Source organism: Salminus brasiliensis, chromosome 20 (genome assembly GCF_030463535.1).
Source record: "Salminus brasiliensis chromosome 20, fSalBra1.hap2, whole genome shotgun sequence".
Classification (NCBI taxonomy): Eukaryota; Metazoa; Chordata; class Actinopteri; order Characiformes; family Bryconidae; genus Salminus; species Salminus brasiliensis.
In genome coordinates this window covers 844,967-968,108 of record NC_132897.1, presented here as the reverse complement: position 1 = coordinate 968,108, position 123,142 = coordinate 844,967, and the positions used below count along the sequence as shown (strand labels likewise).

At 42.3% G+C, this 123,142-nt stretch overlaps 1 protein-coding gene across 1 annotated transcript; it reads right to left on the bottom strand.

Annotated features, from left to right (window-relative positions):
* Positions 1 to 4,783: 4,783 nt before the first annotated feature.
* galnt9 (polypeptide N-acetylgalactosaminyltransferase 9) lies at positions 4,784 to 111,609 on the bottom strand. The gene is made up of 12 exons (XM_072664896.1): positions 110,951 to 111,609; positions 107,492 to 108,492; positions 92,934 to 93,114; positions 72,929 to 73,095; positions 62,811 to 62,985; positions 44,821 to 45,018; positions 39,828 to 39,945; positions 22,039 to 22,224; positions 18,882 to 19,019; positions 15,586 to 15,681; positions 10,362 to 10,529; positions 4,784 to 8,949 (listed from the first exon to the last, which is right to left on the bottom strand). Exons 2-12 carry the CDS (start codon positions 107,727 to 107,729, stop codon positions 8,803 to 8,805), a joined length of 1,812 nt encoding a protein of 603 aa, XP_072520997.1. The 5' UTR covers positions 107,730 to 108,492; positions 110,951 to 111,609; the 3' UTR covers positions 4,784 to 8,802.
* Between the last annotated feature and the right edge of the window lie 11,533 nt (positions 111,610 to 123,142).

Genomic DNA, 123,142 nt, shown 5'->3' with positions numbered 1-123,142 from the left:
CTGCAGAACTGCTGGAGTTCCTGTGAAATGCTCACTGTTTCAGTCGTCACGGCTCCCCAGCGGTGGCTTCTGTGACATACAGGCAGGTCTATACGTCCTTCATCTGCAGCTGATGATCGCTTTCATCTGAGCGCCTGACATCTTCCTTCACTCCAACACAACATCCGTCTCACACAGCCCAGAAACAGCAGCGCAGATCAGAGGCCTGCTCCTCCACACAGCTCACCAGCTCCTCACCAAACCAACCGCTCGGAGCCACGCCAGCAAAAACACACCCTGCTGAACATTTCACCTGGCCACTTTATCAGAAACACCTCCCTAACGCCTCTACCTGACTTAAAGGACCGGTGAGGAGGAACAAAGGTAGGTGTTTCTAATAAAGTGGCCAGTAAGGAAGCATAAAAGGTAGGTGTTTCTAATAAAGTGGCCAGTGAGGAAGCATAAAAGGTAGGTGTTTCTAATAAAGTGGCCAGTGAGGAAGCATAAAAGGTAGGTGTTTCTAATAAAGTGGCCAATGGGTAAGCACAAAGGTAGGTGTTTCTAATAAAGTGGCCAGTGAGGAAACACAAAATAAAGTGTTTCTAATAAAATAGTAGTCCCTAAAGAGAAGTCTCCACTATTTTACCATCATCATCATCATCATCATCATCATCATCTCTCCATATAAAACTGGAGGGTTTGGATAGGAAATTAAATATGGGCTGTATCTGTGTTGTAGTCATGGCGACCAACGCCATGTTCCATTCACCACCACTATACAGAAATCATTGTCAACAGCTAACAGGTCCATAGAGGGTCTGTATTGGGAGCCCAACTGGGAACCACAAAGTTTTGTCCTTGGGTTCCATGTTGGCCCCCCATATGGATGCCAACCAGGGTCAGTGATGGGACCAGGAGGAGTTAAACATGGGCCCCATCTGGGTTGTACACTGCATACGGGGCCTAGATGGGAGTAAGAGAGTAAGGTGGGCTGATACGATGAGGCCCGTTTGGGAAGCCCACCTTGGTCACACATTGCTCTACAATGAGCCCAAATTTCACACCAAACCCAGACTGTGAAGAATAATGAAACCCCATGTTTTTATAGCTGTATTTAATACTGTGTGACTTTTATTCCTCTGTTTATGGACTCAGCAGTTTTAAAGTCATGAAACCCTAAAAAATCGAAACCTACAGTTTAGCATAATTACATCCTCAGTGCTCTGCCTGCTGTTTACTGTCACTCACAGCTGGCTGGCTTATCCCCCACCACATGCAAAGAGCATTTACAAGAAGAATATAAGAAACACCAGCGGACCGGTGGTGATATCTCACTAGTATCCGTCCCACCGCACCACACACCAGTGATTTATGGATGCTGGCTGGCGGGGCTCGCTAGGTTCATGGCGGTGTGTTAAATAGGGTCGGACTGCTGGAGAGGAGAGAGATGATTGTGTGGAGGATGGAAAATGGCTAGAGCACAGCAGAGAGAGTTTCTACAACCTGAGGAAACTGGATCTACAGTGCACTAAAAAGAAAAATGACCCCCAACAGAAAGTAGAAATTCTCTGATAAGTGAAATCATCTTGAATCCAGTCTAAAAATCAAATAATATTCATCTTCATTCACAGTATTAAACCATTAAAGCAACATTTTGTATCAGTTCTACCTTAAATCAGCAGCTTCAGGATCATGCTGATGCTCCACATGCTGCTCTACCTTCAGATGCTGCTACTGGAGCTCTCAGCTTGTCCAGAAATGTGTGTGTACAGCTCTCTATTACTGATTTGTATTTGCCGCAGTGGAGTAAAAGTGATTACAGCCCTCAACTGTAGGGGGAGCCCAATACTAGGTAGTGGTTTAGCATTTGGTTTCTAGGGTATTGCTAGATGGTTACTCGGGCTGCATTTGCTTGTTGGTGGTTGCTATGGTGATTTGGGTGGTTGCTGTGATATCTGAGGTGGTAGCGAAGGTGCTGCTAGGTACACTATATGTCCTAATGGATGCATGGGCCCAGGTCCTGACAGCATAGAGATAATATGAAGCTGTGATAAGGGGGGGGGGGGGGCTTCCTCACGCTCCTCTTCCTCTTTCAGAGAAAAAAAGAGTACAGTAAGAGTGTGGTCTCCTCACAGGCGCTCAGGCTCCCGTCTCGGTTCTGCCCAATTACAGTATGAAAGTAGTTCTGCTTCTTTTAGCTGGACCATCGTTCTCCACTCTGCTGCATTTCAGAACTCACAGACGTGTCACCTTTCTCAGCTCAGCTCAGAGGAGCAACAACACCAGGTAAATAAACGAAGGCATCGACGCTGTGTTTATCTGAACAGTGCTGAACTCTCGGCCTTGCTGAACTTCCCTCAGTGTGAGCAGAAAGGCAGGAGGACTGACGCTGAGGCTGATAAATTGGAGAACTTTCAGACAGGGCTGCAGACGGCGATCCCGTGGGTGGGTTTGAGCGATTAAAGCGAACTCGGGCCAGAACGCAGCCGCAGCACAGCTTTAATTGCGCTTCGCTTTCGGTGTCGGACCAGCATCACTGCGAAAATAGACTAGAGGATCAGCAGGCAGAGCAGAACCTTCACTCGAGCTGCTGCTTCTGAAGGGACGGAATCAATAGTGATGGAAATATTCCAAATCCAGCCGGCTGGAGACGTTCTGAAGCCTTACCCATCCAGACATCTCACACATGCTCATATATGCACATATAGAAAAGAGTGGGCGCATGTATACACATCCTATTTATATACATATATATATCTTTGGACACTAATGCATAATAAATGGGGCATATATATTTCCTTGATTGATATGGACAAAAGTATTGGGACACCCAATCCACCCCACCTAATCATTCCAACCTCTCCAACTCCAACCCCAATCCCAAAAGTACTGGATGGAGCTCCTCCACCATCATTCCAGAGAACACAGTTCTTCTACTGCTCCACAGCTCCTCAATGCTGGGGGTCTTTATCCCCCTCTAGCCCCTATTAGGCAGCATGGAGCCAATAGGGTCATGATGTTGATCTGCTCCAGAGAGTCCTATTCTATTGGCAGTACTTCTTCTCTACAGGGACTAGACAAGCTGTGTGTGTCAGCAATAGGTGCAAATGAAAGTAGCTGAATGCATTCATTAGAAGGGGTGTCCACAAATATATGGACATACAGTGTAAATGATTAAAAACATGTGCTACACATACAGTGTATATGTTGATATAGGGCTGAAATGTATATACTGTATGTCCCATATGTGAAAATGGCCAGTCCATGTATTTTAATATTGGTTATATATTTTAAATCAATATATTGCCATATATCAGTTTCCATGTTTGTACTACAGGAAACACATTTCAATAACAAAGATGCTTTAGTGAGTATGGACTACACCCATGGAGGCAAATTCTGAAGACTCAGGGGACTGGAGTTCTGGGTGGCATTGGTGATGGGTGTGTAGAAAAGAAGGGAGGAGACGGTGTGGCGGTGGGTGCAATGAGAGTGGACGGTATATACAGGAGCTGGTCATAAAAGTAGAATATCATGAAAAGGTTGATTTATTTCAGTAATTCCATTCAAATAGTGAAACTCTTTTCTACCACATATTTTCCTTCCCTTCGCCTCTCTATTAATGTGCTTGGACACAGAGCTCTGTGAACAGCCAGCCTCTTCAGCAAAGACCGTTTGTGTCTTGACCTCCTTGTGCAAGGTGTCAGTGGTTGTCTTTTGGACAGCTGTCTAGTCAGCAGTCTTCCTCATGATTGTGTAGCAAACAGAACTAGACTGAGACAATTTAAAGGCCTTTGCAGGTGTTTTGAGTTAATTAGCTGATTAGAGTGAATTTGTGAATTTGTGAATTTTTCATTATTTGTCAGTTATAACCATCAAAATAAAATAAAAACACTTGAGATATATCAGTCTGTGTGTAATGAATGAATATGATACACAAGTTTCACTTTTTGAATGGAATTACTGAAATAAATCAACATTTTTTTTATGATATTCTAATTTTATGACCAGCACCTGTATAGGCCTGAGGAGGAGCTGGGGCGTGGTCAATCTCCCAAAATGAAGTTACGTCATAACTCCACTTAGCAGTACTTATAATTGATTCAATTCATACAATTTTTAAAACTGTGATACATGTAGAGCATAGCATATCTGTGTTTATGCATAACAGGTAGAATTACACATGTTGTCCTAAAAACATATTGCATATGGCATTAATATCATTAATATCAGCCAGCTTGATAAAATTGTTCGTTTATTAGAAGCAAGAACCTTAACTGTGGAGGATTCGGGCCTGGATTGTCTGCTACTGGAATATTCTGGTAAAATTCTGCTTAAAAATAAATGATGTTTCAGTTAAGTTAATAAGGCGCTTGTATCCCCATTAAATTTCAGAGCACAGTGAACGTCAGCGTAAATTTGGTGCTTTTGAGCAACTGGAGCTCAAACAGGGCATCTAACGCAACACCACTGGAACTCAACACGCTTGGAGGAGAATGCTAACTGCTAGTTCTGTTACATCGGCTAACAGATGTCCACTCTGGCCAGCATCCCCCACGCTGTGTGATGGAATGATAAGACAGGAAGGATCATCCTAAATAGCCAGAAAGAACGAGAGAGAGAGAGAGAGAGAGAGAGAGAGAGAGAGAGAGAGAGGAAGGACAACTATGCTCTTTGGGACTTCCACTTACGGATGGCTGTGGCATCGCCAGGTACCGAACTTCCAGGCAGTCACCCTGGTTTGTAAGAGTGTCTGTAAAAGAAGATGAAATACAGCAGCACAACACTGTAAAAGCCTTCATTTTTTATTACTGTGATGATCCCCCAACTCCCGTTTCCTCAGTATTTTACAACATTGGACTATGATAAGACGTCTTTACACTATATTCATACTGGAGTTAACTTAAAGTGGTTTTGTACATGCTTCCGGATCAACATTCCCGGGTCTGAGAGCATAAGGATGGAGAAAGGCACATGAGTACGTGATTCTGTTGTGCATAAGTGATCGAGTCTGTAAATCAAACACAGAGAAAAACAGATCAATTAGATCAGACAAATCAAAACCTGTTCGATTGGACAGCTGGTATAAAGCTGAACAGAGTCAGAGTTTATTCTTTTCCTTTTTTTCTTCTATCACTCAGGATATACACGGGGAAAGTCTAGTCTTGATATTTTTTTTTTATCAGAAGCGATAAATAAAGAACTACAGATATGGCGTCTGATATCAGAGAGCCTATCTTTAGGTTTTACTCAGTGCTGATCTTCAGTGCACTCAGACAGGAGGCACTGAATTCACTGGATCTGAATCTGTATCATTTCCACATGAATATACAGTCATACAGCAATGTGAGAGTGTAGCTTACAGTGATACCCAGTGAAAAGGGGAGTGGCTAATTCAGTCAACGACATGTAATATGATAAGATAAACAAATATCAATAAATAATGTAATTTGTAAAAATAAATATAATCACAATAAATAATTCAACCACAAAAAAATAACAAAAATCATTACATGCAGGTTATTACATATATACACTATATGTACAAATACTTGTGGACACCCCTTCTAATGAATGCATTCGGCTACTTTAAGCAGCAACCATTACCCAATAGAATAGGACTCTCTGGAGCAGATCAACATCATGACCCTATTGGCTCCATGCTGCCTAATAATGCCAGGCGTGGGCTAGAGGGGTATAAAGCCCCCCAGCATTGAGGAGCTGTGGATGATGATGGTGGAGGAGCTCCATCCAGTACTTTTGGAATAAATTGAGGAGTTGGGGACGATGAGGTGGGGTGGTGATCATCCATCCAACATCCTGACCTCACTATCACTCTTGTGGCTGAATGCAATCAATCAAATTCTCACAGCAATGTTCCTCCTCCAAAATCTAGTAGAAAGTCTTCTTCTCTGGACAGTAGAGACAGTTACTCCAACAGAAGCAGGATCAGCTCTTTTAATAGCCTTGATTTCAGAAGAAACAATGAATGAACAGGTGTCCCAATACTTTTGTCCATATAGTATATATACTATACACAATTCAGCATGTGTATCGTATCATAATGCTACTTCCTGCTAGCGCCTCTATGGGCTTTCCTGTGTTATGCTAGCATCAAGTCACACGTTTCCCCTGACTGAGTTTACTGCTTATTGCTGATTGACCAAACACACACACACACACACACACACACACACACACACATATATATATATTTGAAATTTATAATTAATACAGGTAACATTTTTTACTTTATATGTCAGTTTTACAGCACATCCTTCAGTAAATACCTGTCGGCTGCATGTTAATGCTAGCTGCTAGCGGAGTGTGTGTGTGTGTGTGTGTGTGTGTGTGTGTGTGTGTGTGTGAACTTGTCTGTCTGAACTTGTTAGCGCTGCTGAGCGGGTCAGTTCAGACGTTGTAATCCTAATACGATAAGGGACCGGGTTCTTTAGGGTGTGCTTAGTGCTGTTATGGAGTCGTTATGCTTATGCTGATTTCTGACCATCGGTCATACCACGTAACGGAGCAGTTATTCAGACTTCCGTTGTTATGAGGAGGTGGGCAAATCTCCATATCCAGGGCTCAGCCAATCAGATTAAAGAGCTAAACTACGGGTTTAATAATAGAATAAATATGGTAACATTCAAAAGTTTGGAATTATCTGTGATAAATCGTTTTTTTTTATAACAATTGATTTTAAATATTAAATTATATTATTATAATAATTAATATAAAGTCACATTAAAAGTAATATTTAATTTTATTTGTAGTATTTTGGTAAGAATAAGACGATACTGAATGAAAAATAATGTACTGTTCTTCATTATTTACAGTTTTGTCATCTGATCTGCCTCAAGGTTAAGAAATCCACATACCATTGGTGTGTGTGTGTGTGTGTGTGTGTGTGTGTGTGTGTGTGTGTGTGTGAACGCACCTTTATCAGTACAAACACACTGCAGCTCTAACAGCTTTCCACAGCTACTGTTTAATTATATTGAGCTCTGGAGAGGGAACCCATTCTCACATGGTTTAGTGGTTCTGTTGGGTCTAGAACAAAGTCCACAGTTCTTACTCTTAGCACATTTGTCAGTGTTGATTCATGTGGAAATGATGCATCGTTCAAAAGTTTGGAATCACTTTTTTTTAATCATTTGTGTAACTTTATGAACAAAAATAATTTGACATCAAACAAAATACAGCATGGATTTTAATATTCTAGATTAGAGACTAAACTGTCTACCATTCTGTCTAGTTTATAATGTTTAAATGGTTATTTAAATGTTATTTACTACAAATGATTTACTTAATGTTTTAGGTTTTGTGTTGTTTTATTGGAGCTTTATACTGGATATTGATGTTATCAGAACCTTATACTGGATATTAATGTTATTAGAAATTGATTCTGGATATTAATGCTATTAGAACTTCATACTGGATATTAATGCTATTAGAACTTCATACTGGATATTAATGTTATTAAAACTTCATACTGGATATTAATGTTATTAGAAATTGATTCTGGATATTAATGTCATTAGAGCTTTATATTGATATTAATGTTATTAGAGCTTCATACTGGATATTAATGTTATTAGAAATTGATTCTGGATTTTAATGTCATTAGAGCTTCATACTGGATATTAATGTTATTAAAACTTCATACTGGATATTAATGTTATTAAAACTTCATACTGGATATTAATGTTATTAGAAATTGATTCTGGATATTAATGTCATTAGAGCTTCATATTGGATATTAATGTTATTAGAGCTTCATTCTGGATATTAATGTTATTAGAGCTTCATACTGGATATTAATGTTATTAGAATTTTTATACTCGATATTGATTTTATTAGAAATGTATACTGGATTTTAATGTCATTAGAAATTAATTCTGGATATTGATGTTATTAAAAATCATACTGTATATTAATGTTATTAGAATTTCATACGGGATATTGATATTATTAGAAATTCATTTTAATGTTATTCAAATTCATTCTGGATACTGATGTTATTAGAAATAAATACTGGATATTAATGTTATTAGAGCTTCATATTGGATATTAATGTTATTAGAGCTTCATACTGGATATTAAAGTTATTAGAGCTTCATACTGGATATGAAAGTTATTAGAACTTCATTCTGAATATTGTACAGTTTGTCAGTCAGTTTAGAATCAGCTACCGCTCTGATCATTATTTTTGACTAATTTCTAGATTATTTACATATTTTAATAGAACAATGCTGCTGTGAAAGCTGTGAATGGGATCAGGGTAAGTGTATTTAAGTCGTTTTATAAGTTTAATCTGTTTTAAGATGATTAAAGAACAGTGATTCCAAACTTTTGAACTGTTGTGTAAACCAAGTAGATTCAATGCTTTGCCTTCTTTAGTACACTTCCTGCTTACTGTCAGCATGAGGTAAAACACTCTTCCTTTACTGCGATGGTTACAGCAGGAGTTTATCTCCTCTTAAATCCAGGCGTGGCCTTCCAGCACTGAGTCTGTAAAGTCCGTGGAGATGCTGAGCACTTTGGAGAGGCTGAATGTTCCTGACTGTGCAAATTTGTCTGCGGTGTGGACGGTCTCCTCGCTGGGCCGAGTGTGTCTGCAGCGTTTTATCTGCAAGCACTGCTGATAAAAAGCTCCTCAGCCCGGAGAGCGACCCTGCGGCCCACGCTGAAACTACACACCATCATTATTGGAGTCGTGTCCGCTCCCTCCGGAGCATCGCGGATGTCCGAGGCAGTCAGTCCTGCGCTCAAAGAAGGAAGTGTGTGTTTCTTCCCCCCCGGTGTGTGTTTGTCTCTGTGTTTTCAGTGTTTGGGGTGTTTGATCCAGTTCCGAATCATCCACTTCTGTCCAGAGCAGCGCTGCACCACCAGCCGCAGGCCGAAATTTGCGTCCTTGGACATTTCCACCTCCAGACAGCGTCCTGTGTCTCGGCTTATGATGGGACCGTTCTGGAAAAGTGAGAAACTCAGTCATAACCTTAATTCACAGATTAATATTCCACCCCTTTACAGTCTGAACCATCCAATACAGCCCAGCAACACTGCCCTCTGGTGGTCAAACAGCCCTGGGGTAAACCATTCAACTCCCAAAGGTGTGGGTCATAACATCAAATAACTGCCAGATCACTGCCAAATAGTAATGTTATTAGAGCTTCATACTGGATATTAATGTTATTAGAGCTTCATACTGGATATTAATGTTATTAGAGCTTCATACTGGATATTAATGTTATTAGAGCTTCATAGTGGATATTAATGCTATCAGAGCTTCATACTGGATATTAATGTTATTAGAGCTTCATACTGGATATTAATGTTATTAGAGCTTCATACTGGATATTAATGCTATTAGAGCTTCATACTGGATATTAATGTTATTAGAGCTTCATACTGGATATTAATGTTATTAGAGCTTCATACTGGATATTAATGTTATTCGAACTTCATACTGGATATTAATGTTATTAGAACTTCATACTGGATATTAATGCTATTAGAGCTTCATACTGGATATTAATGCTATTAGAACTTCATACTGGATATTAATGTTATTAGAACTTCATACCGGATATTAATGCTATTAGAACTTCATACCGGATATTAATGCTATTAGAGCTTCATAGAACTTCATACTGTATATTAATGCTATTGGAACGTCATACTGGATATTAATGTTAATAGAGCTTTATACTGGATATTAATATTATTAGAACTTCAAACTGGATATTAATATTATTAGAACTTCATACTGGACATTTATCTCCAGGTGGAAGAAGAACCACCAGAAGAAACTCTTCACCTCACACTCGTATGTGTCCGAATGGCCTGAGATCTTTCAGCTGTGTTGAGTTTACAGAGAGTGAAGCTCAGGAGTTTGAGCTGCTCTCCTCTGTGGTTTTACAGATGAAACTCTTGTATGTGGCGGGTTGAGTCAGGTCTGAGTTTGTTTAGAGAGTGAACTGAAGACTCGTGTTCATGAACTCTGTCTTCTACAGTCCTGTCCTTCTACTACAGCCAGAGGAACTGAGACAGTGCTTAAGTCTGAGCATCTAAAATCATATAAACACTGATACTCAAACTTTTGACTGCTTTCTGTAAGAACTACAGAACACAGTACTTTTACTTTCAGTACTTAAGTACAAAATTGTAGAATACTTTAGTACTTCTACTTAAGTATGGAGCTTAAAGACACTTCTACCTGTACTCAAGTCCCTTTTTTATTAGAGCACCTGTATTTTTACTCCAGTTTGGGGGACTTTATACATGTCTGGTGGTCTTGCAGAAACACATTGTGTGATTCGACACCAGCAGACTGCTACATCATCTCCCACCGGAACCAGCGCTCTCTCCACACACTCTACCTGTGTGAAATCCCAAAGCCTCTGAGATGATCTCGACACAGCATCGCATTTCTTCAGGCTCGGAGTGCGGCCCCTGCCGTCGTCCACCAGGCATTTGGTATCAGGCAGAAACGTGGTGGACCCCAGTGGGCCGAGCTGCAGGAGACCCTCAGTGGAATACCTGGCTAACTGAAACACAACAGAAGAGAAAACAGCGTGAGAACTGACAGAAGCAATTTACAAGAAACCTCAAGTGGCACAACCCAATGACCCTCTCGACTCCGCCCACTAATGTTCTGGGGTTGAACAATACAGCTGAAACTGCTAAAAATGAGAGCCTGTAGCTCCGCCTCCTCAGTGTATATCACAATACCTACATTTAGAGCGTTATTAATATTCACCCTAATGAGAGACTGTAGCTCCGCCTCCTCAGTGTATATCACAATACCTACATTTAGAGCGTTATTCATATTCACTCTAATGAGACTGTAGCTCCGCCTCCTCAGTGTATATCACAATACCTACATTTAGAGCGTTATTAATATTCACCCTAATGAGAGACTGTAGCTCCGCCTCCTCAGCGTATATCACAATACCTACATTTAGAGCGTTATTCATATTCACTCTAATGAGAGACTGTAGCTCCGCCTCCTCAGTGTATATCACAATACCTACATTTAGAGCGTTATTAATATTCACCCTAATGAGAGACTGTAGCTCCGCCTCCTCAGTGTATATCACAATACCTACATTTAGAGCGTTATTAATATTCACCCTAATGAGAGACTGTAGCTCCGCCTCCTCAGTGTATATCACAATACCTACATTTAGAGCTTTATTAATATTCACCCTAATGAGAGACTGTAGCTCCGCCTCCTCAGTGTATATCACAATACCTACATTTAGAGCTTTATTAATATTCACCCTAATGAGAGACTGTAGCTCCGCCTCCTCAGTGTATATCACAATACCTACATTTAGAGCTTTATTAATATTCACCCTAATGAGAGACTGTAGCTCCGCCTCCTCAGTGTATATCACAATACCTACATTTAGAGCCTTATTAATATTCACCCTAATGAGAGACTGTAGCTCCGCCTCCTCAGTGTATATCACAATACCTACATTTAGAGCGTTATTAATATTCACCCTAATGAGAGACTGTAGCTCCGCCTCCTCAGTGTATATCACAATACCTACATTTAGAGCGTTATTAATGTTCACTCTAAAGCAGTCCTAATTGCAAACCTGGGATACCTTAGAAACCACTTGGAACAGCATTAAAACTGACAGGCATCCTTATAGCAATTTTCCAGGATACCACTGCAACCACTTAGCAACATCACAGAACACAACTGGAACAGGACAGCTTCTGTCTAGCAACTACCTGGAATGCTATGGATAGCACTTAGCCACATCATAGCAACCACATTAAATAGTATGGCAACCACCAAGCAACACCCTAGCAACCACCTAGGAATTCAGCTGAAGAATCATTTTGTATTTATTATTTTTATTGTTGTTGTTGTTGTTGTTGTTTTTTTTGTTGACCATTTCATGCAGCCTGGATCACCCAGCAAATCTCATTTCTGGGACACAGCTGTGCTGCTCAATAATTCAGCTGAAAGACAATAATCTGAGGTCAGGTGGAGCCACACGCACATGATGATGCACAAAAGCTCATTCTTCCGTCTGCTGAGCTGAAAGGAATGACCTCTCCAAAGCAAAGCAGCTCAAACACAGGACAAAGATCTGGGATCAGCAGCAGGTCAGCAGGCCAACAGGCCCCGAAACCCAACACACATAAATCCATCTGCCACCAAACGCATGCATTCGTAAAGGGATTACAGAGCACACACAGCACTGACGCAGGGCTTTAATCACGTAATGGCCTCCAAGACCTGCTTCATTATCAGCCGAAACTGAGTATGAAAAGATGTGGAAGTCAGGAGATCAATGACGGATTGTCTAGCGTTTCTGAAGATCTGCAAGAGACTGAACTGATGCTCACTGTGTGGGAGAGTCTGATTTCACTAAAACACACAGTGTTTCTGTCTTTTGATTAAATTAAGTGATTTTAAGCTTTAAATCCTTAAAGCATAATTTAAGTATAATAATAATAAATATAAAGCATAATTTAGTATAATATTTTAAAAATAAATTATCATACATTTTTAAAAAATATATTTTTAAAAATGATGAGAGGTAATATAGTAAATAGTATAAATAAACAGCATCTTTATAGTATTTTTAAACTGTTTTTTAGCATTAGAATCCTTTAAATCAGTATTGTTTTAGTTATAATAATTAGTATTATCATATTTAAAAAAAAGAAATCAGTATTATTGTTTTAAATCTGTAGCATCATAACACAAAAATAGCATTCTCGTAATTTTTTTTATTGTATTACTAAACTATATTTATTTATCACAATAAAGAAATAGTATTATCATTGTTTAAAAATTAATATTTTTATGTTATCATCATTTAAAATAGTATAGTAGGATGTCATTATTTTATTTTCTAAAGAATTTGTATTATCATTTTTTTTTCATTTTAGTGTAGAACTGCCACACACCAAGATGCTCAAAATGCTCTTCAGAAAAACACGAGCTTAATGAGGTCAAATCAAATACATTTTTTAAATTGAGTTTATTGTCACGTCACATTACACAGGTGTAAAGGTGAGTGAAAAACCTTTGCTATTTGCTAAGACACACAACTGTACATCAGGATTTGCTGCTCTATAAGACACTACCGCTTTATATATATAAAAAAAACTAAACAAGGGTGTCCAAACTTTTGCATAAGACTGTGTACCTTATATACAGTATATATCCTCACCTGCTGGCGGGAAATAAAATGAAAAGAGTCAAACTGTCTGTAAATGAAATTACTGTAATGTGGTGATACAGAGGGAATACTCTGCAGCTGGGTGTAGTGTAGTGTACTCTCCCACATACACACACACACCTGGGGCTGGATTACACACTTACACACTTACTGCGGTGTTGCGTTACTGGATGAACGAGACAGACTGTGAAGGGATGAGTGAGGTACATGAAAGGAGAGAGAGAGTGAGATAGAGGGGTGAGGAGATTCCATTACAATCTGTTCAATGGCCTGTGTCTCACTAATGAACCGGAAAAACCATAACAAGAGCAGCCGAAAAAAAACCACTCAGAGATCAATACTGAAAGGTCAGAAAGGTCAAACCCTCCACATTTCAGTCCCACACACTACTAACCAGAGCATCTCTCTGGTGTATGTATATATATATATATATATATATATATATATATATATATATATATATATATATACACACATATAGTATATATTCAAATGTTTGTCCTCTGTAGAGAAGTACTGCCAATACCAATGGCATGACCCTATTGGCTCCATGTTGCCTAATAATGCCAGGCGTGAGCTAGAGGGGTATATATAAAGCCCCCCAGCATTGAGGAGCTGTGGAGCAGTAGAAGAACTGTGTTCTCTGGAATGATGGTGGTGGAGCTCCGTCCAGTACTTTTAGATGGGATGAGTTGGGGATGATGAGGTGGGGTGGTGATCATCCATCCAACATCCTGACCTCACTGCCACTCTTGTTGCTGAATGCAATCAAATCCTCACAGCAATGCTCCTCTAAAATCTAGTAGAAAGTCTTCTTCTCTGGACAGTAGAGACAGTTTTGAATTAAGAGACAATCTCTTTGAAATACCCTTGATTTCAGAAGAAACAACAAATGAGCAAGTGTCCCAATACTTTTGTCCATATACTTACTACCACCTGTCAGTGGTAATGGTGGTGACTTTTAACACTGGACGCCAAGCCGCCCTGGCTCTTAACATGGCCATGCAAAACCTCGGATCTCCCATAATGCAGAGCCCTCAGCTAGGTTAGGATGTTAGGATGCAAACGAGATGCTTCTAAACGAGACAGTATTGAGACATCTGAGTCCACCATTCTACCATCTCTGAGAATGTCAGCAGAGAAATAACGACAGCTGCAGGACCCTTCATCATCAAAAGGTGCTCATTGGGTGAGACCATGGCAGATCCATGGTGGACCACAGTGTCCAGATAACAGAAGTGTAATCTAATTTCATGAGACTGACCTCTCTCTGGTGGACTCTCTCCAACAAATGTGAAGACTTGGAGGCACTTTCCAGACGGTGGAGAAATATCCGAGTGGTGGGCCTGCCCACGGGAACAGAGGGCTCCCATCCAACTTAGTTTACAGAACAATTTCTTAGAGACCTTTTAGAGTTAGACGGTAAGCCAAGATTGGACTGAGCTCATCGCTTACTGCCTGCCAAACACAGAGAGGGAGAACCTCCATGGCGTCCGCTGTTAGAGTACATTTGTTCTAAATCCTTTTTCAAGCCAAGCTTCAAGCTTCTAATTTATCCTAGATTTGAACTGATCTCCTGAACCTCCTCACACTCTATGAGCAGCAGTTAGACTGTAGGGCCGGTCTAGAGCAGTAAAATTACACTGCATAAAAACCCAGTTCTGAGTAAATTTACAGACTCAGAAATGCACACAGCTTCACAGCTCTGGAGTGGAGCGACTGCCTAACTGCCTGCATGTTAAGAGACTTAGGAGATCATAAGCTCAAATCCCATCAACACCACAACCCTCCATGATCAGAACTCTCTGAGAATAAGAAGGCCTTGATCCACGTGATAAAGGGGCAATCTAATCTGCAGATGGGAATAAACAGTGGACAGATTGAGGGGGTACATCGTACACAGTATTTAATGGGTTTCAGCTGCAGATCATTTACTAATGATTTTGAGGCTCAACTCGGTATGGGCAGATCAAACTGAGAAGCAGAAGTTCAGAAGCTGAGTGAGAAGACTGAACACTAGAAGCACTAATCCACTGCCCAGTTCCTCCAAAATGGACATTTCCTAAGATCCCTGTTTTACATACTGAACTGGGAACTGCTGGAATCTGATGTTGTGGAAGGTGTAGACGTGGGTCAGACTGTCCCGTCAGTGGTTTTAATGAGTCCAGTGTTAGCGATGTTTGTCTGAGTGGGAACGGCACACTGTGCTGACGTCTGCCTGGAACTGAACAGTCCTATAAAAGCTTACTGAGTTTTCCTGGTTAAATCAGAGGTAAGAGAATCTTGATGTTTACGGTGAATGAAGTTGCCACTCGGTCGTTTCGGGCAGCTGAAGAGAGAGAGAGCGTTTAGCTTTGCAGAGCAGCTCAGCTGTAACAGATGGAGCTCTTACCTGAGATGACATGCCGTGGCAGGGGTACAGTATTGCTCTGTTATCATCCTCTGAACCCTGATCCAGGCAATAACCACTGGCTTTACTGTTCCGCACCTGCAAACACACACACACACACACACACACACACACACACACACACACACACACACACACACACACACACACAGTCGATATTCATTCAGACTAAATGTGACCTCTTGTAGCTCCATCTGCACTGTGCTGGAGCAATTATGGGTATTATTATAATCACATGCTTCCTTATTGAGATCTTTTTGCTTAAATATTTAGAGCAGCATGTGGATTACACTGTACCTTTCAATGACAGACGATGGACAAAATGTCATCAGGCAATAAAACTGCACCTCTGTACTGAATATTGATCAGAAAGTATATTATTTTATTAATCCTGATGATAAAATGAGTTTCTCACTGTTTTTGGTTCTTAACTCTTTCATTTTTATATTCATACTCATTCATAAAAACCTGAACATAAGCTACAAACCAAACTGGCAGTTATGTCCAAACTGACCCCATCCTGACAGAATTCTGCCAAAATGTACCATTTTGATCCAAACTGACCCCATTCCGACAAAGTTCAATGTGACAACTATGACAAGTTCTGTCCAAAACGGATCTCCAAAACCCACCTTATCTTCACCTAACCCTAACCCAAAACTTTGACTCCATTTTTACATGTTTCTGTCAAATCACGGCGAAATGAGTCTGAACCAACCATGACAAAATTATGAGTGTATAACTGATCCAGCCACAACTAAATTCTGACAGAAGCTGACCTGATCCCACCACAAATCTGTCTAAAACACACCTTATACTGACAACGTACTGCCTGACTCGACACCTACAGTCTAACGCTTTAGGCCGGACATCAACAAATTCTGTGCGAGTCTGAACCAACCACGACAAAATGCTGTGAGTCTGAACCAACCATGACAAAGATCTGAGGTTCTGAACCAACCATGACAAAGATCTGAGATTCTGAACCAACCATGACAAAAATCTGAGATTCTGAACCAACCATGACAAAAAACTGTGAGTCTGAACCAACCGTGACAAAGATCTGCCTAAATTCGACCCAACTCTGTCTGAAACTGGCCGGACATCAACTAATTCTGTGCGAGTCTGAACCAACCATGACAAAAATCTGTGAGTCTGAACCAACCCTGCCAGAATTGTGAGTCTGAACCAACCGTGACAAAATTATGAGTCTGAACCAATCCTGGCAGAATTATCTGAGTCAGAACCAACCATAACTAAATTATGTCCAAAACTGACCAACAACATTCCATCACAAACTGATCCTGTGAAGTTCTGTGAAAGACTGACCCGACCCGGATAAAATTCCTCACAGAAAAAGTCTGAAATGGAACCAACCCTGACAAACCTTTAACTTAATTAGAAAGTTAAGGGATTTATTTACCAAACAAATGAGAAGATAATTGGGTAAAAAGCTGCTGAGCAGTAACGGTGAGGAACAGCATGAATGAACTTCACTGTTCAGGAACTTTTGAAGGTTCTTCAATATGAAACTCTGGAGGAACCTCTTAAGGTGCTTTTGAGGAACCTGCAAGGAAAGGTTTCAAACTGAAGAACCTCCAAACACTCCTCGGAGATCTTATGCCTGCAGCCGCTTGTGCAGTAGCACAGTGTTTTTCCACTTGGGTGGATTCTTAATGTATTCAGAATGTAATGGAATAAATGACTGAGCACATTTATTACAAAACACTCAGACTTCAGCCAGCAGGGCTTCTGCTCAACTCTGCCTCTGACTGACGGCTTCACGACAGTTTCATACATATTCATCTGGAACCTGGAGCTCATGTCCAGCCCAGGCGGGAGGATAATCCCTCTTCCTGTTGATGATTAATACAGAAATCCCAGAATTTCCTCAAAATTCTGAATAAAATTCCAAAAGCTTTACTCAATACATGCACCACACACACACACACACACACACACACACACTCACAGTGCAGCTAATAAATGTCTCATTAAATCTAATTATGAGTAAATTGGAGCTAATCGTGATGCTCGCAAGGCCGTTGCTATGGACACCAATCATCTTTATGTTTCAGCCGCTCTGACAGCAGACGCAGCTGCAGTGCAGATTCTCTTCTCCTCTAAACCTGAGAACTCACCCCAGCAGCCGGCAGCGTCCCAAACCTCTGCTTATCCACGTAATCAGCACTGTTAATGCTAATACCTGTACATGACTTATGAGATGCTTATAAACATCTTATAGATGTTACAGATGTTTTAAACTACTTCTAGCAGCACTGATTACAGACTCCTCCCCTGACTGTGATTGGTCCTAATCACTGCTATGCTTGTTTTGAGACCTCCCCCTGACTGTGATAGGCCTTAATCACTGCCTCACTTGTTTTGAGACTCCTCCCCCTGACTGTGATTGATCCTAATGACTGTTACATTTATTTTGAGACCTCCTACTAACTGTGATTGGTCCAATTCACTGTTATATTTATTTTGAGACCTCCCCCTATCTGTGATTGGTCCAATTCACTGTTATATTTATTTTAAGACCTCCCCCTGACTGCGGTGGGCCTTAATCACTATCTCACTTGTTTTGAGATTCCTCCCCCTGACTGTGATTGATCCTAATGACTGTTACATTTACTTTGAGACCTCCCCCTCACTGTGATTGGTCCTAATCACTGCTATGTTTGTTTTGAGACCTCCTCCTGACTGTGATTGGTTCAAATCCCTGTTATATTTATTTTAAGACCTTCCTCTGACTGTGGTGGGCCTTAATCACTACATCACTTGTTTTGAGACTCCTCCCCCTGACTGTGATTGGTCCAAATCACACCTAATGCTTGTTCTGATACCTCCCCCTGACTGTGATTTGTCCAAATCACTGTTATATTTATTTTAAGACCTCCCCCTGACTGCAATGGGACTTGATCACTGCCTCATTTGTTTTGAGACTCCTCCCCCTAACTGTCATAGGTCCAAATCACTGTTATATTTATTTTGAGACTCCTCTCCCCTGACTGTGATTGATCCTAATAACCTCCTTACTCTGAGACTCCTCCCCCCTGATGTGATAGGTTGTGAGACACCTTTGACTGTCATTGGTTCTAATCTCTACTTTTTTGTTCTGAGACTTCCCCCTAACTGTGGTTGGTGCTAATTACTGTCTTGCTTGTTTTCAGACTCCTCCCACTGACTGTGATTGGTCCTGCTCACCGCCTCATATGTTCTGAGACTTGTTAGTGTTTGTAAATGAAAGTAAACGTGTAAATGTAAACACAGACCTCTCCGTAGGTGATTGTGTCGTTGTAGATCCTCATCTCCGGGTAGACGTGTTCCAGATACCAGCGGAAACTTTTACACTTCAGCCTGTTCCTGAGAGCGACCCGCTCGGACACGTCTCCAAAATCCACTCCTGGATTCTGCCAAAACAGCACAAACAATTCATTAATAAATTAATTACAATATTAAGTAATACATTTCATATGTGATATTCCAGGTGGTTGCTATGGTGTTGCAAAATGGTCGCTAGGTGGTTCTATGTTATCCCAGGTGGTAGCTATGGTGGTAAGTGGTCACTATTGTGTTGCTAGGCAATTGCCATGGTCTCTCAGGAGTTGCTATGGTGTCTCATATGGTTGCTTATGTGTTGTTTGAGTGGTTGCTGGGGTATCCTATGTGGTTGATTGTGTGCCAACAAATATAGGATTTTAGATGATCTTTGATGTTCTTGTAACACTAACACTAATTTGAGTGCTGTTAGATCTTTTTCTGGAGCTGTTATATCTTTTTCATTTCCTGGAGTTTTAGATCTTTTTATTTTTGGAGCTGTTAGATCTTCTTCTGCAGCTGTTAGATCTTCTTTTTGGAGCTGTTAGTTTTTTTCCAGGAGGTTTTAGATCTTTTTTCTTTGAGCTGTTAGATCTTCTTTTCGTGGTGTTTTAGATCTTTTTATATTTGGAGCTGTTAGATCTTTTTTTCCCTAAAGCTTTAAATCCTTTTCTGGAGCTGTTAGATCCTTTTCAGGAGCCGTTAGATCTTTTTCTGGAGCTGTTAGATCTTTTCCCTAAAGCTTTAGATCCTTTTCTGGAGCTGTTAGATCTTCTTTCTGGAGATGTTCGAGCTTTGTAAAACCAATAAACACCTTTAGACTGTTGAGGTTTGCTGCTGTTTGTGTATCTGCTGTGGAAAAGAGCAAAGCCTTAAGAGATCAACTGCTCTCTGCTGGGATTGTGGATCCGAGTGGCGACAGTGGAGTCGGACAGTGTTTACCGAGGTCTGTACTGAATTTGAGCCGAGGCGCTGCGGAGAGATGAGCTGCAGGGAAAAGTGGAGCACAGTTTCCCTCAGATTGTCCTTTTTTCTCCTCTCTCGTGAACTCTATGTGGTGCTAATGGTCTAATTTGCCGAAGCCGAGAAGAAAAAGAGCCATTAGACGTACTGTATTAACCTTCTAAAAACGGCTCAGCAGTGTTTGTTTTATCACCCGCTGCTCCAGAAGAACATCAAAACAATTAAACCTGTAATGAAGTCTAAAAAAAAAAACGCCTGTAATTAAATATGAGCTGTGTACAGTGTGTACCGCTCTGCTCTCGGGGAATGTGTCAAGTTCTTTGGCTGAAGAGCTGAACGTGTAAAGAGTGTAAAAGCTTTTTATGATATTATGCAAATTAACATTTCACATAGAGATGATGGGGCATCTTTCCTTTGTACATGTTCTGATTGTTGCATTAAACATGAAAGAAAAAAAAAAAAAATAAAAATCCCTTACAATTAATACTTTTAATACCATAAATACCATAATTCATATTTATACTGCACCTGTTCTTAAGGCTTAAGTCTATCGCTGTGTTTATCTCACAGGAAGGAATAGGGTGCACGTCACAATGAAACAAATACACAAGTAACATCCAAACAACCACACAGGGTACCACAACAACCATTTGGCAACACCTGAGATATTATGGCAATCATCTTCCAATAAGAAAAAAAAAGCACCCACCTAGCAACCACTTACCAACACCATAGCAATCACCTAGGATATTATTGCAAATCCCTGCAATACCACTGCAACTAATTAACATTATAGCAACCATCTAAAATACCACAGCAGCCATTTAGCAATCACCAACATCACAGCAACGACCAATGAGATATTAAAGCAACCACTTAGCACTATAGCAACTACCTAGCAACACAACACCAACCACCTAACAACCACTCAGCAACACCATACCACCTGGGGCGCTACAGCAACCCTATAGCAACCACTCAGCAACACCACAGCAACACCCAGGGATGCTATAACAACAATCTAGCAATACCACAGTGACCACCTAGCAGCACCACACTGACTACCTCAAATACCTTAGTAACTGCCATAGCAACCACCTGGAAGACCCTAGCAACCACTTGAAACTTCATAGCAACCACTTGGAAAAACAGTTTTACACATATGACCACACAGCAGCAGCCTACCAACTCACTGAGAGTGGAAACCCCTTAGCTGCAGTGTTTCCGTGCTCCCTTCAGGAAATGAAATTCTGCATTTTTAGTTAATTATAGTTCCTCCAACACCGGGTTTGGTAAATCAGTGCTTAATGATGGTAAATCAGGTGAGCTCCACGCTGTGCTGACTGGACTGGGGGGCGTCCAAGTCCAATGGAACCAAGCTCTGTTCTTCAGACTAGCTCACAAGATCTCAACTACCGTAAGGGTTCAGTCCACACCACCGGTCACCAGCAGGGGGCCAAGTTGGTGTAGCAAGAAAGCAGCTGGGAGCACCTCTTTCCCAGAAGCCCCAGCGCTGATTACTGCTAATCACTGCTGATCAGAAACACCTGCTGGGCTCTGTCCCAAACAGCGGCTCAGTGCTGCACCTTTGTAGAGGGACAGACAGTACTCAGGTAAAGAGAATACTTTTCTTTTGTGGTGGAAAAATAGAAAGAAAAGAAAGAGAAAACTTGAGGTTTGAAGTTTGAGCTGAACCACGGGCTCAACTCACTGTCTTTAAGTTTATTTATTTCTATAAACCAATATTTTAGATGCAGTGTTATTCTCAGCCCCCAGACTGAGGGTGGTTTTGTGCTGAACTCTGTTGTGCCCATTGGTTTAGTGGGCTGCCGGTTCGAACCTGGCTTCCATTACACCTGTTTCTCAGTACATTTATTTATCTCCCTTAAAATAAATAAAGCTCTGCTCTTGGATCCACCCCCTCTCACTATCCCGTAACTACTCTCTTGAGAATGAGGAACTCTTGTTCCTTTTTACTGGATTGATATTTACCTGCATCTGTTCCAATAGAACTGGGAATTTACAATAATGGGATTAAGTGACTAAAACCTCTTATATGCATCTAAAGTCTGCAGAGTCAGATAAAAGCGAACTGTTCTAAAGCACAGAAACAGTAACAGCTGTGAAAAACAGTCAGTTAAGACTTACGTTCATGGGGATGTTCCAGGCCATGTAGACGTGTGACTTAAACTCATCCATCCACACCTCTGCAGCTCTCAGAGCGTTGCGCTTCGCGTAGTAGTCGATATCGTTGTTGTACGGTTTCTTTGTCCGTTCGATGTGTGCGACTCGAGCACAGGGCAGCACCTCCATACTGCCCCCACACTGCCACACCTACAAACACACAGCACAGAGCAGCACATTATACCTGCACCCTAATGAGAGACTGTAGCTCCGCCTCCTCAGTGTATATCACAATACCTACATTTAGAGCGTTATTAATATTCACCCTAATGAGAGACTGTAGCTCCTCCTCCTCAGTGTATATCACAATACCTACATTTAGAGCGTTATTAATATTCACCCTAATGAGAGACTGTAGCTCCGCCTCCTCAGTGTATATCACAATACCTACATTTAGAGCGTTATTAATATTCACCCTAATGAGAGACTGTAGCTCCTCCTCCTCAGTGTATATCACAATACCTACATTTAGAGCCTTATTAATATTCACCCTAATGAGAGACTGTAGCTCCGCCTCCTCAGTGTATATCACAATACCTACATTTAGAGAGTTATTAATATTCACCCTAATGAGAGACTGTAGCTCCGCCTCCTCAGTGTATATCACAATACCTACATTTAGAGCCTTATTAATATTCACCCTAATGAGAGACTGTAGCTCCGCCTCCTCAGTGTATACCACAATACCTACATGTCAGAATATGAGTGCTGATCTTTATGTTAATGCATTGACCTAACACAGCAGATGAGAGCTGATCCTAGATCAGTACTTTTACTCTGGGATGTTTAATGAATCAGGCCCAGGGTGTTTAATTGTAAGGGATAAACAGAGGCTGTAGAAATGAATTACGGCTGTTTTTTGGTTCAGCAACTCATCTAATGTGTTGTTTAGAGTGTATTTCTACTAATCTACAGTTTTATTATTATATTATTATTATTATTCGTCAGTAAATGTCTTGCATTTGAAACACAGTCTCACCCAGATGGAGTCAGAACAAGAGCTGTAATCAGATGAAAACACGGCCGACACTTTGACATATGACATTTCATTACGGGAAAGAAAAAGCAGTGGCACGTAATCACGGTATATGATACGCTGCGGAGATCCCCAATCCCGCTGATTAAGATACTGATTGCAATTCCAATGAGTTATGCAGCAATCCGTGACCGTACACATTTCCACCCACGCCGGCCCACGCTTTCCTCTGCAGTCGACTGAGGAAAATGCGTAGCCTTCAAAAAGGTCATTAAAGGTAACAGCAATAAATTTACTGCATCAGGGTTTCCTCGGGCGATCTGCTGAATAAGAGTCGGCTGTTTATGACTGAGCGATGCCTTCCGAGCCTCAAACCCAGCCCTGATCGATCAGTTTCTCTCATTAACAAAACACACACTCAATAACAAAGCCCGTTATACGGCACAGTGGAGCGCTCCACCTTCATGCGACGCAGAACTCATACTAACACAATTCAATTTCACAAAGACTGCCTTCATATTCAAATCATATTCCCTGCCGCTGAGGACAAACCCCTCCTGAATTCCGACACTTTTCAGAATTTTTACATCTGAATTAAGAAGCTCTCCAAAATGAGCAACTGAGCAAAAACATCTGGAAAGTGTTTAATTATCCAACAGCAGGGGGTAAAACTGTACCTCTAAACTGTAAAAGCAAAGAATTTTCTGTAATTATGACAAAAATATTTGGGAAAACACAATAAAATAGTGTGTTTATTAGTTATCACTCGTTTCCTCTCTTGATATTCACAGGCTGAACTGATGGGGTCTTTATAAATGAATGATTGACAGGTAGAGGCTGATCTCACGCTGCTGGATACTCTCCCTCCACATCTGTCGAGCAGCTCAACTACAATTCCCATAATTCCCTGTCTCATGAAATCACATTCACACCACCTTAAACCGCCAATCAGAGACGGTCTCCCTCTCTCAGTCCCCACACTGTGTATAAATACCTGTTCAGGTTGTCTATCACTTAGTGAAGTACTGACAACCCTTCGTCAGCTACAGCTATACTGAGCGGCGTAGCTGCTTCCAGCCTTCTGGTGATGCTGTTCTCTGCTTTTGGTCCGTTTGCCTGGTTGGTTTGTCGCTCTGGTTTTGACCCAGTCTCCCCCGTTTACTGTGCGTTGCTGTACCTACTGCACTGTTCGCTCCACCATGGCTTCTTACATTCAAGTATTCTTGACTTTTAACATCCGCAAGCATCTGGCTTGTCCTCCAAACGTTACAGATGATAGTGAGTGTAAGTTTCCTCGTTAGGGTGATATCCTTTATTTGTGGAAACCCACAGCTTCCACAGAATATTTATGAAAATGTAATTCAAATTAATCAAATCAAATTAAATTTAAAGTAAAAATATATATGATAAATCAATATTTATCTATATATATATAATGCCAAACACACTGCACTGACACTTTTCGAGGACACTTGACACTTTATCTGCATTTGGACACTTTACTATGTAACGCTACTTATTCATTCATGTTTTCATATTCATATATTCATAATCATTCATTGTGATCATACTGCTGCTACTTTTTAATTTCTCTACTTTTCCCACCTTCCCTATTTGTCTGCCCCTTTATATTCTAGTATTTTATTTATTCAATAATTGGGTGTAACTGGGACCACAATTTCATTCCACCCCATGTACCACATGTGATGTGAATGACAAAGTTTCCTTTATATATATATATATATATGTGTGTGTGTGTGTATAGTTATATATATATATAACTACAATTATAAGCTATATTTATGAATATAAGCTAATTCTGAGATATATATATATATATATATATATAATATATTTATATAAATATTAATATAAATATAAACTATATATATATATATATATGTATAGTTTATATTTAGATATATCTCAGAATTTGCTTTAGCAAACCAATGCTAATGCAATGTAATTTAGCAAGCCAAATCATAGCATCAGCATGACTTTGACCACGGTAATGATGACAAATCGATGATCACTCAGACTGAGACATACTTTTAGGATGAGTGGGGAGTTGGGGATGATGAGGTGGGCTGGGGATCATCCATCCATCCAACATCCTGACCTTACTATTGCTCTTGTGGCTGAATGCAATCAAATCCTCACAGCAATGCTCCTCCTCCAAAATCTAGTAGAAAGTCTTCTTCTCTGGACAGTAGAGACAGTTACTCCAACAGAAGCAGGAGAAACTCTTTTAATACCCTTGATTTCAGAAGCAATAGAAATTTTGGAGGAGGAACATTGCTGTGAGGATTTGATTGCATTCAGCCACAAGAGCATTAGTGAGGTCAGAATGTTGGATGATGATGATCACCACCCCACCTCATCATCCCCAACTCATCCCATCCAAAAGTTCCTGATGTTTTCATCAGTGTTAGTATATTTCTATACGTCGTGTTTAAGGAAAGTGAGCTTGTTGTCTGTAAACATTATTAGCATCACCTGTGTTGTGTGAGCTGCTGCTGATATGACCTTTCCCTGCAGTGGTGAGTGATGGAGTGTGTGTGAGTGGACAGGTGTGTTTGCATGTCCCTCGCGTCTCACGTCTCCCTGTGTGTGTTCTGACACTGTCGCCTCTGCTCGTACATCAGCACAGCATTAGCATTAGCAAACCAAATCACAGCATCAGCAATGACTTCAGTCCCCCTGGACGCCACGGCAACCATGATGAAATGGTGATTGCTCAGACAGAGACGTATTTACCTCAGAGGGAGAGGGAGAGGGAGAGGGAGAGGGAGAGAGAGAGAGAGAGAGAGAGAGAGAGAGAGAGAGAGAGAGAGAGAGACAGCCTTGACGAAAAGCTCAATTTCCATAGACCGTGCCTAATAAAACAGTGTACACCAACCAGCCACTTCATTAAAACCACCTCCTCGTTTCTACACTCACTGTCCAGTCTATCAGCTCCACTGACCGTACAGCAGCACTGAGTGGTTCTGTAGGTCCAGACTGTCTCCATCTGTTTCTCTGCAGACTCTGTTATCAGCTTCCTCCTCTCACTGGTCAGGACTCCACAGGACTGACCACCACAGAGCAGACTGTAGTATTTTTGGGTGGTGGGTCAGTCATTCTCAGCACTGCAGTGATGCAGACTGACCTGGTGGTGGAGAGTGTGTGTGTTAGTAGTGTGTGTTGCACTGCTGGTGGTACAAGTGGATCGGACGCAGCAGTGCTGCTGGAGTGCTTAAACACTGTCTGTCTGTCCACTCTCTATTATCAGACACTCCTACCTAGCTGGTCCAGCTTGTAGATGAAGGTAAAGTCAGAGACAGAAGCTGTTTGTTGATTTTGGTCATCCTCTAGTCCTTCATCAGGGGTTACAGGACTCCGCCCACCACAGGATGCTGTTGGCTGGACGTTTCTGGTTGGTGGACTGTTCTCAGTCCAGAAGTGATGCTGAGGTGTCTAAGCCCTCCAGCAGCGTCAATACGGTGCTCTATTACGCCACCAAGAGGAGATTCCAGAATCTACACACACTACACACACAGCAAACACACTCACCATGAAAACACACACTGCTATGGTCCAGAAACATGGTCTTTACGAAGAATCTGGAGTAGTATCGCTCCGATTGGTTAGAAAATTGGTAGACTGCGTTGTTATGGGAACACGATAAGATGGCAAAAAACACATTTTACTGGAACCAGTTTTACTGCATGAAATGTAGTGAAAAATTCATGGCTTCCTGTAGCTGCTGCCCGCATCAGATTCAGACCCCTGACTCTGGCCTACAAAGCCAAGACTGGACCAGCCAGCCCCTCCGTACTTGATGGCGATGTTCAAAAGCCTGATCCGCACCAAGAGCCCTTCCAGCTTCAAGTACGGCTCAGCTCGACCCGCCATCCTTTAAGATCCACGGAAGACGAGCGTCCAGACTTTTTACTGTCCTGCACCGAAGTGGTAGAACGAACTTCCCCTGGGTGTCCGAACAGCAGAGTCCAACGCTCGCTGTCCTCAAACCCAGACTGAGGACCCTCCTCTTCCAAGTACTCAGGCGAAGAAAAGAGTACTATGGTCTCCATATTGACTTGTGTTTAGTAGAGTCTAAGATTAGAGGATCTGAATTTTAGTCTATTTAAACTAGCTGAGGTTCTTCTTCAGTAAACAGTGAAGCTCTTCTGTAAGTCGCTCTGGAGAAGAGCTTCTGCTAAATGCCTTAAATGTAAATGTGCTGTGATGCTGTTGCTGTACATGAGCTTCTGTTAGCTATATTAGCCCCATAGCTCCAGGCGATGATCGACTACATTTGGGATAAGCTGGGGGAAATAGTTTAATAATTTAAAAAATGATCATTTTAATAGTGTAATGGTTTACTTACAGAGTCAGGGCCCTCACATTCTGCTCTGCAGGAGATGATCCGGTGGTTTCACTGCATAACGTGTAATTATGTGTGAATTTAGTGCTGAAGGTGTCAGTTTTATTGCATATCATCATGCTTTGATAGTAATGTACCTTTTTAAATTTCAGTCTCGGTCTCGGAAACGAGACAGTCCGAGCTCTGTCTGTCCATTATTTCAGTCTTAATTATATTAGGTGTTTAATGTGACGTACAGCGCAGATTAAGTTGAGGATAATTTAATTGGATTTTTCTGCCAGGGTTCACGTTCCGGGCCATATTTCACCAATCAGCCCCCCAAAACCAACTGATGATCAATAGGACTATAAAAAAGCTCAATGAACTGTATGAATCTGCATCTACGCTCTAATAGCCCCAAACCAAAGCCTGGCTAAAGTTCAGACACCTCAAGAACATCCACTGTCCTCTCCCTCAGAGCTGAGCTTTTTAACCTATTTATTTTTTGGAGGAGGAGCCTGTCATAAGGCCTCTTATTTAAACCTCAGATGTTTAGTTTGGTCTGATCTTGATTGATGGTTGAAGTGAGGGGTGAAGAAGATCACCATGGTCAGATCCAGAGAGCTCTCTGAGGCCTTCAGTAAGAAGGGTGGAGATGCAGAGGAGTCTGGGAACAGCTAGAAATCTAGCTGCCTAGCAAGTTCAGCCCAAGATAAGACCTTAAAACCTGTAAATGTTCTTGGCAAACATATGACAGCTTTCTCACTATCGGGACAAAAGTATTGGGACACCTGCTTTACCATTGTTTCTTCTCAAATCAAGGCTATTAAAAAGAGTTTCTCCTGCTGTTGTTGGAGTAACTGTCGCGACTGTCCAGAGAAGAAGACTTTCTGCTAGATTTTGGAGAAGAATGGCAGTAAGGTTTGATTGCATTCTGCAACAAGAGTGTTGGTGAGCTCAGGATGTTGGATGGAGGATCACCCCACCCCACCTCATCCCATCTAAAAGTACTGGATGGAGCTCCTCCACCATCATTCCAGAGAACACAGTTCTTCCACTGCTCCACAGCTCCTCAATGCTGGGGGGCTTTATACCCCTCTAGCCCACGCCTGGCATTATTAGGCAGCATGGAGCCAATAGGGTCATGATGTTGATCTGCTCCAGAGAGTCCTATTCTATTGGCAGTGCTTCTCTGCAGGGACTAGACAATGTGTGTCTGCAATGGGCGCAGCTTAAAGTAGATGAATGCATTCGTTAGAAGGGGTGTCCACAAATATTTGGACATATAGCGTAGGCCTTGAACATGGGCAGCACTGCAGTTCCTACTGTGTATACATTTACATATATATCTAAACTCTGCTGAAAGTAGAAGAACATTCCTGATGGATGATGATTTATCTGCTGACTGAATGAGATTCTGACTGCGCTAACGCTCCGCTGTGGTTTCTGGAGGGAAGAAGATAATTAACTTCAGCGCTGTCGTCTTCGGGGACGTTTTCAGAATCAATTCAAGCTTTCCAGTGATCCATTTTCCACCACGTTCACACACACCATCTCATCTCACAGACATGAGCCAGTGCCAGACCAGCAATAAGCTGCCACCTGTTCCTCTGGTTTTGTACAGCCTTCAGTTGGAATCACGTCTACTACTGCTGCACAGTGCAGACACACAGATTCCTTTAGGAATTGCAGCCGTTGTTTTACACAGTCTATCTCCACTTTCACAGGCTAAAGTAATTGGACAATTGACTGAAGCGGTTTGATGGCCAGGTGTGGCCTGTTCCCTCATTATTCCATCCCAAGTTAAGGAGATAAAAGTTCTGGAGGTGATTTGTACTCCAAGTGTTCATGGGAACTCTTAATATGTGCAGTTGAAGGAGGCCATCATTACACTGAAGAAACTGAGCAAACCAATCAGAGAAAGCAGAAACCTTAGGAGTGGCCCAATCAAGGATCATTCTTAAGAAGAAGGAATGCACCGGAGAGCTCAGCAACACCACAAAAGCCAGCTAAAGTATGCTTGATAAAGCTTGATATATACACTACATGTCCAAATATTTGTGGACACCCCCTTTTAACAAATGCATTCAAATACATTAAGTCACACTCATTCCTGACACATTAGTCCCTGCAGATCAATATCAGGAACCTATGGGCACCATGCTGCCTAATGCTGCCAGGCGTGGGCTAGAGGGGTGTAAAGCCCCCCAGCATTGAGCTGTGGAGCAGTGGAAGAGCTGTGTTCTCTGGAATGATGAATCCAACATCTTAACCTCACTAACGCTCTTTTTGCAGAATGCAATCAAATCCACACAGCAATGTTCCTCCTTCTTCAAAATCAAGTAGAAAGTCTTCTTCCCTGGACAGTAGAGACAGTTACTCCAACAGAAGCAGGATTTACCCTTGATTTCAGAAGAAACAGTAAATAAGCAGGTGTCCCAATACTTTTGTCCATCAATATGTAAGATGTAATATATGATACATAATATATAGGAATATAATAAGTGAGATAATGTTGAATTAATCATCATATAGCACTGAATTCACTACTGAACAGGGCTCAATTTTAAAACCAGCTGGTCATACCGTCCATTCACACTGCCCGTGTGTTCTGTAAGGCTCTGCTCATTTGTCTTGTTGACTAGTTTATCAGTAATCTCTCTGACCCCCGCTGACCTAATTAAGCAGGAAAGACTGTCCTGATCTGTGAAGTAAATACCTCTCTCTTCATTAACCCCGGCTAATCGATTAGCACTTTCTAACGAATGTGTGTGTTCAGAGCGACCAGCGCTGGATCGATCCTGTTTGTGGCTTTACTGGGTGAATATTGATGGGATGGAATCAGTATAGCAACCCCTTACAGCTGACCTGCTGGGGTCAAAGGCCTACATGACTTTTCTTAAAGCGACAGTTTCCCCACTTTCCCCCAAGTGCAGCTGATCATCCCAGACGTATCTTTTGTACGCAGTTTTTGAAGCTACAAAGCTTTTCGCTTTTATGTATTTATAACAATTTGACCTTATTTAACAAGCGAATGTAGCTAACAACAATTACAAGATTATGTACACCAATTAACATGGTGCCAACTGCAGGCCTAGATCATCACACACTCTTCTCAAAACTTAAACGTAGCTTTTTGATGGTTATGATGGTTATTTCTGGTCATGCTGTTCCACCATCTTGGTCATGTCGGTTATGCTGATCAACCAGAATGGTCATGATGGTGATTTTGGTCAAGCTGGTCAAAGACTTTGCCCATTCTGCTAGCCATGCTGGTCCACCTGCCAGTCAAAGACCTGGGCCATGCTGGTCAATAAATTTGACCATGCTGGTTAATAAATTTGGTCATGCTGGTCAATAAATTTGACCATGCTGGTTAATAAATTTGGTCACGCTGGTCAATAAATTTGGCCATGCTGGTCAATAAATTTGGTCACGCTGGTCAATACATTTGGTCATGCTGGTCAATAAATTTGGTCATGCTGGTTAATAAATTTGGTCATGCTGGTCAATAAATTTGGCCATGCTGGTTAATAAATTTGGTCACGCTGGTCAATAAATTTGGTCATGCTGGCTAATAAATTTGGTCATGCTGGTCAATAAATTTGGCCATGCTGGTCAATAAATTTGGTCACGCTGGTCAATAAATTTGGCCATGCTGGTCACTAAATTTGGTCACACTGGTCAATACATTTGGTCATGCTGGTTAATAAATTTGCCCATGCTGGTCAATAAATTTGCTCTATTCGGGTCAAGAACTTGGCTGGTCAACCAGCTTAACCAGCTTGACCTGACCAGGCCATTTTTACTGCAAGGTATGCTTTCCATTTCTGAGCCCTGATTGGAGGAACTCGCTAACTGGAGACGCTGCTGTTTTACAGGGACTTTCTACATTGAGCAAATTGGTGGCACTAAGAGAGCCTGTGGGTTTAATTTACACATCTAGACGGAGGTGTGTGTGGTGTAGCGCAGTACACCACTGCTATTGATCTGCACTATCGATACATTGGCTGGAACATCCGTCTCTCCAGCAGCAGCAGAGCCTGTACCCGAATACCGATTCTGTTCCCATTCTCCGTTACAGCCCCTGCTGACTTCAAAATTCATTAAGTGTAAAACTTTGCCACTAAAAAGGTGAACGAGACTTTAAAATTAGGCCTGGTGTGCAATCAGTTGAGGCATTAAGTAACAATTTGGGCCATTCTGAGCCACTTTAGAGAGGTTTTAATCTCCCTCTTTGGCATTTTGTGCAATTTAACACACATTAAACTGCAGTCGTGCTGCAGCTGAACCCTCCTAATGTCATTTGTTTCCCATTAACTTCTCTCACCTTCACTCCCTCCCTCCATCGCGCTCCAGTCCTAGTTCTACACCAGTAGGAACCGTACCTTGGAGTTTGATTTGCTGGAAAATTGAAGCAGCGTTCAGGGTCCTTCGAGTTGACATGGTGCTACACTGAACCATTACGTCATTTACTACTAAACAACCCTTGTTTGAACCCCCCTTCGAACCCCCGATCCTGTAAGTGGTTGGTGTGGCACAACAGATAACACCACAACCTGTCACACACCATGTGGGGGACTGGGGTTCGATTCCTGGTCTGGGTGACTATGCTGTGCTACACCAATAAGAGTCCTTGGGCAAGACTCCTAACACTTGATCGGCCCAACTCTGTAATACCAGTAACCTTCTAAGTCGCTCAGGCCATAAAGTGTCAGCTAAATGCCATAAATGTAAATGTAAGTCCTGAAAGTTGTGAGGTGGGCGGGACCTCCAAAAGCATCAGTGAGCCTTGGGTGACCCTGTTGCAACTTATCCTTCTTGCTGTACATCCATCACTGGCGGATAAAACCCTGGTGCTGGCCTACAAAGCCAAAAATGGTCCAGCTCCAAACCCAATCTGTACCAAGAGCCCTTTGTGCTTTACGGATGGCTTGGCTTGACCCATCCTGTCTCAGGACGCATGGAGGACAAGCATGCAGATTATTCTATGTCCTGACACCAAAGCAGTGGAAGGAATTTCCACTGAGCGTCCAAACAGCACCATCACTTAAGAATCTTCTTCGAGAGCACTTAATAAAGCAGTGATGTCTATTAAAGGCTTTTAAAGCATTTACACTTATTCTTCTGCGTTCTTCTAATTTCTGGAAGGGTCATGGCTCAAATTATCTTGAATTATGGGTCTATTGACACCAACAGAGTGAATGATTAAGCCGCTCTGGATAAGAGCATCTGCTAAATGCTAATGTAAAGATTAGTGACTCTCTTTTGGGAAATAACAAGAACTGTACAAGTCTTTAAAGTGTTTGAAGAGGAATTCTGATGACTGGTTTATAAAGATTTCTGTATAACATGAACGTTCAGAGTGGCGTTTGCTGTAAAAGCATAAAGTTTTTAAAAAGATAATAATAATAATAATAATAATCTGTGAAATTTCCACTCAAACTGCATCAAAAATCAAAAGCCAGACTCAAATCTGACCATACAGACCAAACACTGAATGCAAATGTAACTGATTATGCAGATTAACCATGTAAATTAGTCACTACTGTAAAACTGATTCATTATAAAGAAACTTTCCTCATCAATTCTCAACATTTCTGACCATTTTATCAGGCGGGGATTTGATAGAAATCTGTAGAATTTCCCTTTACACTACATAATTTACATTAACAGCATTTAGCCGATGCTCTCGTATTACAGAGGTGGGCCAGTGTAGTGTTAGAAGTCTTGCCCAAGGACTATTATTGGTGTAGTGCAGCATAGTCACCCAGACCGGGAATCGAACCCCAGTCTCCTGTGTGGTGTGGCAGCTCACTGGCAGATGAAGAAAACAATATAACTGAAATCTGTCCACAAAGATATGCAAATATACATTTATATATGCGTGTAATTAAATGGTTGAGAAGAGCAATTTGGTGGAAACTGCTCCTCTAATCAGTTGAATTATGCACAAATGTAGTAAAAGTAGAGTGGAATTGGACTGAAATGCTGAAAAGCTGCCCTACCGTGCTCCTTTTTCCACCCTCTACACCGTAGCTCTGGAAACGGCAGCTCGGCCTCGCTGGCCTTTCCGTGGGTGGACGGACAGACGAGGGCTGGAAAGTAAACAGGCAGTAACCTTTTACCTCAGAGCAGCTCCAGCTCTCTGCGAGCAGGACGCAGGCGTTTTCTACAGAGCTTGCTGTAAGGCTAATCGTTAAACATGCACCCATCAATCACGCCGAACCCGCCTGGCAACTCGCGGCTGCTGGAGCGGTGCGGGGCGGGGCGGTGCAGTGGCTTTTTGAGGGAATAATTGGGAAGCGAAACAGAGCAGATTGGCGGCCGGTCGTTCAGCTTGAATAAGCATCCGGGCTGCTTCAGAGCAGAGGATTTGAAAATTGCCCGTTTTCGCTACGGTGGGCCTCTAGCAGCAGGTAATGAGGAAAGAAATGATGTTTCGGTGTGAATGATTTGCTGGGATCAGCGGAAATAGCTCTGGAGAGTGGAGAGTTTAAGCTGCACTGACTCACATTGATCACGACTTTAGTACACCACCCAAGAAAGGACAGAGTCTCTACTGCTTTCCTGCAGCTACGGTGAGTCTCAACCCTAATGCTAATAAAGGCATGTGAAAAATGAGGACACCCATGAAAACCCTGGTCCTTCTGAACCTATTTAAACATCTGGAGGTCTGATCTTCATGTGATCAGCACTGGGAGATGGAGGTAATCTAACTAAACTCACAAACCTGAAGAAATGACATTTTCCTTTGATTAAAAAGGAAAATTTAACACACATTATTATAGAATCAGACTCAGGAGCAGAAGATCAGCTGCAGATGATCAGATCATGGTTGGAGAGGATTATTGTGGAGGAGTCTGGAGTCTGATTTAAACCTCAGACGTTTAGTCTGGTCTGATTTTGATGGTTGAAGTGAGGGTTGAAGATCAGATCACCATGGTCAGATCCAGAGAGCTCTCTGAGGCCTTCAGAAAGAAGGGTGGAGATGTTGTAGAGGAGCCTGTAGATGGAAGGAGTTTAAACAGATCTCAGAATAGTTAGGGATCAGCCGCTGTTCCACCGTCCACTAAATCATCTACAAGAGGAACAGCTGACCAACATGACCAGATCAGACCGTCCTAGCAGCATCAGCCCAAAACCTTTCTGGCTTCTCCAGATGTTCTGTAGCACACTTCTAATATTCAGATCTGAGGCTGCAGGTAAGCAGAACAGGCAGGACGATTTCAGGACTGCGAAAATAACGATCATAAACAAAGCTAAGCAGCTAAGCTAACATGCTTCAGCCCATGTTTATAGATAACAGCGAGTCCTATAGCGTCAGAAACCACACCATCAAGTCTATTGGAGATTACTGAAGACCTCCACACAGTGGTGCAGTAAACACCACATAGGCCTACTGCTTGCTTGTAGCAAGGGACTGAATGCCAATGCTAATGTTAATGCTAATCTGGACATTATACACAACTCTAGGCTCCAAAACTGATGTGCCGAGTCCTAATCATATCATTCTAATGCTAATTTCTTAAATAATTGAATTCTGCGATGGTTTTGTCTGGTAAATGATTCATGTACACACTCACACAGCCTTCATTAACCCTGCTGAGAGACTTAGCCAATATTATCCCAAGAAAATAAGGATGAAAAATGACTTTTCAGAGGTTTACCGACAACAACTCTTCCTTTGTCGTGCTGATGGATATCGGGGCACACTTGAGGTGACATCTGCATATTTTACAGACCGACAAACGGGAAAGGAACAAACGTGAGCAATCAGTCAGGGGAGTTGTACAGAAACGGGCGTCCGATAATGGCTAATTTCACACCAGTAATCTTTCATCTGTGTCGGGGCTCTGAGGCTGGATTTTACACGGCTGACTTTCAGGCGGCGAGGAACTTTCTAGTAACAGGCACCAGTAAAAAAACACCAATTATCTTCAGTTTATACCCTGAAAAATTAAAAAGACGCTGTAGCTTACTAGAATGTGAGCTGCACTAGGATATTTAGTTAGTGCTGAGCAGAGCTGTCAAGTAATGAAGTACTTTGTTACCTTACAAAAGAAGTAGAAATGGCGGTTATCTATACTTTACTGGAGTAATTATTTTTTTTACTTTTTACTTCTACTCAATTGCAATGTTTATTGGAACTTCCCTCCAATTTTTATTGGAAAAAAAAAATAATTAATTTTAATTAATTTTATTGGAATTCCACTGGAACGTCACTCCAATTAAAATGGAATTCCACTAGAATTTTACTGGAATTTCCCCTAAATTTTACTCCAGTTTCATTTTAATTTCACTACAATTTCCATTGCAATTTGTATTGGAATTCCATCGCACTGTTACTGCAATTTCACTGCAATGTTTATTGGAACTTCCCTCCAATTTTACTGGAATTCCACTGGAACGTCACTCCAATTTTACTGGAATTCCACTGGAACGTCACTCCAATTTTACTGGAACGTCACTGCGATTAAAATGGAATTCCACTGGAATTTTACTGGAATTTCCCCTAAATTTTACTCCAGTTTCATTTTAATTTCACTACAATTTCCATTGCAATTTGTATTGGAATTCCATTGCAATTTTACTGGAATTTTGCTGCAATGTTTATTGGAACGTCACTCCAATTCAAATGGAATTCCACTGGAATTTTACTGGAATTTCCCCTAAATTTTACTCCAGTTTCATTTTAATTTCACTTCACTATAATTTCCATTGGAATTTCAGGCCATTTCACTGTAATTGCCATTAAATGTGCCTCCAATTTCATTTTAATTTCACTACAATTTTCATTGCAATTTGTATTGGAATTCCATCGCACTGTTACTGCAATTTCACTGCAATGTTTATTGGAACTTCCATCCAATTTTACTGGAATTCCACTGGAACGTCACTCCAATTTTACTGGAATTCCACTGGAACGTCACTCCAATTTTACTGGAACGTCACTGCGATTAAAATGGAATTCCACTAGAATTTTACTGGAATTTCCCCTTAATTGTACTCCAGTTTCATTTCAATTTCACTATAATTTCCATTGGAGTTTCAGGCTATTTCACTGTAATTCCCTTACAATTGCCTCCAATTTCATTTGAACTAAATTTGCATTGCAATTTGTATTGGAATTCCATTGCAATTTTAGTGCAATTTTGCTGCTATGTTTATTGGAACTTCCCTCCAATTTTACTGGAATTCCACTGGAATTTTACTGGAATTTCCCCTAAATTTACTCCAGTTTAATTTTAATTTCATTTCAATTTCACTACAATTCTAATTTGTATTGGAATTCCATCGCACCTTTACTGCAATTTCACTGCAACGTTTATTGAAACTTCCCTCCAATTTTACTGAAATTTCACTGGAATTTCATATACAATCATAACTGCAATTTCACTGAAATATTGTTGATTAAACTGTATTTTGTACCTTTTGTCTCTCAAACATCTCATGAATTAACTGTTCTATAAATATTGTCTATTAACGGAGTGCGACTATCTAATGCAAAAATGTAACGAATCATTTTAATATCGCAGTGATAACTCCGTTCCATTCCTGACTGATAAAAGCCTGACGAGCAGTCATTACACACTGTGAGCTGAGAAGATGAAACCATCCACCTGCAGACTGACGAGTCTGAAAGAGTGACTGAAAGCATTTTCATCTAAATAACTCTCATCGTCTCTCCCTTCAAGGACGTTCCGCTCCACTAAAGAGAAGCTTTGTGTGAATTTAAACAGGCCTGAATCTCCCTGTAGCTCGGCCGCTAAGACTTCACCCACCGGCGCTCTGAAAGAGGGTCCGCATTCTACGAATTCTCACTGCCTTCAGAGCCACTGAGTCACTGCAGTCTGGAACTCAGAGAGAGAGAGAGGGAGGGGGGTGGAGCGCTCACTGTCTCTCCCTTCAGGCGACTCATTTCCTACTGAAACTAGAAGTTTAGCGATTCTGTTGACCCCTGGAGCGGTCCCATGTCTGGAGCTTTGGGAGGAGGAATCAGGAGAAGTGTGATTAAACATCTGCTTGGATTCTGTTGATCAGCAGAAGAAACACATCCTCGTTTCACGTGAGATTTCGTGACGAAGCTGCAGTGTTGATTTATGGTTACGGAGGCGGAGGATCTAAAAACAGCACTCATACTTTCAACAACTTTACCTTCAGAGAGAGTCTAAATACTTCTGCCACACTGTGCTTTAGATTTACATGATTAAAAAAAGAACACAAATAGGCCTACAGCAGTTTAGCTCCACCCATTCAACCTACAGCAGTTTAGACCCGCCTATTCAGCCTACAGCAGTTTAGCTCCACCTATTCAGCCTACAGCAGTTTAGCCCCACCTATTCATCCTACAACAGTTTAGCACCACCTATTCATCCTACAACAGTTTAGCACCACCTATTCAGCCTACAACAGTTTAGCTCCACTCATTCAGCCTACAGCAGTTTAGACCCACCTATTCATCCTACAACAGTTTAGCACCACCTATTCATCCTACAGCAGTTTAGCCCCACCTATTCATCTTACAACAGTTTAGCTCCACCCAGTCAGCCTACAGCAGCTTAGACCCACCTATTCAGCCTACAACAGTTTAGCTCCACTCATTCAGCCTACAGCAGTTTAGACCCACCTATTCAGCCTACAGCAGTTTAGCTCCACCCAGTCAGCCTACAGCAGCTTAGACCCACCTATTCAGCCTACAACAGTTTAGCACCACCTATTCATCCTACAGCAGTTTAGCCCCACCTATTCATCTTACAACAGTTTAGCTCCACCCAGTCAGCCTACAGCAGCTTAGACCCATCTATTCATCCTACAACAGTTTAGCACCACCTATTCATCCTACAGCAGTTTAGCCCCACCTATTCATCTTACAACAGTTTAGCTCCACCCAGTCAGCCTACAGCAGCTTAGACCCACCTATTCAGCCTACAACAGTTTAGACCCACCTATTCAGCCTACAACAGTTTAGCTCCACTCATTCAGCCTACAGCAGTTTAGACCCACCTATTCATCCTACAACAGTTTAGCCCCACCTATTCATCCTACAGCAGTTTAGCCCCACCTATTCATCTTACAACAGTTTAGCTCCACCTATTCATCCTACAGCAGTTTAGCCCCACCTATTCATCTTACAACAGTTTAGCTCCACCCAGTCAGCCTACAGCAGTTTAGACCCACCTATTCATCCTACAACAGTTTAGCACCACCTATTCATCCTACAGCAGTTTAGCCCCACCTATTCATCCTACAGCAGTTTAGCCCCACCTATTCATCTTACAACAGTTTAGCTCCACCCAGTCAGCCTACAGCAGTTTAGACCCACCTATTCATCCTACAACAGTTTAGCACCACCTATTCATCCTACAGCAGTTTAGCCCCACCTATTCATCTTACAACAGTTTAGCTCCACCCAGTCAGCCTACAGCAGCTTAGACCCACCTATTCATCCTACAGCAGTTTAGCCCCACCCATTCAGCCTACAGCAGTTTAGCACAACCCATTCATCCTACAGCAGTTTAGCTCCACTCATTCAGCCTACAGCAGTTTAGCTCCACTCATTCAGCCTACAGCAGTTTAGCTCCACTCATTCATCCTACAGCAGTTTAGCCCCACCTATTCAGCCTACAAGAGTTTAGCTCCACCCATTCAGTATATGCCCCACCCATTCAGCCTACAGCAGTTTAGCTCCACCCATTCAGCCTACAGCTGTTTAGCCCCACCCATTCAGCCTACAGCAATTTAGCACCACCCATTCATCCTACAGCAGTTTAGTTCCACCCATTCAGCCTACAACAGTTTAGCTCCACCCATTCATCCTACAGCAGTTTAGCTCCACTCATTCAGCCTACAGCAGTTTAGCACCACCCATTCATCCTACAGCAGTTTAGTTCCACCCATTCAGCCTATAGCAGTTTAGCCCCACCCATTCAGCCTACAGCAGTTTAGCCCCACCCATTCAGCCTACAGCAGTTTAGCCCCACCCATTCATCCTACAGCAGTTTAGTTCCACCCATTCAGCCTATAGCAGTTTAGCCCCACCCATTCAGCCTACAGCAGTTTAGCCCCACCCATTCAGCCTACAGCAGTTTAGCCCTTTACACTGAAATGTAAGTAAAGTCAGAGTCTTTCAGGTGGCGCAACTATCTAAGCGTTCACACCACCATCAGGAAATTTCATGAACCCTGGTGTTACCACAACAGCTGGGCAGCCCAAAAGAAGGAAACACCTGGTAGCGCTGTGAGAACGTGTCCAGGTGGGCTGTATACTCCTCTAGCCATTTCTATTGGTCAGTGCTTTTCTATGGAGAGGCTGTGTGTGAACCTTAAAGCTTAAATCTGACTTCTAAATGAGCAGGTTATGAGGCATATCTGCATTGGAGCACACAGGGACGCCTGTGCTCAGGCTCGGTTTGATTACAGGGCTACTCACCCTCATTCCAAGTTCAATGTTTTCCCCGCCATAAACTTCCATCCCTGGGTCGAGAAGTCCGATTTCTCCAAAGTACTCTCGGTCCACCACAAACGAGCAGCCGATCATCGCAGGAGTCCTGGTTTAAAGACAGAGATAAAGAGAGAGAAATGCACTGCAGATCTGCTAGTGGTCTGACGTACAATCCCGAACTTCTCATGAAAGATTTACCTTCCATCCTACATAAAGAAAAAGACTCACAAACCATTAGCAAGTTCAACACTGTGCATTCTGGGACGCATGCTTCACCTCCAGGCAGGACTACAGGCAACGTCTAGCAGCTCCATCTTCAACACTGCACCAACAACCTTCTCCACTTTTACTTTTAAGGAATGATTTGGTGAAAACTGCAGTTAAAAGCTCAAGTAACTGAAGTTTATACTCCACTACAAAACTATACTGTTTGGACAAAAGTATTGGGACACCTGTGTATTTATTCGAGGGTATTAAAAAGAGTTGGTCCTGCTTTTGTTGGAGTAGCTATCTCTACTGTCCAGAGAAGAAGATTACCTGTTTTCCAGTCCATACACCCGTTCCCCAGTCAATCCACCCATTCCCTAGTCCATACACCCGTTCCCCAGTCAATCCACCCGTTCCCCAGTCCATACACCCGTTCCCCAGTCCATACACCCGTTCCCCAATCCACACACCCGTTCCCCAGTCCATACACCCGTTCCCCAGCCCATACACCCGTTCCCCAGTCCATCCACCCGTTCCCCAGTCAATCCACCCGTTCCCCAGTCCATACACCCGTTCCCCAGTCCATACACCCGTTCCCCAGCCCATACACCCGTTCCCCAGTCCATCCACCCGTTCCCCAGTCAATCCACCCACTCCCCAGCCCATACACCCGTTCCCCAGCCCATACACCCGTTCCCCAGTCAATCCACCCGTCCCTATGTCCATTTTAACATATTAACAGTGTAATTTGACTAGGTTAAGCCCCACTCATTCGGCCTATAGCACTTTAGCTCCACCCATTCAGCCCACAGCAGTTTAGCCCCGCCCATTCAGCTTACAGCAGTTTAGCCCCGCCCATTCAGCCTACAGCAGTTTCACAGTGAGGTTATAAAGAGAGAACACACACTGCAGTAAAAGTGGCTGGACTCTGTAAAGAACCTCAGAGGAGCTGAAAACTGCGGTATTTTATAGAAGCTGTTCTGTTGTCTGAAAACAGAAGAACATTCAAAGCAAACGTGCTCCAGAATCTCAGGGTGATTTTAAAACAGCTTGTGTTCTCCTATTATTTGTAAAGGTTTAAAAAGGAGGTGGAGGAGGCATCGCTTTTACTAATAACATGATTTTAGAGAAAAAAGAACACAAGGTTTCTTTGAGAGAAGCCCAAAAAATCTGTGTTTGGTTTGATGTGGAATCCAAACAAAAAAATACACACCCACCCACACACACACACACGTTTGTTTTTAGACACTGACAGGACATGGATTCATTGCTTATATAGTCTTACGTGTAAAAATATATACCTATGTGTCATAATAGTTTCCCTGTATATATATCTGTATATATGTATGTGTGTGTGTGTGTGTGTGTATTTACCTATGTATAGGTACTCCCCAGTCCATACACCCGTTCCCCAGTCCATACACCCGTTCACCAGTCCATTCACTCGTTTCCTAGTCGATGCACCCGTTCCCCAGTCCATACACCCGTTCCCCAGTCTATACACCAGTTCCTCAGTCAATCCACCTGTTCCCCAGTCCATACACCCGTTCCCCAGTACCTATGTATACTTATAGGTACTTACCTATGTATTCACATGTGTGTGTTTATATAAGTATCTATGGATAATTATATGCCCATTTGTATTATATTACTAATCACATGTATCTATATGTATTAATATATATTATTAATATTAAATTATTTATAATTATAATTATAAATTATACATTCAAATATAATATTAATAATACTATAAGGAATTAATTATATATCTCATATGTAGAACATATAACACCTGAAAGAGCCAGAAAGTGTTTGGTGTTGGTTTGTTTAAGTGTCAGGACATATGACTAATATGACTAATATAGGCAAAATGGGTGTGACTACACTGCTGTGTGAGCTGAAAGGGTGGAGCTAAAGTGCTAAAGTGGATGGGTCTATATATATATATATATATATATATATATATATATATATATACACATACATACATACATACAGGTACTTCCCTATATGCGTGTATATATATATATTCAGTCTATTCAGTCAATATAGTTTCACTTTCAGTCCAACTAACAGTGCAAAAATAACAATCAAACAATAAATATATAAATAAACAGTCTGTGAGCGAATATTATAAATAACCCATGGATCCAGCGAGCTGTGTTTTACAGCTGAAGATGCAGCGCAGAGAGTTGGATGAAAATCTGTACAGAAGTGATGCTGTAATGATTTCCAATAGCGGTTCACTGCAGACATACTGCAGCTGGGTCTACGGAAAACCTGGATTTCTGAGGCCGCAGAGACACTGCTGAAACGCACTGCCTGTTAGAAGTCATTTTTGATTTTCACTGGTTTTCAGTGCAGTAAGAAAACTCTCCACAGTGACAGGAAAGGTGTGATGGAAGGAAAATGGACGATGCCTTTAAAGACAGTTTTAAGTGTCTTTAAGGATAACAGAAGCTGCCTTAACAGAAAAAGAAAGCAGGGTCATAAAGAACACAGAAGCTGCCTGAAAGGAAAAAGAAATGTGTTTTTAAAGAAAAATGGAATGTGTCTTTAAGGAAAACTGCCTTTATCGCCTTAAAGGAAAACTGAAGCTGCATTGAAGAAAAATGCAAGATGATTTTAAGGAAAAGAGAAGCTGCCTTGACAGAAAATGAAGCTGGCATTAAAGAAAACTAAAGCTGCCTGTAACGAAACAGAAGCTGTCTGTATGGAAAAACAGAAGCAGCCTTTAAGGAAAACTGAAGCAAACTTTAAGGAAAACGGGAGCAGTCTTTAGGGAAAACTGAAAACTGAAGCAGCCTTTAAGGAAAACGAAAAACTGAAGCAAACTTTAAGGAAAACGGAAGCAGCCTTTAAAGAAAACTGAAAACTGAAGCAGTCTTTAGGGAAAACTGAAGCAGCCTTTAGGGAAAACTGAAAACTGAAGCAGTCTTTAGGGAAAATGGAAGCAGCCTTTAGGGAAAACCGAAGCAGCCTTTAGGGAAAACCGAAGCAGTCTTTAGGGAAAACTGAAAACTGAAGCAGCCTTTAGGGAAAACTGAAGCTGCCTTTAGGGAAAACTGAAAACTGAAGCAGTCTTTAGAGAAACCTGAAGCAGCCTTTAAGGAAAACCTGAAACTGAAGCAAACTTTAAGGAAAACTGAAGCAGCCTTTAAGGAAAACTGAAACAGTTGTTTATTCTCATTATATCAGTCCCTTGTGATCAGTATATTGCCACTGTAACACATTATTTATGATAACACTAATAATAAAAACTGAAATGAAATAAGACCTAAAGTATTAATGTCCTCTAAACACAGCCTTTGATACAGGATGCTCTTCCTTGCGCTTCGCTAAGCTGTTACAATCTGCCCTCAGCATTTAAACACTCCTTTTACTCGTCTAGTTTCAGTGAACAAAGATATGTTACATAATATTAGTGTCTGAATTTAGCTGTAAAGAACTTAACTGTAAAAACTCAGGAAAATTGACGAGGACTCTGGAATCTTTCATAGCCGTTTCTTGATGGATTCAGCTCAAAGAATGAAGGTCACTGTCAGGCTGTAGGTGTTTCTGGACAGTTGGAGAGAACAGCAACTCAACTGCAAATCATATCAAAGCCCTCGGCCTGGCAGTCAGTAAAGCCAGATATGAAGTGAAAGCAGGGGTCATCTGCAGTAATATTGGACCGGTCATGTTTCCCCTCTCCTCTGGACTGCCCATCTGGGTTATAAATAATAAATAGCACTTCTGCCAGTCCGATACTTTATCCCAGCTTTGGCAGCCTTGAACAGATTTCAGACCAGTGGAAAATATTGACAAGTACGCCAGGAGGCCAAACCAGAGTCCAGTTTCAGGACAGACAGAACTTCAGGCTTCAGCTCAGGGTCTGAAGGAAATCTGAAGGTATGTTCACCCAAAATAACATCTGATCACTGACAGGGGTGTGGATGTTTTCTGGAAACACTGGCCAGTTTGGGATAAGCTGCCTTTAAGGAAAACCAAAAACTGCCTTTAATGAAAACCAGAAGCAGCCTTTAAGGAAAAACAGAAGATGCATTTAAGACAAACAGACGCTGACTTTAAGGAAAATGGACACTGCCTTTAAGGAAAAACAAGAGATGCCTTTAAGACAAACAGACGCTGACTTTAACGAAAACCAGAAGCTGCCTTTAAGGAAAATGGATACTAGCTTTAACGAAAACCATAGGCTGCCTTTATGGAAAACCAGAGGCTGCCTTTACGGAAAACGGACACTGCCTTTAAGGAAAAACAGAAGCTGCGGTGCTGGTGGGTTGAAGCCGGGAAGATGGTGCTTCACTCCAGGCAGCAAAAATGGAGAACCTTTTTTTATGTGAACTTTTTTTATATAATATAAATCTGGCAGTTGTTCTTTATATTGTACCAGAATGTCACGATGAACAGACCAATAGAAATGCTCCACTTGGAATAAAATCTATATATAGATATATATCTAATATATAATGATAAATATAGATAACTGCTGTTAACAGCACTGTACGTCTGTAATCTGGTTCTAACTCTGTTCACAGTTAAATAAACACAAAAACACAAAAACAAAAGAAATAAATCATCAGAAATGTGCAACAGGTCTCTAAAACGGTAACATAGGTCTGTGGAATCACCGCTGATGGCTCTGCTCTGATTCAGGGAGGAAAAATGAAAGCAGGCAGAAATATGAAATATTAATCAGCCGTGTCCCTTCTCATTAATATTTCAGCCAACGTCTTCATGCATTAGGATGAAGCTGATTGGCTGCTTTTACCTGATGGGGGCGGTCTCGTCTCCTTTGTCCAGCCAGTCCTGAGGAGGGATGATGTACATGCACCACAGACCCCAGTTGTAGCCGTGGGCGGCGTTTGCGTACTGCTGCACCTCGAAGGTGTTGTATTTGATGTTGTCTATGGCTGGGAGGATGATCCGTGTGTGATCTTCCTTTACTCTGGCCAGGATTGGCTCAGCCCTGCACACGAGAGAGAGAGAGAGAGAGAGAGAGAGAGAATATTAGCTCTGGGAGATAACAAATGTTAGCGGTCATGCTGTAGGCTGTAAAAGAAGCAGAGTGTGTAGGTGAGCAGAATGCAGAGTGTGTGTTTGAACACTGATGGGACTGGATAGTGGAGCAGATTAGCTATGCACAAATAACAGCGTCCTGTATAAAAAGGGCCGATACTGTAGAATTCGAGCGCACTCAGAGACTCATATGGACTGATGTGATACTAGATGTGATGGTGGGTCAGTCAGGAGTATACTGTAGATGTGATGGTGGGTCAGGAGTGTACTGGAGATGTGATGGTGGGTCAATCAGGAGTGTACTGTAGACGTGATGGTGGGTCAGGAGTGTACTGTGGATGTGATGGTGGGTCAGGAGTGTACTGGAGATGTGATGGTGGGTCAATCAGGAGTGTACTGGAGATGTGATGGTGGGTCAATCAGGAGTGTACTGTAGATGTGATGGTGGGTCAGGAGTGTACTGTAGATGTGATGGTGGGTCAGGAGTGTGCTGTAGATGTGACGGTGGGTCAGTCAGGAATGTACTGGAGATGTGATTGTGGGACAGGAGTGCATTGTAGATGTGATGAAGGATCAGGAGCGTACTGTAGATGTGATGGTGGGTCAGGAGTGTACTGTAGATGTGTTGATGGGTCAGGGGCGTACTGTAGATGTGATGATGGGTCAGGAGTGTACTATAGATGTGATGGTGGGTCAGAAGCGTACTGTAGATGTGATGGTGGTTCAGTCAGGAGTGTACTGTAGATGTGATGTTGGTTCAGTCAGGAGTGTACTGTTGATGTGATGGTGGGTCAGGAGCGTACTGTAGATGTGATGGTGGGTCAGTCAGGAGCGTACTGTAGATGTGATGGTGGGTCAGGAGCGTACTGTAGATGTGATGGTGGTTCAGTCAGGAGTGTACTGTAGATGTGATGTTGGTTCATTCAGGAGTGTACTGTAGATGTGATGGTGGGTCAGTCAGGAGTGTACTGTTGATGTGATGGTGGGTCAGGAGCGTACTGTAGATGTGATGGTGGGTCAGGAGTGTACTGTAGATGTGATGGTGGGTCAGTCAGGAGCGTACTGTAGATGTGATGGTGGGTCAGGAGCGTACTGTAGATGTGATGGTGGTTCAGTCAGTAGTGTACTGTAGATGTGATGGTGGTTCAGTCAGGAGTGTACTGTAGATGTGATGGTGGGTCAGGAGTGTACTGTAGATGTGATGGTGGGTCAGGAGTGTACTGTAGATGTGATGGTGGGTCAGTCAGGAGTGTGCTGTAGATGTGATGGTGGGTCAGGAGTGTACTGTAGATGTGATGGTGGGTCAGGAGTGTACTGTAGATGTGATGGTGGGTCAGTCAGGAGTGTACTGTAGATGTGATGGTGGGTCAGGAGTGTACTGTAGATGTGATGGTGGGTCAGGAGTGTACTGTAGATGTGATGGTGGGTCAGTCAGGAGTGTACTGTAGATGTGATGGTGGGTCAGGAGTGTACTGTAGATGTGATAATAAAATCTAGTTAAGTTTTGATGTGGCTGATGTTTGCTGTTCTATAGAATTCACTCCTACAGTAGTAGGTGATTAATGTAAGATGAAATGGTAAAGAACGCTGTGTCTGGTGTGAAAGACACCATCAGTTCAACATGTGTGCAAATTAATCTCATGTCTGAATGAATCTCAGTGTGTGAAGGTCTTAAGAGTGATTTATCTCATTCGTCTAATCTCTCCATCACATCTCCTCCTTGTTGGCCTCCATCCTCTCCTGCAGGCGGTGTGTGAGAGATTTACGTGGTGGGGGTGACGACGGGTGGTGAGAGAGGGGCTTAAATACAGCTCTAAGTGGAGCCGACTGTAAAAACGCCATACTGAGGAGGTGCTTAATGGAAGTGTTCAACGAATATCAAAAAGGCAGTTAAAAGAAACTGCTTTATTCCTCAGCTCTCGGCACTGCTGCTCCTCCAGCTCCTCACTGAGGAACTGACGTTCTCACAAACTGAAACTAACCTTTTCTTGGCAGTTAACTGTTCATTTAATAAAGAACTTTATAGATTTACATAACCGTCAAACAGAGATAGCTAACAGCGTCCTTCACTGGAAAACAATGAATGGGGTTTCTAAACTGTGGTGGGTTGAACGGGTGGGGCTAAAGTTCTGTAAATTAAATGAGTGGGATTAAACTGCTGTAGGCTGAATGAGTGGAGTTAAACTGCTGTAGGTTGAATAGGTGGGACTAAACTGCTGTAGGTTAAACAGATGGAGCTAAACTGCTGTAGGCTGAATGGGTGGGGCTAAACTGCTATAGGCTAAATAGGTGGGGCTAAACTTTAGTAGGTCGAATGGGTGGAGTTAAAGTGCTGTAGGTTGAATAGGTGGGACTAAACTGCTGTAGGTTAAACAGATGGAGCTAAACTGCTGTAGGCTGAATGGGTGGGGCTAAACTGCTATAGGCTAAATAGGTGAGGCTAAACTTTAGTAGGTCAAATGGGTGGAGTTAAAGTGCTGTAGGTTGAATAGGTGGGGCTAAACTGCTGTAGGTTAAACAGATGGAGCTAAACTGCTGTAGGCTGAATGGGTGGGGCTAAACTGCTATAGGCTAAATAGGTGGGGCTAAACTTTAGTAGGTCGAATGGGTGGAGTTAAAGTGCTGTAGGTTGAATAGGTGGGGCTAAACTGCTGTAGGTTGAATAGGTGGGGCTAAACTGCTGTAGGCTGAATGGGTGGGGCTAAACTGCTGTAGGATGAATTGAGGTCGTAACACCCTGCATGTTTCAGTGAATCCAGTTTTAATGGATTTAATAGATCCAAACTCTGGTAGAACCGTGTCTCAGGCATCAGGCAGCGTCTTCATCACCATTAGGTGAAGAACTTTCTGTGAGGAGCTTTTATTATTAGAGCTTCAGACGTCTGCTTCCCTTCACCTCCATTGTAGAACCACAGCTCTGAGAATTTCACACCAAACTCACTCTGAATGACTCTGTTCTCATCTCATTTCATTATGCAGAGAATTTAGAACGTTAATAGTGAATTAGCATTAGCGGCGCTAGGCTGAGAGACTTGCTACTTTGCCAACCTTGCAAACTCACAGCATCCATCTCTCTCTGTCCTTGAGCTGCTAGCGTGGAAGCCAGGACTCGCTGCATGTGAAAGTGTGAAGCGCCGAGTTCCCTCAGGAGCCCCGCACTGAGCTATAAAAAACACATGCAGGACGGCAGCTGATATACGAGGACACACTCTCCACTCCGGGTCCTGTACACTTCCCAAAGTGGGTGAAGAACATAACTTCTGGTAGAAACTCTCGCCTCCCCATTATCCACATGTATTAGTGTTTGATCTCACCCCAATAAACACTTAATTGTTAGTAGAGCTAAAACACACACTTCCATAAAAAACAGATTACCATCCTCAACACGGTGGAGACAGAAGGAGTTTGAATGGAAAGTGGGTGGTGTTTATGATATGCTGAGTAAACTGACATTTCTTTATTGCACCATAATTTTCCACAATGTACTAAATTCTCCATCAAACACCATTACTCCTCACTAAACACTAATATTCTCTACTAAACTCCACTGTTCTTAATTAAAACAACACCATTCTCCAATAAACACCATCATTCTCCACTACAAACCACTGTTCTCTACCACCAAAACAATCATTCTCTACCAAACACCATCATTTTTATCTGAACACCATCATCTTTCATAAAATATTGATATTCTCCACCATCTTTCTTCACTAAACACCATGATTTACTACAAAACACCGTCATTGTCCAATTAACAGCATCATTCTCCACCAAACACTATCATTTTTATCTCAACACCATCATTCTCCAATAAATACCATCATTCTCCAAACATCATCATTCTCTAAAATACCATCATTCTACGCCATTATGTGTCACCAAACACCACAATTATCCATCAAACACCATAATTTACTACAAAACACCATTCTTATCCAATAAACACCATCATTCTCCACCAAGCACCATTCTTCACCAAATACCATCATTTACTACAAAACACCATCAGTCACCACCAAACACCATATATTCTCCACCAAACACCATCATTCTCTAAAAATACTATCATTCTCCACCAAACACCATCATTCTTTATCAAACACCATCATTCTCCACCAAAACCCATCATTCTCCACTAAACACCATCATTCTCCACTAAACACCATCATCCTCCACTATACACCATCATTCTCCACCAAACACCATCATTTACTACAAAACACCATCACTCTCCACCAAACACCATCATCCTCTACTATACACCATCATTCTCCACCAAACACCATCATTCTCCAAACATCATCATTCTCTAAAATACCATCATTCTACGCCATTATGTGTCACCAAACACCACAATTATCCATCAAACACCATAATTTACTACAAAACACCATTCTTATCCAATAAACACCATCATTCTCCACCAAGCACCATTCTTCACCAAATACCATCATTTACTACAAAACACCATCAATCACCACCAAACACCATATATTCTCCACCAAACACCATCATTCTCTAAAAATACCATCATTATCCACCAAACACCATCATTCTTTATCAAACACCATCATTCTCCACCAAAACCCATCATTCTCCACTAAACACCATCATTCTCCACTAAACACCATCATTCTCCACTAAACACCATCATCCTCCACTATACACCATCATTCTCCACCAAACACCATCATTTACTACAAAACACCATCACTCTCCACCAAACACCATCATCCTCCACTACACACCATCATCCTCTACTTTACACCATCATTCTCCACCAAACACCATCATTCTCCAATAAACACCATCATACTCCATCAAACACCATAATTTACTACAAAACACCATCACTCTCCACCAAACACCATCATTCTCCAATAAACACCATCATACTCCATCAAACACCATAATTTACTACAAAACACCATTCTTATCCAATAAACACCATCATTCTCCACCAAACACCATTCTTCACCAAATACCATCATTTACTACAAAACACCATCAGTCACCACCAAACACCATATATTCTCCACCAAACACCATCATTCTCTAAAAATACCATCATTATCCACCAAACACCATCATTCTTTATCAAACACCATCATTCTCCACCAAAACCCATCATCCTCCACTATACACCATCATTCTCCACCAAACACCATCATTTACTACAAAACACCATCACTCTCCACCAAACACCATCATCCTCCACTACACACCATCATCTTCTACTATACACCATCATTCTCCACCAAACACCATCATTCTCCAATAAACACCATCATACTCCATCAAACACCATCATTTACTACAAAACACCATCACTCTCCACCAAACACCATCATTCTCCAATAAACACCATCATACTCCATCAAACACCATAATTTACTACAAAACACCATTCTTATCCAATAAACACCATCATTCTCCACCAAACACCATTCTTCACCAAATACCATCATTTAACTACAAAACACCATCAGTCACCACCAAACACCATATATTCTCCACCAAACACCATCATTCTCTAAAAATACCATCATTCTCCACCAAACACCATCATTCTTTATCAAACACCATCATTCTCCACCAAAACCCATCATTCTCCACTAAACACCATCATCCTCCACTATACACCATCATTCTCCACCAAACACCATCATTTCCTACAAAACACCATCACTCTCCACCAAACACCATCATCCTCCACTATACACCATCATTCTCCACCAAACACCATCATTCTCCAATAAACACCATCATACTCCATCAAACACCATCATTTACTACAAAACACCATCACTCTCCACCAAACACCATCATTCTCCAATAAACACCATCATACTCCATCAAACACCATAATTTACTACAAAACACCATTCTTATCCAATAAACACCATCATTCTCCACCAAACACCATTCTTCACCAAATACCATCATTTAACTACAAAACACCATCAGTCACCACCAAACACCATATATTCTCCACCATACACCATCATTCTCTAAAAATACCATCATTCTCCACCAAACACCATCATTCTTTATCAAACACCATCATTCTTTATCAAACACCATCATTCTCCACTAAACACCATCATTCTCCACTAAACATCATCATCCTCCACTACACTCCATCATTCTCCACCAAACACCATCATCCTCCACTACACACCATCATCCTCTACTATACACCATCATTCTCCACCAAACACCATCATTCTCCAATAAACACCATCATACTCCATCAAACACCATCATTTACTACAAAACACCATCACTCTCCACCAAACACTATCATTCTCCACCAAACACCACTAATTACTACAAAACACCATTCTCCATCATTATTTGTCACCAAACACTATCATTGTCACCGAACACTACCGTCATTCTCCAATGAACACCATCATTCTCCACCAACCATCCTCGTTCTCCAACTGAACAAACTCCCCCAACCTTGCTGGGCCGTGTTCTCTGACTCAGCTGTGGTTCTGCAGCAGTTCAGTACGACAGTGTTAGGTGTTTATATTACCCGAGTATTCAAACTCTTTCCAAACAGTGAGCGGTAAAGGCCGAGCCACGCACTCCGTCTGATCTGCCGAGTAAACCCTGATCCCTATCTCGCACTGTGCTTGACTTTATGTGTCATCTTCTGCGGCACAGCCACGCTATCAGCCCTGCCGCTCTCCCTTTACAGATAGCTCAGGAACACACTCCTTAGAGATTACCCCTCCATTCTCCGCCACTGATGAAATTCCTGCGTGACATATCTGGAATTAGGAAACTTTCTCTCATGTGCCTCTATCAGATAATGGAATCTCGCCTCATTTACGGCCCCATGAACTGCCTGGTCCCAAGGTGCTCCCAATGGTGCCTGTTTAAAAAGCTACTCTGCCCGACTAAACGAAGCCAAACGTTCCATCAAGCTGTTTTCCTCAGGAAGAGAGGGAGCTGATTTCTTTTCCATGCTGTTTTTAAGTACATTATAGATCTCCGGAGCCGCCCCAAAGGCAGAGAGAGTGTTATCGCCTTTGGGCGTGCTATAGACTGTCACAGTAAAGCTGGCTTCCTCATCCCGTTAAAACCCAGCTGCCTCTTGGGCTCTGAGCACTGCAGAAGGTTTGCACCGACCGGCGAGAAGAATCAGATCTCATTTTTGCTGTAAATATAAAATAATGATTCTCCTCCCGAGAGCCCGACTCCAGTATTTACACAGGCTAATGAAGGAAGCCATGCATTAATGTGCTAATTAGTGTTCTAATCACTCTGGAACTTGTGAGGGCACTCCAGCTGCAATTCGATCGGTACTACACCACAACAAGAGTTTTACGGCTTGGAACGGTGCGGGATTGTGGATAAGCTTCTACAAAGCTTTCTCCAAGACGTGTTCCTTGTATTTGAGGAAGCATTTAACCAGTGAAAGAACCACTTAAGCACTCAAAGAACCACTGATTTTAGTGTAGAACCCGTTAAGAACCGTCTAAAGAAGGACATATGGTTCCACAAAGAACCTTTTTAGTAAACCATTCTTCAACATGCAACACATGGAGCACAGCTGTGGACCAGCCCGGGGAACCTGATAGAGAGTGTGAAGAACCCTCTGAAAAGTTTAAAGAACCTGCAGTTAATGTAATGCTTTAAAGGTTCGAGGACAAAATCTTTGTTGGAGAAGTACTTTTGGTTCCACAAGTGAATGGAACCCATGAAGAACTCCTAAAAAGCTTTTCCTACACAATGCAACTAAAGAAGTACTTTTGGTTCTAGTACAAAGAACTTCAGAAGACTGTTCCTTAGAGCAGGGGTTCTCAAACTGTCCATGCAGAACAACTGTGAAATTAAAGGTTCTAAGAAACAATACATTTGTTGGAGAAGTGCTTTTGGTTCCACAAGTGGCTGGAACCCACAAAGGACTCCTAAAAATGGCTGCCAAAAAGCTTTTTCTTCACAGTGCAGCTGAAGAAGATCTTCTGGAACTTGTCAGTAGACGGTTCCTTAGAGCAGGGGTTCTTAAACTGTCCAGAGTTTCTTCCAACCCAGCAAAGAGGACGCTTGCAGAACAACTGTGGAAGCCCTGAGAACCAGATTGAGAACCACGATTTAGGAGAACCTATTCTGAGAATGTGAGATGTTGATCGTGAAGAACTTACTTGGAAAGTTTAAAGAACCTGCACACTCAGAAGAACGCACTGGTTGAAGATGAACCTGTCAATTGACGGTTCTTTAGAGCAAGGGTTCTCAAATAGTTGAAAGTTTTGATCCAACCCAACGAAGAGGACACATGGAGAACGAGTGTGAAGTATTTGGAGGCCTGGAGGACTAGTTTGAGAACCACTGTTTTAGAGTGCCGCAATGAGATGTTGAGTGTAAAGAACCTTTTAACAGTAAAGGACTTCACTGTAGTGATGTAAAGGTTCTAGGAAAAAATACATTTGAGAAGTGCTTTTGGTTCCACAAGTGGATGGAACCCACAAAAGAGTCCTAAAAATAAGGTTGCTAAAAAGCAAAGGAAGTACTTTTGGAACTTGTCAGTAGATGGTACCTTAGAGCAGGGGTACAACAAAGAGGACACATGCAGAACAACTGTGACCAGACGGAGAACCACAGTTTAGGAGAACCTATTCTGAGATGTTGATTGTGAAAACCCTTTTAAAAGTAAAGAACTTCACTGTAATTATGTTAAGTTCTAAGAAGAACACACAGGTTGAAGAAGTACTTCCAGTGGATGGTTCTTTGGAGCAGTAGTTCTCAAATAGTCCAGAGTTTTTGTGCAACACATGGAGCACCATTGAGAACCATTTGGAGGCCCTGAGGGCTGGTTTGAGAACCAGTGCTTTAGAGACCCCCTTCTGGCAATGCGACGAGATCTTGAGTTAAAAGAAGCCTCTTTCAAAACTGAGTTCCTCAGCAGAACTTTTTTCCTGGGTGTCAGTATAGGCTAATATGGACAACATATGGACAAAAGTATTGGGACACCTGCTCATTCACTGTTTCTTCTGAAATCAAGGCTATTAAAAAGGGTTGCTGTGAGGATCTGATTGCATTCAGCAACAAGAGCATTAGTGGGGTCAGGATGCTGGATGATGATCACCACCCCACCTCTTCATCCCCAACTCATCCCATCCAAAAGTGCTGGATGGAGATCCATCACCATCATTCCAGAGAACACAGTTCTTCCACTGCTCCACAGCTCCTCAATGCTGGGGGGCTTTATACCCCTCTAGGCAGCACGGAGCCAATAGGGTCATGATGTTGATCTGCTCCAGAGAATCCTATTCTATTGGCAGTACGTCTCTACAGGGAAGGAGCTGATTGTGATGTGTAAATATTTCACTTTTGGTAAATCTGGCTGTGCAAAAACAGCGTCAGAAACAATCAAGGCTAACATCTTAGTGGAGAGCACTTCAAGCTCAAAGGAACCTAATTATCCTTTACAGAAATAAAACCAGATAATCTCGGATAAATGCTGGACAGAGTGAAGCAGACGGCGAGTGTAAATAAACCTGAGCGGATCTGCCCATTTCTCCAAAGACCGTGTGGAAACTTTCCCTCTAAGTGCTTCTTGAACATCCAGCCATTCAAACACAGCCGTATTGATTATTTTTTCATTAAAAGCTCTCGACGTCTGCTGAAAGAAACCAAATGTCCTTTACAAACCCTGAACCCGGCCAGTTCTACTCTTAATGAAGAGCCCGAGGCTCTTCTGCAGTGTACTTCCGCAGCAAGGGCTCGTACTAAAAGGAGGCGTTAGATCAGTTTTCTTTATGAGGCAGTTATGAGCTGTAATCAGATCTCACCCCAGAGACGATCATAAAGCCTCTTCATCACCAGCTTCAGCTTATCTCTCACCACACTCTCCCTCCACCACTAGCACCTCTTTCACTGCACTGTAACCCTAACTGAACCAGTCTTTTTCCCATTTAACCAGTGATGGTGGTATCACTGGCCTAGGCAACCACATAGCAACACTATAGCAACCACCTGGGATTCAATACATATAAATATACACAATATGGACAAAAAGTATTGGGACACCTGCTCATTCATTTAAAGGAGTAACTGTCTCTACTGTCCAGAGAAGAAGACTTTCTACTAGATTTTGGAGAAGGAGCATTGCTGTGAGAATTTGATTGCATTCAGCCACAAGAGTATTTGTTAGTGAGGTCAGGATGTTGGATGATGATCACCACCCCACCTCATCATCCCCAACTCATCCCATCTAAAAGTACTGGATGGAGCTCCTCCACCATCATTCCAGAGAACACAGTTCTTCCACTGCTCCACAGCTTCTCAATGCTGGGGGGCTTTATACCCCCTCTAGTCCACGCCTGGCATTAGGCAGCATGGTGCCAACAGCTCCAGAGAGTCCTATTCTATTGGTCGTACTTCTCTACAGGGATCTGACACCAGTGTTTTTTCCATTTAACTAGTGATGGTAGTACGACTGGCCTAGGCAACCATACAGCAACACTATATCAACCATCTGGGATTCCATAGCAACCACTTAATAACACCAAAGCAGCCACCTGGGATCCAGCTAGATAGCAACCAGCTAGATAGCAAAGACACCACCACAATCACCATTTGACTTCCGCCTTTACCCCATCCATGCAGCACACACATACACACTAGTGAGGACACACACACACCTACACACACACACACACACACACACAGCAGATAGTGAGTGCATGTCTCTGGAGCGGTGGTACCCAGGAAGCATTAAGGCTAAGGGCCTTGCTCAGGGGCCAAACAGTGGCAGCTTGGCCAACCTGGGTATCAAACCCACAACCCTGTCATTAACGACCCAGCTTACAACACTAAGGACATACCATAGCAACCACGTAGCAACAGCCTAACGCAAACATGGCTCTAACCACTGAGTCACCACTGGCCCCTGTTTAGTAACACCTGGGATACCATAGCAACCGCTTAGCAACACCATATTGACAACCTAGCAATCATTTAACAACACCATACCAGACACCTGGGATACAATAGCAACCACCTAGCAACATCATGTCAACAACCAAGCACTAATTTAACAACACCACATCAGATACCAGGGATACCATAGCAACCACCTAGTAATCACTTAACAGCACCACAGCAACATCTTGGGATACCACAGAAACCACTCAGCAACACTATGGTAACCACCTTTTTGTCAAATACCAATACTTTTACCAATACTTTTGTCAAATACTTGTTCTGCGTCATCGTCCTCATGAATATCAGTTATCTTCACCCTTCTCCTCTACTCGGTCTCCTCCTGTTTGTTTAATGGAAAACAAAAGCACAGAAAACGGGTCCAGCTCTGCCGCCTGCCTCCAGACAGCTGGGTCACCAGTCTGCTAACGCTTCTATTAAAACGTCTCGAGGGAAATACCATCAAACGAATGAAGCGCAGTCAGCTGCACAGCCGAAGCTGTTATGATACGTGATTTAATAAAGGACTGAGGGGAAATGGATTTAAACACTGCTGTCTCTGCTGACCGCTGTATTGATGTAAGAGTTCATTTGAATCAATGTTATCAATAGTATATTGAAAAAAACGATTGATTGGCATGTGAAGTGCTGTGGAAACTAAGGATGTGTTTATACTACAGTAGTTCAGTTCCCTTGACTGAAAAGGTCACATGACTCTCTACAGGGACTAGACAAGACTTCTGTGTGTGTGCATTTGCACATCTGTGTCAGCAATTGGTGCAACCCTAAGTAGCTGAATGCATTCATTAGAAGGGGTGTCCACAGACTTTTGGACATGTAGTGTATGTTAAATGTAGCAGCGGAAACAAGAGAACACTAATGCTAAGGTCAGCATAGCTGCCGCATTTGCATTTATTTGAATATGTAAATCACACAATGTAACTAATCTCATAATTACCAGCACAAATATGAGTAGGCATGTACTCCACACTTCAGCGGCCTTTTAATTGTTCTTCTAATGAACCAGATAAATGATAGACTAATGTTTTCTATTCAGGCTCCACCCACAAGCAATCAAATGCAATCAAATCCTCACAGCAATGCTCCTTCAACTCTTTTTAATACCCTTGATTTAATCTTGTGTACTTATAATACTTCATATGTATGATATATATATTCGACTATATGTAATATTGTGCCTCAAATATATATATATATTTATATACAGCTCCAGAAATAATTAAGAGACCACCCTACATAATCTACATAATGAGACCACCCTACATAATGTCCCATATTTATACATATAGTTCTCCTGTACATGTATATACATATGTCTAATGTGCACTATATAAACATATATATATATCAGCATTTCTAAAAACACTACAAAGTCAGCAGCAATTCTGATGATTGTTTTTCTCATTTTCTTACAAAGTCAGGACATTCCTGTCCTTAAAATATACAAAACACACACACACACACACACTTTTTAAACCCCCCCTTTCCCGCGAACTAAAAGCGCAGCTGACTGTTCTAACAAGGTCACTCCTCACCCCGGCCCATCCATCTCACTTATCACTCCCAGTGCCAGTTCACATTACCATAATATGAACAATAGGATGTATTTGCACCCTCAGCTTATGAATATATTTATAGCTGCAGTTATCAAATCCACCCCGGCCAGGGGGAGGCCTGGGTCTTACCTGCTCTACATAATTCATATCTACGCTGAAGAATAATCTTTACTGGTCGCTCAGGTCACAGCCGACGCGTGGGAGCACAGGGACTGATGGGGAATAAACACATGGGAAAAAAATGATCAAATACACAGCTGGAGCTGGAAATCCCACCTACTGAACACAAACACACACTCTGGGCTTGTGGAGCGTAATGTACACACACGCTGTACACACAGCACGCCAGGTGGCTACAGCAGAGGCTTATTCCACACAGTGAGGCAGCACGATAAGGACAAAATATCATACTGCTTTAATATTGCTATATATTGGTACATCAGTGCAGTATATCTGATTACACTGGTTTATCAGTTTCAGATCAACATCATGACCCTATTGGCTCCATGCTGCCTAATAATACCAGGCGTGGGCTAGAGGGGTATGGTGATTATCCTGACCTCACTTACACTCCTGACCTCACTGAATGCAATCAAATCCTCACAGCAATGCTCCTTAAATATTTTGTAGAAAGCCTTTTTCCCTGGACAGTTGAGACAGTTACTCCAATAAAAGCAGGATCAACCCTATTTTAAAATTAATGAGCAGGTGTCCCAATACTTTTGGCAAATACTTGTTCTGCGTCATCGTCCTCATGAATATCCCTTAACTTGACCCTCCTTGTCTCCTCCTGTTTGTTTAATGGAAAACAAAAGCACAGAAAACGGGTCCGGCTCTGCCGTCCGCTATCAGACAGCTGGGTCACCAGTCTGCTATTAAACCACGCTTCTATTAAAACGAGGGAAATTCAGATAATTTTAGATTATTCTGCAGGTTAGATTACAACTTTATCAAAAAATTTAAGATTAATATCTATTCTGTATATAAAGGTGTAAAGTAATTATGTAAATATCAATAATAAATAGGTACTTATTACATCATAAGCCTAAAAAAATACAAACATTATATATATATGTTTGTTTGTTTATATATATATATGTATACATACATAAACAAACTAACGTACAGGAACTAGCTTTGGGGACTGAAAATGCAGGCCCCTTGCAGAGTGTCCTTTTAGAAGTTGGTGGTGAAGGACCTGCGCTGACTTCTGCCACTGCTGGTAGACCCGTATGACCGTAAGCTTCCACACACCTGCAGATTCAGCTCCTTCCTTCACACTGTGGCCTTTGGCCATGCCCACATGCAGTCACTTCTTTTAGCCAATCTTTAACTGTATCTGCTTTCCGACCCATTTTCCACACATCCAACAAGACCCTCGCTGCACTGCACCACCTCTTCTCAATCTATGAACCCCGTCACAGCTATTTATAGTCCCATCATCCTCATGCAGCGCCATCTGCAGGACCCTGAAGTTACTACCACCTTAAACACACAAGGTGCTATTTTAATTAGGTCCAATTATGAATATAGAAATATAACTAATAAAAAAACCTAAACAACATCTTAATGCTGGGCCTACAAATATGTGCTGCTGTGGAATGCCAGAGTTTTCTGAGGCTGGAGTGTGAATGGCATCTGTAAACAGCATGTAACAAATTACTCCACACACTGTAATTGCTCTCTAATTTAAGCCTGTCAGCCTGTCAGTGGTCAGGATGGCTGATGTGTGTGTGTGTGTGTGTGTGTGTGTGTGTGTGTGTGTGTGTGTTTAGACAGCAGGGAATGTATTCGGTCATAAATAGGAAAGCAATCTCGCTTTCAGAACTTCCTGTTCCTTGTTTACTAATCACCTCAGCTCACCTCCAAACCTAGCAGAAATAGTGTCAGAAATACACTGCATGTCCAAATGTTTGTGGACACCCCTTCTAATGAATGCAGTCGGCTACACACATACAGCTTGTCTAGTCCCTGTAGAGAAGAAGTACTGCCAATAGAATAGGACTCTCTGGAGCAGATCAACATCATGACCCTATTGGCACCATGCTGCCTAATAAAGCCAGGCGTGGGCTAGAGGGGTATAAAGCCCCCCAGCATTGAGGAGCTGTGGAGCAGTGGAAGAACTGTGTTCTCTGGAATGATGGTGGAGTGGTGATCATCCTAAAAACATCCTGAACTCACTAACACTTTTATGGCTGAATGCAATCAATCAAATCCTCACAGCAATGCTCCGTCTCCAAAATCTAGAAGTAAGTCTTCTTCTCTGGACAGCAGAGACAGTTACTCCAACAAAAGCAGGAGAAACTCTTTTAATACCCCTAATTTCAGTGTCCCAATACTTTTGTCCATACAGAGTACCTTATAATGTGTTAGGGAATGATAGAATGACCTGTCGTTAAATACAAATTACCAAAAGTATTAGGACACATGCAGTACAGTGGAAACATGGCCTATCTTTGGTCCAAAGTAAGTCCAGTAATTAATCTAATTAATTATGCATCTAACAGTGTAATTACCTAATTAAAAGGTTAGTTCAGCCGTTACAGGTGTACATACTGTTACTATAGTAACGCTAACACTAGGTTTATTGTACACTCTTAGCAAAAAAGGGGTCTATATACAGTAGTGTACTCTTTAAAAAGGGTTCTTCAGTGGTTCTACACAGAATCATACAACCATTAAAAACCCACTGGTGTAATGGTTCTTCTTACATAAGAACAAACTCCTATATATGGTTCTTTCTATTTCTACATAGAACCAAAAGGCTTCCAGGAGTCAAATGATCATTTTTTGTAGTATTATACAGAACCCTGTTAGCTTAATGTGTACTGAAAAGCAGGGATGTTTTGGTGCTATGCAAAAAGGTTCTACAAATGCAAAGAACCCTAAATCATTTAAAGAACCCGAATTCGCTTGATTAAACTACAGCAGGACACTTAAAATCATGTATCTCCATTTTTCGGTTTTAGTTTTCTCCATGGTCTGAACCCTGTAGCTGCTTCTGTACACTGTGTAAATCGTTCTGGATGAATGGACCAATTGAGATTTAATTGGAATTAATTATGTGATGAATTAATTAATTTGGATTAATGGATTAATTCATTGGAATTGGAGGCTCTTATTTTACATCGACTTCCATTCAAAGTTAAGAGCATTTCTGCCTTCTCCTGTAAAGTCACTCTTTAGGAGGTGCACAATTTTTAATGGACAACATTCTTCAAGGGTGCCAAAACTTTTGGCATGGTTGCCAGCCTCCTTGCTCAATGTGAAAAATGTTTGATGCTGATGTTGTAGTTGTGTGTGTGTGTGTGTGTGTGTGTGTATCTGTGTCTGTGATAGTGTTAGTCAGGAAAGGTCCGCAGTGTTTTGATATTTATCAAATACGCTTGACCTTTGTGGAGCGGCCGGTGTGATGGGGGGGTGGAAAGGGGGATAGGGTGGGCAGGGGGTGTCTCGGGGAGGAGGCCTTTGTTTGAACACTATCGATTATTCTGACTTGACTTTGGCCTTTTATCCCGACTCCATATGCCTGCTTCAGCCTTCAAAACACAGCTGTAAATCTGTGTGTGTGTGTGTGTGTGTGTGTGTGTGTTTAATTTTAAAACTTTAAAAATGCTGTCACACTACAGATGTCATGTAACAGGATCATAACAGTGGTCCCCCACAGATACAGCGCACCAGATACAAGTGTGATTTGTCTTCCCTGCAGTGGAGTAAAAGGGAATGACACTCTTCACCTGTAGGGGGAGCCCAGGAGCAAATACTACCAACTCTCCATAAATGCTGCTTTAATAAAATCTGCTCTGAAGTAAAGACTGTTCAGTCAGGGTTCGGGTCAATAGAACCTCTGAACAAACCGTGACGCGTGTCTTTATTGAACGTGCTCGTCCAGCTTCGTCCAGCTGGAGCAGAAAGCCCATTTCTCTCTGATTAGATTCCTCTGTGGCAGAACAAAGCGGAAAAGCTCATTAATGGTTAATCCATAACTCCCAAATGGAGGTCATATTCCTCTAACGAGCAGCCTTAATTAGGATTAATTGCTGCTGAGGTAATAAGTTTTAATTCTGGCTGCGGCTGCACTCCCCCCATCAGAACCACTCTCAGGGGTCTTAGTGGTGACCACAGACTGATCAGACTGACTGATGATGAGTTCAGGTGTAGACCAGCCGCTGACACCCAAGCTATTACACACCAAGCAAAAAGGGTTCTTAGAGAGGACAGGAGAACATTCAGAGCTCATTTCACCAAAGTGCACCACAGAGCGCCACAGGAGGTCATTCCTACCTGTGGCCATCAACTCCTTCCTCAGTGTGTGACATTATGGTTCATATGTGCAATACTTAAATTATACTGTGTATATATATATATATATATATATATATATATATATATATATATATATGCAATAACAATAGACCTGTAATTCAATTTAATATGTGTGCAATAATTCACTTATTATATTCATATAATTTATATATGTACATATTTCAAGTTCTCTCTTTGTTTTCAATGTATTTTATTTTATAGTGTTTATTTTAGTGTTTATTTTATAGTGTTTATTTACAGCGTGTTAATTTTATACTGCTGATTTGTGAGTATTTATTTTATAGAATGTTTATTTTATAGTGTTTCATAGTGTTTATTTTATGGTGTTTATTTCTAGAGTGTTTATTTATAGTGTTTATTTTATAGTTTTTATAGTGTTTTTATAGAGTGTTTGTTTTATCAGTGTTTCATAGTGTTTATTTTATAGAGTGTTTATTTATAGTGTTGATTTATAGAGTGTTTATTTTATAGTGTTTGTTTATATTGTTTGTTTCAGTGTTTATTTTATAGTGTTTATTTTATATAGTTTTTATAGAATGTTTATTTTATAGAGTGTTTATTTACAGTGTTATTTTATAGTGTTTATTCATACACAAACGGTTGCAACTGTAACAACTGCAATTTCCCCCCTGGGATCTGATTCTAATTCTGATATGCAGTTATAGAGTGTTTATTTTATAGTGTTTATAATAGATTGTTTAGTTCTAGTGTCTATTTTACAGAGAGTTTATTTATATGGTTTATTTTATACAGTATTTATTTATGGTGTTTTTTTTATAGTGTTTATTATTATGAGTTATAATGATCTTTTTTCCGGTCCTATATAGAACCATTTTGCTAAAAGTATTTATTTAGTGCTAAAACATGAAGATCAGAGCAGGTTCTCCTGCAGTTCGCTCACCAGGCCGTGTTAAACTCCACGTGAGCGTCGAAGAAGCCCACCACAGGAGCCGTAGCAGCGTTCCAGCCGTGAATCCTCGCCCGGATTAGCCCCTCCCTCTTTGAGTTTCTGACGATCTTGACCAGGCCGGGATATCTCTTATTCACGTACTGATCCAGATTAAACTTCAGCTCCACTGAGAAAACAACAACAAACAAACAAACAAACAAACATTACACACTACACAAAGCAGCACAGCATGTTAGATCCGAAGAGTCCACCCTAACACTAACAACAGCCATAACATTAGTACCACCGCCTAATATTGAGCAGGTCCCCCTTGTGCCACCACATAGATCCAAGTATTTGAGGCCTGGACTGGAAGTTTTTCTGTGGTATCTGGACACCTTCGAACCACAGCAGCAGATCCATTAAGTCCTGTAAGCCGTGAGGTGGGACCTCCATGAGCATCAATGAGTCTTGGGGCTTGTCCTTCCTTGGAGCACTTTTGGAAGGTCTGTACTGACCACTGCATACCAGGACAGAACACCCCACAAGACCTGTTGCTGGTGTTCTGGAGATGTTCTGACCCAGTCACTGTCTAGAACATCACAGTTTGGTTCTTGTCAAAGTGTCTCAGATTCTTACGCTTCATCACCTTCAAGAACTGACTGTTCACTCGCTGCCTAATATAGATCCACCCCTTATCAGGAGCCTCTGGACCCAGATCATCCGTGGTCTTTACTTCAGCTGGTCCTAATGTTATGGCCGATCGGTGGACTCGTTAACTCTTGGTGATCTTAGAACCGGGGACATTTCTAGACTACTTGTTGTACTGGAGCACATCAAGAATTTAGAGGGGTACATATGTACCCCTAATAAAAATAAAAATAATAATAATAATAATAATGACGATGATGATGATGATGATGATAGTAGCAATATTACAATTGTGTTATCAATGCTCCCGTTACAAGCTAGCATACATAAAGCCTAAGCTAACGTAACTGATGCCTTTGCTTGTTTAATTAATGCCTTTAATTAGCTCTAATGACACCCCTGCTTTTAGCTCAGAATATAAATATATATATATAAATAATAATTATTATTGCTTTATGGTTTAGGAGTAAATGTATTCAAGTTATGTAGTAATATATTTCCCCAAGCTAATACACTAGCTACAAGCTAACCTGTTTGCCCTCAGTTAATACAGTATAGCCACAAGCTAATATGTTTGCCCCAAGCTAATACACTAGCTACAAGCTAACCTGTTTGCCCTCAGTTAATACAGTATAGCCACAAGCTAATATGTTTGCCCCAAGCTAATACACTAGCCACAAGCTAACCTGTTTGCCCTCAGTTAATACAGTATAGCCACAGGCTAATATGTTTGCCCCAAGCTCATACATTAGCCACAGGCTAATATGTTTGCCCCAATTTAATACACTACATACAAGCTATTATGTTTGCCCCAAGCTAATGCATTAGCCACAAGCTAAAATGTTTCCCCCACTGTTAATACACTAGCCACAAGCTAATATGTTTGCCTTAAGCTAAAGCACTAGCCACAAGCTAATGTTTGCCCCAAGCTAATACATTAGCCACAGGCTAATAGGTTTGCCTCAAGCTAATACACTACATACAAGCTATTATGTTTGCCCCAAGCTAAAGCACTAGCCACAAGCTAAAATGATTCCCCCTCTGTTAATACACTAGCCACAAGCTAATATGTTTGCCCCAAGCTAATACACTACATACAAGCTATTATGTTTGCCCCAAGCTAAAGCACTAGCCACAAGCTAATATGTTTGCCTCAAGCTAATGCACTAGCTACTAGCTAAAATGTTTCCCCCTTGGTTAATACAGTAGCCACAAGCTAATATGTTTTCCCCAAGCTAATGCATTAGCCACAAGCTAAAATGTTTCCCCCACTGTTAATACACTAGCCACAGGCTAATATGTTTGCCTCAAGCTAAAGCACTAGCCACAAGCTAATATGTTTTCCCCAAGCTAAAGCACTAGCCACAAGCTAATATGTTTTCCCCAAGCTAAAGCATTACCCACAGGCTAATACACTATATAAAAGCTAAATAGCCTACTGCTCCAACCACTGAGCCACCACGGCCTCACGGCAGCTCAGGGATAACATACAGTATTCACATGTGGCTAGTGTGCTAGCTTGGAGCTAACATTGTAGCTTAAGGGCTAGTGTGTTGCTCGCAGCCAATTAGCCTATTTTAGCTTGAATAGCATTTTAGCTTGTGGCTAGTGAGTTAGCTTTGGGTCATTTTCTTAAACTAGCATTAACTGTTACACACCTACTGACTTTCATCTTTACTATGTCTATAAATACACACACACACACACACACACACTAACACACACACACACACACACACACACACACACACACTAACACACCCCCTCAGTTCCCCCTCGGCTAATACAGTAGCCATAAGCTAATATGTTCCCCCTCGGTTAATACAGTAGCCATAAGCTAATATGTTCCCCCTCGGCTAATACAGTAGCCATAAGCTAATATGTTCCCCCTCGGTTAATACAGTAGCCATAAGCTAATATGTTCCCCCTCAGTTAATACAGTAGCCATAAGCTAATATGTTCCCCCTCGGTTAATACAGTAGCCATAAGCTAATATGTTCCCCCTCGGCTAATACAGTAGCCATAAGCTAATATGTTCCCCCTCGGTTAATACAGTAGCCACAAGCTAATATGTTCCCCCTCAGTTAATACAGTAGCCATAAGCTAATATGTTCCCCCTCGGCTAATACAGTAGCCATAAGCTAATATGTTCCCCCTCGGTTAATACAGTAGCCACAAGCTAATATGTTCCCCCTCAGTTAATACAGTAGCCATAAGCTAATATGTTCCCCCTCGGTTAATACAGTAGCCATAAGCTAATATGTTCCCCCTCGGTTAATACAGTAGCCACAAGCTAATATGTTCCCCCTCAGTTAATACAGTAGCCATAAGCTAATATGTTCCCCCTCGGTTAATACAGTAGCCACAAGCTAATATGTTCCCCCTCGGTTAATACAGTAGCCACAAGCTAATATGTTCCCCCTCGGTTAATACAGTAGCCACAAGCTAATATGTTCCCCCTCGGTTAATACAGTAGCCATAAGCTAATATGTTTCCCCTCGGTTAATACAGTAGCCATAAGCTAATATGTTCCCCCTCGGCTAATACAGTAGCCACAAGCTAATATGTTCCCCCTCAGTTAATACAGTAGCCATAAGCTAATATGTTCCCCCTCGGTTAATACAGTAGCCATAAGCTAATATGTTCCCCCTCGGTTAATACAGTAGCCACAAGCTAATATGTTCCCCCTCAGTTAATACAGTAGCCATAAGCTAATATGTTCCCCCTCGGTTAATACAGTAGCCATAAGCTAATATGTTCCCCCTCGGTTAATACAGTAGCCACAAGCTAATATGTTCCCCCTCGGTTAATACAGTAGCCACAAGCTAATATGTTCCCCCTCAGTTAATACAGTAGCCATAAGCTAATATGTTCCCCCTCGGTTAATACAGTAGCCATAAGCTAATATGTTCCCCCTCGGTTAATACAGTAGCCACAAGCTAATATGTTCCCCCTCAGTTAATACAGTAGCCATAAGCTAATATGTTCCCCCTCGGTTAATACAGTAGCCATAAGCTAATATGTTCCCCCTCGGTTAATACAGTAGCCATAAGCTAATATGTTCCCCCTCGGTTAATACAGTAGCCATAAGCTAATATGTTTCCCCTCGGTTAATACAGTAGCCACAAGCTAATATGTTTCCCCTCGGTTAATACAGTAGCCATAAGCTAATATGTTCCCCCTCGGTTAATACAGTAGCCACAAGCTAATATGTTCCCCCTCGGCTAATACAGTAGCCACAAGCTAATATGTTTCCCCTCGGCTAATACAGTAGCCATAAGCTAATATGTTTCCCCTCGGCTAATACAGTAGCCACAAGCTAATATGTTCCCCCTCGGCTAATAAAGTAGCCACAAGCTAATATGTTTCCCCCTCGGTTAATACAGTAGCCACAAGCTAATATGTTTCCCCTCGGCTAATACAGTAGCCACAAGCTAATATGTTTCCCCTCGGCTAATACAGTAGCCATAAGCTAATATGTTTCCCCTCGGCTAATACAGTAGCCACAAGCTAATATGTTCCCCCTCGGCTAATACAGTAGCCACAAGCTAATATGTTTCCCCTCGGCTAATACAGTAGCCACAAGCTAATATGTTCCCCCTCGGCTAATACAGTAGCCATAAGCTAATATGTTCCCCCTCGGCTAATACAGTAGCCATAAGCTAATATGTTTCCCCTCGGTTAATACAGTAGCCATAAGCTAATATGTTTCCCCTCGGTTAATACAGTAGCCATAAGCTAATATGTTCCCCCTCGGCTAATACAGTAGCCACAAGCTAATATGTTCCCCCTCGGCTAATACAGTAGCCACAAGCTAATATGTTCCCCCTCGGCTAATACAGTAGCCACAAGCTATTATGCTTTGCCCCAAGCTAAAGCACTAGCCATAAGCTAATATGTTTGCCCCAAGCTAATACATTAATACAGCACCTCCACAACATGATGCTTCACCACTACCTCCACCACCATAATTCACTCAGTCCTCCCTGAGGAACAGCACCTCCACAACATGATGCTGCACCACCACCTCCACCACCATACTTCACTCAGTCCTCACTGAGGAACAGCACCTCCACAACATGATGATGCACCACCACCTCCACCACCATACTTCCCTCAGTCCTCACTGAGGAACAGCACCTCCACAACATGATGCTTCACCACCACCTCCACCACCATACTTCACTCAGTCCTCACTGAGGAACAGCACCTCCACAACATGATGCTGCACCACCACCTCCACCACCATACTTCCCTCAGTCCTCACTGAGGAACAGCACCTCCACAACATGATGCTTCACCACCACCTCCACCACCATACTTCACTCAGTCCTCACTGAGGAACAGCACCTCCACAACATGATGCTTCACCACCACCTCCACCATACTTCACTCAGTCCTCACTGAGGAACAGCACCTCCACAACATGATGCTGCACCACCACCTCCACCATACTTCACTCAGTCCTTACTGAGGAACAGCACCTCCACAACATAATGCTGCACCACCACCTCCACCACCATACTTCACTCAGTCCTCACTGAGGAACAGCACCTCCACAACATAATGCTGCACCACCACCTCCACCATAATTCACTCAGTCCTCCCTGAAGAACAGCACCTCCACAACATGATGCTGCACCACCACCTCCACCACCATACTTCACTCAGTCCTCACTGAGGAACAGCACCTCCACAACATGATGCTGCACCACCACCTCCACCACCATACTTCACTCAGTCCTCACTAAGGAACAGCACCTCCACAACATGATGCTTCACCACCACCTCCACCACCATACTTCCCTCAGTCCTCCCTGAGGAACAGCACCTCCACAACATGATGCTGCACCACCACCTCCACCACCATACTTCACTCAGTCCTCACTGAAGAACTGCACCTCCACAACATGATGCTTCACCACCACCTCCACCACCATACTTCACTCAGTCCTCACTGAGGAACAGCACCTCCACAACATGATGCTGCACCACCACCTCCACCACCATACTTCACTCAGTCCTCACTGAGGAACAGCACCTCCACAACATAATGCTGCACCACTACCTCCTCCACCATAATTCACTCAGTCCTCCCTGAGGAACAGCACCTCCACAACATGATGCTGCACCACCACCTCCACCACCATACTTCACTCAGTCCTCACTGAGGAACAGCACCTCCACAACATGATGCTGCACCACCACCTCCACCACCATACTTCACTCAGTCCTCACTGAGGAACAGCACCTCCACAACATAATGCTGCACCACTACCTCCTCCACCATAATTCACTCAGTCCTCCCTGAGGAACAGCACCTCCACAACATGATGCTGCACCACCACCTCCACCACCATACTTCACTCAGTCCTCACTGAGGAACAGCACCTCCACAACATGATGCTGCACCACCACCTCCACCACCATACTTCACTCAGTCCTCACTGAGGAACAGCACCTCCACAACATGATGCTTCACCACCACCTCCACCATACTTCACTCAGTCCTCACTAAGGAACAGCACCTCCACAACATGATGCTGCACCACCACCTCCACCATACTTCACTCAGTCCTTACTGAGGAACAGCACCTCCACAACATAATGCTGCACCACCACCTCCACCACCATACTTCACTCAGTCCTCACTGAAGAACTGCACCTCCACAACATGATGCTGCACCACCATACATCCACCACCATACACCATCTTGACCACATGATGCTGCACCACTGTACTTTTCTCAGTCCTCTCTGAGGAACAGCACCTCCACAACATGATGCTGCACCACCACCTCCACCTTATTTCACTCAGCCCTCACTGAGGAACACCACCCTTTACTAGATGATTTAGCCATCTGTCAACAGTGACGCTAAGCACACTATCTACAGTGGCTTCTTTCATAAGGCTCACCCCACAATGTTACCCATTCAGCACCGCGACAGGAAAGAAGGGGAGATAACCTTAACCACCCGGAAAAGAACAGGAACAGCAACACGAGACTCGGGTCTGCGCGAAGCTGAATTTCTGTGCAGTTATTATTGTTCCTTGAGGAACTGACACTCAACACGAGGGGGACAAGCTCCAGCACAATGGAAAGGTCAAGCAGGCCAGCCTGAATATTAATAGTTTAACGTCTGCAGAGAAGGGCAAGAAATTAGCACACAGACCAGCTTCGCCAATCACTACAGCTGACCCACAGCGCCGACGGCCTCCGAGGAACCAGGAGAGCATTAAACATCTAATTCACCAGGTTGCCACAAAGTAGTCAACCAGCCAAGACGTGTTTTAGCTTTTTACACTGGAACTGCAAGGCTAGCGTAGCTACCTGTCGAAGCTTATACCCCACACTAAAAAAGAAAAAGTATGTGGACACTAGGTTGTGTATTAACAGTGCATTAGACAAGGCAACCATATTTAGCAATGAACACACATATAGTGGACAGTGAGAAGTGGGGAGCCATTGCTGCAGTGCCCGGGGGCAGAGAGGAAGAAGGGCCTTGCTCAAGGGCCCAACAGTGGCAGCTTGCCGAGCCTGGGTTTTGAACCCGCAACCCTGTCATCAATAGCCTGGAGCTCTAACCGCTGAGCCACCACTGCCCCAGCGTTTGTCCCTCTTTGCTCCAGCAGCAGCTACAACTCTTCTGTAAAAGCTTGGAACACTGCTGTGAGGAGGATGTGATTGCATGCAGCCCTTCAAAAGTGAGAGCATCAACAGGGTCAGGTTCGGATGCTGGGTGATTGGATGGTATTGGATGAAGCTCCATCATCACTCCAAAGAACCCCACAGTACTAGTACATACTCAGCACCTTAGGGTCATATGATCACTGCTGCTCCAGAGTGTCCCTTTCTATTGGTCAGATTATACAGCTGTGTGTGTCTGATAAGCCCACTTTATGAAAGAGGCTCCATACAGGACAGCCAATTAAACAGACATTATAAGGACAAAAGTATTGGGACACCTGCTCACTCACTGTTTCTTCTAAAATCAAGGCTATTAAAAAGAGCTGATCCTGCTTTTGTTGGAGTAACTGTCTCTACTGTCCAGAGAAGAAGGCTTTCTACTCGATTTTGGAGGAGCACTGCTGTGAGGATTTGATTGCATTTAGCCATAACAGTGCTAATGAGGTCAGGATGCTGGATGATGATCACCACCCCAGCCCATCAACCTCATCTCATCCCAAAAGTACTGGATGGAGCTCCACCACCATCATTCCAGAGAACACAGTTCCTCCACTGCTCCACAGCTCCTCAATGCTGGGGGGCTTTATACCCCTCTAGCCCACGCCTGGCATTAGGCAGCATGGAGTCAATTATCTGCTCCAGAGAGTCCTATTCTATTGGCAGTACTTCTCTACAGGGACTAGACAAGCTGTGTGTGTGCATTTGAACATCTGTGCAGGCAATGGGTGCAACTTTTGGCAGCTAAATGCATTCATTAGAAGGGGTGTCCACAAACTTTTGGCAGTAACAGAAACAGGGTGTCTGATGATAAGGGATAAATAGAGAGGTTGATAAACAGTGTTTTGGTTGAGAAAGCCACACAGACGCTTGTAAGTGGAGCTCAGGGAGAACTGAAACCCAGACTGTAGAACACTGCATCATTAATATGCATGTTTTTGTTTTTCATTACTGGTCCAAAATGGAAATTGGGCTTGGCTGCCTCTGGTTTGGATCCGTGAGCGTTTTAGGATGCGGCTCGTTGCCACAGTGAGCAGTGCAGGTGTGTACAGCAGCAGCTGAATCGCCACTGAGACCAGAGCTCTATCCATGGTTCAGAGGAGGACAGAAGATCATGCTGGGGTTATTTGTGCAGTTGTCTTTTTTTGTCACTGGCTTTTTTTAGAGTGCGCTGCTGCACTGGAGACTTTCGACCCTCAGGGTTTGGCTCTTTCTTACTGCCTGGCTCTACTTTCTCTCTCTCTCTCTCTCTCAGCTGCCTGGTCTTTCTGTTATCTCGCAGATACAGCGTCCACAAATGCAATAAATACATAAATACAGCCCTGCATCTGAAAGCCTGGGGATAAGGAGAAACAGTCTGCTTACAAAAGCAGCAGCAGGTATTGGACGCTATTGCATGAGCAAATGATTAGGCTAAGAAAATCGATGTAGTTAAATGCTTAGCAAGAGGCTGTAATAAAGTAATAATGTGCCTTAGGGACACTAATCCTGTATCTGCAACACTTACACTGCATTTATCTGCATTCATTACAGGGGGATAAGGCACTGAAGCAAACTACCAGCTCTTAGTCAGTGTTACACACGCACACACACACATATATATATATATATATATATATATATATATATATATATGAGTTATATGAGAATATGAGTTATAAAAAGAAAATCAAAGTATTACTGCTTTCTCAAATGCAATAATCCAAATTAGGTGAAGTATAAAACATATATATACAGAGAAGATGACAAATATATAGGAATAGAAATAGAAATATATATCCACTAAATGTACACTAAATTAAAAAAAAATTGTCAAGTGTCAAGTGCAAAGTGGACGGCAACATAATGATGTGCAACTGTACTGTACAAAGTATTTGTATCATATTATTATACATAATTATTCATCTATATACATACATGTACATACAGCACCTATATATATATATGAGATAAGATAAGATAATCCTTCCAGTAGGGAAATTCTCAATTTTACAGCAGAAAAGGGATAGCAAGACACTCAGATGCAAAAACGTAAATAAATTACCACTATAAACACAATATAAATAATAAGTAAGGTAATCATGAATACAGTAAAAAGGAACAAGACTTTCTTATTCTGAGCCTAGTAAGGCATAGGAACAGCCTAATTAAGTCATGGCCATGACTTACTAAGCCGTGGGAACAAGATAATTAAGTCATGGCCACAAGTTAATTATCTCATTCTCATGCCTTATTTGTTGGTGTGGGATGTCACCAGAAGGGCTCTGTATAATTGCAATCTTATGAGCTAGTCTGAAGAACAAAGCTTGGTTCCAGGTGCATGAATGTGTTCAATTCCAGGTGCACTATCAACGTCTACAATCAAGAGACGTTTCCCTGCTCTAACAGACCTATTAAACCTGGCAATTAACAGGGACCTCCAGGACTGGAATTGCCCACACCTGATCTAAAGCACTGCACGTCATCTGTCAAACATGGTGGAGGCGCTGTTATCGCATATACATGCATAGCTACCAACAAAACTGGGTCACTGGTGTTTATTGATGATGATGTGCTGGTAGAAGCTACAGGATGAGTTCTGAAGGGATCAGCGCTCTACGTTCTGCTCAGATCCAGTCAAATAGTGGCAAACTGATTGAACAGTGCTTCACAGTACAGATGGACGATGACCCAAAACATACTGAGTAAGAAACTCAAGTTTTTTAAGACAGAGAAAAGTTGTGAATTATCTCTCTAATTCTGCTGGCTAATTAAATCATTTAAAAATCCTATGTGAGTCATCAGAAATCTTACCACTGTCACTGTTGTCGTCCACCAGTATGATCTCCTTAAGCAGGTGGGCAGGGGTGTGGTTGACCACGCTGTGGACGGACCGCAGGATGACGGACAGGGCTTCGTTCACGAAGATGAAAACCACTGAAATCTGCGGCAGGTCTTCAGGATATGACATCTGCTTACATCTGGAAATGTGGGAAAAGCAGAAGTTCTTTTAAAAATAGAAAGTTTGGAGTGTAAAGAACCTCAGGATGTAAAGGTTCTAAATGAAGAACAAGAACCTAGAACTTATGTATAAGTCAAGAACCACTGAGGAACCCTTTTGTATGTAAGTAACATTCAGCAGCATTGTTTCCATCAACCTTTCGATGAAATGAAAATTCATGCCGTTTGTGATTCTTGCTGCTCAGCAGGTTGTTTCCATCAAACTGACTTTTTACAACCATTTACATAATGACATCATTTCCTGTTAAAAAAATCATCCAGTCAGGTTCTGGTGAGAACACTGAAAAGTTTTTGAAATCCAGGTGGTTTCTATGGTGTCGACAGCTATTTGTTATGGTGTTGCTAGGTGGTCACTATGCTGTTCATAAGTGGCTCCTATGGTGTTGCTATGGTATCACATGTTGAGTGCCATGTTGTTGCTAGGTGGTTGCAGTAGTGTTGCTAGGTGGTCACAATGGTGATGCTAGGTGCTTCAAATGGTATCCTTTATGACCCCTAGGGTGTTGCTAGGCAGTTGTTTAGGTGTTTGCAATTGCAATGGTGTTGCTTAATGGTTTCAAGGTGGTTTCTATGGTGTTAATAGCTGTTTGTTATGGAATTGCTAGGTGTTTGCAGTAGTGTTGCTAGGTGGTTACTATGGGGTTGCTAAGTGGTTACCATGGTATCACATGTTGAGTGCCATGTTGTTGCTAGGTGGTCACAATGGTGCTGCTAGGTGCTTGATATGGTATCCCTGATGGCCACTAGGGTATTGCTAGGCAGTTGCTTAAGTGTTTGCAATGGTGTCGCTTAGTGGTTTCAAGGTGGTTGCTATGGTGTTGCTAAATGGTCACTATGGTGTTGCTAAAGGGTTGCTATGGTGGTTGACATGCTGTTTTTAATTGGTTGCTAAGTGGATGCTATGTGGCTGTGATGATATCCCACATGGCTGCTATGGTATCTGACGTGGTTGCTATGGCGTTGTGAAGTGGCTGCAATTTGACCTGTATTTCAAACATAAATCTGTGGGGTCTGTGGATTTTTATCCAGACAGGAAAATGTCCCTGGACCCTCTGAAACAGTGCACTAACTGCTGAACAGGCAAACAGCGATAGGCATGGTCTTCCTCTGGACTGAGTAATCACTGCACACTCACCGCTGCTATTTTTGACGACCCACTTAATAGGACAAAACAGAGCACCAGTTCTGAAGAGCTGGAGAACCACAGTGGAGGAGTCTGTTCTGAACACACTCCTGATAGATGAAGGTTATTTGTCTCGGGCCAGAACTAACCCACATACACACTGTCTCCTTATATCCACCCATAGAGACTGCAGCAACACACTGCATATCCACTGCCCTATACGCATAGGTGTTTCTAATAAAGTGGCCAGTGGAAAAGCACAAACATAGGTGTTTCTAATAAAGTGGCCAGTGGAAAAGCACAAACATAGGTGTTTCTAATAAAGTGGCCAGTGGAAAAGCACAAACATAGGTGTTTCTAATAAAGTGGCCAGTGGAAAAGCACAAACATAGGTGTTTCTAATAATGTGGCCAGTGGAAAAGCCCAAACATAGGTGTTTCTAATAAAGTGTCCAGTGAGGAAGCACAAACATAGGTGTTTCTAATAAAGTGTCCAGTGAGGAAGCACAAACATAGGTGTTTCTACTAAAGTGGCCAGTGGAAAAGCACAAACATAGGTGTTTCTAATAAAGTGGCCAGTGGAAAAGCACAAACATAGGTGTTTCTAATAATGTGGCCAGTGGAAAAGCCCAAACATAGGTGTTTCTAATAAAGTGTCCAGTGAGGAAGCACAAACATAGGTGTTTCTAATAAAGTGGCCAGTGAGGAAGCACAAACATAGGTGTTTCTAATAAAGTGACAAGCGTGGAGGCACAAGGTAGGTGTTTCTAATAAAGTGGCCAGTGAGGAAGCAAAAGATTGTGTTTCCAATAAAGTGGCCAGTGAGGATGTGGATAGCAGGTGTTTCTAATAAAGTGTCCAGTGAGGAAGCACAAAGAGAGGTGTTTCTAATAAAGTGGCCAGTGAGAAAGCAAAAGATTGTGTTTCTAATAAAGTGGCCAGTGAGGAGACACAAATGGAGGTGTTTCTAATAAAGCGGCCAGTGAGGAAGCAAAAGATTGTGTTTCTAATAAAGTGTCCAGTGAGGAGACACAAATGGAGGTGTTTCTAATAAAGCGGCCAGTGAGGAAGCAAAAGATTGTGTTTCTAATAAAGTGGCCAGTGAGGAAGCAAAAGATTGTGTTTCTAATAAAGTGGCCAGTGAGAAAGGACAAAGGAAGGCGTTTCCAATAAAGCGGCCAGTGAGGAAGCAAAAGATTGTGTTTCTAATAAAGTGGCCAGTGAGGAAGCAAAAGATTGTGTTTCTAATAAAGTGGCCAGTGAGGAGACACAAATGGAGGTGTTTCTAATAAAGCGGCCAGTGAGGAAGCAAAAGATTGTGTTTCTAATAAAGTGTCCAGTGAGGAGACACAAATGGAGGTGTTTCTAATAAAGCGGCCAGTGAGGAAGCAAAAGATTGTGTTTCTAATAAAGTGGCCAGTGAGGAAGCAAAAGATTGTGTTTCTAATAAAGTGGCCAGTGAGAAAGGACAAAGGAAGGCGTTTCCAATAAAGCGGCCAGTGAGGAAGCAAAAGATTGTGTTTCTAATAAAGTGGCCAGTGAGGAGGCACAAATGGAGGTGTTTCTAATAAAGTGGCCAGTGAGGAGGCACAAAGGGAGGTGTTTCTAATAAAGTGGTCAGTGAGGAAGCACAAAGGAAGGTGTTTCCAATAAAGCGGCCAGTGAGGAAGCAAAAGATTGTGTTTCTAATAAAGTGGCCAGTGAGGAGGCACAAAGGGAGGTGTTTCTAATAAAGTGGCCAGCGAGGAGGCACAAAGGGAGGTGTTTCTAATAAAGTGGTCAGTGAGGAAGCACAAAGGAAGGTGTTTCCAATAAAGCGGCCAGTGAGGAAGCAAAAGATTGTGTTTCTAATAAAGTGTCCAGTGAGGAGACACAAATGGAGGTGTTTCTAATAAAGTGTCCAGTGAGAAAGCACAAACATAGGTGTTTCTAATAAAGTGGCCAGTGAGGATGTGGATAGCAGGTGTTTCTAATAAAGTGTCCAGTGAGGAAGCACAAAGAGAGGTGTTTCTAATAAAGTGGCCAGTGAGAAAGCAAAAGATTGTGTTTCTAATAAAGTGGCCAGTGAGGAAGCACAAAGGGAGGTGTTTCCAATAAAGCGGCCAGTGAGAAAGCAAAAGATTGTGTTTCTAATAAAGTGGCCAGTGAGAAAGGACAAAGGAAGGCGTTTCCAATAAAGTGGCCAGTGGTGTTGCAATATAAAGGAGGATTATGAAGCTCAGGAGAAGGTTAGATCTCATAAAGTGTGATTAGAAACTCTGGTGACATTTATGAAGTGCTCGGGGGTTTAATGACACCTGTTGCAATGTTTGCAATAAAGGAAAAGAAAAACAATAATAAAAGTAAAGCACGTCTCTGTCTGTGAGTATGAAGGTCAAACACAGGCAGGAACAGATCAGCGGTGATAAATATCTGTTTTGTACTCGAGCTCATAGCGCGACACATCTGAATACGGACTAATAACAGCGTGTATGAATGATTTATCGACTTGCCGTCAGTGTAAAGAAACCGTAGTCTGTTTTTCTTTCTCTCTGGATACAGTTTCCTGGGTTAAAAATCAATATTTAACACAAGCAGTGATCTACAAAGGGCTTTTCTCCTCCGCTGTTGTTTATTAGACCTAGAAGGCTGGGGCTTTTTCTGTGAAGATTGAAGATACCTGAAAACTGATTTGTGGAGAGCAGGCTTTGACTTCTGTGAGCAGAAGTGGAGCAAAATTACAGCGATTCTGAAGCCATTTAATAACAAATATAGAACAGAGCTGTTTCTTCCTACAAATGCTATAAGTAGGCATTTAGGACCCCTCCCCACGCCCACAGATCTTCTGTTCGTTTGCACGTATACATGCATCTATATCTATATCTAAATATTCTCTGTATATATACACAGCCATCCAACAAAACACTGAAAAGACTGGATCCAATTAAGCTGCTGTTAGCTGTGTTAGCTGGTGCTCTCACAGATAATCCATTAGCTGCATTAGCTAAGCTTAGCACTCAGTTTGTTACTGTAGTAGCTTGATATTAGCATGTTTATTCATGTGTGCTTCAGTAGCTTGTGGTTAGCACATTAGCTAGTTCATGTTTACCTCAGTAGCTTGTAGTTAGCACATTATTTCATGTTTATTGTATTAACTTAAGGTTAGCACATTATTATGCTTGCTGTGTTATTTAGCTTAGGGTTAGCACATTTGTTCATGCTTATTGTATTAGCTCAAGAATAGTGAGTAAGTTCATGTTTACTGTAGCTATAACATTTAGGTTAGAACTTATTTGTTTCTATATTAACTTGAGGTTAGCATGTTATTTCCCGTTTACCTCAGTAGTTTGAGGTTAGCATGTTATTTCCCGTTTACCTCAGTAGTTTGAGGTTAGCATGTTATTTCCCGTTTACCTCAGTAGTTTGTGGTTAGCATGTTAGTTCCTGTTTACCTCAGTAGTTTGAGGTTAGCATGTTATTTCCCGTTTACCTCAGTAGTTTGAGGTTAGCATGTTATTTCCCGTTTACCTCAGTAGTTTGTGGTTAGCATGTTAGTTCCTGTTTACCTCAGTAGTTTGAGGTTAGCATGTTATTTCCCGTTTACCTCAGTAGTTTGAGGTTAGCATGTTATTTCCCGTTTACCTCAGTAGTTTGTGGTTAGCATGTTAGTTCCTGTTTACCTCAGTAGCTTGAGGTTAGCATGTTAGTTCATGTTTACCTCAGTAGTTTGAGGTTAGCATGTTAGTTCATGTTTACCTCAGTAGCTTGAGGTTAGCATGTTAGTTCATGTTTACCTCAGTAGTTTGAGGTTAGCATCTTAGTTCCTGTTTACCTCAGTAGTTTGTACCTCAGTAGTTTGTGGTTAGCATGTTAGTTCCTGTTTACCTCAGTTTTACCTCAGTAGCTTGAGGTTAGCATGTTAGTTCCTGTTTACCTCAGTAGTTTGAGGTTAGCATGTTAGTTCCTGTTTACCTCAGTAGTTTGAGGTTAGCATGTTAGTTCCTGTTTACCTCAGTAGTTTGAGGTTAGCATGTTATTTCCTGTTTACCTCAGTAGCTTGTGGTTAGCATGTTAGTTGATGTTTACCTCAGTAGCTTGTACCTCAGTAGCTTGAGGTTAGCATGTTAGTTCCGGTTTACCTCAGTAGCTTGTACCTCAGTAGCTTGTGGTTAGCATGTTAGTTCCTGTTTACCTCAGTAGCTTGTACCTCAGTAGCTTGTGGTTAGCATGTTAGTTGATGTTTACCTCAGTAGCTTGTACCTCAGTAGCTTGTGGTTAGCATGTTAGTTCCTGTTTACCTCAGTAGTTTGTACCTCAGTAGCTTGTGGTTAGCATGTTAGTTCCCGTTTACCTCAGTAGCTTGTACCTCAGTAGCTTGTGGTTAGCATGTTAGTTCCTGTTTACCTCAGTAGCTTGTACCTCAGTAGCTTGTGGTTAGCATGTAAGTTCCTGTTTACCTCAGTTTTACCTCAGTAGCTTGTGGTTAGCATGTTAGTTCCTGTTTACCTCAGTTTTACCTCAGTAGCTTGTGGTTAGCATGTTAGTTCCTGTTTACCTCAGTAGCTTGTACCTCAGTAGCTTGTGGTTAGCATGTTAGTTCCTGTTTACCTCAGTAGCTTGTACCTCAGTAGCTTGTGGTTAGCATGTTAGTTCCTGTTTACCTCAGTAGTTTGAGGTTAGCATGTTAGTTCCTGTTTACCTTAGTAGTTTGTACCTCAGTAGTTTGAGGTTAGCATGTTAGTTCCTGTTTACCTCAGTAGTTTGTGGTTAGCATGTTAGTTCCTGTTTACCTCAGTTTTACCTCAGTAGTTTGTGGTTAGCATGTTAGTTCCTGTTTACCTCAGTTTTACCTCAGTAGTTTGTGGTTAGCATGTTAGTTCCTGTTTACCTCAGTAGTTTGTACCTCAGTAGTTTGTGGTTAGCATGTTAGTTCCTGTTTACCTCAGTTTTACCTCAGTAGCTTGAGGTTAGCATGTTAGTTCCTGTTTACCTCAGTAGTTTGAGGTTAGCATGTTAGTTCCTGTTTACCTCAGTTTTACCTCAGTAGCTTGAGGTTAGCATGTTAGTTCCTGTTTACCTCAGTAGTTTGAGGTTAGCATGTTATTTCCTGTTTACCTCAGTAGCTTGTGGTTAGCATGTTAGTTGATGTTTACCTCAGTAGCTTGTACCTCAGTAGCTTGAGGTTAGCATGTTAGTTCCGGTTTACCTCAGTAGCTTGTACCTCAGTAGCTTGTGGTTAGCATGTTAGTTCCTGTTTACCTCAGTAGCTTGTACCTCAGTAGCTTGTGGTTAGCATGTTAGTTGATGTTTACCTCAGTAGCTTGTACCTCAGTAGCTTGTGGTTAGCATGTTAGTTCCTGTTTACCTCAGTAGTTTGTACCTCAGTAGCTTGTGGTTGGCATGTTAGTTCCCGTTTACCTCAGTAGCTTGTACCTCAGTAGCTTGTGGTTAGCATGTTAGTTCCTGTTTACCTCAGTAGCTTGTACCTCAGTAGCTTGTGGTTAGCATGTTAGTTCCTGTTTACCTCAGTTTTACCTCAGTAGCTTGTGGTTAGCATGTAAGTTCCTGTTTACCTCAGTTTTACCTCAGTAGCTTGTGGTTAGCATGTTAGTTCCTGTTTACCTCAGTAGCTTGTACCTCAGTAGCTTGTGGTTAGCATGTTAGTTCCTGTTTACCTCAGTAGCTTGTACCTCAGTAGCTTGTTGTTAGCATGTTAGTTCCTGTTTACCTCAGTAGTTTGAGGTTAGCATGTTAGTTCCTGTTTACCTTAGTAGTTTGTACCTCAGTAGTTTGAGGTTAGCATGTTAGTTCCTGTTTACCTCAGTAGTTTGTGGTTAGCATGTTAGTTCCTGTTTACCTCAGTTTTACCTCAGTAGTTTGTGGTTAGCATGTTAGTTCCTGTTTACCTCAGTTTTACCTCAGTAGTTTGTGGTTAGCATGTTAGTTCCTGTTTACCTCAGTTTTACCTCAGTAGTTTGTGGTTAGCATGTTAGTTCCTGTTTACCTCAGTTTTACCTCAGTAGTTTGTGGTTAGCATGTAAGTTCCTGTTTACCTCAGTTTTACCTCAGTAGTTTGTGGTTAGCATGTTAGTTCCTGTTTACCTCAGTTTTACCTCAGTAGTTTGTGGTTAGCATGTAAGTTCCTGTTTACCTCAGTTTTACCTCAGTAGTTTGTGGTTAGCATGTTAGTTCCTGTTTACCTCAGTTTTACCTCAGTAGTTTGTGGTTAGCATGTTAGTTCCTGTTTACCTCAGTTTTACCTCAGTAGTTTGTGGTTAGCATGTAAGTTCCTGTTTACCTCAGTTTTACCTCAGTAGTTTGTGGTTAGCATGTTAGTTCCTGTTTACCTCAGTTTTACCTCAGTAGTTTGTGGTTAGCATGTAAGTTCCTGTTTACCTCAGTTTTACCTCAGTAGTTTGTGGTTAGCATGTTAGTTCCTGTTTACCTCAGTTTTACCTCAGTAGTTTGTGGTTAGCATGTTAGTTCCTGTTTACCTCAGTAGCTTGAGGTTAGCATGTTAGTTCATGTTTACCTCAGTAGTTTGAGGTTAGCATGTTAGTTCATGTTTACCTCAGTAGCTTGAGGTTAGCATGTTAGTTCATGTTTACCTCAGTAGTTTGAGGTTAGCATCTTAGTTCCTGTTTACCTCAGTAGTTTGTACCTCAGTAGTTTGTGGTTAGCATGTTAGTTCCTGTTTACCTCAGTTTTACCTCAGTAGCTTGAGGTTAGCATGTTAGTTCCTGTTTACCTCAGTAGCTTGTACCTCAGTAGCTTGAGGTTAGCATGTTAGTTCCGGTTTACCTCAGTAGCTTGTACCTCAGTAGCTTGTGGTTAGCATGTTAGTTCCTGTTTACCTCAGTAGCTTGTACCTCAGTAGCTTGTGGTTAGCATGTTAGTTGATGTTTACCTCAGTAGCTTGTACCTCAGTAGCTTGTGGTTAGCATGTTAGTTCCTGTTTACCTCAGTAGTTTGTACCTCAGTAGCTTGTGGTTAGCATGTTAGTTCCTGTTTACCTCAGTAGTTTGAGGTTAGCATGTTAGTTCCTGTTTACCTCAGTAGTTTGAGGTTAGCATGTTAGTTCCTGTTTACCTCAGTAGTTTGAGGTTAGCATGTTAGTTCCTGTTTACCTCAGTAGTTTGAGGTTAGCATGTTATTTCCTGTTTACCTCAGTAGCTTGTGGTTAGCATGTTAGTTGATGTTTACCTCAGTAGCTTGTACCTCAGTAGCTTGAGGTTAGCATGTTAGTTCCGGTTTACCTCAGTAGCTTGTACCTCAGTAGCTTGTGGTTAGCATGTTAGTTCCTGTTTACCTCAGTAGCTTGTACCTCAGTAGCTTGTGGTTAGCATGTTAGTTGATGTTTACCTCAGTAGCTTGTACCTCAGTAGCTTGTGGTTAGCATGTTAGTTCCTGTTTACCTCAGTAGTTTGTACCTCAGTAGCTTGTGGTTAGCATGTTAGTTCCCGTTTACCTCAGTAGCTTGTACCTCAGTAGCTTGTGGTTAGCATGTTAGTTCCTGTTTACCTCAGTAGCTTGTACCTCAGTAGCTTGTGGTTAGCATGTAAGTTCCTGTTTACCTCAGTTTTACCTCAGTAGCTTGTGGTTAGCATGTTAGTTCCTGTTTACCTCAGTTTTACCTCAGTAGCTTGTGGTTAGCATGTTAGTTCCTGTTTACCTCAGTAGCTTGTACCTCAGTAGCTTGTGGTTAGCATGTTAGTTCCTGTTTACCTCAGTAGCTTGTACCTCAGTAGCTTGTGGTTAGCATGTTAGTTCCTGTTTACCTCAGTAGTTTGAGGTTAGCATGTTAGTTCCTGTTTACCTTAGTAGTTTGTACCTCAGTAGTTTGAGGTTAGCATGTTAGTTCCTGTTTACCTCAGTAGTTTGTGGTTAGCATGTTAGTTCCTGTTTACCTCAGTTTTACCTCAGTAGTTTGTGGTTAGCATGTTAGTTCCTGTTTACCTCAGTTTTACCTCAGTAGTTTGTGGTTAGCATGTTAGTTCCTGTTTACCTCAGTAGTTTGTACCTCAGTAGTTTGTGGTTAGCATGTTAGTTCCTGTTTACCTCAGTTTTACCTCAGTAGCTTGAGGTTAGCATGTTAGTTCCTGTTTACCTCAGTAGTTTGAGGTTAGCATGTTAGTTCCTGTTTACCTCAGTTTTACCTCAGTAGCTTGAGGTTAGCATGTTAGTTCCTGTTTACCTCAGTAGTTTGAGGTTAGCATGTTATTTCCTGTTTACCTCAGTAGCTTGTGGTTAGCATGTTAGTTGATGTTTACCTCAGTAGCTTGTACCTCAGTAGCTTGAGGTTAGCATGTTAGTTCCGGTTTACCTCAGTAGCTTGTACCTCAGTAGCTTGTGGTTAGCATGTTAGTTCCTGTTTACCTCAGTAGCTTGTACCTCAGTAGCTTGTGGTTAGCATGTTAGTTGATGTTTACCTCAGTAGCTTGTACCTCAGTAGCTTGTGGTTAGCATGTTAGTTCCTGTTTACCTCAGTAGTTTGTACCTCAGTAGCTTGTGGTTGGCATGTTAGTTCCCGTTTACCTCAGTAGCTTGTACCTCAGTAGCTTGTGGTTAGCATGTTAGTTCCTGTTTACCTCAGTAGCTTGTACCTCAGTAGCTTGTGGTTAGCATGTTAGTTCCTGTTTACCTCAGTTTTACCTCAGTAGCTTGTGGTTAGCATGTAAGTTCCTGTTTACCTCAGTTTTACCTCAGTAGCTTGTGGTTAGCATGTTAGTTCCTGTTTACCTCAGTAGCTTGTACCTCAGTAGCTTGTGGTTAGCATGTTAGTTCCTGTTTACCTCAGTAGCTTGTACCTCAGTAGCTTGTTGTTAGCATGTTAGTTCCTGTTTACCTCAGTAGTTTGAGGTTAGCATGTTAGTTCCTGTTTACCTTAGTAGTTTGTACCTCAGTAGTTTGAGGTTAGCATGTTAGTTCCTGTTTACCTCAGTAGTTTGTGGTTAGCATGTTAGTTCCTGTTTACCTCAGTTTTACCTCAGTAGTTTGTGGTTAGCATGTTAGTTCCTGTTTACCTCAGTTTTACCTCAGTAGTTTGTGGTTAGCATGTTAGTTCCTGTTTACCTCAGTTTTACCTCAGTAGTTTGTGGTTAGCATGTTAGTTCCTGTTTACCTCAGTTTTACCTCAGTAGTTTGTGGTTAGCATGTAAGTTCCTGTTTACCTCAGTTTTACCTCAGTAGTTTGTGGTTAGCATGTTAGTTCCTGTTTACCTCAGTTTTACCTCAGTAGTTTGTGGTTAGCATGTAAGTTCCTGTTTACCTCAGTTTTACCTCAGTAGTTTGTGGTTAGCATGTTAGTTCCTGTTTACCTCAGTTTTACCTCAGTAGTTTGTGGTTAGCATGTTAGTTCCTGTTTACCTCAGTTTTACCTCAGTAGTTTGTGGTTAGCATGTAAGTTCCTGTTTACCTCAGTTTTACCTCAGTAGTTTGTGGTTAGCATGTTAGTTCCTGTTTACCTCAGTTTTACCTCAGTAGTTTGTGGTTAGCATGTAAGTTCCTGTTTACCTCAGTTTTACCTCAGTAGTTTGTGGTTAGCATGTTAGTTCCTGTTTACCTCAGTTTTACCTCAGTAGTTTGTGGTTAGCATGTAAGTTCCTGTTTACCTCAGTTTTACCTCAGTAGTTTGTGGTTAGCATGTTAGTTCCTGTTTACCTCAGTTTTACCTCAGTAGTTTGTGGTTAGCATGTTAGTTCCTGTTTACCTCAGATTTACCTCAGTAGTTTGTGGTTAGCATGTTAGTTCCTGTTTACCTCAGTTTTACCTCAGTAGTTTGAGGTTAGCATGTTAGTTGATAAAAACCCGCTTAGACCAGTGTGAATACAAGAATACCAGTATACCAGGATATATGCTGGTCTGGTGTTTTTGGAGGTGGTTTATCTGGTTATCTTTTACTTTTTTGTTACCAAAAAAATCAAGAAAGCAGAAAGCTGCACTTTAAACACACTTTAATTTGATTAGTAATTATTTTGTTTAGAAAAACTGTATATTAGACCAATGGTTATTTATTTTTAGTTATAAGGACATTGTAAAGACCACATTTTCCTTCTATACACTTAAAACGCCCAGATCAAAATGAATGAGGCATTATTTATTTTTCTTACATATAATACAATACAATATAATATAATATAATATAATAAAATACAGCACAGTGTGGTTCTGCAGTTCTCCAGCTGCAGTGAAGAGGGTGGATGTTTATGTTTCTGGGGTTATACAGAACGTACACAGCGGATTTCTGATTTAATATGCAATTCCAGATGGAATAACATCTTTTATATTCCTCCTGCTGGTGTAGTTTGATGTACAAAGAGCTCTTCATCCCTGGCTCTAAAAATGCCACATTTATATATGATTATATAAAAACTGTAGTGACTGTCTGTGGAACAGTAATTCATAACCGCACTCATGCATTCATAACAATAATAATACCATATCAGCAGTGCTGTAATGAGAGAGGGGGGGAGGGGGTGTAATTTATTCATGCTCATTCTCCTTGTTATGACCAGTCATTGCTTCCAGAAATGATCTGGTCTGGTTCTGGTCTTGTGTTTTTAACAGCCTGTATAACCCCAGTGCCCAAGATCCTATATTTCCAGTTGCTATGTCCTCATGGTCCTATGTTCTCTGGGCCCCGGGTCCCGGTGTTCCCAGTGATCTATATTCACAATTACAAGAGTACTGCATGATCCCAGGGCCCAGTTTTCCCAGTGTTCAGCATTCACATCGTCCTATGTTTGCTTGGGCCTATATTCCCAGGGTACTATATTACCAAGGCCCTATGTTCTCGGGACATTTGTCTCTAGAATCCTATGTTTTCAATGTCCTAGGATACTATATTCCCAATGTCCTACATTCCCATGGACCTACAGTATGTTTCCACAGGTCTATGTCCCCATGAGTTATAGTCTACAGCCCTATTTTTCCAGGGTACAATGACCTATGTTCCCATGGTCTAATGTTCCCAATGCAATATTTTACATTCCCAGGGTCCTATTTCCACAGGCTCCTTTATTCTCAGGGTACTGTATTCTCAATGCTTATATTCCCATGGTCCTATGTTCTCCATGTCCTATGTTCCAAGGGCCCTTTGTTTCCAAAACCCAATATTCTCATGGTCCTATGTGCCCATGGTCTAATGTTTCATGGGTCTATATTTCCAGGCCCCTTTTTTAGGGTTCTTTTTTTACAGGGTACTATGTTCTCAATGCTCAATGCCTATATTCCCAATACCCTATGCTTACATGGTCCAATGATCCAAATGTCATATGTTCCCATGGTCTAATATTCCCAATTTCATATTTGTCCATGGGACTACATTCCCATGGTCCTATGTTCTCCATGTCCTATGTTCCCAGGGTCCGATGTTTCCATGGTCTAATGTTTCATGGGCCCATATTCCAAGGCCCCTTTTTACAGGGTCCGTATTCCCAGGGTACTATGTTCTCAATGCTCAATGCCTATATTCCCAATACCTTATGCTTCCATGGTCCAATGACCCAAATGTCCTATGTTTACATGGACTCAACTACATTTTTCAATGTCCCCACATTCCCAGAATCCTCTCCTTGCAGGGTACTTTATTCCCAGTGTCCTATGTTCCCAGGACTCAAAGTAAGGTGTGGTGTGAGGTATTATATAAAGTTCTAAAGGGGCCGGAGAACCACCCCTCTCCCCAGTACTGAAACTAAAGAAGACCAGCCATGTCCCGTCTGATGGACTGAATCCGGGGAAGAGGCTGATTCTGAGAGGAAACACTGATATTCTCAGCTGCGGGAGCCTTTCAGCCGACTGTCGACTGATTCTTCTGACACACACACACACACACTCACACACACACACCAAACTAACACTGATGGCTGACTAATAACAGCCAGTAGTTTGTGTGTTTTCCCCTGTTAAAGTGTGTGTAAATCTCTCTCTGATAGCGAGTGTGTGTAACAGCTGATATAACACTCAGAACTGCCACATTTACACACACACACACACACAGACACACACACACATAAACAGATGGATTATGCCATCACAATATACACACACCTCAGTGTGACTCACACCCTCACAATCTCTGTCTTTCTCTTGCTCCATCACACCTTATCTCCCTCTCTCGCTCTCTCTCTCTCCTCTGGGTGGGCAGATGGAACTCAGCATGCCACTCCGGTGTGCCCTCACATCAACAGCATTCTCATAATCTGTGTGTGTGTGTGTGTGTGTGTGTCAGATCAGCTGCTTTGTGTTCCTGTAGGCAGTAATGAAGTGGTTAAAGTTGGAAAACAAAACGTAGTGTGGCCGATACGATGGTATATCATCAGAACTGTGTAATGGGTTGAGTCAGAACCCTAGAGAACCGGGACTGTTAGAGCTTGGTGTCCAGATTAGGCCACAAATATCAAAACTAGGTCAAATAAAAAGGAAAAACATTTTAACCCATTTAATTCATATAAATTATATATCTACTTATAGTAGTAGTGGAACAGTTTTTGGTGTTATCTAGAACCATTTTGAAAGGTTTAATAACCTAACCTTATAACCTATGAAGGGGTTTCTTTCATTGTGAGGAACCCTTTAACCAGATAAGCATCCAAATGGAGTTGTCATAGTTCTTTATAGAACCACTGCATTTATTATAGAACCATTAAAGAGTGCAGTTAATAAATACACTATGTCGACAAAAGTATTGGGACACCTGCTCATTCATTGTTGTATTAGTCACTATCTAGAACCCATATGAATCAAACTGCTGTCAATCACACATGATCAACAGTTACATTTCCTTATTAATCCATGCTCAATAATCTTCATAACAGGGTGGTAACAACGTTACTGGGCCTTATTACAACTAATAATAAAACTAGCAGTGAGTTTACATAACAGAGCTCCAATAATGTAAACATCTTAATAAACTACAATATACTTCATATAAATTTCCTATCTATCTATTTATGTCCAAATGTTTGTGGACACCCCTACTAATGAATGCATTCAGCTACTTCGAGTTGCTCTCACTGCTGACACAAACGCAGCTGGTCTAGCATGTGTAGCGAAGTCTAATGCCAGGTGTGGGCTAGTGGGATATAAAGACCCCCAGCAATGAGCTGTGGAGCAGTGGGTTCTCTGGAATGATGGTGGAGGAGCTCCATCCAGTATTTTTGAAATGAGTTGGGGAGTTGGGGATGAAGAGGTGGGGTGGTGATCATCCATCCAACATCCTGACCTCACTAATGCTCTTGTCGCTGAACGCAATCAATTAAATCCTCACAGCAATGCTCCTCCTCCAAAATCTAGTAGTAAGCCTTTTTCTCTGGACAGTAGAGACAGTTACTCCAACAGAAGCAGGATCAGCTCTTTTTAACCCTTGATTTCAGAAGAAACAGTGAATGAGCAGGCGTCCCAATACTTTTGTCGATATAGTGTAGGAAAGAATGGTTGCACAGCTTAAAAGGTTTCCACATCCAGGCAGTTCCTTGGCTGTGGTCAAAAGGGTGTGTTAAATAGGTGGATGCTATGGTGTTGCCTAATGGTTGGTCTGTGGATGCTGTGGTGTTGCTAAGTGGTTGCTATGGTGAGAAAATGGAAGAAGAACAGATATATAACAATATATAAGTAAATTAAGCTTGATGCTTAATGAATAAATATTTTAGAAATATCTAATTCAGACTTTACTGAACCAACAAGATCTTAATTAACCTCTAAATTCTGTCCCCTAAAACACAGATTAGCCGTGTAAAGTGTTAAGCTGGCGTCTGTTTGTGTACTCGGGGCTGTAAAATGTAGCACTGCTGTTCGTTTTATGATATATATCGCATATAATAAAAGAAAAGCTGTCATCAAATGTGCGGGAAGAGGATGAGAATGAGTCCTGTTGTCATTTCTGCTGCAGTTTTCCTTTTATGAAATAAACCCACGCTGTCCCAGCCAGGCCTCCTTTGTGCCGCTGCCTAAAGCAATAAGAAATGATCCCGGTTACAGCGAAATGTCATTCAAAGGCGTTTTATAACTCTCCCTTAACAGCGTACAGTTTCAGCAAACAAAGCAGCCAAAGAGGTGTTTGATTGATAGGGGCTTTAATGCGATGGGTTTTTTTGCGCCAGCTCAGCGTGATGCTATTATTCCCCCTCCTGCCGATTCCCCTTCAGCTCCACCAACAGAAGAGCCCGTACTGCAGCCTCTGATTTATATGCAATGTGCGTTTTCATATAAAAGCTGCGCAAATATGTATTAGCGCATGACCGAGGGCAGAGAAGCTGGAGGTCATGAGTTCTGAACTAAACTGAGGATATCTATATAAAACAGGAGGGCTGTCAAACCATTACTAACAACAATTCATGCTTTATTTGCTGGAATTTACCCACAAAGAAAGATGCGTTCCACCTAAAAGCAGTGTATTGTGTTTCGAGTGGCCGTATATATCACAAATACAGAATCAGAGGGTCACCTCCTCCCCCAATGACAGTATAGATCATAAATATTAATCCTACATATAGTCAGAGGTTCAGTTTCTCCCCAGTAACTGTATAGTTTATATATACTAATCATATATACAGTCAGTGGGTCAGCTCCAACCCCAATAAATATATAATATATAACAAATACAGAATCAGTGGGTCAACTCCTCCCCCAATGACTGTATAGATCATATATATTAGTCATATATACAGTCAGTGGGTCAGCTCCAACCCCAATAAATATATAATATATAACAAATACAGAATCAGTGGGTCAACTCCTCCCCCAATAACTGTATAGATCGTATATATTAGTCATACATACAGTCAGTGGGTCAGCTCCAACCCCAATAAATATATAATATAATAGATCATATATATTAATCCTGTATACAGTCAGAGGTTCAGCTTTTCCTCAATGACTGCATAGATCATACATATTAATCATATATACAGTCAGAGGTTCAGCTTCTCCTCAATGACTGTATAGATCATATATACTAATCATATATACAGTCAGAGGTTCAGCTCCTCCCCAGTAACTGTATAGATTATATATATTAACTATATATACAGTCAGCTGTTTAGCTTCTCCCACAATGACTGTATAGATCATATATACTAATCATATATACAGTCAGCAGTTCAGCACCTCCCCAATGACTGTATAGATCATACATATTAATCATATATACAGTCAGAGGTTCAGCTCCTCCCCAGTAACTGTATAGATTATATATATTAATCATATATACAGTCAGCTGTTTAGCTTCTCCCACAATGACTGTATAGATCATATATACTAATCATATATACAGTCAGAGGTTCAGCTCCTCCCCAGTAACTGTATAGATTATATATATTAACTATATATACAGTCAGCTGTTTAGCTTCTCCCACAATGACTGTATAGATCATATATACTAATCATATATACAGTCAGCAGTTCAGCACCTCCCCAATGACTGTATAGATCATACATATTAATCATATATACAGTCAGAGGTTCAGCTCCTCCCCAGTAACTGTATAGATTATATATATTAATCATATATACAGTCAGCTGTTTAGCTTCTCCCACAATGACTGTATAGATCATATATACTAATCATCTAGGCTTATTGACTCACAACTTACAGGTCTTAAAGGATCTGCTGTAACATCTGAAGATGCCCAGATACCACAGCAGGACACCTTCAGAGATCTTGTGGAGTCCATGCCATGACAGGTCAGAGCTATTTTGGGGGCATGAGGTGGACCTACACCATATAGACAGGTGGTTTTAATGTTTCAGCTAAGGGGAACCAGAGCCACACTCTGCTCCTTCTTCTGTCTGTTTGCTGCTGGTCAGTTTATCCACAGGTCTCTGAATGAGGGCCGGCCAGAGTAGTCTGCTGAAGGCATCAGAGAGACGGGACCTTAACCTATCTAATGGACAGTATACAGTCCATACAGTATACTGTGTGAACGAGGCAGACACCTACAACCTTACAGTTAACTGTTATGTTTGAGGTCAGTTTGACACATTTTAAAGTTTAAAAACACAGAAAAATATTTAAAATAATTCCTGGAGTATGAAACCTTTTATTCTGGGCTTAATTAGTACAAAAAAATAGAAAAGGATTCGTTGATGCATGTTTATTATATACATATACAGTTTGGGTCAATTTGATCGGATAGAGAAAATAAAGGCTACAAAAGCTGCAAATATGTAATTAAGAACAACACTGATTTGTTTTCCTGTACTTTCAGGCTGTAATCATTTTCTTTTACATATATATATATATTTAATTTTCACTTATTTACTAATTATTTACTAATAATTTAGTGTGATTTCAAATTAGCTGGTCAACTTGCCCCTGTGATAAAATAAAAAAATTAAAAATAATTGTATTTAATAATTTTATTTATTTACATTTTCATAAAAAAAAATTTTTATTATTTATAACTATGGGGAAAAAATAATAAAAACAAATACACATAGATAAAATAATTGTGTAGATGTAAACATGTTTTGCCAACGTACAGAAAATAAACTTTTATAAATGGAAAATAAGTGAATTGTTATAAGTACATTTTGATCTGTAAGGAGTAAAATGTTGATTACATTAAATATTGATTAAAATGAAATGAATTAAGCTGAATTAATGAATTAAACTGAATATTAATTTAATGGTAGTTTAATGTAATAATGCACCAGGTTCATTTCTACGTTTTTTCTTCTTATTGAAGGTAACAGGAGTGTAAACCTGGCATGTTGGATGAAACAAACGAAGGCTGGTTGGCATCTCATTCGGTCAGGCCTTGCTGGTCAGGAGGGTTATATATCAAAGAGAAATGGCCTTCATTATCCTGATCCTTCCAGGCATCAAAGACCTTTACACAATGACTCCTCAATTACACAGCAATTACACACACTCACACGTTCACACACACACCTGGCTTTCAGCAGGGTCAGACGATCAGCAGGTTGATTGGGACATGAAAGAGGATTTGTCTTTAGACACCTGCTGAATTAACCCTATCAGCTCGCAGCTGATATTAGCTAACCTGGAGCCTCGCTTCCCCTTGCTGGGTTCAGCTCTACTACTCTCCTCTCTTCTGTGTATAACACCATGTATAACACTGTTCATAACTGTATATAACATTGTATAAGATGCTGCGTATAACTGTATATTACACTGTGTATAACTGTGTACAACAATATATATATAGCTCCCTGTATAACACTGTATAACTCAATGCATAACACTGTACATAACTCTATGTATACAATTGTGTACAACTGTGTTTAACTGTGTACAACTCCACATATAACTCAACTCAGTATATAACATTGTGTATAACTGTGTATAACAGTGTATAGCTGTATAACACTGTACATAATTGTGTATGACTCAATGTATAACACAGTGTATAGCTGTATAACAATGTAAGCAAATCTGTATGTAACTCAGTATATAGGTCTGTGTATAGCTCAGTGTATGACTCAATGTATAACACAGTGTATAGCTGTAAAACACTATAAGCAAGTCTGTATATAACTCAGTATATAATCTGTGTATAGCTCAGTGTATGACTCAGTGTATAACACAGTGTATAGCTGTATAACAATGTAAGCAAGTCTGTATGTAACTCAGTATATAGGTCTGTGTATAGCTCAGTGTATGACTCAATGTATAACACAGTGTATAGCTGTAAAACACTATAAGCAAGTCTGTATATAACTCAGTATATAATCTGTGTATAGCTCAGTGTATGACTCAGTGTATAACACAGTGTATAGCTGTATAACAATGTAAGCAAGTCTGTATGTAACTCAGTATATAATCTGTGTATAGCTCAGTGTATGAATCAGTGTATAACTCAGTGTATACCTGTATAACTCTGTAAACAAGTCTGTATATAACTCATTATATAACTAAGTGTATAACAGCAGTCCATGAGCAGCTGCATGCTCTGATCGGAGCGGCTGGAATGAAGATGTGATATCTTGGGAAGCATATGTCTGTTTACAGAGGCATGAACAATCGTGCTTATCTGGGATACAAGCGTTACTGCCAGCGTACACACCAACACACACTCACACACAATCACACATGCACACACACACACACACATATACACACACACACACACACACACACACACCGTGAATCATGATTTCCTCTGGGTCTGAGCAGGGTGGAGCTCTACTGTGAAAGGAACTGCAGTGAAAAGCTCCAGCATCGCTCTCAAAATCTGTCTGAGCTGCTCTCCTTCAATATTAGCCTCTAATTATTTATTTGTGTATTCATTATTATTTATTTATTTATTGTATTTATTTACTCACTTATTTATTAAATGTTGAGACCCATTTTCTTACAGTTAGTATGATCTTTGTTTGTTTTGTTGTTTCTTTACTTACTTATTATTTATTATTTATTGTCTACTCCATTATGTTTTTATGTTGCTGATATTAATATAATCTAATATAATGGCAAAATACTACTAGTAATAAATGATAATAATAATAATAATAATAATAATAATAATACTGAATAATTTATAGTGAATACTAAATACCTCATAGTAGATACTGACCAATTCATAGGGAATACTGAATAACTCAGATTAGGTCAGAGAGATTAAGTGTGTGTGTGTGTGTGTGTGTGTACTCCCTGACACACTCTTTCTCTCCCGGACGCATTACTTCTAGTGCTGCCCATTCCTCCGAGGTCAGTGTCTGAAATAGCAGGACTCACTTTTTGGGCCTGTAGTCCGGAATGTTCCTGTCCAGTGAGATGCGGTCACTCAGCTGGGCATTGTATCCGTATTCCTCGTATTTCCCTTCGGCTTCCCGGCTGTCCTCCCCTAGCGTGGCAGCTGCTCCTCCCTGACCCAGCCCACCCGGACCCTCCACCAAACCCATGGGCTTAGCCAAACCTGAAACACAGAGAAGGACAGAATTCACGGCTGTAGTACCGTCAGTCTGAAGCTGCGCAATGTTGAAGTAACTTAATCAGTTTTTAAATGTTTCATAATACGTGTCCAAATATTTGTGGACACCCCTTCTAATGAATGCATTCAGCTACTTTAAGTTGCACCCATTACTGACACAGATGTGTCAGATTCAAAGAATAAAATAGGACTCTCTGGAGCAGATCAACATTATGACCCTATTGGCTCCATGCTGTCTAATAATGCCAGGCGTGGGCTAGAGGGGTATAAAGCCCCCCAGCATTGAGGAGCTGTGGAGCAGTGGAAGAGCTGTGTTCTCTGGAATGATGGTGGTGGAGCTCCATCCAGTACTTTTGGGGATGAGTTGAGGATGATGAGGTGGGGTGGTGATCATCCATCCAACATCCTGACCTTACTAACACTCTTGTTACTAAATGCAATCAAATCCTCAGCAATGCAAAAAAATGAAAGTGTCCCAATACTTTTGTCCATTCAGTGTATTCTATTTAGAACCTTCAGCATGCAGAAAACGTGGAGACAGCAATCCTTTTTGATGTAAAGGCAATGAACAGAACCAAAACCTCAAAGGATTCTGTGAAGCTCCACCCCCAAGTGCTACAATATTAATATTAATTAAGGGGGTGTCAGTAAGACTGTAAATATTAAAACTTATATTAAATCAGGATCCTAATGATCCTGAGGATGTGTCATGTGATCAATAACCATCATTAATCATCCTCACTGCCTGATCAGGACTGTGTGGGGGTTCACACAGGCTTCATGGTTGATTGACAGCGGTGTAGCCATGGTAACATTACCACCCGCATGGCAGAACTTCAGTACCCTCATCTATCAGACACCTAATATAAAGTAAGAATGGAATGTTACCTAGCAACACCCTGGCAACCTCTAAGCCACTTAATACCAACCTCCTAGCAACCATGTAGCATCTGTGAACCAATCATTTAGCAACGCCACAGTAACCACCTGGGATACCCTAAACAGCCACTAAGTGACAGCACAGCACCCACCTAGTCTTGTAGCCATGTAACAACACCCTAGCAACCAGCACACAACTCCAGCAGGAACCACCTAGCAGCACCGTAGCATCCACCTGAAACCACATAGCAAAATATTTCACCCTAGAGACCTAAAGTCCAAACAACACTCAAACTTGAACACAGCCGCCACCATCCGAGTACCCGTCCCACCCAGGACCAAGCAATGGTGAAGGACCTGAATACCGTCAAAGACCCTTTCAATTTTATTCCTGTTTTTAAAGCAGCTGTCGTCCAATTTCACAACTCCAGATCTGGATCTCCTAGACCTTCTTTCTTTTATAGATCACAGGAGACTGATAAGAACAGAGCATCCTCTTTCATTCTGACATTTCAAATAGCAAAGTGGTCACGTACATGTGGACTTATTAAAGATTGGAGGTAAAGACGTGATTAATCACTTCACAAAGCCAAAAAAGGAGAAATGAAGGACTGGAGTCTCACACAATCCATCATCATCATCGTTCCTCTGATCTAAAAAAAAAAAAATCCAAAGTGCAACGCTATTATTTCATCTGCATTAATCCCAGCGTATATCACAATACCTACATTTAGAGCTTTATTAATAAATATTCACCCTAATGAGAGACTGTAGCTCCGCCTCCTCAGTGTATATCACAATACCTACATTTAGAGCGTTATTAATATTCACCCTAATGAGAGACTGTAGCTCCGCCTCCTCAGTGTATATCACAATACCTACATTTAGAGCGTTATTAATATTCACCCTAATGAGAGACTGTAGCTCCGCCTCCTCAGTGTATATCACAATACCTACATTTAGAGCGTTATTAATATTCACCCTAATGAGAGACTGTAGCTCCACCTCCTCAGTGTATATCACAATACCTACATTTAGAGCGTTATTAATATTCACCCTAATGAGAGACTGTAGCTCCGCCTCCTCAGTGTATATCACAATACCTACATTTAGAGCGTTATTAATATTCACCCTAATGAGAGACTGTAGCTCCTCCTCCTCAGCGTATATCACAATACCTACATTTAGAACGTTATTAATATTCACCCTAATGAGAGACTGTAGCTCCGCCTCCTCAGTGTATATCACAATACCTACATTTAGAACGTTATTAATATTCACCCTAATGAGAGACTGTAGCTCCTCCTCCTCAGTGTATATCACAATACCTACATTTAGAGCGTTATTAATATTCACCCTAATGAGAGACTGTAGCTCCGCCTCCTCAGTGTATATCACAATACCTACATTTAGAGCCTTATTAATAAATATTCACCCTAATGAGAGACTGTAGCTCCACCTCCTCCTATACACTGATATAGCTCCTATATCAGTGTATATAATATTGACCCTGAACTGGACTGGACTGAACTGGACTGGACTGGACTGTGCTGCACTTGTTTAGGGAATCCGAGGCCAGATGGCATGTGACTGAGAGTGTGTGGTGTAGAGGCCGTCAGATTCGACACCAGCTGCATCCTCAGCATTTGGAGTCTGAGATCTTAAGCCCTGTTCGAGACACACAGCCGACGAGCTCCAGAAACACTGTCAGGACTTAGTCTGGCTCTGCATGCTGAAACTTTCATGCGGCTCGGCTTGTGGAACACAGAGCCTCCTGCTGCTCAGCCGCAGCCACTTCGTGAAGTTTCATTAAACAGCCAATCAAAGAGCCCCAATGACCACATCACACAAGACTTCAGCACTTCGGCTCACTGCTTTCAGCGACACGTTATGGACAACGGACGGACTCGTGGACTCGACTTTCTTCAGTTTGCAGTCTGTTAAACCCAGCAAATACATCAGTAATGTGTGTACCCGGTGCTGACAGCAGATGGACAGCAGATGGCGTTTTAACAGGGGTGATGGAGGGAGGAATTTCGGAATTTGAGGACAGGCCACAAGAGACCTGGACAGTGTCAAAGACTGACCGATGATCAAACCGGTAATGGATGATGCATGATCTCCTCATAATCCAAAACATACAATAAATCACCATCATATCAGAACATTATGACCACACCTGGTTTGGCATGAACTTGGCCCAGGACACTACTACCACCAGCTACTGAGTAATACACCTTACTGTGTGATAAGCCTTTATGCAGTATTATGCATTATTATTTTTGGTCATTGTGGCTCCTGGGCTCCCCCTACAGGTGAGAGGAATAATTCACTTTTACTCCACTGCAGTAAATACAAATCATGCAGTAGAGTAAAAGTGAATTTACCCCTTATGGACAGACAGCTGTACACATGCATTTCTGGACGCTCTGCTTGATCTGAAGGTGGAGCAGCATGTGGGCTGAGGTGGTGGAGTAATACTACAGGATTTTACACTAATATGACTCTATGGGTTCTGCAGCGTTACACAGCAGCAGTTCTGGAGAGAGGTTCTCCTCCTGCAGCTCCACCACCAAACCTCCATAGTGCAGTAGCAGCAGCAGCAGCACTCCGGCCCGGAGTGGGAATGACGGAGACGCCCTTCTCCCTGTTCCAGACAGTGGAGCGTCAGCATGATCCTGAAGCTGCTGGTTTAAGGTGGAAATTGAGGCTTTATGCTGCTTTAAGTATAAATGTCTATAATAAGTTTGTAATTCGTTTGTAAGTGGAGTCACTTTTTTCTGCTGAGTCATTCGAGTCCATAAAACCTGGATACGACGACCCACCATTTTTTTGGCCTCCTGGGTAAATAATTTGCTGCTGTTGTTTAAGCTCCCCTGCTTTAATACTATCCTGCGGTCTGCTCTTTTTTTCAGCCATCAAAGCAGATCATCACCAAAACACACTCCAACACACACACACATACACACGTAAGCAAACAAAAAAGATGAGTCAGCAGCTCCGAGCCGGGTGTGTAACAAACAGAAACGACTCCCTGGGGCGTTCTCAAAGCGCAATTTCTCTCCGCGGTAAGTTTATTAGCCGCCGCTAAAATAAGCCCAGGTTGCTCAGTCGGCACAATCTGGATCCTCTGGAACTACTGTACACACACACACACACACACACACACTCGTACACACATGACTGTGAACACACTAGAGGCTTGAATGAAAATTGTATTTCTGCACATTTTCCAGCTCATGGATCCACATGAGTTTTAGATCAGCAGATTCCAGGAGAGGACGGTTCAGTAAAGCCATCAGCGGTTCCTCCAGTAGCCTCACTGAGCTCCACCATATAACCATATACCTATACTGACCCCAAACTGACCCCAGGACACACACACCTGCTTTAATTCCCATATTTACTGACTGAGACACCATTACAGCTCAGCATTTACTGTTTTAGCCTGCCCTGTCACTGCCCAATAGAGTTCCCTGCTCCATGTAGCCCATGCAGATCACCTGCCGACCTCAGGGCAGCAAACCTCTACTGGGGTGCCAAGAAATGCATAAATACATATATTTAATACATGCATCACACATGTCCCCCAACATTCTTGACAATTCTTAAATTACATAAGTAAAAAACTAAAAAGCAAGGTCAACAGGCCCAGCATTGGACCTCACTGATGCTCTCACAGATGTGCAAATGCACACATACAGCTTGTCTAGTCCCTGTAGAGAAGAAGTACTGCCAATAGAATAGGACTCTCTGGAGCAGATCAACATCATGACCCTATTGGCACCATGCTGCCTAATGCCAGGCGTGGGCTAGGGGGGTATAAAGCCCCCCAGCACTGAGGAGCTGTGGAGCAGTGGAAGAGCTGTGTTCTCTGGAATGATGGTGGTGGAGCTCCATCCAGTACTTTTGGAAAGGAATCCTCTCAGCAATGCTCCTTCATCATGTAGTAGAAAGCCTTCTTCTTCTCTGGACAGTAGAGACAGTTACTCCAACAAAAGCAGGATCAGCTTAATGCTCTTAATGATTTCAGAAGAAACATGATCAAGCAGGCGTCCCAATACTTTTGTCCATATAGTGTAACTCTGTAAAGTATGAGTACTGCAATTTGAGATGTATAGTAGTAGACATGTATTTTGTGCTGAGCATGTGCTAGTGTATACACTGACCCCTCTCCCCCCACCCCCCCCCCCAGTATTGGACATGACTATCCAGACTGCATCTCGTTGCTTTAATAGGCTGCTCCAGCATCTGTCCTTGAGAAGGGCCTTCTGAACGTCCTGCTGGGAGTGACTTCATCCTCAGGGCTCTACAGTTCTCTACAGATCTGTTGATCAAATCTAATCAAATCTAATTCCAGAAGCATCTGAAACTCAACCAGCCTCATATACAGCATGTTTACTAAAGCATTTTTAATAATGAATTAATTCATCTTTAATTTGTTCCCGATCTGATGGAGATACGGGGCTATGCTTCTGTGCACACTTCATCTGAACCGCTCCTTTACTCTACTAACAGTCTTTTACGCTGTACTGAGTGTCCCTGATGTGTCTAGTCATCACTCAATGTACAGTTTGCAAGTGCAGACCACACCCTGAGGTCAGGGAGCAGACCCAAGCTCAGCGAGGAAAGCCCATAAGTACAGCTGGGTTTGAACCTGCAACCCTAACGATGAAGGCCCAACACCTTACCACTGCACCACCAGCAAGCACAGGCAATCAGTGGAGCTGCACCCCTCAAAACAATGAAATTAAAAAGGCGGGAAAACCAAACAAAAGAGACGCCAAGATGGCGTAGCTCAGACGGAGGACAGTTAGCCCTAAAACAACCGAAGAAATACAAATAAATGCATCTCTCTCTCTCTCTCTCTCTGTCCATCTATCTCTCCCTCTCTCTGTCTCGCTCTCTCTGTCTCTCTCGCTCTCTCTGTCTCTCTCGCTCTCTCTCTTTCTCTCTCTCTCTCTCTCTCCCTCTCTCTCTCTCTCTCTCTCCCTCTCTCTCTCTCTCTTTGGAGAGGAAACTAACTGAAGCAGCTCATTAAACAATCAAACCAAAGATCAAAGGTTTCTTTGAGCTGTTTGATTGTCAAGCTGTGATCTCTCCAGCTTCTTTCTTTTACAACCCTGTTATCATCTTTTCCTTTGAACTTTTCTTGTTTTTCCTTTTAAACTCCTTTCTTTTTTCTTCTCCTCTCGTTCTCTTAGCTCTGTGAACCGTACCGGTCACCCCTCTACACAGGTGGGACAGGGAAGTGCCGTTTGTCCCAGCCTTAAATGGTGTGACCACCAGGTGTGTCTGATTGGCACTGATTGCCCCTAGGATCTCTGGGGATTGGAGTTCCCTTGGGTAACGATGCCTCGCTGCCATCGCCCTCTGCTTGTAGGCGACGGCAGACACTGACCCCATACAGTGTCAGAATTACATGATGAATGGACCAATAGAAATGCTCCAAAAATGAATGAAAATGAATAGAATATTTCGACACTGACGTCCATTTTTGAGGTACAAAATGTTTGACTGACGGTGATAAAACACATTTATAAAGAGCCGAGGTGCTAAACGTTATGCTATATCGTTGCCAGGTGGTTGCAACTGTATTGCCAGATGCTTACCACGGGGTTGCTAAGGGGTTATTGGATGGATGCAATGGTGTTGCTAGGTTGTTTCTGTGGTGTAGCCAGGTGCTTGTTATGGTATCGCAGGTGGCTGCTAAGGTGTTGTTAAGTGATTGGTAGAATAATGCTATAGTGTTGCTAGGTGGTTGCTGTGGAATTTCAGGCAGGTACCATGGGGTTGCTAAGTGGTTGGTAGATGGAGGCTATGGTGTCATTAGGCGGATGCTAGGTGGTTCCTGAAGTGCAGCTAGGTCCCTGCTAGGGTATTCCTGATGGCTGCTAGGGTTTTGTTAAGTGATTGGTAGAAGGATATAACGATGTTGCTAGGTGGTTGCTGTTGTATTGCAAGATGGTTAACACAGTGTTGCTAAATGGTTATGCTATAGTATTTCTACTTGGTTGCTATGGTGTAGCTAGGTGGTTCCTTTAATGTAGCTAGGTTTGCTTTGCTATGGTCTCCCAGATGGCTGCTCTGGTCTTGTTAAGTGATTGGTAGAAGGATATTATCGTGTTGCTAGGTGGTTGCTATTGCATTGCCAGATGGTTACTATGGTGTTGCTAAGTGGTTTATACATGGATGCTACATGCTAACAAGAATCTCTCCAGATTAGTAAAGCAGTAGAACCGTGCAGGTGATGAGTCATGGTGATTAACATCACAGCCTGTGATGATCTACACACATACACACATCTACACACAAACCATCTCAGCTTAAAGCGTCCTGTATTTGGACACCTGCCCATTCAGTGTTTCAGCTGAAATCAAGGGTATTAAGAGAGCTGATCCTGCTTTTGTTGGAGTAACTATCTCTACTGTCCAGAGAAGAAGACTTTCTACTAGATTATGGAGGAGGAGCAATGCTGATGTTGATCTGCTCCAGAGAGTCCTATTCTATTGGCAGTACTTCTTCTCTACAGGGACTAGACAAGCTGTGTGTGTGCATTTGCACATTTGTATCAGCAATGGATGCAGCTTAAAGTAGCTTTGCGTTCATTAGAGGGGATGTCCACAAACTTTTGGTACATATACTGTATACAGCAATCAGCCATAACATTAGTACCACGGAGAGGTGATGTGAAAAGCATCTACAGTGGCTTCAGTGATGTTCTAGACAACTGGGCCAGAACATCTCTAATTCAGGGAGGCCTTGTGGGGTGTATATACCATGGCATTCCTGGCACGTGCATTACACCCCAATGTCTACTGTGCTGAAATTGAGGGAGGCCTCATGTTCTACATCCAGCCAGAGTGCAGATCTGCTTCAGCAGTGCCTGATTTTCCTGTTTTATGGAGCAGATGTTTGACTTATTCAGCACCCGGCCATCTGCTATACGTTCCAGTGCACTTTGTCTATATTTCACCTCCAGCAGCAGGTCTCGCTGTGTCTCCATCAGCACTGCTCTAAATTATGCAGTGACACACTTTTATGGGTTCCCACCTAAAGAGGTACCCCGTTTTCCCAAAGATTTAGAACCTTTATTAATATATGCATGTCAGAAGTGACGCTGTTCCGGCATTAATATTCATGCAGTCAGACACAGGGCCGGGTTTTAGCGGAGGAAACGAGTCCCTGAGGAGGTTTTAAACTTGTCTGGATCCATAAAGCACTGATGGAAATCATTCTGTACCGAGGTGACTTACAGGTGGAGCTCACGTGGGACAACAGCTCCTCCTGAAGAATCTGGAATGATGGAAAACTCCAGATGCTGAAGACCAAATAGAAATGCTCATTTCCTGATGCATGCGTGGTTGCTGTGGTCTGCTAGATGGTTGCTAAAATGTCGGCAAGTAGATGGTAGATTGATTCCACAGTGTTGCAAAGTGGTTGCTATGTTGTTTCTAGGTGGTTGCTATGGTATGCCAGATGGTTGCCATGTAATTGCTAAGTGCCTGGTAGCTGGACACTAAAGTGGTTGCTGTGGTGTTGCTAAGTGGTTGATAAAGGGATGCTGTGTTGTTGCTAGGTGGTTGCCACAGTGTTGTTAGGTGGTTGCTATGGCACGCCAGACGGCTAATATGGTGTTGGACGTGGATGGTAGATGGTAGGTGGTTGCTGTGGTGTCACTTGTCACTTGTTTAGGATGTTCCAGATGGTTACTTTGGTGTTGCTAGGTGGTTGCTAGGTTGCGACCCCTGGAAGGCATCGCTGGTTTGAATGGCTGCTGTTTTTGTGGTTCTAGCTTTTTTCAAGTTCCTTTTTTCAGGTTCCTCACTGGTCAGTTTCCTGGACACTGGGTTCTAAGTGACACTTTTATCGTCACGTATAGAACCTAATTTTGGAGAAATGTCGGTTTTAAGGTTCTTTAAGGAACCAGAAATGGTTGTTCTATGGTATCGCATTAAAATGGCGAGGAGTGAAGCTGTAACTGTTTCTCTGAGTATTCACTCTAGAACCGGACGAGGAAAAAGACTCGGGGATAAAATCCGGTCGAGAGATTTCCATCAAATCACTCCCTTTAAAAAAAGAGGATGGACGAGTATCGGAGATGACAAGCGGCCGGACTTTCCACTGACAGTAAACACACACACAGCCGGGAGCACTGAGAGGAAAATTGCGGATAAGGCTGGAGAGGAACGTCAGCTCTGGAGAAATCAACGACTGACCAAAGTCATTCTTCTACTCCACCGTGAAGAGCTGCTGTTCCTCAGACGCTCCCTCTCCCTCTCTCTCTCTGACCGATTTGGCTCCAAAGCCGGGCCGGCCGCTACTCCTCTGCTCACTCCAGATTACACTCTAAAGATCCATTTCATTAAGAACTGCTCAGTAAAATCACTCCATAATACATGTGACTGCAGTGTGATGACCACTGAACTGTTTAATAAAGACTGTAAAAGCTGTGAGTTTAACTAACGGCTCTGTCTTCAGGTCTTCCTGCTGTGACTTTCACCACTAAGTCACCAGCAGCCGAATTTATCTCCCCAATTTGGACCGGCAATTACCCGTACGAAATGCCCGCCCCCTTCACACGCGATGCCCCAGCCACCAGTGAGGCCGTACAAGCACACGCCCCCTCCACGCCAAAGCAACGTCGCCAGGAGGGAAGCGCTGCATACCCGTCAGCTACGGCCGGTGCTGCAACGCGGGGGGAGAGTGCCATCTACCCACCCTGGAGAGAGCAAGACCAATTGTGCTCCCCCTGGCCTCGGCTGCCGATGGCTAGCAGCATGACCGGGATTCAAACCAGCGACCCTCTGATCACGGTGACAGCACCGTAGCCCGCTGGAGCAGTTTCAGAATAGAACTTTAAAAATGGCAGTTTTGCGAGTATTTCCAAAAGCTTTTCACCTTCTTTGTCTATAAAATTAGGTTTTTAGGTAGTTCTTTGTCGACTCCAGCAGTCACCAACTGAACCACCAAAAGTTTCACTACACCAATTATTATTATTAAAACTAATAACCAATACGTATTCAGATTTTTGTAATAAAAAATAAATAAAATCATTGCATTTGGAATTGATACATATTGCATATTGATCCTTTAAAACATGTAAAAAAATGTAATTTCATTTAAATCTATTAATTAACAAATAATCTCCTGTAATTCAAGTAAAATTATTTGTTTCACGTGATTAAAATGATTGAACACTAGAAAGCCCAGAATCCCACAACTACTAGAACAGCCAGAGCGGTCATCTTGACCATTTGAAAAAAAAATGCATTTCTCATGTTAAAATAGGTCATAAAATGTCAGAAAGACAATAATACATTAAGTTAAGATCAATAAAAAGATAAGTTAAGATAAGTTTTGTATCTTTATTGATAAATATATTGATGAAATGATGGGTGCAGTACTGGTGTAACAAAATACCTTTGCAATATATGAATATATTTTACATGCAAATTAGTTTTTCTGTGAAATAAAAACAACAAAACTAAAACTCTCTGGTTTTGACCTTCTGCCTGGTACTGAGACTCACCTGTGTTGTACCTGCCTGCCCATTTCCTGACCTCTGTCTGAATGACATTAAATCCTACTGAGCTTCATCATAACATCTATATGCATTAAAAACATTAAATTTGGTTTAAATTTGTATTTATATATTAATATTATTGAGTTTTATTTCATTATTAGTAATCCTATAAGAATATATCTGTAAACTTATCATATAACATTTAATGTTTAATATTTCTTCATATTTCTTGTTATTGTTGTTGATAAATATCCTCCATATCTGTCCAACTGGATCAGCCTACCTTTAGAATCTGGAACATCTGGAGCAGCTGGTGTAGATTTGTCTGGGATTTGTCAGAATCTTTCTCAGTGTTGGAGCTGTCAGATGAAGAGCTGACATGAAGCCAGGAGGCATCGCTGTCTGGATCTGAGCTTCTTCACTCACTGTCAGAGTTAGCAGCCTGGTCAGGGCTCGGCAGCATCACCACAACTTCCATCCATAAAAAGCTTTTTATTAGTAGTAGTAGAAGTATTATGTTTATTATTATTATTATTATTATTATTATTATTAATAATAATAATAATAATAATAATAATAAATATATTATTAGTAATAGTATCATTTATTAGTAGTAGTGGTGGTAGCATTATTATTGTTTTTATTTGTATTAATATTAGTAGTAGCATTATTATTGCTGTTATTATTATTTTTTTACTAATATTATTAGCAGCAGTAGTAGTAGTAGTAGTAGTGGTAGCATTATTATTATTATTGTTGCTACTGTTTTATTATTATTATTATTATTATTATTAGCAGTAGTAGTAGTGGTAGCATTATTATTATTATTGTTGCTCCTGTTTTATTATTATTATTATTATTATTATTATTATTAGCAGTAGTAGCAGTAGTGGTAGTGGTGGTAGCATTATTGTTCATATTTTTATTAATATTGGTAGTAGCATTATCAATATTATTATTATTATTATTATTATTATTATTGCTTTTTATTAATATTATTAGTAGCAGTTGTTGAATCATTATTATTGTTACCATTAGTAGTAGTGGTAGTATAGTATTATTATTATTATTATTATTTGTTACTATTATTATTATGTAATATAATCATAATAATATTATTATTATGATTAACTGCCAAACCGCTGTGATTTGCTCCTTTCTCACCACAGTAATTCATACCTTCACAGCCCTATAGAACAAGCACTTAACTACAGCACAGCAGCCACTCAGAATAGCTTAGCAACTGCCTAGCAACCCCATAGCAATCACCTGGATACCTTAGTAGCTACTTAGCAAACCTATGGAAACACCTGGGATATCACAGAGACCACCTAGCAACAGCATAGCAACCACTTACAATAGCATGGAAACTTTTGGCAACCCCAAAAAATGCCATAGCAAACAATTTTGCACAATAAGCATTTGGAACAGCTTAGTCACCCCATAGCAACCACCTTGGCTACCACAGAAACCCCGTAACCCCCTCGGATACACTTAGAATAGCATAACAAATGACACAGGGGAAAAACGTATTCATTAATTCATTAAAATGATTCTTTTAAACAATGGTCAAAAATAATTACCACTTCATCCATCAAGTTAATAATGATCTGATAATTAATCATCAATTATCATCATTAAATATCGGTATCTGCGCCTCTAAAATAAACACACACACACAGCAGGCCAGGACATGAGGACGCTGTGTGATAGGAGGGGAAGTCTCTGCCCATGCTGCGAGAGGAAAGAGCCTTCGGGGGAAATGTGTGGTGGCACTTGCGCAGAATAAAAGCCCTCTCAATCAGGACGAGACATTAGGGGGCATTTTTTTGAAGCCGTGCCTTTTGGCTCTCCTCCAAATGCAAGAAGGATAATTCATACTGACAGAGTGAACCCCCCCCATCCTCCGCACCCCCCGCATCCCCCCACACCCCCCCTCCTTCATACACAAACTGTGTCAGTCGTGCAGAATAACAATAAGATCAGATGGAGCCGATGCAGAAGCCTCCTGTAGCTTTTAGTACACAGACATTTGGCCGAGAGACAGAGAGTGTGAATGGAGAGAGAGAGAGAGAGAGAGAGAGAGAGAGAGAGAGAGAGAGAGCAGTGACCTACCTGTACTGTATATCATATACCTTACCCTTATACAGCAGCTACACACAAGGGAGGTTTCTAATAAAGTGGCCATGTAAGGATCTATAAAGGGTAGGTGTTTCTAATAAAGTGGCCAATGAGGAAGCACAAAGGATAGGTGTTTCTAATAAAGTGGTCAGTAAGGAAGTATAAGGTAGGTGTTTCTAATAAAGTGGCCATTAGGTGTTTCTAATAAAATGGCCAATAAGGAAGTATAAGGTAGGCGTTTCTAATAAAGTGGCCAGTAGGTGTTTCTTATCAAATGGCCAGTAAGGAAGCATAAGGTAGGTGTTTCTAATAGAGTGGCCAGTAAGAAATCACATGGTAGGTGTTTCTAATAAAGTGGCCAGTAAGAAAACAGATGGTACGTGTTTCTAATAAAGTGGCCAGTAAGGAACAACAAAGGTAGGTGGTTTTAATAAAGTGAGCAATGAGGACGCACACAAATAGGTGTTTCTAATAAAGTGGCCAGTGAGGAAGCAGAAAGGGTAGGCGTTTCTAATAAAGTGGCCAGTGAGGAAGCAGAAAGGGTAGGCGTTTCTAATAAAGTGGCCAGTGAGGAAGCAGAAAGGGTATGTGCTTCTAATAAAGTGGCCAGTAAGAAAGCACACAGTAGGTGTTTCTAATAATGCGGCGAGAGAGAAAGCACAAGGCAGGCGTTTATAATAAAGTGGCCAGTGAGTGGTCAGCATTCTCACAGTAGACGGACTGTGATTGGTTAATGGGCTCAGCTGCATGAACAAGACTCCAGCTCCAGCATACAGTAAGAGAAGGTACTAGATAGCATCATTAAAACATGACAAACCCCTGACGGCAAGGTCTTTCAGGAAAACAGCACATAAATAAATGAAGGCACGCTCAATATCACAGCATTCAAGGCCCTCATATAAAGTGGCAGTGTATCGAATGGTTCAGGGGTTGAGTGTTTTTCATCAATAACGCCAGGCGTGCCGGCGCAGTCTGATTAAAAGCTACACAGACAGGGCGTGTCCTGACACTGTACTCTCTCTCTCTCTGCGGCCTTATGAGGAACACCACGTGGAACCATGTTCCTGCACTAGCTAATAAAATAATAATCTTCTATAAATGATGACTACTGACTCCATGCTGCCTAATAATGCCAGGCGTGGGCTAGAGGGGTTAATAATAAAGCCCCCCAGCATTGAGGAGCTGTGGAGCAGTGGAAGAGCTGTGTTATCTGGAATGATGGTGGAGGAGCTCCATCCAGTACTTTTGGGATGAGTTGGGGATGATGAGGTGGGGTGGTGAACATCATCACCCAACATCCTGACCTCACTAACTGATTCGCCTGGGTCTATAACATCAGCTGAGGTCAGGGTATATAGGTGGGGGGTCTCTCATTGTTTACTTTCCGGGTCTCAGTCACAGTAACAGTGCATGAAACTACCCACACCATGTTTGGAAGCTATACTTCAGCCTGGCTAGCTCTCTAGCACTGTGAGGTCTTGATCTGCTTCAAAAGTGCGCTCGACAAAGGTGTGACGGGGTAGTGCGTCTGGCTGGGTGTATATACACCGTGCCACACAGGTGGGTCTGGTCGGCGTTGATTATCGCTGGGGATTCTGGGGCTTGGAGTTCTTTGCTCCAGCTCCACCTGCTTTCCTACTGTGCTGGCCAGGCCCCCTCACAGTAACAGTGCGTGAAACTACCTCCACCATGTTTGGAAGCTATACCTTAGCCTGGCTAGCTCTCTAGCACTGCGAGTTGCTGATCTTGATCTGCTTCAAAAGTGCGCTCTAGTACGCCACCAAGAGGAGATTTAGAGAACACAGGAGTGAGGAGTGATTCATCATGATCACTCACCGTTTAGCTGGTTGTAGACCACGTCCTCCAGTCGCTCCAGCCTCTGGAGGATGGACTGCCGGTCCAAGCTCGTCACTTTGCCATTCCTGCTCCGCAGCCGCTGGTCCGACACCCTGCCGAGCTGCACAAGCTCCTCGGAGCGGTCCTGGATCCGACAGTACACGGAAAACAGTATAATCCCAACAAACACCAGGATGTTGACGGTCAGCAGAGTCTTGATTTTGCGTGCCACAGCCATTAAAGCCAGGTAGAGCAGGGTCAGGCTGACGGCGTCAAAACCTGCAGGCCTTATTCCATTTAGAGGAGCTTACTTCAGCACACACACACACTTCCCTGGTGAGGGGGTGGGGGGTTCTGAACACTGTAGCCCTCCCAAAGCTGCGCTTTCAGATTTTCTGCTCCAGACGAAGTTCTTTCAGCACCATGGAGGTAATAAAGAGCTTTCGGTTTCCAGTGTTTTGGTCAAATGAGCCGTCCACTCATCACATCGGGGACATTGCTACCACATCAGCTTCTCACCGGAGCTGAATACAGACCAGTGTTTTAGGAATACTCACAAATATTTGTTTGCAAACTGCCCAAATTCTGAAGCTGCTGTGTTTTTGGGGGGGTGTGAGGTGTTTGAGAAATGACCACAGGTATGAGAGCCCTGTTTTATAAATAAAGTAAAAGATTAAATGTTGCTCTAGTTATAATAAAGCCTCAATCTCACAGCATCAAATCCTCAACATGCGGCGTGGGGTTCAGCAGCCCTGATTTTCTTGCCACTGGCTCCAGAACACACTCCAGAACTCCAGTACCTCTGAGCTTTTTCTGAGAGTTTAATCCAGGACAGATCAACACCCTGCAGCTTTATCCAGATCTTATCTCATCAGCACTGCCGGCAGCGTGGCTCGGCTGCTCCTTGTATCCTTAGGTAGATGTTCCTTCAGATGTTCCTGGGTCCTCTGGCACTGACACTCCTCACCCTCTGAAGGTTCTGAAGGCTGGTCGCTCTTCCACTGTGGAAGTAATCAAAACAGAGATACAGTACCAGTCAAAAGTTTGGACCACCAGAGTTAGGATATCATGGCTGGATGAGGGGTTTTCTAGTAGTTTTCAATCCTAGTGACGGAAGCACAGTGCGTTACCGCCGTACCACCACAGCTGTGAGAGGTGGCAGTATAAAGACTGTTTAAAAGCAATACAGATCAAAGGGTGGGAAAACACTAACAAAGCGAATACCAGGAGCGCCGTCTTTCCAACAAAGGACAATCCAAACTGTCCAAACTGTGTTTCTGACGGTTTGCAACTTAGACCCACTGTTACCGTTAGCCCCTCTACAACGGTACAACTGGGTGTATATACACCGCGCCACACAGGTGGGTCTGGTCAGCGCTGATTACCGCTGGGGATTCTGGGGCTTGGAGTTCCTTGCTCCTTGGCCAGGCCCCCTGCTGGTAGCTGATGGTACACGCTATCTGCTTACAGTAGGCCTCTCAAGTTGTAGGACCTCTCGAACCATGCAGCTACAGTATGCTCATGTAAATGAACACACACATATTTACTCACTTAGCAAAACCTATAAACAGCCTTAACCGCCTGTAAGACCCAATCAGCTCCTTTCAGGTTAACCTACAGCTTATGCCTATTTGAACCCCCCAGCCCACCCCACCGCACCCCAGACATGACATCCTGTGTCCTCTTTTGTGGCCACCCTCGCATTCAGATTCAATGTTTTTAAGATGATGATGATCAGCACACATTCCACAACCAGGTGTGTCCAAACTTTTGACTGGTAGTGTATAAATCTACACAATGTTCACCAAACACTCCATAAACTGGTGCTGAAAAGAGTGGAATCACCTGCCATGGTCACACATGCTTGAAACTGTATACTGTAGTGTGCAAATGTTAGTGCACCCCACGATGTTGATGTTCTAGATGTAAAGTGAACAAATCAGCATAATATTTGATATTTCTCAGATCAGATACATTCAGTAAAACATTAACTAGTGTGTATTAAAGTTTGACCAGGGTGACAAAACTTATGACTATATAATATCTTGAAAAATGTAGATATATATATATACCATCTATATATATATATATATTAATATATGGATAGATGGCTCTAAGAGCTGTTCCTCCAGCACCACGAGCACACACCTTCTAGACGTTCTTCACACTCCCTGGTGTTGCTCTGTTTCCACCTACGCTGCTGTCTTTTCAACACACTCCTTGATCTTTAGGTACTATCATGTGCTAGATGCTGTACTTCCAGCACCATGGACACACACCTAGGTTCTAGATACTTTTTACACTCCCTGGCGTTGAATACTGTTCTCCTCTTTCACTCTAAAATCCTTACTTTTCCACCGACCCTACAGCATTTTCAACAAATTCCTTGGTCTTTAGATTCTCTCTTGCTTCAGGAGCTATATATCCAGTACCATGGACACACACCTTGGTTCTAGATACTATTTACACTCCTTGGAGTGAGATATTGATCTCCTACTTTCCTCTAAAATCTGTCCTTTTTCACTGACCCTGCAGCCTTGGTTTTTAGGTGATCTCTAGCTCCGGAAGCTGTATATTCAGCACATCTGGTACACACCATGGTTCTAGACGTTCTTCACGCTCCCTGGTGTTGGACATCAGTTTCCTATTTTGTTTAAAAGCTCTATGTTTCTACCTACGCTGCTGTCTTTTCAACACACTCCTCGGCCGTTAGGTACTATCATGCGCTAGATGCTGTACTTCCAGCACCACGGACACACACCTTGGTTCTAGATACTTTTTACACTCCCTGGCGTTGAATGCTGTTCTCCTCTTTCACTCTAAAATCCTTACTTTTCCACCGACCCTACAGCATTTTCAACAAATTCCTTGGTCTTTAGGTGCTCTCTTTCTTCAGGAGCTATATGTCCAGTACCATGGACACACACCTTGGTTCTAGATACTATTTACACTCCTTGGAGTCTCCAAAGTCTTTTACTTTGCTCTAAAATCTGTCCTTTTTCGCTGACCCTGCAGCCCTTTAAACACACGTCTTGGTTTTTAGGTGATCTCTAGCTCCGGAAGCTGTACACTCAGCACCTCTGGCACACACCTCGGTTCTAGACGTTCTTAACACTCCCTGACGTTGGATATCGGTCTCCTTTTTTTGCTCTAAAGCTCTAACGTTTCCATACTCTGGTGTCTTTTCAACACAGTCCTTGGTCTTTAGTGGCCCTCTTGCTCCAGCACCACCCGCACACCTTCTGGATGTTCTAGACTCGGTGGTCTCTGTGTGCTTTCTTAACTCTATTGCTCCAGGAGCTGTTCCTTCAGCACCCCCAGGACATACCTTGGTTCTACACACTCTTCACACAGCCAGGCATTGGCACTGGGTTTGCATGCCCCTTTAGTACCCCTTTTAGAACTATTGCAGTTTTCTACCCTAGAGCAGTAAGGTGTCTCCTGAAGTGCCCTCAGTACCTGCAGCTGGACGCTCCTCACAGTCCAGCCTCGGCTCTAGGCGTCTTCGGGTTTGAAGGATGCTGTCCAGGACACGCTCCTCAGAGCCACTTCCAGCCCCCAAACACACTCCTGGGTGGTCGCTGCCGGACGATCTTCACTTTCAGCGCCGTAAACACACTCCTCGGCGATGCACGCGACACACACTCCTTCGCTTTCCTGCCACGGGAGCTGTCCGTTCAGCACCACGAGACATGCACACCTTGCTAGCACTCCTCGCTTTTGCACCACGCACACTCTCGCGCTCTCGTGCACCGCGAACTGCCCCCCTGAAACGCATCGACGTGCTCGCGCGCTTCGGCACACGGTGGCGTTTTCAGACGCTCCTCGCGCCCCACACCATCTTGCATCCCTTCGCAGTCCCTCGTTGTTGCTTACTGCACGCGGGCTCGCGCGTCACGCGCCTCGTTTACAGAGGAAGAAAAACACGTCGACGCATCCTCGCGACTCGGATTCAAACGCAGCCCCAGCGCAGCGCGTGCGCAATCCTCAAAGCGTCCGCCTGCGATGACGCTCATCCGCGCGCTTCGCGGAATGAAAGGCACGGAAATACAGCGTTAAACCGTTTTGCAGACAAAGCGCGAGCGAGGCGAAAAACACACGCACGCACGCACACTCTCTCTCTCTCTCTCTCTCTCACACACACACTCTCTCTCTCTCTCCACCACTAGCTCGCCCGCATGCTCTTCACGTCCCGCCCTCCTCTATCTCTCTCCATCTCTCTCTGAACGTCTCTCTCCCCCTCTCTCTCTCTCTCTCTCTCTCTCCTCGTGACGTCGTCCAGCTCATGAATATTCAGGCCTTTTCTTTTTTTTGACGCTGAGGATGAAAGGGCTGGGATATGATGGATGATGTGGACGGTTTGGGTTGGGTTAGAGCTTAAGGTGTTTATTTATGCTTAATAAACAAACAAACAAACAAACAAACAAGCTCCTGTTTTCTTATTAATTTATAATGAACAATTAATAAAAGGCTGAGACATTAGTCACATAGTGACATATATACATATGCACTATATGTCCAAATATTTGTGGACAGCCCTTGTGATGAATGCATTCAGCTACTTTAAGTTGCACCTATTGCTGACATTAACGCTCTTGTTGCTGAATGCAATCAAATCCTCACAGCAATGCTCCTCCTCCAGAATCTAGTAGAAAGTCTTCTTCTCTGGACAGTAGAGACAGTTACTCCAACAGAAGCAGGATCAGCTCTTAATTTCCTTGATTTCAGAAGAAACAATGAATGAGCAGGTGTCCAAATACTTTTGTCCATATAGTGCAGCTGCTGTGCAGGCTAGAGTGCAGGATTGCTTGTGGTGAGGGAGCCGTAGATTAAGATTAGGTTTAGCTGTAGATTAAGGTGTGGGTTAAGGTTTGGTAAAGATTGAGATTAGGTGCAGATTAAGATTAGGTTTAGCTGTATATTAAGGTGTAGGTTAAAATTAGACTAAGATCATGTTTGGGTGTATATTTGGGTGTAGGTTAATGTTCGGTCAAGATTAGGTTTACATGGGGTGTAAATTAAGGTTCGGTAAAGATTGAGATTAGGTGTAGATTAAGATTAGGGTTAGCTGTAGATTTAGATGTAGGTTAGGGTTCAGTTAAAGTTAGATTAAGATTTTTTTCAGGTGTAGATAATGTGTAGGTTAAAATTTGTTTAAGATTAGGTTTAGGTGTGGATTAGGTGTAGGTTAAGGTTCTGTTAAGATTTGGATTAGGTGTAGATTAAGGTGTAGGTTAAGGTTCGGTGCAGATTAGGTGTAGGTGTGGATTAAGGTGTAGGTTAAGGTTCTATTAAGATTTGGATTAGGTGTAGATTAAGGTTTGGTTCATATTAAGTGTAGGTGTGGATTAAGGTGTAGGTTAAGGTGCGGTTCAGATTAGGTGTAGGTGTGGATTAAGGTGTAGGTTAAGGTTTGGTTCAGATTAGGTTTAGATGTAGATTAAGGTTAAAATGAAGGTTCGGTTAAAAGTGGGATTAGGTGTAGATTTAGGTGTGGGTTAAACTTCAGATCAGATTATGTTTTGATTTGGATTAAGGTGTAGGTTAAGGTTTGGTTCAGATTAGGTGTAGGTGTAGATTAAGGTGTAGGTTAAGGTTTGGTTCAGATTAAGTGTAGGTGTGGATTAAGGTGTGGGTTAAACTTCAGCTCAGATTAGGTGTAGGTGTGGATTAAGGTGTGGTTTAAACTTCAGCTCAGATTAGATGTAGGTGTGGTTTAAACTTCAGCTCAGATTTGATGTAGGTGTGGAATAAAATGTAGGTTAAGGTTCGGTTCAGATTAGATGTAGGTGTGGATTAAGTTGTAGGTTACGGTTCGGTTCAGATTAGATGTAGGTGTGGATTAAGTTGTAGGTTACGGTTCGGTTCAGATTAGGTGTAGGTGTGGATTAAGGTGTGGTTTAAACTTCAGCTCAGATTAGATGTAGGTGTGGTTTAAACTTCAGCTCAGATTTGATGTAGGTGTGGAATAAAATGTAGGTTAAGGTTCGGTTCAGATTAGATGTAGGTGTGGATTAAGTTGTAGGTTACGGTTCGGTTCAGATTAGATGTAGGTGTGGATTAAGTTGTAGGTTACGGTTTGGTTCAGATTAGATGTAGGTGTGGATTAAGTTGTAGGTTACGGTTCGGTTCAGATTAGGTGTAGGTGTGGAATAAAGTGTAGGTTAAGGTTTGGTTCAGATTAGATGTTGGTGTAGATTTAGGTGTGGGTTAAACTTCAGATCAGATTAGGTGTTGGTGTGGATTAAGTTGTAGGTTAAGGTTCGGTTCAAAGGTTAAGGTGTGGGTTAAACTTCAGTTCAGATTATGTGTAGGTGTGGATTAAGGTGTAGGTTGAGGTTTGGTTCAGATTAGATGTAGGTGTGGATTAAGGTGTAGGTTAAACTTCGGTTCAGATTAAGGGTAGGTGTAGATTAAGGTATGGGTTAAACTTCAGTTCAGATTATTTTTAGGTGTGGATTAAGGTGTAGGTTGAGGTTCGGTTCAGATTAGGTTTAGATGTAGATTAAGGTTCAAATGAATGTTCAGTTTAGAGTGGGATTAGGTGTAGATTATGGTGTGGGTTAAACTTCAGCTCAGATTAGGTTTAGATTTGGATGTAGATGTAGGTTAAGGTGCGGTTCAGATTAAGGTGTAGGTTAAGGTGCGGTTCAGATTAGGTGTAGGTGTGGATTAGGTTGTAAATGAATGAATAAACAGAGTCTAGGGTCCCCTAGTGGCTGTGTTCAGTAGGACCGGTGGGTAATCCATCCCCTGTTAATGTTAAAGAGCACCACCAGCGGCCTTTAACCCCACCTCTTTCCCATGCTCCTTCTGGGTTTTGGAGGAACGTCCACTGATCTTTGTGACGTAGCTCACTGGTCATTAAGTGACTGCCCTGCACACCTGAGTGTGTTCCCTGTATTAGAACACACTGGTTCTAGAACCGTTCTCCTTTGGGTTTATTCAGTGGTAGCAGCTCTGGAACTGGATTAGAGAACGTTGAGAACTGCAGCTGATCTGGATTCCCTGTTTTTGAGTCTGTGTGTTTTTCCAGCCAGGCCGTGGGGGGCGCTCTGGGGCCGTAACCAGTGACACAGATTTCGTGTGGTTCTGAGCGTACCTCAGCTCCGAGGTGCTCCATTTTAATCCTGTCACAGCTGGCCGCCCGCTGTGGGTTACGCAACAGCTGTGTAGGCCTAAAACCCTCCACCCGCACCACCGAGCCGGCCCAGGCAGCACCAGCACCGCTTCAGGATCTGAGTGGGCTTTGAAGGTGGAAAAGCTGAGCACATTTTTTTAAACTTCAGTGTGAATGGGCGGGGCTAAACCGCTGTAAACTGAATAGGCGGATATACACTATATGGACAAAAGTATTGGGACACCTGCTCATTTATTGTTTCTTCTGAAAACATTACGAGTATTAAAAAAAGAGCTGATCCTGCTTTTGTTGGAGCCTCAAGAGCCTTTTACTGAAGATTCAGCTGTTCTTCTCTTTATCTGAAGAGTCCAGGCTCAGATCTGTAGATGTTCACCTGAGAGATCACTGATCATCTAACAGCTCTAATTCAGATCATCTGCATCTGAGGTTAGGATTAGGATCTGGATTAGGTTTAGGTTGTGGGTAAGGCTGAGTTAGGTTGTGGGTTGAGGTTAAGGTTGGGATTAGGATCAGGGTTAGGATGTGGGTTGAGGTTGAGGTTAAGGTTAGGATTAGGATCAGGATCAAGGTTAGGGTTGGATTGTGGGTAAGGCTGAGTTAGGTTGTGGGTTGAGGTTAGGGTTAGGATCAGGATTAGGTTGTGGGTTGAGGTTAAGGTTAGGATTAGGAACATGGTTAGAATTACGTTGTGGGTAAGGCTGGGTTAGGATTAGGGTTGAGGTTAGGATTAGGATCAGGATTAGGGTTAGGTTGTGGGTAAGGCTGAGTTAGGTTGAGTGTTGAGGTTGAAGTCAGGATTAAGATCAGGTTTAGGATTAGGTTGTGGGTTGAGGTTACGGTTAGGATTAGGATCAGGATTGGGGTTAGGTTGTGGGTAAGGCTGGGTTATGTTTTGGATTAAGGTTAGGAATAGGATTAGGATCAGGGTTAGGGTTGGATTGTGGGTAAGGCTGAATTAGGTTGTGGGTTGAGGTTGAGGTTGAGGTTAGGATTAGGATTAGGGTTAGGGTTAGGTTGTAGGTAAGACTGGGTTAGGTTGTGGGTTGAGGTTGAGGTTAGGATTAGGATCAGGATCAGGGTTAGGGTTGGATTGTGGGTAAGGCTGAGTTAGGTTGTGGGTTGAGGTTGAGGTTAGGATTAGGATCAGGTTTAGGGTTAGGGTTGGATTGTGGGTAAGGCTGAGTTAGGTTGTGGGTTGAGGTTGAGGTTAGGATTAGGATCAGGATTAGGGTTAGGGTTGGATTGTGGGTAAGGCTGAGTTAGGTTGTGGGTTGAGGTTGAGGTTAGGATTAGGATCAGGATCAGGGTTAGGGTTGGATTGTGGGTAAGGCTGAGTTAGGTTGTGGGTTGAGGTTGAGGTTAGGATTAGGATCAGGATTAGGGTTAGGGTTGGATTGTGGGTAAGGCTGAGTTAGGTTGTGGGTTGAGGTTGAGGTTGAGGTTAGGATTAGGATCAGGATCAGGATCAGGGTTAGGGTTGGATTGTGGGTAAGGCTGAGTTAGGTTGTGGGTTGAGGTTGAGGTTAGGATTAGGATCAGGATCAGGGTTAGGGTTGGATTGTGGGTAAGGCTGAGTTAGGTTGTGGGTTGAGGTTGAGGTTGAGGTTAGGATCAGGATCAGGGTTAGGGTTGGATTGTGGGTAAGGCTGAGTTAGGTTGTGGGTTGAGGTTGAGGTTGAGGTTAGGATTAGGATCAGGATCAGGGTTAGGGTTGGATTGTGGGTAAGGCTGAGTTAGGTTGTGGGTTGAGGTTGAGGTTGAGGTTAGGATTAGGATCAGGATCAGGGTTAGGGTTGGATTGTGGGTAAGGCTGAGTTAGGTTGTGGGTTGAGGTTGAGGTTGAGGTTAGGATCAGGATCAGGATCAGGGTTAGGGTTAGGTTGTAGGTAAGACTGGGTTAGGTTGTGGATTGAGGTTAGTATTAGGATTAGGATCTGCTGCTGATGTGGTACTGACCCTCTGATCCTCTGACCCTATGATGGGAGCTTATTAAACATCTACAGAGGACCACCCCTAATAAGCGACACTGCAGCGCTGTACGTGTTTTTGTTGTTTACTATTTACCTTCATCAAACTTCTTCCACTTTGGACGACTTTCAGCTTCAATCTCGCTGATCTGAACCAATGAAGGTCTGGGATGTGAGCAGTGCAGCGCTGCTGTTGGAGCTCTTCTATATGGATGGAGCTCTCTACTCTCTACCGTGCTCATAAATACTCCTCTGCCTTTTGTTTCATGCTCCAAACTGATTTAGCATAATTGGCTTTATCTGCAGAATTTAATTAGCCACCCCGCAGAACAGGAGTCACATTACAAAAGATGCTGATATGCTTCGTCAAGACGGCCGCTCGAGCAGATGGGCTTTTGGGACGCGCTCGCGCTTTTTCAATATAAACAGCAGCGACAATAAAGCCAAAGCCGGTTTCATCTCGCCTCCAACTTCAGCTCCTCCGCTTCCAGCGCAGGGACTCCATGGCTGAAAAGAAAAGCCACGATTAATCTCACAACCCACACACACTCAAAAGGCCATGCATCTCACAGCATGATACAACAGGACTTTTTAATAAAGTTAACATACGCTCGTCCGCCCAGGAGGCGGCCGGCCGGCTAATGCATTCTTTTAGGACGCTCGCTCTCCGCTCGCCTTTGTATTTTACATGTTCTTTGATACGCAGAGTTTTCCACGGTTATTAACCACCCAGGTCCTCCATGATGCAAGTCTTTAAACGCCTCTTCTCACATTTCCTTCAAAGAGCTCATATCCCACAATCCTCTGCTATTTCATCTCCCCCGAGCTTCACTTGTCTGGGATGTCAGAATTTATTTTTACACCAACCTCTCTTTATCACTTCACATTAAAGGGGGTTATAAAATGCAAATGAGCTCTGTTCTGATTGGCTGTCCTCGTTAAAAAGCAGTTGAAATACTTCTTAGAACTGGAGTGTGAATGAATGGGGCTGAACTGCTGTAGGAGGAGTGGGCGGAGCCAAGCTGATGTATACTAAATGGGCGGGGCTACAATGCAGTAGGCTGAATGAGTGAGGCTTAAACTGCTATAGACTGAATGGGTGGAGCTAGGTGCTGTATTTTGATGGGGTGGGGCAAGATGCTGTATGTTGAATGGGTGGGGCATAAACTGCTTTAGACTGAATGGGTGGAGCTAAACTGCTGTAGGCTGAATAGGTGGAGCTAGATGCTGTACTTTGATGGGGTGGGGCTAGATGCTATATGTCGAATGGGTGGGGCTAAACTGCTCTCGGATAAATGGGTGGGACTAAACTGCTGTATCGGACGGGGCTACATAGCAGTATGCTGAATGGGCGGGGGTAAATGCTGTATGTTAAATGGGTGGGGCTTAAACTTATTTAGACTGAATGGGTGGGGCCTAAACTTCTTTAGACTGAATGGGTGGGGCTAAACTCCTATAGACTGAATGACTGGGACTAAATTGTTGTAGGCCGAATGGGTTGTCTTAACTATGTAGACTGAATGGATGGGGCTAAACTGCTAAATGGTTGGCTATAGTTTGAGTGGGCGGGGCTAAAACTTTTTTTTTTACATCAGAACAACTTGACACAGAATGTAATTCAACTGTTTATGTCATCATGTATCTGTAGTCTGTAAGTAATTATGTAATGGTGTAAGTATGTCATGAGTAATTATGTAATGGTGTAATTGTATTTAAGTACTGGTAAGTGTTGAATGCTGCTGTGGCTGTATGGGTTCTCTGTGGGTTCTGCTCCTTGGTATTACAGTACAGCTCTATATTCATGAGCTGGGTTATCAGCTCTAACTTCGCACCCTTGGCAGGAGCGTGTGAAAAGCAGTGTGAAATAAAGTGACACTCGTCCGGGGAGATAGCGGACTGAGCGTTTCTCACTCTGCGGGAGGGGTGTTATTTACTCCGGTTCTCCTGCATGGAGAGCAGCAGCTCTGCGGATGGAGGAAGTCTTGGGTCTGGCCTCATGTTTCAGGTCAGCCCTTTATGAAACAGTGCAGAATGACCCCAGCAGAGATCTGCTGCCCTGAGGCTGGCGGTGATCTGCATGGGAAACTGCATCAGCAGAAATGTCTTCTTAACCCTTTATGCTCCGTGACCTTTACCCCACCCTGATCCGGACTAACCGGAAACTACATGCGAAGCAGTGCAGGACGATGGTATTCACCATTAGTGTTCTGCCTTTAACCCCGCCATTGCTGCGGCGCCTGGGGAGCGGAGAGGAGGAAGGGCCTTCTTAAGGGCCCAACAGTGGCAGCTTGCCGAGCATGGGTATCGAACCCACAACCCTGTCACCAATAACCCGGAGCTCTAACCAGTTGTTCTTAAACTATAACACAAAAAGCCAGGAACCACACTGGGTAGTTTAAAGGGTTAAGAATGGAGGGTGAATAAGGCCCAAAAATATTCAAGCAGTTTTATATATTTATTTAGATATAAAATATGTATACTTTATGTATTTGTTGTTGTTTATAACAATGTTTTTTAAGCTGAATTTTAAAAACATCATAAACAATGACATTTATAATTTTCTATTATTCAGTTAAATCTGCAAATATGAAGGACAGACAAACATTTGGTAAACTAGACATAGAAATTTTCAATCTTCAATCAAAAGTATGTGTTTCTAATAAAGTGTCCAGTGAGGAAGCACAAAAGTTGGTGTTTCTAATAAAGTGGCCAGTGAGGAAGCACAAAAGTTGGTGTTTCTAATAAAGTGGCCAGTGAGGAAGCACAAAAGTTGGTGTTTCTAATAAAGTGGCCAGTGAGGAAGCACAAAAGTTGGTGTTTCTAATAAAGTGGCCAGTGAGGAGGCACAAAGGTAGGTGTTTCTAATAAAGTGGCCAGTGAGGAAGTACAAAAGTGGATGTTTCTAATAAAGTGGCCAGTGAGGAAGCACAAAAGTAGGTGTTTCTAATGAAGTGGCCACTGAGGAAGCACAAATGTATGGTGTTTCTAATAAAGTGGCCAGTAAAGAAGCACAAAAGTTGGTGTTTCTAATAAAGTGGCCAGTAAGGAAGCGTAAAATGAGGCGTTTCTAATAAAGTGGCCAGTGAGGAAGCACAAAAGTTGGTGTTTCTAATAAAGTGGCCAGTGAGGAAGCACAAAAGTTGGTGTTTCTAATAAAGTGGCCACTGAGGAAGCACAAAAGTTGGTGTTTCTAATAAAGTGGCCAGTGAGGAAGTACAAAAGTTGGTGTTTCTAATAAAGTGGCCAGTGAGGAAGTACAAAAGTGGATGTTTCTAATAAAGTGGCCAGTGAGGAGGCACAAAGGTAGGTGTTTCTAATAAAGTGGCCAGTGAAGAAGTACAAAAGTGGATGTTTCTAATAAAGTGGCCAGTGAGTATCTTTTCTATTGTATTTATTTTGGTTTCCACCTTGAAAATGTTAATAATATTGAGAATAGTGGGCGAGCTTGTAAGAAAGGGGGGGGGGGTAGAGCGTAATGGATCTGTGCTGTTTTCCAGTTCAGTCCAGCCAAATCAGAGTGGCACCTAATTAATGAGATTCTCATCGTTTATCAGAGCTGTTAGGGCTGTGAAGAGGCTGCAGAGGCTGAAATGCGCTTCATACTCATGTCCTTCTTAATTAAACCCCAGGGCCGAGCGCAAACCACTGATGAAAGCACGGTTTCTATTGATCTGTCCGTGTGTTTTTGCAAAAAGGAAATGACATCCACCCACAGTCTGACTGTTTAGCTGTTTGGCTGACCACAGGCCTGCAGACAGGACACAGCACACTGGAACAGCATGATGCTTTCATCCGAACTGATTCAGGCTTGTACATCATTAAGACATTACACTACTATACTATGTGGTCAAAAGTATTGGGACACCTGCTCATTCAATGTTTCTTTTGAAATCAAGGGGATTAAAAGAGCTGATCCTGCTTCTGTTGAAGTAACTGTCTCTACTGTCCAGACTAGTACACTTGACCACTTGTGGACTATATAATTAGTGCACTAGAACATACCACAACTGTAACTTCACACTAGTGCTGTACAACACGGTCACATTTTTCTTCTCATTAATGGTAATGGGCAGTTCCACAGTAATGCGCTAGAACACAAGTGCACTAGAAGAATTAGTGCACTAGAACATCCCATAACTTCACACAAGTGCAGTACAACGCAGCACCACCTCTTGGTGCTAGTTTAAAATGTTTAGATTTTTTAATGCAATAGGGCAGTGCCACACTAATTTCACACTTGTGCACTTGACTAGTTAGTCAAGATAGATGCACTAGATAGTCCCATGACGTCACACTAGTGCAGCACAACACAGACCCATTTTTTGGTGCTAGATAACTCCTTATTAATGCACTATGAAAGGTCCATACTAGTGGAGTTGACCACTAGTATGGACCTTGTCCTAGCCCCTCCTGTTCATTAGTGTTCCCTTCTGTGCCTCCTCTGTAGCCACGCCCCCCTTGTTAGTCTCAGGTGTCACTTGATAGTCCCTGTATAAGTACCCCTTTATTTGAGGATTCGCTCGTCTGGTCTTGTATGTGGTCGCCTGCTCCTGTCTCTCCAGCGTCGGTGGCGGCCATCGCTCCAGCTCCTGTGCCGGTGGCGCCCACCGCTCCCGCTTCAGCCAGTGGCACCCGCGCCTCCATTCCTGTGCCTCTGACTCTGTACCGCCCCCCAGGATGTCTGTCCCTAGGTCGCTGCCCACTGCGCCAGCCTTCAGGACTGTGCCCAGGCTGGCCCCTCAGTCTGCACCTCAGCCTTTTGCCAGTCCTGGACCTAACTATGTGTCCGTTTCTGTTCTGGTTCCGGTCTCTGTGTTTGTCCCTGTCCCTGTTACAGTCTTGATTCCTGTTCCTATGTTCCTGTTCCATACCGTGACACATTTTTCGGTGCTAGAATATAACTCTTCATTAATGTGAGAGTAGTTCCACACTAGTGCACTAGACCACTTGCGCACTCCAAAATTACTCCACTAGGCAGCAGTGCTAGGGCAGTTCAACACTAGTGCACTTGACCCCTAGAAAATTAGTGCACTAGAACACAGTCCCACTTTTTGGTCCTAGAACACTCCTCGTTTCACACTAGTGCTCAACAGCTCCACTCCAGTGCAGCAGGTCTGGCGTCTCTCCAGCTCTTTACAGTGTAATATATAATGGCACTAATCCACTGGAGTGCCGCGAGCGCGCCAGAGTTTGTGCGTTATCGCTTCAGCATGAGGCAGATAGTCGAGCCCCAGCGCTGTCTGCCTCGACTCCCCTCATCCTGACACGGACCCACCCCGTCACCCAAACCTGCCCCTACAAAACACCCCCTGTTCTCCCAGGGTCTACCCAGGACACCCTGAGACATGCACACCCCTGCAGAAGAACACCTCTCTCTCTCTCACACACTCTCACACACACACACACACACTCACAGCTGTCCAATTTTAACAAACCCTCATTAAATGACAATATACTGTAAGAAATGACGGCTGGAGTCAGACGGGACGTGTATGACAGGGCTCTGACTGTCTCGGTTCTGCTGGTCCAATCTGCTGCAGCACCTAAATTACACTCGGGGCCTAATTCAGTCTGACTGACAGCTGTGTTAAAGAACCCGGCCTGTATTTCTATCTCTCTGAGCTCCACTGTAGCATCCTAAAACCGCCATACTTCATTTCCACACCAACCACACTGTCTCTGTCACTGCCTCAATCAGAGCGCTTATTATTATTATTACTGTTATTATTATTATTATTATTATTATTATTATTGTAATGTTTGGGGTGAAGACTCAAGAAGTTAATTTCATTAGTCACTTTAAGAGAGTCCAAGACAGAGCTCACAGAACTAAGCTGAGTAGATTTATCCATAACGAAGCAATACAAAAGGAACAAAACCCAAGGAAGCCAAAATAACGGAAACACAGAGCTGAAAGAAGCCAGTATAACAGTATAACATGCTGTAGGATGAAAGGGGGGGACTAAACTGCCGTAGGCTGAAAGGGAGGGACTAAACTGCTGTAGGATGAATGGGAGGAGCTAATAAATTATATTTAATTCTATATTATATCATTATTATATAATTAATCACTGATAATGCATGATGATATTATTATCGCAGGACGTGGCCACGCCCCTAGCCACACCCACATCTCTGTGCTAAACTGGGCTGGTTTATAAAGACGGCTGCAGGACAGAGACAGGCTGCTGAAAATGGCTCACCATTCCACTGCCAAAGTTTCCAAATGGCAGAAACTGCACCTGGCTGTTAGTCTCCAGGGAAACAGGCCTGTGTGATTGTGTGTGTGTATATATATATATATGTGTGTGTGTGTGTGTGTGTGTGTGTGTGTGTGTGTGTGTGTGTGTGTGTGAGGCCCATCTGCGGTCATCGACAGAGCAGCTGCTATTGTTTCCTATGGTGAGAGACATCATACACACACAATATGTGATTATAACCGGAAGGGCAAACAATTACAGCACACACACACACACACACACACACACACACACACACACACAGACCATAGACACTCAACTCAACTCTCTCTCTCTAGCCTGC

Coding starts and splice junctions, on each gene's coding strand:
- galnt9 (XM_072664896.1), bottom strand. CDS start 107,729: ATGGCTGTGGCACGCAAAATCAAGACTCTGCTGACCGTCAACATCCTG. Junction 73,096..92,933: donor CCGGACTACAGGCCCAAAAA/GTGAGTCCTGCT, acceptor CCACATTTCCAG/ATGTAAGCAGATGTCATATC. Junction 10,530..15,585: donor GCCACGGCATGTCATCTCAG/GTAAGAGCTCCA, acceptor GTTGTGTTTCAG/TTAGCCAGGTATTCCACTGA.